The sequence below is a fragment of the Suncus etruscus genome, chromosome 18, assembly GCF_024139225.1.
Source record: "Suncus etruscus isolate mSunEtr1 chromosome 18, mSunEtr1.pri.cur, whole genome shotgun sequence".
Taxonomy (NCBI): domain Eukaryota; kingdom Metazoa; phylum Chordata; class Mammalia; order Eulipotyphla; family Soricidae; genus Suncus; species Suncus etruscus.
This window is the reverse complement of record NC_064865.1, coordinates 46,716,055-46,860,233: the sequence shown is the minus strand read 5'-3', so window position 1 is coordinate 46,860,233 and position 144,179 is coordinate 46,716,055. Positions and strand designations below refer to the sequence as shown.

The window sequence follows — 144,179 nt, the reverse complement described above, 5'->3', positions numbered from 1 at the left end:
TCCCAAGGGAAACACCTGGAGTTGCATTTGACTTCTCACGATGGGTGGGAGCTGGGAGGTGGAAGGAGACAAGGCCAACCCCCCTGGTAACCCCTTTCCCATCGAGAAGCATGAAACAAGAAGACAGGCTTGGTTGTCTGCTGAAGGAAGTGTGTGACCTCAGCAGGTTCCAGGCAGTGGGCCAAGTGGTGTCTTGTGATTACATTTTGCAATTCCTCGAGGTTGCAGGCTAGAAGCATGTTTTCAAGTTGATCCCTTGGGCAGGATTCTGTCTTTCTTCTGCTAAGCAACTCCCATGTGCATTTCCCGCCACAAGGTACCGCAATCAACCCAGCATCTTCCCATGAAGCACAATCTATGAATTGCCTTGCTTCATCTTTTTTTGGGCTGTAGGACTGACTGACTTTACCCCCAATGCAGCCATTAAGAAAGTGTTCATTCATACTAATAGCTTCCATTTCAGCTGCTTGTGAGTAATAGGAGAGAGAATGTCTGACTCAAGGAGTAACTCACGCAGATTTGAAAATAAGTGGAAACATTTTTTTTTTAAAAATGTGGCCGCGGGGGAAGGCAAAGCGGGGCATGACATAATTTTCAAATCGCATTTCACGGTTTTCTCATCATTTAAAATGGGAGCTTTTCTCATTTAACAGAGATGTTGGAGCGTACACCACATGAGTCTTCAAAGTGCTTCTTTCTTGCCAAACCTTAGGGGCTGCCCGGTGATGTTGCCAGAGAGATGCCGGCCACCCATCTCCCTGACTTGATGATTTCCCATAAGCAATTTTCCTTAGGAGGTACATACCCAAAACCTAGGACAGCCTTGTTTGTGGAAGGAGGCCAGATGTGATATTTTAGGAATGGTCTCATAGAAAAGCCCAGCTTGCTGCTGCTTCTTAAGTACCTCCACAGATTTCCTGGAGGGCTGAGAGGTAGTGTTGGAGACTGGAGCAATTCAGGTATTGCAAATGCCGTGTGCCCACTCTTAACAAATGAGAATGCGCAGCTCCCAGGAAGCGGTGGCACCATGTTTTCCTGATGGTGAGAGTTGTGGGATCTAGGTTTAGGCAGCCGATCAAAAACATCGTGCTTTTCCTTCCACAGGCTTCTTTATCCTCCTCTGTTACCAAAATGGCCCTTGCACCCATGCTAATAAAAACCCACAGGGAGTGAAGGAAGAAAAGGAAGCTTCTTTGTTTCTCTAAGATCCCAAATTATGCCCTGTGTCCTTAACTTGCCCCAATTTTACTGCATTTCAGATTCATACTGATAAGAAGAAGAGAAGGGCCAGAGTGATAGAACAGTAATAGGGATTTGGCCTTGCAAGCGCCTGACCCAAGACAGACCTGGTTCGATTCCCGACATCCCATATGGTCTTCCTACCCATGAGTGATTTCTGAGTACATAGCCAGGAGTAACCCCTGAGCGTCACCAGGTGTGGCCCAAAAACCAAAACCAAACCCCCCCAAAAAAAAGAGAGAGAGAAGAAGGAGGACAAGGAAGAGAAGGAGGATGAGGAAGTACCCTCTTAAGCTGAAATAGAAATAAAATAGTGACATAAGAGCAGATTCTATTCTTCCTATTGACTAACACCAGCCTAGCTGAGTTCCTGCAAGATCTTTATGAGTTTGCTGGACTGCCCTAAATAAGGACTTCAAGATATGTGCTTACATAACAGAAACAGAATTCTAAACTACCCGGGGGGTTTGCCTGAATTAGTCAGAAAGTAGAGTTCTTTCTGTCAACTGTGAGGGAAAGTTCGTAACATCACCTGTCTTCAGGGGTTTTGCAGCCATTTCTGATCTTTTGCCTTATAGGAAGCACCACTCCAACATCTGCCTGTATTGTCACATGATCTTTTTTCCTGGTTGCAGGGGTCCCAGGATCCCTTTTCAATAAGCATAACTGCCATATTGGATTAGGGTTTACCTGGTATGACCTTTCTTTACCTTGGTTAAATCTGCGAAGACCCTCTTTCTAAACAAAGCCCACTTCTAGGGTACTGAAAGGTAGAATAGTCATGAATCTTTGGTATTTTGTTTTGTTTTTGTTTTGGGCCACACCCTGTGGCACACAGGGATTACTCCTGGCGCTGTGCTTGAAACTGCTCCTTGCAGGCTTGGGGGACCATATAAGATGCTGGGGATAGAACCTAGGTCAGCAATATGCAATTGTCTTTCTGTGCCTAGATAATCCTCTCACATTTGCTTTGCTCTCTCTAACTTTGCTGCTACTATGGTGACCTCATGGTATTTTCTGAGCCTGTTACCTGCAAGTATTGTTTTCTTTTTCACTGGCTTTGATGTCCCTGTGTTTCTCTATGAAGGACCATTTATGTGACTTCTTACTTGACCAGACTTTTGAAGGCCACGACCTCTTTCCTATAGACAGAAGCCAGGAAGACCTTACTACCCTGCTCTGTCACTATCAACGATGAAGTCAGTTAATCAGTGTCCTACCCTAGATCTCAACTAACTTCCCATATCTTTTTTTTTTCTTTTATCTCTGACTTCCCACAATTTAGGTTCGTTCTTATTAGTGACCATGAGACTCTGGACTTAGTCCATATGCCTTCCAGGTTGGTGAGTTCTCATGTCTACTTGGGTCACCTGTGCCCAATGTCTCTTTAAACTTGTTTTAAAACTTTTTTATTGAATATTATTACTATACTATCTTTTATTTTTCTGATATCCTACAAGTGAGTGAGATTATTCTATGTCTATCCCTCTCCCTCTGACTCATTTCACTCAGCATAATAATTACTCTAGATAAGAAATGGGTGTTAAAAGGGGATAAAATGATATGCATGGTACCTCTTCATTAATAATAGTGTGAATCACAGTGTTAAAAAGGAAAGAGTGAAAGAGAGAAAGAGAGATGTAAAATGCCTGCCCAAAAGGCAGGCGAGGTTGGGTGTGTGTGGGAGGGAAACTCAGGACATTAATGGTGGAAAAAATGGACTGGTGAAGGGTGATGTATATTCTATGACAGAAACTCAATCATGAACAATTTTGTAACCACAGTGCTTAAATAAATTAATTATAATACCTTTTTATTGAATAACTGTGAATTTCAAAATTATTTATGCCTGAGCTTCAAGGGTACAATGTTCTGGCACAAATCCCATTACCAGTGTCCATTTCCCTCCATAATTGTCCCTAGTTTCTCATTCAATCTCCAGCCTGCTTCTTTGGCAGGTACTTTTCCCCTTATTTCCTTCTCCCCACTTTTAGACAAAGTGGCTTACATAACTGCTACTGACAAGGTTTCATGCATTTCACTTTATCCTAAAACCCAATCCTCATCCAGAGTGAACACTTCCCCCTAGCACTGTTATAAAAATCCTGTCCCTAGTCTATCCCATGTCTAATCTTTACCCCATCCTACCACACATACCCCAAGTAGCAAGTTTCCTACTAAGGACAAATTTTCTTCTCATAACTTATTTCCCTCCTATAAGCATGTTCTTTTGACTCCTTGGCATCATTTTAACCAGGTAAATAGATTAATTTTTTTTTTTTTTTTTTTTGCTTTTTGGGCCATACTCAATGACGCTCAGGGATTGCTCCTAGCTATGTGTTCAGTTCCTGGCTTGGGGGGACCATATGGGACACTTGGGCATTGAACTCAGTCGACCTAGGTTAGCATATGCAAGGCAAACACAAGGAAAAAGCCCTACCACTTGTGCCACCACTCTGGCCCCTAAACCAGGTAAATAGATTTTAACTTGCAAGTAACTGAGCTCTGGTTACCGTTCCCTACTTACCCAAGTAGTAAAATTTGGGTAAGTAGTGAGGAACTGGAGTTATTTCTATTACAACTTTCACGGTTTTGCTTAGAGAGTAGTCCTGAGGACTACTTCCAATACTATTAGGAGCGTTGGTGATCAAACCGGGGATATCTACATGCAAGGCATATGGTCCAGTCCTTCTTGAGTCGTCAACCCATACCTATAATGTTATTCTCTAGAGGTGGGAAGTTGTCTTGTCTTTTTCACAGGATCATTGGTTGAAAGAGAGCATGTTGTAATCCATGAGTTGTTTCATTGATACTAGATGCTACTATAATTAGATAGAGCTGATGAAATTGCATGCAACATAGATAGACATTGCAGACACTCATGTGCTGCTGAACATTAGGGACATGTTCGAAGACATTCACCCTTAGGTGGATTTGTCCTTGAATCAGTGCCACAGAAAACTCAGTCAAAGAAAGAATGGCCTCTCTGTTTTATTCAGAGATGACAGTCCTGGATGTGATCAGGACTTGAGAGAAATGTTGTAATGTGACACAACATGAATATATTCTTGCAAATATCTGATCTCATAGTAGCTGGTTTGTGTTGGGAAAGGTCCATCTCGCAAAGGAAGTGACACAGGTGAACTGTAGGGAAGATGTAGAGGAAGTAAATGATTAAGGCCAGACTCAGAATTCATTGCTCTTTCTACCATTCTAGGAGTGACAAACATGGAGATAAGCCCCTGTGTTCTCTTTCTGATTGAGGGTTATCACTCCCTTTGGATTCATGTCCAGCCCTCATTTTCTGGGTAATAACCTGACTCAATAGAGTCCTGAGATAGCCTATGGCTGGGATATGAGATTCCTCCTGTTGGAGACTTGAGCTACAGGACTCCCAAAAGAACTGTGTTAAAGTCTGTGATTCTTTCAGATCTGGTCTCCTCCAACCCCCTTCTCTTTTATAAACTCAACTCTGAGTGGTGGTCTAAAAACTTTTCCTCCCTCCATGACCTGTCTTTGCTTTGCTTTTCATGGTCACTTAGCTCAATACATGTCTTGATCAAGTCCAATTCTGCTTTATTATCTCTTTTTCAGAGGAACTGAATGAATGTGCCAGGTTTCTCCCTTCCCTCTATGAAATGGTGAGTTCTAATGTCAGTTCATTATTTGTGGAGTAACTTTCATGTATTAAATGTTCTCTAGGCTTGCTGAAGGGGAGGAAAAGAGAAAAAATCAAAGACAAAATAGGAAAAAAGGAAATGGGATGGTTTAACAGCAATTAGGTGCATTGCCTCCAAGTAAAGACCACCACTAACGACATAGTAGTGATGTACAGGAGAGTGATATCATTAAAAGCCATTTAGATTGGAAGCTTGACCTATTCTGGGGATCAGAAGAGATGAAAAATAGACCAAAAGCTTTGAAGATGGACACACAAGGAAAATAAGAAATCTAAACATTGGTCTTTGAAAGATATGTTGAATCTATATTAGTATCAGAAATGAGGAGGCATTTTAGATGAAGAAAAGAGGTAGAAAAAGTATGACATTCCCAGGTATTTGAGGAGTTAATATTCCTCTCTGAAACCCAGTTTTCTCATGGGTAACATGGAAGATACATAAGCAAAGAGATAAAAATTGCTTGACATGGCAACACAGGGCACTGTGTGCTGATCTACAGGAGATCTTCCAAATAGATTTTAGTTCATGGCCTGGTGGACACAGATGAGCTCAGTAGTATCAATACACATCATTTATAGGATTGAAAGTAACTGGTAAATATGAGAATAACTAATTTTTTCACGTTGCTTTGGGTACTCTCCAACTTGATTTCCCTGTTTTCTTTTTAGATGATTACATGTGGAAAATCTCTCTAAAGGAAAATGTGATCCTTTATACACACTTATCGGAATACACTGCAGCCTATGTTTAGGAATAGTTTGTTATATTAGTTCAAGATCATTTTGAGAAAGTAGAAAATATTTTAAACAGAATGACTAACCTAGCTTCCTGACCTGCATCTTTCAGTTCCAATAAAATGCTTTCAAACTTCTTTTGATTTGATATGAAGAAATATAACATATGGGGCCTAAGTGATAGCACAGCGGTAGGGTGTTTGTCTTGCAAGTGGCTGATCTAGGACGGACCTTGGTTTGATCTCCTGATGTCCCATGTGGTCCCCCAAGCCAGGAGTGATTGTTAAGTGCATAGCCAGGAGTAATCCGTTAGTGTCACAGGATGTGGCCCCCTCCAAAAAAAAAGAAATATATCTTATATTACAAGACACATATTCTTGAAAACAGAAAGCCTAACTACAGACAATAGAGTACTTGAGTATCTCTCTCTTTCATTCCATTTTTGTCCATTTCATTGACTTTGAATTTGCTTTATCATACACAACAAACCAATTTATGACCATGTGTGGACTATGCAAACATGCAGTTTGCAAGAGTGGCTCAAGGAAAGAACATCCATTGACCTGTCCTAAGCAACAGAAACCTAGAGTCAAAAGTTGAGAATGACTGGAGTTGGACGGACTGGTTTGCCTGGAATCCAGAGTCTGTCTTATGCCAATAAACTGAGGTGAGGCCTTTTTAGTAATCAGGTCAAGGATTTTTTTCCATTTTCCCCATTTTTCTGGACCTATGCAAGCAACGGCAATTGCTACTATTACACCTTTACTTTTTTCCTTTAAGGAAAAAAAATACAACTTACTGAACTTAAAAACAATTTAGTAGAATGCCTGTCTTGAATACAGGCAGAGGATGGGAAGGGAGAAGGGGGTAATGTTACACTGGTGAAGGGGGCTGTTCTGGTTATGACTTTAACCCAAATATGATCATGTTACTTAAAAATATATTTAAAAAAATAAGAATGAATGAGGGGACTGGAAAACCTGTCTAGAGTACAGGTAGGGGGGTGGGATGGAGGGAGATTTGGGACATTGGTGGTGGGAATGTTGCACTGGAGATGGGAGGTGTTATTTACATGACGGAAACCTAATCACAATCATATTTGTAATTAAGATGTTAAATAAATAAAAATATTTAAAAAAAGTGAGCTGATCAAGTAAAGGAAAACTTACTGGCTGGCTGATTCTGCCCTTCACTCCTATGCCAGGAATCAGGAATTTACTTTGTTTCTTGGATGCCAGTTGAAGTACTTGATGCTGGTTTGAAACCTGAGAACAATACCCTCTTCTGTACTTCATGTCTCCTACTTTAATATATTGCTCCTAAACTCCCTGTCATAAGATTGTGCCTCCACTGTGTGTATCAACCTATCAACAGAATCATGGATGGTCATGGTCTGTTGACTTCCTGTTTTCTGGGACGTCCTGCTAAGTCTGTAATAGATATCCAGGCTACTCTCAGGTCCCTCTGCAACTAATCTTGAGGCCAATGCACCCCAGTTCTAAGTGGCAAACAAAATAGGAATCTGAAACCTTAAGTAGCATGGGGGAACAGGACAGTAGAGAGCATCTGAGTTGGAAAGTAAGGAAGAGATGGATGCCAAAGAAACGTTTTGGAAGAGAAATGGAGGGGGTGGTTGATGAACCCCACAGACCTCAGTCTCAAGTCTAGCTCTACACCTTGCTTTCTGCACCTATAAATTTGGAATCATTATTACCACCTAATCAACAGGGCTGTAGCAGGGATAAAGTGAGAACGTAGTTGATGCAGTGAACAATTTGATCTTGCAATTTTGCTTGCAGCTAAGTTTGATATTAATTTGAGTTCAGAGCTCTTATACTTAGCCACAGCCAGCCTTCAACAGATTCTGGCTTTCTCTTTCTTCCTTAGTATTTTCACTTTGTTCACCCCCATTCTCCACCAAAAGGAAACTCTGCTAATTGTTGCAGCTAATGCAGCAGGCGCTAACCACCTTGAGAGCTTTCCTAGTCTACTGATGTTGATATTTTAAGAGCAAAGTAAGTCTAAAGGTCTTAGTACCATAATTAGACAAATTGCTACTAATCGAGGCACAGACATTATGATAAAGGTGGAGAGTAATTTTTAAGCTAGGAGAGGCTTATTCCTATTTCTCCATAGGTTGTAATTGGGGTAGATCTAGGTTTAGAAGTAGGCACCACAACTTAGAGCATTTATATCCTTAGACTTGACCTTAGTGAGACATAAAATATCATTAAATTGCATTTTGGCTTTGCTCAAAGATCAGGAGTGTTTTTTCTACTACTTAGAGAAAATTTAATAAAGTTAACAGCCTTTTCATCACAAAACACTTGTATATATTCCTACTATTTAACTTAATTACTCTATTAATTTATTTACATCCCAAGGACTCCCCTTTATTAAAATTTACCACACAGTATTTTTTTTCTTCAAGTACTATATGTGGAAATTATGAGTAAGGCATGTGTAATTTAAAAATGAATTAGGTACTTGTATATCACACTTTGCTGTTTACACCTCTCCTAAGATGGTGTATATGTGTGTATTGTGTGTGATGTGTATATACATATATTTCTATATATGTATATATAATTTGGATGTGTTTATATTATTCAGACATATGCATATAAATATTCATAAGGCAATTCATACATAAATGAATAATTTAAGTTTCTTGCATCATCCAATCTGTTTATAAAACTCCCTTTTTTGTGCCACTTGAGCATCATCTCATAAAGTTTTTCTTAAACACCTTCTCCCAGCTAGCATTCTGAGGATGCCCCCTGTCATGAATAAAGTTTATGAAGCTACATTAGTTGCCTTATTGATGTATAATAGTTTACCAAATTCATCCCTTAGTGGCTTAGAGCAATGTAAATCTCTTATGATTCTGAAAGTCAGAACTGGACACATTAAGTGTCAGAGGACTGTGTGTGTTTCTTCTGAAAATTTCGGGGGAAGAATCCATATTCTTGATTTTTTGGATCTAATGGTCTGCATTCTTTAATCTGTAGTTAATTCTTCACCTGGATCCCAGCTCTAGAGCATTTTCCAGGTTCTTTCTGATTTGATTCATACCATCATATTTCCTCTGACTAACCCTATAGCAGTCGCTTCTCTTTGTAAGAACCTGTGATGACATTGAACTCACTTGAAGAATCCAGGAAAATCTCTCCAAGAATTTGTTTATAATCATATTTTCAATGTTACTTTTGTAACATGAGTTAAAAAGTTCTGAGTATTTGGATGAGGCCATTATTGGAGGTCCATAGGAATTTTAGTGCATATATTAAAGAAATATAATATATTATTTTTCTGTATGTCAAACTATCCCTCCAGATGGAAAGAATGAAACACTTATGCAGATATCTATGATTGGTCTTATACTTTCTGGGTGCCATTTTTACGATGGTTTAACCATTTAAAATGTCACATATAGGACTTCATGGGAGGAACATAGGAGAGTATTATATTTCATGGTTAAAATGTCTCAAAAATGTAATGGGAATGCATAGAAATAGCTCCAAAGAGGCCAAGTCATGATCTAAAGTGAGAGAGTAGGTAGTTAGTATGTGCAGGACCTTTAACTCTATTCCGGCACAATATTACTCTCAAAGCACTGCTAGACATAGCCCTGGTGGTCCCATCAGCAACTTCAATAGTGACCCTTATTTTAAATTCCACTCAAGTATTAACAGTTCATACTCCATGATCCAGAAAGTTCAGTTTTGGTATCTATCTCAAGAAGACAAAAACACAAATTCAAAAAGATATTCATATGTTTATTGCAGCAGTATCTGCAATAGCTGAATTAGGGAAATAATGCAAATGTCCAGCAACAGGTGAGTGGATAGAGAATTGTGTGGTCTATACACACAATAGAATATTGAAAAGCATTGCAATTAATTTTCTACTGTGTGCATTGAACTGGAGGGGATCAAACTAAATGAAATGTCAAAAAAGAAAAGAAATTTATTTGGGGCATATAAAGAAACTAAGAAAGGGAACATGTTATATCCAATAAATATAGATCTTTAGACTCTGTCTATAGACTGAGGTTTTCAAGCTAGAGTAATAACTTGGAAGGGTCAAAAGTCAATGGTGAGGGAATATTAACATTTTATTAACATTTTCATAATGGATCTGGCCTGGTAACATTGTACCCTAAATATATATATATATAAAAACATTTACATTAAAGCCATACTACTATAATAAAAATATAAATAAAGATCTGTGTTATGGATCAAATAATATGACACAGGTCTAGGACCTGTGAGGACCTCTATGTTCTCTCCTTAGCACCTCTGGGCCTAGTTGTAATGATTCTGAGCACTGCAAGACCTGAAAGCTAGACTTCCAAGTAAATTATCCAGGAATGGTTCTGAGACCTCTCCCACTCCCAGCACCACAAAAAGAAAGTGAAAATATAAATAAATAAAGTGAAAAAATAACAACAATAACATAAGTATTGTAGTCTGATTTTGGGCTTTATCCAAAAAGGTATTGTTCCCATTTAAAAAAATAATTAAAATCTCTGTGTTTAAAACCACCCATTATTTTTTAGAATAATTACTTTAAGCATCATGTTTACAAAATTGTCCATAATAATTTTCAGTCATAGAATGTTCATCACCCTTCATCAACGCACCCACCCATACCCTCCTATCTCTGGGGCAGGTATTTTGCCTCTCTTTCTCTCTCTCTCTCTCTCTCTCTCTCTCTCTCTCTCTCTCTCTCTCTCTCATTTTTGACACTGTGGTTTGCTCTACTGTTAAAGAAGGGTACCATGAACGTCTTTTTATCTCCTTTCAGCACTCAGATCTTGTTCAGAGTGATCAGTTCCAACTTTCATTGTCACAATAATCTCTCCTCTGCCCAAACTGTATTCACTCTTTTTGTTTTGTTTTGTTTTGGGGTCACACCCAGCTGTGCTCAGGGGTTACTCCTGGCTCTATGCTCAGAAATCACTCCTGACAGTCTCAAGGAACCATATGGAATGCTGGGATTCAAACCATCATTCTTCTGCATGCAAGGCAAATACCCTACCTCCATGCTATCTCTCTGGCCCCTATTCACTCTCTTTTTTTTGTGTGTGTGTGGCAAGCTTCCTGCCCTGGTCTTCCTGACCCTCATCTTTATTGTATTTGGATGTTATGACTCTACTGTCTTTTATTTTTCTTAAATCCCATGGGTGAGATTATTCTATGTAAAATCACCCATTTTTATCAAATATCTGATTTAATCATTTTTTATTGAGCGCTGCACATGCACATTGCATTTAAGCATGCAGTTGAAACCCAAGGCTGACCAAGACACCATGTCAGTGCCCTTTTTAGCTTTTTTCAGCAGAAGATATAAAAAGTAAGAAAGTTATTCAAACAATGTTTAACAATGTTTAATAGTGTGGGAAAGGACTTTTATCCAATTATACCGAGGTTTCAGTGTAGGAACTGTTCCTGTCATAAACTCCTGGATATGAGGAACTCATTACCACAGTTAGAAGCTGAAGTCATGAATAGCTGAAGCTATTAACAAGAAAAGGGACGCAATGACATCTTGTGTATTCCAGATTAAAAAGCAGCAAATAATTGAAAGATTCTAAAGATGCCATCAAGATCAAGGAGAATTGCTGCTACAACTTCCTCCAGGTAGTATGTGGTGTGCCCTGTAATGCAACCCATGGTTTGTAGTTACTGGTTTGGCCTCAACAAGAGTTCCTAGTGCTATTGGTCATGCTTCGCAAAATACACTCATTGAATAAATAAATATAGGAGAATATTAAGAGTCACTCTGAGAAGTCTAACAGGAATGATTCTCCTGATCCTACTTCTCTGCATTCTGTAGTAGTGACTCTCACGATTTTTTGTTTCTTCTAGTTCTAGTCCCATTTTCTTCCCCTCCCCACCTCTGTTCTTCAGCCCAAAGGAGCCTCCATTAAACACAGTGTCAGGGAGGCAGTGCTCCATTTTCTCTTATCTTTTTTTTACTGCTATTTTTATGATCTTCACTCTAGTCTCTGATTCCCTCAGGACTTCTCTTCAGATACTGGAAAGCCTGTTTTGAGGTTTGAAAAGAAGTGAATAACTGCTTCCTGCTTTTTAAATGTCTGCTTTAACAATCCTACTTTTCCTGAAGGCCAAGTCGATGCCTCCAATGAATTGAAAAGTCACACTAGCACCAGATTCTGGGAAGAGAAAAGCACAAGACTTTATATTTTGAGAGACTATCCTGCATTTAGTATTAGGACAGGGAGAGCTCAGGCCGAACAGGGACTGATCATCCATCAAAAGCCTCAGGGTTTAAGGAAGGTGAAGACAGATGGACTTTGTTATGAGGGAGTACAGAGCATCCTGTACTATGTAGACCTTGAGGTCCATAGCAGGAGGACATCAGATCAGATCAGATTTCAGTTTTGGAACAGCAACTTGGCCACACCGAGGGGGAATTGATTAGAAGAACTAAAAACTAAGAACAAAGATGGAAGTTAGCCTGGGAATGTAGGATTGAAGTGAGACTTCGTGGCAGCTCCTACTAAGATGAAGTTGGAATGAGATGGTCAAGGATCCCATTTAAGAGGTCTTGCTGAAATAATATGGTAGCTGATTGAATTTGGGAACTGAGGAAGATGAGACAATAAGAACAATGCCTGGTGTGAACAAGTGATCTTTCTATCCCAGTGAAATGAGGAAAATGGAGGACAAAGTTTGGGGAAGGGGAGAGAAAACAACGAATTCAGCCTGAGGTAGGTCATGTGTGGGCACCCAAATGGAGAAATTAAATAGGTGATTGGATCTAAGGTTTGGGGCTCAAGAAACAATGTTTGGGCTAGAAATATCAATTTAACAATCATTAAGGTAGAAATGAGAACTAAAATAAAGGGGATGGCTTAAAATACCTGGGAATTGTTTTTGAAAAGTACTAAAGAGGTTCAAATAAAGATCTTAAAAATATTGACATCTTAATGGTGGAGAAGGAAACAAAAACCAGTGTAGGAGATAAATAACTGTAGGCTGAGCACAGTGCCAGCAGAGTCATATGTCATCTACACTAAGGGAAAAGGTTTTCTGTTTTCTGTTTTTTTTTAAAGTCTTACAAAGAGCATAAAGACTGTGAAAAGGTCAGAAGACCATGTGCTACCTTAGCAGCAAGAACATTTACTGGGACATTCAGGAGTTGAGGTCACAGAACTGATAACTGTGATTTGAAAGTTGAAGGAAACTTTAAGAAAGAGGAGCAATACAAAATTAACACACAAAAATCAATGGCCTTTCTATACACCAGTAGTAATAAGGAAGAAATGGACATCAAGAAAACAACCCCATTCACAATAGTGCCACACAAACTCAAATATCTTGGAATCAACTTGACTAAAAATGTGAAGGACCTATACAAAGAAAACAATAAAACTCTGCTCCAAGAAATAAGAGAGGACACGCGAAAATGGAAGCACATACCCTGCTCATGAATTGGCAGGATTAACATCATCAAAATGGCAATACTCCCCAAGGCATTATACAGATTTAATGCTATCCCTCTAAAGATACTCATGACATTCTTCAAAGAAGTGGATCAGGCATTTTTGAAATTCATTTGGAACAATAAACACCCCAGAATAGCTAAAGCAATCATTGGGAAAAAGAATATGGGAGGAATTACTTTCCCCAACTTTAAACTTTACTACAAAGCAATAGTTATCAAAACAGCATGGTATTGGAATAAGGATAGGCCCTCAGATCAGTGGAATAGGCTTGAATACTCAGAAAATGTTCCCCAGACATACAATCACCTACTGTTTGATAAAGAAGCAAGAAATCCTAAATGGAGCAAAGAAAGCCTCTTCAACAAGTGGTGTTGGCACAACTGGCTAGCCACTTGCAAAAAATTGAACTTAGACCCCCAGCTAACATCATGTATGAAGGTAAAATCCAAATGGATTAAAGACCTCAATATCAGACCCGAAACCCTAAGATATATAGAACAACACATAGGCAAAACACTCCAGGACATTAAGACTACAGGCATCTTCAAGGAGGAAACTGCACTCTCTAAGCAAGTGAAAGCAGAGATTAACAGATGGGAATATATTAAGCTGAGAAGCTTCTGCACCTCAAAGGAAATAGAGCCCAGGATACAAGAGCCACCCACTGAGTGGGAGAAACTATTCACCCAATACCCATCAGATAAGGGGCTAATCTCCAAAATATACAAGGCACTGACAGAAATTTACAAGAAAAAACATCTAATCCCATCAAAAAATGGGGAGAAGAAATGGACAGACACTTTGACAAAAAAGAAATACAAATGGCCAAAAGACACGTGAAAAAGTGCTCCACATCACTAATCATCAGGGAGATGCAAATCAAAATAACAATGAGGTACTACCTCACACCCCAAAGAATGGCACACACCACAAAGAATGAGAATAAACAGTGTTGGCGGGGATGTGGAGAGAAAGGAACTCTTATCCACTGCTGGTGGGAATGCCATCTAGTTCAACCTTTATGGAAAGCGATATGGAGATTCCTCCAAAAACTGGAAATCAAGCTCCCATACGATCCAGCTATGCCACTTCTAGGAATATACCCTAGGAACACAGAAATAAAATACAAAACCCCCTTCCTTACACTTATATTCATTGCAGCACTATTACCATAGCAAGACTCTGGAAACAACCAAGATGCCCTTCAACAGACGAATAGCTAAAGAAACTGTGGTACATACACACAATGGAATATTATGCAGCTGTCAGGAGAGAAGAAGTCATGAAATTTTCCTATACATGGATGTACACGGAATCTATTATGCTGAGTGAAATAAGTCAGAGAGAGAGAAAGACACAGAATGGTCTCACTCATCTATGGGTTTTAAGAAAAATGAAAGACATTTTTGCAATAATAATTTTCAGACACAAAAGAGAAAAGAGCTGGAAGTTCCAGCTCACCTCAGGAAGCTCACCACAAAGAGTGATGAGTTTAGTTAGAGAAATAACTACATTTTGAACTGTCCTAATAATAAGTATGTATGAAGGAATTGGAAAGCCTGTCTAGAGAAAAGAGCTGGAAGTTCCAGCTCACCTCAGGAAGCTCACCACAAAGAGTGATGAATTTAGTTAGAGAAATAACTACATTTTGAACTGTCCTAATAATAAGAATGTATGAAGGAATTGGAAAGCCTGTCTAGAGTACAGGCGGGGGTCAGGTGGGGAGGAGGGAGATTTGGGACATTGGTGATGGGAACGTTGCACTGGTGATGGGTGGTGTTCTTTCCATGACTGAAACCCAAACACAATCATGTTTGTAATCAAGGTGTTTAAATAAAATATATAAAAAAAAGAGGAGCAATGACCTAGGTCAGGGGTCTCAAACTTGAGGCCCGCAGGCCATTTGCAGCCCTCTGTACAACATTTTGTGGCCTGCAGCCCGCCTTTAAATATCGTAGATTATTCGCTTACCAAATAATCGCAATAAAAATCGCATTAGTAAAGAAAAAGCACATTAAAAACTCGCATATCCTGAGCAGTTCCGTTCAGGGTATGCAAATGTTTAATGCAATTTTTTTGCGATTTTTTTAACAATGCAATTCTTTATTGCGAATATTCAGTAAGTGAATAATTGCAAATACTTTGTGCCTAGCGCAGATATCATTTCCGCTGCTCCTGCCCACTGTCCTTGCATTACCAGAGGCCTAAGGAAGAGAAGGGAGAGAAATTTATTACAGAATTAGATTTTGTCATACCTTCATCATGACTTCATCAAAGTCTGCAGTGAAGAGAAAGATTGATGATGAGCACAGAAAATTTCAGGAAAAGTGGGAGACGCAGTATTTCTTTGTTGAACACAGGGGAATCCCCACATGTCTTATTTGCTCAGAGAAAGTTGCAGTGCACAAGGAATACAACTTGAAACGCCATTATTCAACTAAACATGCTGAGGAATGTGCAAAATATCAAGGAAATGAGAGAGCCAAGCGGGTTGCCAGTCTTAAAGCATGTCTAATGAGGCAGCAAGTTTTCTTCAAGAAAGCAACCAAAGAGAATGTTGCATCAGTTGAAGCTAGTTACATGGTTAGTGAGATGATTGCTAAGGCAGGGAAACCATTCACAGAAGGAGAGTTTGTTAAAAAAAATATGCATGATACAGGCTGCAAATATTGTCTGTCTGGAAAAGGAAGTTCAGTTTATCAAAATCAGCCTTTCTGCCAACACTGTGGCAGAATGCATTTCTGACATTTATCATCAACTGTGTGAGAAAGCCCAATGTTTTGATGCATACTCAGTTGCTCTTGACAAGGGCACAGATATAACAGACACTGTGCAGCTCACAATTTATGTCCGTGGTGTTAATTGCAATTTTGAATTGACAGAGGAGTTGCTCACAGTAATTCCAATGCATGGCCAGACCACCACTAATGAGATATTTTGGCATCTGTGTGATGCCATTGAGAATGCAGGTTTGCCATGGAAGAGGTTTGTTGGAATAATAACCGATGGAGTGCCATCGATGACAGGGAGGAAAACTGGACTGGTGGCACTTGTTCAAAAAAACTTGAAGAGGAGGGTGTAGAGAAGGCCACTGCTCTTCATTGCATTATCCATCAGCAGGCCCTTTGTAGTAAATGCCTGCCATGTGACAATGTGAAGTCTGTTGTTGTGAAGTGCATCAACCAAATCAGATCCAGGGGTTTAAAGCACAGGAGCTTCCGTGCTTTTTTTAGAGGAAATGGAGTCAGAATATGGAGATGTGCTCTATTTCACTGAGGTACATTGGCTCAGCAGGGGAAATGTCCTGAAAAAGATTTTTTGAATTGAGAGAAGAAGTGAAAACCTTCATGGAGAAGGATGGGAATGCTGTTTCTGAGTGGAGTGATCACAAATGGCTCATGGACTTAGCTTTTCTTGTTGACATCACACATAAGCTGAATGTAGTAAACAAGATGTTACCAGGCCTGAGGCAGCTTATCAGTGCTTGCCTATGACAATGTGAGAGCATTCTCCACAAAACTTGTGTTATGAAAATCCCAGCTCTCTCAGACAAACCTTTGCCATTTCCCAGCATGCAAGGAACTAGTGGATGCAGGCATACCATTCAGTGGTGATAAATATGTTGGTGCTATTTTTAAGCTAGAGAAGGAATTTGATCACAGATTTGCAGACTTCAAAAAGCACAGAGCCACTTTCCAAATTTTTGTGGACCCCTTTTCCTTTGATGTACAAGATGCCTCTCCTGTGCTTCAAATGGAGCTCATTGACCTGCAATGCAACTCTGTTCTCAAAGCCAAGTTCAGGAAGATTAGTGGAAAGCAGACATGCATGGGTAATTTTTGAGAGAATTGCCCCCAGCTCTCCTGAGCTTTCCTGAGTGTTCAAGCGCACCATGTGCCTTTTTGGAAGCACATATTTGTGTGAAAAGTTATTCTCCACATTGAACTTCATTAAGTCAAAATACAGGTCTAGACTTAATGATGATCATCTTCAAACCATACTGAGGGTCTCAACTGCTTCCTCTCTAAAGCCAAATGTGGTTCAGATTTGTGAAAAGAAGTGCTGTCAAATCTCTGGCAGCAAGGAATAGGCAAAAGATGCCATGTTCAGATGAACTGTTCATGATCTTCACTCAATTTCTATTCATGTTCAGAAGAAATAATCAAAACTGTTAATAATAACGTTTGAGGACTTTTTTTGGTGAAATTCCTTATGCGGCCCTGCCTCACCCCGTTTTTGCCTCTTGCAGCCCCAGGTAAATTGAATTTGAGACCCCTGACCTAGGTAATGTTTCCAGAAGGTGTGGTGAAGAACCAGAGGTGAGTGAGAGGGAAGAAAGCAGAAAAGGAGTTTGAAGAGTTAAAAGAGATGCAACAAATACTTTAAAGTAAGTTGAGAAATACGTTGAAAAACACTTCTGGGTTGAAATGTTCTCAGATTATACTTTTCCTTTATTAAATATACAAAGTAATTTGATTAATGAATAAATTATATGGGTAAGTGGAAATCAAACAGATTTCATGCCTAGGAGAGCCAGAAAATATAATGAAGGCAGATACTTGAGTTGAAATATCTACTCTGACAACTTTTTAAAATTTGTTTTGTTTTGAGAGCCATACTGGTGATGTTCAGTGGTTACTCTTGGATTTGTATTTAGAAATTATTCCAGATGGTGCTTGGGGGGAACATATGGGATGCTAGTGATCAAACTCGGGTTGGCAGCATGCAACCCAATGCTCTCTCCGGCTTCCTCTAGGGCAACTTCTGGATCATAACCACCTCTCCACTTCCTTCACACACAAGACAGACTGCCTTCTGGGGGTTGATGCTAAATAGTCCTACCTCACCCTGTACCCCAACCCTTCTCAGTCACTGCAGTCTGCTGTTCCCACACCCATTATCTTTTCCTTCTTTCATTCAACACCAAGTTACATAATAATCAAGTTGTCCTGCTCCTTGTCACACCTGAGTCATACCTGATGTCACCCCTATGTGACATCATCATTTCTGATTAAACCATCATTAATTTATTTACTAAAGCATCTCTCAGAGAGCTAGATTTTTGAGTAGTTGAAGCTTAGGGTTGGTGGATCTTTATATTCTAACTTTGTTGTCCCTACAGAAATTTTTGTATAGTGCTGGTCAAAGTTGCAATGATTCTTTGAGTAAAAATAGATTGAGCAGGGGGCTGGACAGAGGTAAGGCACTTGCCTTGCATGCAGCCAACATAGGAAAGACCCTGGTTCAAATCCCGGCATTCCATATGGTTCTCTGAGCCTGCCAGGAGTTACTCCTAAGTGCAGAACTAGAAGTAACCCCTGAGTGCCACCGAGTGTGACCCCAAAACAAAACAAAACAAAAAATAGATTGAGCAATCTGTAAATCCTGGGACCAGAGAAAAATTATAGTAGGTAGGACACTTACCTTGCACTCAACCAATCTAGGTTTGATGCTCAATATCTCATATGGTCCCTGGAGCCCCACCAGGAGTTATGCCTGAGCTTAGAACCAAGAGTAAGCCCTAAGCACCTAAGCCACCCTAAGAGGTGGCTCCCCAAACAAAAAAGTCTTTAAATCCTCATTGACTCCTTAAATATTCATAATTTCAAGTAAACATAAGAGACTGTACACTCAGAAATCCCACTTTCTTTTCCAGATACTGTTCCTACCACATGTAATATGTGACTGATATTGGAACTGAGTCAGGACACAGTTTCCATTTGTATCTTAAAAATTAGTCAAATATAAAATCTTTTTCAAAGTTTTTAGCAAAAATACAAATCCAATTATATTAGATTAATGTCACTGATAAACTGCGAACGGAATATAGCGAGGTAACTCTTCGATGTCATTGAAAAACAACCTCAAATAGGCAGCAACCTCAAAAGATGAAAAGCATGAAAGCAGACAACCAATCACCAATACCTCTGCACTTCCATATTTTTTAAGCTGAGAGAAATATTTGTTTTTCCTGGTAGAAGGTAGCTAAACTCAAATTAAAAAGTGTTTGTCCCTTTTGTAGTTCTCTAAACATGTTTTTATAGGACACATATTGCTTCTTCTTTTCACATTGACACAATTTGACACCATCTGAGATTAGATTTTTCTGTGGGAGCAGTATTTTTTCTTTTTTTTTTTTAATAATAATTTTTATTTTGACCAAAGTGGATTACAAATCTTTCACAGTAATACACTAGGTACATGGTAACATTGAATCAGGGGCCAATGTTGTCCTCCTGTCACCCCTGTTCCCAGTATTCATCCCATATCCCCCTTCTACGCCCCCAATTTGCTAGTATAAATGGTCCCCTCTGTGTCTAGCTTGTTTTAAATTGGGCATCAATTCTGTTGTTGTTGGCTTTGGATTTGGTATTTAAGTGTGATCATTTTTTTATTTCCACTCAATGTTCATATGACTGTTTGGTCTTGGTTCTCTTCAGTATTTCCCCCTCAATTTGTAAGGCAGAACAAGATGGTTCTTTTTAAAAAAGAGTTTCTCAGCAGGGGGTGTGGGAGGAAGGAGATGGGGGACATTGGTGGTGGGAATGTTACACTGGTGAAGGGGGGTGTTATTTTGGTGACTGTTTGTAATCACAGTGTTTAAATAAAATTAAAAAAAATAAGTATTTAAAATAAAGTTTCTCAAGGAGGGTACCTATCTTTACTAAATTGTCAGATATTGGTATACATGATATTATTTACCACCTTTATGTATATATAAGATCTACATTATCTATATGTCCTTTCTTTTATTCTTGATATCTGTAATGTGGTGATCTAGTCAAGACAACAAGTAGCTAAAAAGAAATAGTTATCTAAATGAAGAGTAACAGAAAAAGAGTACATAAAAGCATGAGGAAACTTAGATGCAATGTATATATAAATTATCTTACTTTGATGATGTTTTATGGTGCTATATATTTATGTTAAAACACATAAAATTGTACACATTAAGGGTCACATTAAATATATTTATTTTTTTGTTCAAAGATTTTACCTGAAACATTAGAAATGGAGTAAAATGGTCTTTACTTGCAGAATCATAGTAGCTTATATAGAAATGCTAAATATCCTATAAAATAGTGACTTTAATATTTTAAAATGTTTAAATTTGTCAAGGCCACAAATATATAATTAATATTTATATTTTAGTTGCACGTCTAGAAATTAGCACAAAGAATAAGAAAATAAGACTTGTGGGATTTCCCTAATAGTGCTCAAGGGCCTTGAAGGACATTTTCAGTGTTAGTTGACCCAAAGATAAGGATCTTCCAGTTCAGCATTGCTGGGAGTCATCAGGGAAGGGGGTACACTTGGTGGTGGGGATTTGTTAATGCAAGGCATGCGCTTCAGTACTTTCAGATATCTCCTAAGATCCAAGAATAAACATTTTAGTGATTTAAAAGTAAAATTTAGTGGACATGGGTATGGCTCAGTTATAGAGCATTTACATTTGAGGCTCTGATTTTGATTTCCAATACCAAAAATATATTGAAATATAATCTTAAATCCATAAAATATACTATCAATGAATTTAAAAGAATCCAAACAAGAATACCACATTGAGTGCTGTAAAACACTGAGAGAATTTAAAGACACAAAAATAAAAGGACATACCATATTCATGGATAAGATGTTTCATTAGTCTAGATATGTCATTTGTCTTTATATTTCTCTGTAGTTCAGTATAGTCTCAGTTAAAATAACAAGAGGAATTTTGTGAAAACTTAGGAAATTATTCTAAAAATTATCTGAATATCCTCTCACATCAGTGAAAATGGTACATATTAATAATAATGGGAATAATATGTGCTGGTGGGGATGTGGTGAAAAAGGAACTCTCATTCATTGCTGGTGAGAATGTTGTCTGGTTCAATTACTGTGGAAAATGGTATGGAGAGTTCTCAGTAAAATTAGAATTGAGCTTTCATATGACCTAGCAATTCTACTTTTGAGTATCTATCCCCAGATCTTAAAAAATTTATTCAGAAGGACATATGCACACCATTATTCTGCAATGAGTACAATAGCTAAGATGTGAAATCAATCTAGGTGTCCAATCATAGATACATAGATTATGAAGATGTGTGTATATACAATGAAATACTATGCACCTGCAAGGAATGATAAAATCATGCAATTTCCTGAAACCTGGTTGGAACTGGAAGATAGCATGTTGAGTGAAGAAAGCCAGAAGAAGGACAAACACAGGATGATCTCATTTATCTGTGGCATATAAAAAACTGGATGAAGAAATGTATTGTAGTAAAGGGTGGAAAGCCTAGATCTCTTGACTCCAAAGCCTAGGAAAGAGAAGGGCAGAGAAGAATATAAATCAAGGAGGAAAGAATATGAGAAAGGAAAGTGACAGAGGAACAGGGGTTGAAGATTTGTTAATATATATTGATGTTGTGGGAGAGTGGCACAGCTCTTTATCCAAAGCACACACTCAACATCACTTAAAACAGATGCTCTAAGTTGCAACCACTGAATTTTATAATGTACCTGCCAAAGTAGCAGGCAGGGAAGGGCAGAAGGGGATGAGAGATGATGGAATATGGGAATATTGGTGATGGGAGTTGACACTGATGGTGTGATTGGTGTTGAAATATATATGTCTAAAACTCAATTGTCAATAATTTTGTAAACCAGGTTCCTTAAATAAACAAATAATTAATTAAAAAATAAATAAAAGTTATTTAAAGATGGGGCTGGAGAGACCATGCAGTGTATACGGTGCTTGCCTTATATGCAGCCAACTTAGGTTCAATCCTGGTACTCTATACTTGAACACTGCCAGAAGTAATTCCTGAATGCAGAGTCAGGAGTGACCTCTGAGCACTAAACTGTGAGTCCTCAAATAAACAAATTAAAGGGTAAAATAAGTTGCCTGAAGATGTAAAGTTCATAGAATAGCTAACATGATCTTAAAACTGAGAGAGGAGGGAGAAAGAGTTCCAAATTAGATGTGCTACAATAAATGACTTAAAGTCTTACTATAAATATTCAAACTAGTGTGATATTGGTGTAATGATACAAAAATGGAACAGTGAAAACAATAACATTTAGTCACAAACTCATATGTATATTTCCAATGCACTTTTTTTTTTTTTGGTTTTTGGGTCACACCCAGCAGCACTCAGGGTTTGCTCCTGGCTCTACGCTCAGAAATGGCTCTTGGCAGGCTTGGGGGACCATATTGGATGCCGGGATTTGAACCACAGCCCTTCTGCTTGCAAGGCAAATGCCTTACCTCCATGCTATCTCTCAGGCCCCGTCAATATACTTTTAACAGATGTGGTGAGATAATTCCATATAAAATGTAAAGTTTTAATTTTATTAATTAATTATTTAATTTTATTAATTGGTTGGTTTTGCTCTTTGGGCCATACCTGCTCTGCTCAGAGCTCTTTTCTGGCTGTGTGCTTAGAGATCACTCATTCCTGGCAGTGCTTGGGAGGACTGTGGGAGGACCTCACAACCAGAGGACTGGGATCAAATTCATATTACAGCAAAGCAAATATCTTACCTCTGAACTACCTCTGTAGACACCTAGAAAAAACATTTTATTAAGAAAATAGTTCTGAGACAATTGAATAAACGTGTAAAAAATCCATGTTGACCATTTATGCCTTATAAAATGATGGATCATGATCTTCTTTACTTAAAAGCTAAAACTTTAAAGATCATAAAAGAAAATGTAGAAGACTTTCTTTTTGACCTGGAGGTTAGCAAATATTTCTTAGAAAGGACATAAAAAATGCTAACACTAACAGAAAAAATCTACTTCAAAATTTTTGAGGTCATTTTTTTTTAGTATTTAAAAGTATTATATTTAAAAACTACAGACTGAAATAAAATATTTCCAGCACATACAGATGACAAATATAGGTCTCCAGAATTCACACATCAAAAGCAAGTTTGAAATTATCATACCAACAATTTCTGTGACAATCTACTACATTTAAATTGTTATAAAGTTCTGTGGTACCATGAAACCAGTTTTAGAGCCAAGGAGTTTCTAAGTAAGAGTATCATTTCTCTAACATTTCAGAGCATATTTCAGCCACTCTTCTAGCTCCATTTATTCACCAAAATATGGTAACTAAAATCTTACCAGAGAACTTTTTCTAGGCCAACTTGTAACACTATATTTCCTTGCAATATTCAGTTTAACTGAACCATCTGAATTTTGCAACTACAGAAAACCCATGAGGATTTGAGAAACTGTTCCAAAAGATTTCTGAAAATCCTGCATGTGGGTGGATAATCAGAGCTGTGGTTATTTTAATTCAATAAAGGATAAAAATAGAAAGTTATCAGAGAGTCTAAGAATCTTAAAAGGAAACATTTATACAGTTTCTTTTCTCAGGGATTCATGCTTCAGCGAGCTGGATGGTGAGTTCAGTCAGAGGTTTTTATATGAGTGTTTGAATTTCTGTCTTCAAGCCTATATTTTTCTGAGGGTGAAAGTAGAATGTATTACAGTGAACTAAGAGTTATTTAAATGCTATCAATGAACAAGACAGCTAATCAAGCAACGTGTGTTGGGTAGGAGAACTTAAATCCTGAGGTCTCAAAGTATTGGAAAGTTATCACCTTTCAAATTATCATTCCCCCAAATGCAATTTTTCCTGATAAGGCTATGTTTGCTTATTGTAGAGATTTTGTAAGGCCTTTAAAATCAGAAGAAAGAAACGACATATTATGACACATTTAGTTATTCTTATATCTTTTTTTTTGTCCCTCAATTCACAATACAGACCAGGCAAAGGGCTTGGATTGAGGCGTATATGGGGTGCATTTACTGTACCTCCTCTTTCTATACAGTCAGTGTAAAGAACATAGCCTGTGGTAAGAATTGGGAGGCCTTATCTTTTCTTTTCTTTTTTTGATTTTTAATATATATCATATATAATATTATATGTTTTATATAATATATAAAATATATAAAATCCTTCACCAGTGCAGCATTCCCATGACCAATATCCTAGTTATTCTTATATCATCATAGTTTAGATCATTTCCTAACAGTGTGTTGTAAGCATTTCTCTATAGTTAAGAGAATCTACACACTAATTTTCCTTAACTATTTCTCTATGAATTTCCAATTATTGCTAGTTGTTCCTTATGCAAGATGACTAATTTTGTAACCAACACCACTATGCATAAATTTTTACAACTACATTGTTCGACTGCTACCTAGAATTCCATTTAACTGTGATAATGATTATGAAACTTAAAAAGAAAAAAAATTGACCTTTCAGCAGACTGATTTCTAAAACCTCTTGCTCTTTAATGAATGCACTAATAGTATCCTTTTTTGCTATATCTATACTAGCATATTCTCAATTATAAAGCTATGCCAATTTAATAGATGAAAATATAGACTTTTTAGATATTAGCAACTTCAGTTAATCAGTAGTCCATTTTCCAATTTGGAATTAATTCAAAATGCAATGAATTTCTTTCTGTCAATGTCAGTATCATTATTCACTTGGATTCCATTTTCAGTTTTCTTACCAATGCAACAGCTCTATCCTCCCAATTAGAAAGGTGAGTTAAATTTCTGTGTAAAATATCTATTGGATGCTAATGCGACTGCTGAATAGGACAGTAGGGTAGGGATGGATACAGAAGGTTATTCTTAGCTCTTTTCATCAGCCATCTGTAGATGGCTGGTTTGAAGCATTTTTTTCTAACCATAGTTGAATACTAACTTTTCGGATATCATAAGAATTACCTTAATCTAAATCCTAATAGGATATGACTTGGGCTACAGCTCCCTATTACTTATTATAAAGTTAACAAACTCTTGACTATTGCTTAGGCATGATTAATAGAACATGTATGTCATCTTCCTATGGACATGCCTTTCTGTATACCTTTATATACCTTTTGACATACCACTAAACCATTCATAAACATCCAGTTAAATGCCAATGCCATACATGTTTTTACAATCCTCTTTAGTACAAGAAACAATAATTAAAGAATGAAATAGAGTACAGTGGGTTGTGTGATAAATTATTTGCGGCCATTTGCCAATAAGATTTTCTTGTTTGAATGAAAGGAATATAGTAGAAGGCATAACCTGGGGAAAAATAGATTAATCAAGACAGAGAGAAGTGGGTTATCAGAGGAGGAACAGATGTCTCAGAAGACAAACATAGTGAGAATGAGAGTATTTATATGAATCTGTGCATACATTTGTATAAACTGAAAGAGTCCTAACCGAGAAGTAGGAGAAGAGGAAAGTGCGTGTGGGAGGGAGTGTATATGCGAGAGTGGAGAGAGAGAAAAAGAGAGTGAGAGAGATCTAATGGGGATTTAATTTTAAATATGCAGTGTTAGTGTCCTAAAATACACCTTTGCCTCCCAGGCTTCTGCAGGTTCATTTAAGCCCTTGGAAAGGCTGGCACAATGTTGCATCGTCTCTCAGAGGCATCTTGCTGAACCAGGCCATGAGCCTGCCCCCTTCTACTTGATTGCTTTGGGCAGAGAGCTGTCCTGGATGACAAGAAAAGGCTAGCAAGCATCCATCTCCTTGGATTCATCTATTCCTGGTGACTAGAGAAAGTAAGTCAAACAGCAGAACACAGGTAAGGGTGAAAGAAAAATGCAGAGGTAAAATACAAAAGACAGTTTTTGCATTCTTTAGACAGTTTGCAAGCTTTGGGGAATGCTAGGAAATGAGGAATCTTTCAGCTCAAAGACTTGAAAGTTGTTCTTGGGCCCTCCTCGGGAGAAATCCTGCTTGCCAACCTGCTTAGATTTCAAGATGAGACACTGCCATAAAAGGACCCCTAGGAAGGAAATTACTTCAGTCATCGCCACCTGCATGCTTGGGTTTCTGCTTCTGGAAGAGCAGGTGGGCAGAATCTACTGGAATGACTACCAGTGGTCCTTTATCCAAGGACACACCTGGAAACTGTGGTAGTGCATTTAACCCAAAAGAATGAAAACCTTGTCTGGGATTTACCATACATTACTCATACTTGGGAATATATGTTTTGGATTAACATATGTTTAGGAGCTCCAGGACCCCCCTATTCAATAGAAGCAGAAGGAAGATTGACAAGGTAGGGAATGGTCTTAAAATCTTCCAAATTCCTGGGGCCGGAGAGATAGCATGGAGGTAAGGCATTTGCCTTTCATGCAGGAGGTCATCGGTTCGAATCCCGGCGCCCCATATGGTCCCCCGTGCCTGCCAGGAGCAATTTCTGAGCCTGGAGCCAGGAATAACCCCTGAGCACTGCCGGGTGTGACCCAAAAAAAAAATCTTCCAAATTCCTAATTAGGAATAGACTAATAGGAATAGCCTAATAATAGCTCTAGACAAAAAAAAAAAAAAAAAAAAAAACAACCCCAAAAAACAAAAAACAAAAAAACAAACATGGGGCTTACATATGCAATACAACCTTTGCTCATTGATATGGAATGATGCTAACTGAACTTGGCTGAAGTTGGACATGGTTAAGTCTCCTGAAATGAAGCTTCTACAAGACCAAGTGTGTGATGGCTTCCTTGTCATCCTAGATTTCATCCCATCTTTTTCTGCCTCTTGAGAGTTCTTGGCTGTAGGATGTGTTGTCAGTGACTTGTTCAGCAGGTGGAGCTCTATAACTATGCAGGGAATGCCACATCTAGGCATAGAGAGTTTTCCCCCTCTGCTTGTTTGAAAGAGATCAGACTTTCTGGTGAAAGCTGAAGATCATGGTGATAGAGTTGTTCTTGTGGGATTTTCTTAGCAGAAAGTGTTTCTTGATGTGATGTTTCTGATTGTGTGCGACGGCAGAATGCGTTCCTGGTAAGCTTTTTCCCTTTTGGTATCCTTTGTCATTTTCCTGCTCAATTAAGTTTGGTTTAGGGGATTGGATTTATTAATATGATTAGCACACTTGGCACTGGTGATGATTATAATTTGCCACAGAAGCACTGGGGAATCCACTGTTTAACTTTGAATCACATCTTTCTCCTTTGTTCACTAGGTCTATTCAATGCTCAAGGCTCTTTTCACGCATGTTTGCTTCTCAGAACAACTCCAAAAATTATTTTACTTTCTTTTTTTAAATGGGTGTCTCTAACTTCATGTTGATATTTCAAATTTTTTTTTTGGGGCCACACCCGGTAACGCTCAGGGGTTACTCCTGGCTATGTGCTCAGAAGTTGCTCCTGGCTTGGGGGACCATATGGGACACCGGGGGATTGAACCGCGGTCCGTCCAAGGCCAGCGCAGGAAAGGCAGGCACCTTACCTTTAGCGCCACCGCCCGGCCCCGATATTTCAAATTTTTATTTAGTTTTTTTTAATTTGGTCACTGTAAAATTACAAAGAATTTGTGAACAGGTTTCATTATATAATGCTTCAACACTGATCCCTTTACAATTGTCCACTGCATTCTACCAATGCCCCTATTTGCCTCCCTCTTACCAGTCTGCCCCTATAATATATAAATATACAAGAAATTTTATATATAATATTTTATGTACATTCTATATAAACTTCATGTATATTTATATACATATACATTTATACATGTTTATATATAAATACATATTTATATATTTACATATATATTTGTTTTATATAAATATGTATTTATATATAAAAATTTATTATTTATTTAAATATACATATCTTTACATATATTAATAAATGTTTGCAGTGTGGTGTACAGTACTGACAGGGTTGCTGACAGGGTTTCATACATAACACCTTACTACCTTTCAACATTACTTTCTCTCTCCCCTTGAATGCTTCTCTCTACCATAGCCATTATCCCCTCCTGACCTTCCCCCTCTTAAGAAAGTAACTTTATGAAAATCATGACATATTTATTAAGCTTGGGGTACCAGGGATCAAACCCTGGTTAGCCTCATGCAAGGCAAATTCCCTATTCACTGTACAATCACATTGGTCCCCAAACTTTTATTTTCCTGAACACAACGTCAACAGTCAGAAGAAATACTAGAACTGTGATAAGCCTCTTTCTGTGAATTTGAGACTTAATTGTAGAGTACTTGTAGAGTTTTTATAAGACTATAAACATGAAATATAGAACTTGTCCAGTGAAACAAATATTAAAAACCGACGTTGTTCTGGAAAGTCTAGTAGGCACTGAGGACACAAGATTGATCACATATTTATTTCCACCTATGAGGATCAACAATTCCATGAAGAAGATGACATATGGATGGTGCTATTTGTACATATGGTAAAATTATATGATTATATGAGAACAGATTAAGCCTATGATAATTTAAAACCTTGAACAATCTTACTCATCTTTACTTATTAATGTACAGAGAGTTTTTAAAGGATGTCACAATTTTACAAAATATTATTGATGAATAAAAATACTTGGAAATTGAACAGTTATTTCTGTACAGAGAGGATTTTTAGAACATCATTAACAAGAAGAATACTAACAATAATGACTACTGTTCTCTTTCTACTTCCTTTTCTGCTTCTGGGATTAAACCCAGAGCCTCATACATGCAAGGGAAGTACTCACCCATTGAACCACATGCCTATGCCTTTAATGGCTAAGTTCTTTCAAAGTAAATTGTGTGTACTATTTTCAGAGCTCATTCATGTCATCTCTACAAAGAGTCTCTAAAAAAATAGATGCTGTGATTATTTTTGACTGTAATTAGGATATAATTAACACTGAAATAGGTTGAAATTTTCCCCAAGATTAATCACTAATTAGTACTAAAACCCAGATATAATTTCATCACACACATAGACGAACATGCTACAAACATGGAGAGGTATTCCAGGACAAATAAGCTGTAGGAGAAAACAGAGAATAGGTCTAAGTCCATGTTGGCAGAAATCTAGGAAGCACCTTGGATTACTGCTATAAGAAATTACAATTCACAGAATGTTTTTTTTTTTTTTAATCAAAGAAGAGTTAGATCAGTGTCTTGGCTAGATGATTCCAGTTTGGGGTGTAAGATTGGAAGAGGACTGAAGGATAGATACCATTTACTATGTGAAAAATGTGTAGGAAGCCAAAGGTTTTGGCTCCAGGCAGAGTACATATAAAAACTTCATGATGAGTGAATATAGCACTAAAATATTTCAATTGGACTGTGACATATATCCCGTGATAATGAGACAAGAGTAATGAAAGATGATATTAAAGAGAAATGGGGACCAGATTGAAAAGTTTGATTTTTTTTTCTTTGGTTTTTGGTTCAACCTGGCAGCACTCAGGGGTTGCTTCTAGCTCTATGCTCAGAAATCGCTTCTGGCAGGCTTAGAGGATCATATGAGATGCCGGGATTCAAACCACCATCCTTCTGCATGCAAGGCATAATGCCTTACTTTCATGCTTTCTCTCTAGCCCCCAAAAGTTTGAAATTTTCTTTAAAAGAGTGTATAGGGTATGCAGATACATTATAGGAGTTAAAGCCTTTTACAACATCGATCTTGGGTTGATTCCTAGTACCATGTATGGTCTCCTGAGCATAACCAGGATTGTCCCTAAACACAGAGTCAAGAGTTAACTGAAATATGACCCAAACCAAACAACACATAGATAAAATGCAACTCCTGAATATTAAAAGCCTGGGCTAAGTTGGTAGCATGTATGTTTTGTAAATATCCATCTACAAAGTATAAAATAGATCTTAAAGATTGTGAGCAGGGAAGGTAGCAACACAGTGAGCAGGGAAAGGAGTTTGGAAGCCTTTATAATAGTCTGAGCAAAAAATGATGGCAGCTTAAAATAGAGCATTAGGGCCTGATATGAAATTAGCAGGACTTGATTGATACATTGATTGGTCATCTAGAAAGGAAGTAGTGAGGGAAGAGTAAAAAGAAAGTCACCATAGGATTTAGTTTAATCTTATACTTATTATACTGGCATAATCAGTAATTAGCAACCCATTCACTTTTCAAAGCAGTATTTGTGTAATTTATATGGATCGTTTCTTCTCCTTAGCCATGAAAGGTATTAGAGCTTGTGAGATTGCACAGGACATCAGCCTTTGTCTTGCATGCAGCCAGTCACAGTTTGATCCTCAGCTTATGGTCCCTTAAGTACAGCCAGAGGTCACTCCTGAACACAGAGCCAAGAGTATTCCTGAACACAGCCAGGTGTGTCCCCAACCCTCACACAGCCCCCATGCACAAAAATATCTCAGGGGTTTTATTTTTTTAACTTTTTATTTATTTATTTATTTATTTATTTATTTATTTATTTATTTATTTATTTATTTATTTGTTTGTTGGTTGGTTGTTGGGTCACACCCAACACTCAGAAATCGCCCTTGGTAGGCTGGGGACCTTATGGGATGCCTGGAATCGAACCAGATCCCCTACCAGTCCGCTGCATGCAAGGCAAATGCTCTACCACTGTACTATCTCTCAGACCCCTCTCAGGGATTTTAAACTTGAGCAACAGAATTGATCCCACTCATGATTCACAAAGGCGAATACATGGATCAGGAAAAAGAAAAATTCTGGACATACTGAGTTTGAGTGCCTGGGAATTTAAGACATTAGCTGTCTTGAAGATCATATGGTATTTAAGAGCTAGAGAGGTAACCTAGTAGTTATTTGCATTAAATGAGTATATTAATTATGAGGGATACATTAGAGCTCCTGTCACTCTGAGGAGGCAAGATTTTGCAACATTTTGTCTATAGTATCAGGTATTCAGTGAGATTTTGGAGAAAATTTCATTAATTCAATATTTCCTGTGGGTTTACAAGTGAGTGGATGGATGTTTCCTGTATAAGAATGGTTACTGGGAGATTTCTAAGTAGGGCAATCACATAGCTCTATAAGTAGGACTACCACTGGTGCCCCAGGGCATATAGTCATGCTACTTTGAAAGAGTGTGAGAGTTGGTCCCAGCCATGAAGAAATTTACTGTCTACTTAGTGAGAGACAGCTAACAATTTTCTAGTAAGAGCCAGAGAAATACTAGTGATAGTAAGATGCTTACCTTGCCTGCAATCAACCCAGATTTGATCCCCAGCATCACATATTATTCCTACCAAGCCCACCAGGAGTGATCCCTGAGCATAGAGTCAGGAATAAGGCCCAAACATTGTTGGGTGACATCCAAAACTATACATATGTGTGTGTATGTATGTATGTATTTTAGTAAATTATAAAGATGATAAGCTTATTCTTCAAAGCTAAATTTCTTTATTTTAGACACTATGGTTTATAGAGTAGCTCATAATACAGTTATGTCTCACATTTAATATTCCAATGCTAATCTCACTATCAGTGTAACATTCTCTCCACCTTTGTCATTAGTTTTCCAGCCTCCTCGCAGCCTGCTCCTAGGCAGGTTTGAAAACTTACTTAAAATTGTTTATTACAACTAAATGCTAATGAAGTTATTGGGAAAAAAACTCATTAAAAGAAAATTTGTGAAAATTGTCATATCTCACAATGGGGTTGTTATGTCATCGTCTTGAGGTCTACTAAGCTGTCTATTACTAGGTGAACATTCTGTTGTTGGTTTTGTTTGTTGAGCTTCTGTGACGTCTATGGAGCTGAGCTGTTGAACTCATATGGTAGTTCATAGGGGTCCTATGAAGGGCACAGAGTGGTCTTCTGAGAGGCCAGTAGGTCTATGAGTTTTTTCCACTAGTTGGGCCTCACTTTTGAGATTAAGATGAGTCTACAGTGTTGGCAGATGTGGCGGAAGGCTCTAGATTGAGGCTGTGGTTGCTGGGACTTCTGGAAGTATGGGAGTACAGGAGGAGGTATCTTTGCCTGGCTCCAAACCATGTCTTGAAGTGTCAGGCACAAAACTGGCGTACAGGAAGTCCTTTTTGGAAGCTAGGTGACTCTTCAGCGTGTCAGGCACAAAACTGGCATACAGGAAGTCCTTTTTGGAAGCTAGGTGACTCTTCAGCATTTCTAAACTTATTTTTTTAATTATGCTTTTGTAAATGCTCAATTGACAGTGCAAATTAGGCTTGTTTTGGAATTTTAACATAGGGAGAGAACCCTGTGGGAGCTGGAATAGGGCAGCATTTTTCTATGATGGCATCATGTTTTCCTGAAGTGTTTTGGGGAACAGGAGAATAATTCCAAAAGATAAAATTTATAGCAGCCTTTTTTGCTCTTCAGACCTTTCACCTGGTTCAATATTATTGTCACTTCTTCTATTAACACTAATTGAGGAGATCACACAGAAACTTTCACAGAGGGTCTTAGCATTTACAAATGGTCATCCAAGACTTGGCACACAAGATGGAAAGATCATAGAGTGGTAGATGGAAGATGAAAAACTATTAAGAAAATTGAAAGCATTTGAGGGTCATTGAGTAAGAAAGTAATAAATGGAGGCAGAGTTAGAGACATTCTCTTTTCTTTGTTAAAGAGTCTTACTTAGCCAGGTCTTGCTTATCATGAAGATACAATTTAAATCTTCACCTTCTTGAAGGTTTCTGAGTTTCCTCTTAGCAATTAAGAAGTCATCTCTGGGCCAGAGCTATAGAACAGTGGATATGGAGTTTGCCTCACATGTAGCCAACCCAGGTTCAGTCCATGGCATCCCATACAGTTCCACAAGCCTGGCAGGAGTAATTTCTGAGAACATAGCTATGAGTAACTTCTGAGCACTTTCAGGTATGGCCTCAAAATCAAAAAGAAAGAAGTCATTTCTGTTTCCAAGGCATATGCATATATCTCTCATCATAATATAGACTCCATATAGTTCTGAACTTTTTACTACTCTGAGTATTTCACTTGAGTTATTTGAGGGCATAAATGATCTTTTTGTTTTACTTTTTCCTAGTGTCCTGTTTCATCATTGAACCTTGAAGAAACCTGCCATCATGGAAATAACTTAGTTCATGTGAGCAGATAAAAGACCTAAATGAACAGATGGCAAGACTGAGCTTTGCTACTGAATGAGTTTGCTCACTTTCCACAGTATATATATCCTCATCTCTGTCTCTGCCTTCTGACAAGCTACACTCATCTCAATCCAACATTTCCACCTTTCTTCACTTAAGAATCCTGTGCTTTCTTCCAGGTTTAGCCCCAAACTCCTCATCTCTAGACAATATTTTCTAAATGTGTATTAGAACTCTTTGTCATTAATCTTTGGTTCCTCAGAACTCCAATAGTCCTGTTCTCCTAGACCTGAACTCCTCTATTTTATAGATGAGGAAATGAAACGTGACTGGTGGGGTTGGCTTTCCCCTACAGTTGGGCAGCATTCCCCCTTCAGAATGAGAACACAGCCCAATGATTCCCTTTCCATTGGCCAGGCTAAATAGACACAGCTGAACAAACTAACTGGGTCTTCTGTTTCAGTGTGAGTTGGTATCAAAAAAATCTTCCAGCTCATCCCTTTAAGCTCCTTTGCTTCCTGGGTTCTACTTTGTATTCATAGCAGAGCAATATCTAAGGGAGATATTTCTCTTTATGGCTGACCTTCTTGCCTAGACTTCTAAGCACAGCCAATTGCCAATAATGCCATTTTTTTCATAAGCAAGTTCTTAGCAGCACACTATATTATGTAAACCCAAATAGAAGTGCCAGAACAAATAGTTCAAACATTGCCTTGTCTGCGAGTGGCTGTCCTACCTATAGTTAACTGAAAAGGATGGTCATTGCTTTTCGTCCCTGGAGAGAGCTTTCACCAGTTTCAAAGTGGGCCAGTAACTCCCTGAACAGAGGACGAAGCAAACTATATTTAAAGCAGTATCTGTTTGTTTATGTTTTAGCCATTTTGGCAAACCATTTGAAAAAAATAAAATCTTTTGGTCTAAACTCACTTAAATCTCAGTTGCTGTTCCTATGCCAAGATAATTCTAGTGTAGCATCACCTAGAATTATTTAAAGCTGTGTATCTGCAAAGTATCCATGGCTGCTGTTGAACAAATCAGCCTGGAAGTTTCAAACCATATTGTTATTTTGCTTATTTGCTTGAAAAGGGGAGGGAGGGAAACTAAATATCAAAATATCTGACAAATGGGGGAAGAGGGAACCTTATTAACTTAGTCATTCAAGAAATGTATTCTGAGCACGTTGTGCTCAGACCCCGTACTAGGTGTTAGCAACAAAGCAATAATTAAGTCTTTGTTTAATTATTCTGATGTATAATAAAAGAACTCATGAGGGGGAGAGCGGATATTTATATCCCAAATAAGAAACCTGAAAATATAGGGATCTAAGTGTCATATGCGAGGTGACTGAGAAAGGCATATTAACACTTATTTGATCTGGAACTTAAAAAACAAGTGGTCTGCCCTGGGGATAAAATAACATTGTACATAGAGAAATGAGCTTATGGGAAGACAGAGAGGCATGAAAAGGCAGAAAGGTTCTAAAAGCATGAAGTTATTGTAAGAAACAGAATGTTAAGAACACAGGTTGAGGCAAATTCAAGCAAGTCTCATAGTCCATAATAAAGACTTGCGATTTGTAAGCACAGAGAATATCAGTGATATTTAAGAGATAACAAGGCCAGCAATGTTTGGAAAAGAAAATACATCAGTTAACTCCATCTGAGAGCCTTATCCACAGCAATAACATTTTCTGGTTTAGAAAAAAAATGTAAAAGGCAGTGTGGAACATACTTTACACACAGAGATTGTGGACAAGTTTAAGAGACTGTCGGAAATAGCAGATATAAGATAATAAAAGTTGGAACCAATGTAATTGGCAGTGGGATATAAAGATCACATCAAGAGACATTTTGCTGACACAATGAAACAAAACTCAATAAATTGAAGTTAGTGCACACATATTTACAATTGAATACTAGTCAGCTACCAGAAAAGATGAAAGCTTACCATTACTGACAGTATAGAACAACTGGAAGAAGTCATGTCAAGTAATAAGAAGAAAAAAGGAAAAAGAAAGACTGGATGATGGGTCAGAGTGATAGTACAGAGGGTAAGGTGCATTACATATGGCTGACTCTAGCTCTATCCCTAGTACTCCAAAGGACTCCCCAAGCACAACAAATAGTAATCCCTAAGCACAGAGTGCTTGCCAGGTATGATCTAAACTCCAGTCTGAAAAGAAAAATACTGAATGATCTTCTTCATATATGGGATCTAGAGAAGCAAAGCAAGGGAACCCATAAAGCCAAACTGAGATAATAGCTAAACTCTGCTGAGTTGAGGTGATTAGACATGTAGGGGGCAGGAATTAATGAAGGATGGTGTAGAATATTGGTACTTTGGTGGTGGATGTTGACTGGATACATATGTGTAAGACTTGTGAAATTGTGTTCCTCAAACATATACATTCTTATAAACTAGCATAGCTCTAAGTAAAAGAAATAGATGCATAATAAAAATGAATATATCTTGTCATCAGAGAGGCCTTCTCTGTCTAATTCATCTAAATTAAAGAATAGGAGATGACGGGTAGCTCAGAAGTTGAAGTGCTTGATTTGCAAGTGGGAATCTGAGAATTCTCTCTCCAGAACTGTCCACACACAACTGAGGGCACTGCTGGAAGCTGTGCTGTTTTTCCTGGCAGCTCTTGTTCCTGTGATCCCCAGTACCATCAACAACTTCAGACTGCACCATGGTCAACCAGCTGTGTGCTTCGGGTGAGCCTGAGTACCATTGCCAAGACAAAGCACATGACACAAATACCATGCAGATGGTGTGGTGTGCAGCCCTGGTGAGAACTATAGCCAGAGCTAGCACTACCACAATGAAAGGAGTATGACCCCATCATCAGTTGGACTGAAAGTGAAAGCACTTGTGGGGAGCCTAGCTGATGGAACCTAGAACAAAGGACACCTCAGAAATCCCTGACCTTGTCACCCACGTGACCAGAGGCGCCCATGCCCTGAGAACAAAGGAAATAGACAAATACTAAAGTAATTCAAAGCAGCTCAATACATCCAGCCAGAAAGAAAAATATAGAGCAACTTGCCTTTGTGTTAGCAAAAGATTATTATGATTACAGCTGATGTTTTATTTATGCTTGCTGAGTAAAATTTATAAGACTCTGTTTGGATCTTGTGCTTTCAGTATAAACTCGTGCTCAGGTCTACCTTTTTACCCCTCCCTATTACCTGCCCCCAGCTTATGCTAATGAGTGCTTGCAATTGTAATTGGTGGAAAAACTGTAACACCTCTATGACGTATTCTGCCTTTAAAAGCTGATCTCCCCCGGCAATAAACTCCTTTTGAACAGCATGTGTTGTCTTGAGGACTTTTCTTACTAACTTCTCAGTTTTTTCTTCACAGATCGGTTCTGCTTGGGCAAACCCACGAATTACTAGCGACCTTCATTTCCACACCCCCTCGGGTCGGGGGTTCCCCACGGAAGGTTGCAAGCACTGTGACCCATTGTGTGACCACCCAAAAAAAAAAAACTACAATTAATGAGTGAATGTCACATGCAAGTGTGGGTGCAAACCTCAGTCATCACAACTTCATCAGCAGAGAAAAGAAAAGGAAAGGTAAATTATGGCCTAATTAAGAAAAAATAATAACAATCCTCAACTCACAACATACCCGATCTTTTTGTTGTTGTTACAGAACTTTTTGGGGGCCCCCTCATTGGTTCCAACTACCCAGGTATTAAGTGACCAGCACTCCTGGATCCATCTGCTGTAGGAATTTGGCAGCAAATAGGACTGCTTGCACTTAGAGAAAGGATAAGGATGGGTCAAATCCCAGGGGATTCTCTTCCCAACAAGTCTCTGGCTGCTGCATCATCTATTTCACCAAGACAGGATATAATTTATTATTTGCATAAAGGAATCCTCTCCCCCCTTGTGCATTTTTAAACAATGAAATGTCTGGATTTTGTGAAAATAAAAGGTTTTTTTTTGGGGGGGGGGTAGACACACCAGGTGACTCTCAGGAATCAGTTCTTGGCTATGCGCTTAGAAATCACTCCTGGTTTGGGGGACCATGTGGGACACTGGAGAATCGAACCATGGTCCATCCTAGGGTTAGCACATGCAAGGCAAATGCCCTACTGTTATGCCACAGCTCTGGCCCCAAAAGGTTTAAAAAATTAAAAAAAATAAACCCTTTTATTATAAAGAGTAGTGTCTGTTATTTTGCCAGTCTTGTGCTTTTTTATCCCTCACTCTTTGCCCTGTGTCCCCTACCTGAGGTCAAGGGTGATGCTCTGATCATTCTAATGTCTAGTTAGGTCACTGGAACATCATAAATGCTCAGTAAACATTTGCTGAAGAATAAATCTAATAAGGGATGGAGAAGGGTCAGTGTACTCTTGGATACAAGAGTTTTGGATTCAACTCAGAGCCTAGGAGCCAGGGAAGGCTCATAGAAGTGAAGCTGGTGCATCTTAAGAAACAAAATTATTCCAGCAAAACTGAGAGTATGGACTATTGGAGTGGATGCAGTCAGGAGAGACCCTGAAAGTCAGTGAGGAACTGGAGACTGTACCACTTACAAGAGTCTCCAGAGAATCCTGAATGGCAGGTCTTTATTTTGGTAGACTTGTCCCTGGCTTCTATATCAACCATCTTTAAAGGGTTGACATGACTTATCTCCACATCACTTAATTGCCTACTTCTTAGCCTGGTTTCTTTGGTTAAATTTCTATCAACTGCATGTAAATGGAAGAGTTCATTTGGGGAAGAAAAGAATTGAACATTAATATTCCTCCATTTTTTGGATGGAAGCCCTCAGGGTCTCTGCTTTAATAAGAGTTAACTTCTGGGTGTTCTGGTTTTTATCCATTCTTTAGAGCCATTGCTGGTACCATTTATATAGGATGTTGACAAAAGGAATGCCTGGGACTGCTGTTTATTTGGGTCATTCTAGAAGAAGAGATGCCTATTCCTCAGGCTACTCAGAAGAATCAGATTCTGAAGAAAACTTTTGCATCTTCATGAAGATCGTTTTGTTAATCACATTCAAAGGACTTGTCTCTGTTGAATTTCTTTAAGTAGCTTCAGAATTTCAGTATGTAAACCTTTCCCTACTTGCTTTTTTCCCCCTGCTCAAGTCATTTCCTTTGCTTATGCCTTTGCCTTTCATATCACCTCAGAAATAGAAACTTCACAAAAGTCATTTTAAATATGGAGATTAAACAGGCACACATTTGAGACCACCAAAGTGGGCAGTATCTTACTCATAGTTTCCCAAAACTTCAGTTATTAACATACCATATTAGTGGCTTTTCATAGACATATAAAGTCAGTATTATCACCATTTCCCTTTAAATAGATCTGCTTTTTAATTTTAAACTCATTTTAAGCATTATAAAATCATGAGTAAGACACTATATTTATAAGCTCTCCAAGGCCCATTAAAATATGAGAAATTAATACCTCACTCTTTTCAGTAAATCTGGAAAGAAGAATTTGTCCTTTACAAATTGAACGCATATTATGAAGGTTCTAGAACAGGGCCCTGTGGCTATAAGACCTGACTGGTTCCCATCTGCAGTGGCTGGCCTTCTTGCTACTGAGAATTTGAACAACATCACAGGATTTACATTTCCCTCTTTAATTGGGACTTGGTATCACTGAATTCTAAAGATAGATTTTAAGGTTGATAAATTAGCAAATACTCACAATCAAGCTTTGCAAATAAAGAGAGCCCAAGGGATGCTACATAGCATGATTTTGTAACCACCTTATTAGCTGTAGTCTCCCTTTATGTCTAAAGAAGAAAGTTATCTTTTAGGCTTTAAGAACTCTATGCCTCCAACAGCATAGATTTCCCATTCTGTCTCCTTCTGACTGTTTTATAGTCTCCCCAGTTTTGTTGCTTTTATTCATTGTCTTTCTAAGACAAGTCCTTTGGGACTCAATGGTGAAGATCAGTCTGTCTTGTCACACTTGGTCTGAAGATGTTGCCATATGTTTTATGATCTTTTTTTTGGGGGGGAGCACACCCGTTTGATGCTCAGGAGTTACTCCTGGCTAAGCGCTCAGAAATTGCCCCTGGCTTGGGGGACCATATGGGATGCCGGGGGATCGAACCACGGTCCTTCCTTGGCTAGCGCTTGCAAGACAGACACCTTACCTCTAGTGCCACCTCATCGGCCCTGTTTTATGATCTTTCTCACAAAGCTATTCATCTAGCTTTAGAAGGCAATGAAGTATTCCACATTGAGTCTTTAGATAATTAAAGCTTATCCTCAGTAAGCTCCCAAATATTTCTTAAAAATTTTGATAGAATCTTCCTAAATACATTACACACTTGATTTCCTTCTTACATAAATGTAATACAATTTCACCCAGAGAGACAGAAATATGTGTGTAGTAAAAGGAACATCTCAAGTTCTTCTGTATTTATTCATACTGTGATTTTTCTCTTTGTCGCATAAGTAGTATCATAATATGATTATCAAGTTTCTTTTTTTTTTCACACCCAGTGATGCTCAGGAGTTATTCCTGGCTATGTGCTCAAAAAACACCCCTAGCTTGGAGGTACCATATGGAATGCCTGGGGATCAAACTGCGGTCTGTCCTAGGTTAGCGCATACAAGGCAAACATCCTACCACCTGTGCCACCACTCTGGCCATCAAGTTTCTTTTTAAACCTTGATTCTTCAGCCTGATCTTCAAGAAATCCATGTTTTATTGGATTAGTAGACATGATAATATGTCCAAGAAATAGTTAGAAAAGTTTGGAAGTGTAAGAACAACTAAGGTTGAAATTCATGTTCTTGTCTGATCAGAAAGGATGAATGAAATACAAAGATACCTAAACTGAATCTGAAAAGATGAATCAAAGGTCATCTTGAAGCTCAACATGGTTGAAATATTTTAGAAGAGAGAACAATTACAACAATGACACCAACTTTTTTGAAAGTCAGATTTGTTTGTTGATAAAGACCAGTAGAAATCTGAATGAAAAGGTTTTGTTAGAGCCCGGAGAGATAGCACAGTGGTGTTTGCCTTGCAAACAGCCGATCCAGGACCAAAGGTGGTTGGTTCGAATCCCGGTGTCCCATATGGTCCCCCGTGCCTTCCAGGAGCTATTTCTGAGCAGACAGCCAGGAGTAACCCCTGAACACCAAAATCAAAACAAAACAGAAAAACCCAAAAAAAACAAAAAACAAACAAACAAAAACAAAAACAAGTAAAGTTTTGGGCCCAGAGAGATAGCACAGCGGCATTTGCCTTGCAAGCAGCCCATCTAGGACCAAAGGTGGTTGGTTCGAATCCCGGTGTCACATATGGTCTCCCATGCCTGCAGGAGCTATTTCTGAGCAGACAGCCAGGAGTAACCCCTGAGCACTGCCGGGTGTGGCCCAAAAACCAAAAAAAAAAAAAAAAAAAAGGTTTTGTTTACCCAAATCATTTTTCAATTTTTCTTTTAATTGCATCGAGGAACCCTAAAGATAAAGAGTACAACAGCCAGCTCAGCTCTAGATTTCAGGAATTCATTCTGGAGTAACTTCACATTTCACAACTACTTATTTATTTAATTATTTATTTATTGTTTTGGGGCTACACCTGTTGACACTCAGGGGTTACTCCTAGCTATGTGCTCAGAAATCGCTCCTGGCTCAGGGGACCACCTGGGACACCAAGGATCGAACCCAGGCCCAGCCTGGATTAACCGATGGTAAGGCAAACACCCTACCACTGTGCTATCGCTCCAGCCCCTCCACATCTATTTATTAAGCATTCACAGTGCAGAAAAATTATCTTATCACACCAATAGTGGAGTGAACAAGAAGGATAAAGTCCTACTCTTGTGCAGGTATGGAATTGTGGATGATGTGAGGTAAGTCTATCAGGAGATTCGCTGATTATACAAGAGATACATTTCCAGAAATCTTTGCATCAAAGACACATAGAAAATAGTGAGATATTTTCCCAGACTTTCTAAATGTATTTTAAAAATCATAAAACGTTTGTTACAAAGGAGCAGTATATATTCAGCACACTGCTCTGAATAGATGTCAGCGACACATGGATTTCAAGATAATTTTCATAATTCAAGCTCATGGGGTGAGGTGATGATAAGTGTGGATTTCGGTGGCATTAGCTGAGATAGTCCAGCAGCATTTAAAATTGAGATTCTGTAGTTTATAATACCATTATGAAGGGTTTTGAAAGCACACAATTCCAACACCCCCCCACCCATCACTGGTGCACCTGCTCCCTTTCACAAGGGCCCCAACTCTCTTCCTCCTATTCTCCCATTCAACAGTGCAATTAGTTCTCCCATGATGGTGCCTTTGAACCTTTGTGGCTACTTTGTTGTATATCTTTAAGTTCCATACCTGTCCATTTCCTTCTGACTGACCTCACTCAGCATGATGTCCTCTAGTAACATCCATGTTGCCCAGTACATTTTTGAAGGTAGAAACGAGCTCCTCTCTCTTTAAGAGCATTCTCTGATACTGCTGATCTCGTCACTTTCCTGTTCTGATCTGGAGAATCATATTCTCTTCTATAATAGCTCTGATTTTTCACTTATTAATTTGTTGATATATTGTGCATGTATTTTCCTGTTTTTCTCCACTGCTCTCTGCAATTTTATTCATCGCTCTAAGACAAGGACCAAATACTTAAATACATAGCAAGCACTTCAAGAACCCTCAAGTGAGGGCCAGAGAGATAATATAGGCATTAAGATATTTGCCTTCATGCTGATGACCCAATTCAGTCTCTGGCACTGCATATGGTCCTCTGAACACCACTAAGGGTCATTCCTGAGCACAGAGACAGGAGTAAGCCCTGAATCCCACTGGGTGAGGTATTCCCCTCCACAAAAGGAAGTTAAGGAGAAGGGATTCTAGACTAATTTGTAGAGCAAAGGGACTATTACTCCAGCTCAAGATACTGAAGTACATGCTTTTCAAACAGGAGCCTTAAGTTCAATTCCTAACTAGTGAGCTCTGAATAGCTTCAGAATAATACAGTATATGGCTTCCAAACAAAAGCAAAGCAAAACCAAACAGCAATACATATTATCTCATCCCCTAATTCCCACATAGCTGTATCCAAGCACTAACTCTGCATTCTTTTTTTTTGGGGGGGGAGGGGAAACACCCAGTGATGCTCAGGAGTTACTCCTGGCTTTGTGCTCAGAAATCGCTCCTGGCTTGGAGGACCATAGGGGGACTCCTCAAATTGAGCCCAGGTTCGTCCTGGGTCAGCCAAATGCAAGGCAAACACCCTACTGCTGTGCTATCTCTCCAGTGAATCTGCATTCTTACAGCATCATTAGGAGTGGCTATTGGTCTCCTGGTCAACTCTGAGGAGGTCCCCTAAAATAGATAGGCCAACAAATAAATAATGGATGCTAGAGTGACAGTGCAATGGTAATGGATAATGCACTTGCCTTGTCCATGACTAATTCAGGTTCAAGCCCTGGCAGCACAGATGGTCCTGAACATGGAGCCAGGAGAAGACCCTGAGAACATTTGGGTGTATCCCCTAACCCAATAAAAGGAACAATGAATTTCCAGAGAGATCAGAGGAATACTAGAAAACAGTAATGTCATTTAAGTTAAAGAAAAATACAATTTTAAGAAGAGCAATGCCCCAAACCATAAAATATCGATGAGGACTAGATGTCGTCCATCTAATTTGGCAGCCATCTTGATTAAGATAGTTTCAATATAATGGTTGGGCCAAAAGCCAGGTGCAGCAAGATGGTGCAGAAAGCATACAGTGAGTGCAGAGTGTTCTTCCAAGAAGCTTCAAGATGAGAAGAGGCAGAAAGGGGTGATTCTGGGGACTTGGTGGGAAGTTAGGAAGAGATGTTTTTGTAACTTGAGGAGTGAAGAGAACAAGAAGATACTGTAGACATGGGAAAGAAGATGAATGATGGAATGAAGTCCCTTAGCAGAACAGAAAATACAGTGAAGAGGTAGAGGAATAGACCTTTGTAAACAAAATAGGTTAGGAATTGGGGGGGCTTGATGATAGTCTGGACATTCTTTGTAAAGTGAAATGCAAGGGTGTCTGAAGTTAGAAAATAAGAGAAGAGATGGAAGAGTGGTGAAGGGTGAGTGATGTTGTCAAAAAAAAAGACTTGTACTGATGAAGCCACATATTGGGATTGAAAGAAGAAACTGACTGTGGGTATAGAAATGGATCACTGAAAAGCATTTGCCTCCCATGACTTCTCAGCCTGACTGGCAGGGCCAATTCTCAATGCTTGAACTTCCCTCCTACTGTACTAATTCCAGCCAACCCTCTGGTCTCTCCTTGCAACCTACTAGGAGATGTGATTTATCGTTCCTCTGTGCTTTTTAGTGGGAAGGAACAGCTTCCTGCAGAGTGCAGCTGAAAACACGGCCCCTGGGAAACAAAAGATGCTTTCTTTTCTGCCCCTGCCCGCTGTTCCCTTTTTAGTATCTGGCCAATGAGGATTTAAGAGTGTCTTTCATGCATATCAAAATTGTCCTGAGACTCAATTTATAAAATGTCCTCTGACTTTCCCCTCTACCCCCAGCTGTGTGTGTGGGCTACACTGGGTTGTTTACTCTCTGGTTAAAAAAATAAAAAATACTCCTGGGAGGATGTCTTTTTTACTGTCCTTGGGTCAGCTTTTTGTAGCTGTTATGATTGTTCTCTCACTCCTTTTGTCACTTATGTGATCCCCTAGGGCCATCATAACTGAGTACCACACAGTGAATGGTGGAACACAACACTGACTCTCTTATGTTCTGGAGGCTAGCGAATCAAAATCAAGATGTCTGCAGGGATCTGGAAAAGAATTCTTTTCCCTTTTCCTCTTTTCTAGGGTTTTGGCAATCCTTGACATTCCTTGAATCTCAGCTGCCTCCTTTTCTGCTATTTCCCATGCATCTTCTCTCTGTGTGTTGTGTCTGGGACTGTGGGTTTAAGAGAATACCATTTTGGGGATTAGAGGTCCACCCTAATCCAGTATATGAACTCATCTTCACTTTTTACAGCTGTAAAAACCCTATTTCCAAATAAGGTCTTCTGAGGTTTTGGATGAATTTACATTTGAGGAAAGGTACAAGTTCATTGTTCAATCTGTTGGATCCCTTTCCCAATTTCTCCTGATTAAAGGACCCCTGGATGGCCAAGCAGAGTCCCTTCCTTCCCAGAGTCTTCAAGCAGTCTTCAACCTGGTTGCAACTTTCCAGATGTTTTTCTGGATATGCTGATGTCTCAATGTTGAAATATGATGCTATCTCTGCTATAATAGCGAAATGTGTAGGGGCTAAAGAAATAGTATAGCTGGTTAGGAGCTTGTCTTGAGTGTGGCCAACCCAAATTCAATTCTTGACATCCCAATATGGTTTTCTGATCCTTGTCAAGAATGATTTCTGAGCACAGAGCCAGGAGTAAGCCTTGAACACTGCTGGGTGTGGCAAAACCAAATCTTAAATCTCCCCCAAGTGTGCAATCTCTTCCAAGTATAACGCCCACTTAGATTACCAGTGTGATGAGAATTCTTTTCCTGTGGTCAGCACCCATCGAGGTATCTAGATAGGAAATCCCAGGAGATGACCTATAAGCAGCCATTTTTAGAATCTAGAAAATTGTTTTAGTTTTTGTCACAAGTGATAGACACCTACTCAATAGAAATTTCCTCTCCAAACTCGACTCAAGTGAAACATTAAAACTCAAATTAATTGTAGAGTCTGGGTGTTTTTCATACTTGATTTCCACAAAGTGGTGTTTTATTATTATTTATTGTATTAGTCATTGGCTGGTAACTAAGCCACTTTTGTCTCTTACTGGGGTTTTTTTTGTATATTTATTATTATTATTATTTATAATTTGGACCACACCTAGCAATGCTTGCAGGTTCCTCCTGGCTATTCACTAAGAAACTACTCTCCTTAATGTTAGAAAAACCAGATGGATACCAGGGATCAAATGAATGCCAGGGCTTAATGCCTTAACAACTGTACTAGCACTCTAGGCCCTGGTTTCCATTTTCAACTTATAGACTCCCCCTTGACCTACTTAGTAGGAAGTAAGTGTCAAAACCCAGCATGGAGTTTAAGGGCAGCATCTCTTGTTTTTCTTGTCCCTGTGCAAAGCCCCTCAGTCTGATGGTACTTTCCTGCTATTGAAATCAGAGCAGGGTTCCTAGGGTCTGGAAGAACAAAGTCTCAGACAACTTCATGCTTACTGTGCTCTTCAGAAAATCAAGGCTTTTCCTGTCTGTGGCTGACATTTGGCTGAGTTTTGGTCTCTCATAAAGCATATCTCTTACCTACTCAAGCTGATGGTGATGGTAGTTTTCTTAGTAAGCAATTAATTTTCACTTGAATCCTCATTCTCAATATTTTTGTTGAGTCGTTCTCCCACCCCTATTTTCAGACAATCTACCTCCCTTCTTCCATCAAGAACACAAGAAAGTAAACCTGAGATGCATTCGGAGACCTAAAGTGCAAGCCAGACAGAACAAAGGCAAGTATTTATAGGCACAGAACCGGAAGGAGAATGTATAGATGCATAAACAGAGGTGTTTACCCAGACAGAGAGTTTCTGCTTGCATTTAATTTCAGTCAGCAAGAAACTCTTAGCCAATTCTTATATTATTATATATCTACAAATTCTTACTATGAAGCATTTCTGTTTTCCTAAACATAAGATCTTACTTTTAATTCACCTTTTTCTTTTGTTTTGTTTTGCTTTTTGTTTTTTGGGTCTTTTTTTTTTCAATCCTGTTGGAATATTTACGATTGAGTAGTCTGTAGTGATTTGGGTCATGCATTAATTCATCTTTGAACACTTGCTATTTCCTTCGTGGCTTTCTCTTCAACAGCTTTATCCTGTTTCATTTCCCTCAGCACTTTCCCCTTTCTTCCAAAATTAGCTCTACTCAGATGTAATGTCTTTAGTTTCCTCTTCTGTGGTGGCTTCAATTCTCCCTGGTATAACACAACTATTATTAGCCAATCCCTTGCACACAGGCAAGGCTTTGTGGCATCCACCCACTCCCTCGCTATGCCCTTGGTCCTGCAATAGACAAACAAATCCTGCAAATTTGCTGCCTGGTGCACAGGATTGGCAAAAAGAGTCTTGGCCCATGTGAGGAACACACTGATTGTGTAAGTTTCCTCTGCTTTCAGCGTGTCCTCCTTACCATCCAGTACAGAGTCTAGCTCATTGCTCCCCCAAGCCTGATACTACCAGCTGCCTAAATAGCTCTGACAGTAACTCCAACACAAATTCCTCTTGAACTAGTGAAATGGAAAACAATGAAGAAGAAATATAGAAGGTTGTTCTTTGATGTGCTTTGTTTAGCTGGGCTACAGCTATGAGCTGGCCACAGTATACACGTGTCATGTATATACTTCTTTCCACGTGTTTTGTTTTTTTTTTTTGAACTCTGCTGGCTGTGGTGAGGGTATTTCTGCCACATTAAAGTCTTGTCTGATGGACATGATAAGGAGTGATGCAGAAATTGTTGATGTTGATGCTTCCAACATTCTGCAATAGTGGAAAAATACCTCTCCTGAACATTTGCTCCGCTGCAGTTGCCAAAAGATCTAACAGCCAGTCACTATCCAACTTGACAGTGTGGTATTTATTTTTAAAACATTATGCGTTGTGGTATCTGTTTTAATCTATGACAGGTTCTTTAGAATATTAATTACAATGCTTTGTTTATACATAATAAAGACATTAGTAGAGAGCAAGTTCCCAAGTGGAGCTTAAAAGGCCTTAGGATCATCCTTGGAATTTTCTGATAACCAGGCTGATGGTTCAATGTGAGGACCAAAAGATGCAGTGATGCTTGAGTCCTCCACTTCCCAGGATACTGGCTTCCAGAGAACATATGAAACTAAAGATGTAGCTAAAGACATGTATTATCTCTCTTCTCCCATTATGTCTTTGTCATTGGAAATATATTTTATTCTGAATTTTTCAATGGCATAGTTTTATATATTTTTTTGAAAATAAATATTTAAGGTTTTACAAAGTCTTTATAGTTTAATTAATATGGTTATATAATGGTGCTAAAGTTTATAGCGCCTGATTACAAAGTTATAGCATAGCACCACCACCATCAAAGTGCCCAGAACTCTCTTTAAGTCGTTTAAATTTAAAAAAGTCCAGTCCATGCAGCCACAAATACAGCCACAAGGTGCCTCCATAGTTTTAATAGTAATATCCAGTAAGAATACCTCAAATTATATGTGAAGTTAGCATTGAAGCTACATAAACTCGACAATAAAAACAATAAAATGCTCAACTATCAATAAAGAGCTTAGTAAACTTTCAGACAATGACATAATGTCTCCACTGCAAGATATGACAATTTTCACAAATCTAATTTTAATGAGTTATTTTTCAATAATTCCTTTGCCATTTAGTTGTAGCAATTTTAAGTAAAATATTTGTATTTGTCAAAGGGCAGGCTTTGAAGAGGTTGGGAAACAAGGATAATGGTAGACAGTATGTTACTCTGGTGGTGGGAATGGTGTTGGAACATTGAACACCAGAAATAACTATATTATGAGCAACTCTGTAAATCACACTGGTTTAGATCAAAAATTTATTTAAAAACATACAGTGTTTTGGATGCTCATTCCCTGTGGGGAATTTCATAGATGTGAAGGCAAAAACACAGATAAAATTTGATGTGCAGAGCTGGCTGGTATTTTTGTTAATCTCTAAAGAAATAAAGGGGAAGTGCTTTCATTTTCAAGGTGTCCTTATATCAGAAGTTCCAGGTTTCTCTCTTTTGCTGTTTTTTCTTTTGAGGGGATTTACCCTTGTTGATACTCAGGGGTTACTCCTGCTTCTTGATTCAGGAGTAATTACTTCTGGAAGTGCTTGAGGAACCATCTGTGATGCTGGGGATTAAACCTGGGTCAGACACATGAAAAGCAAGAACTCTACCTACTATACCACCACTTCGACCTCTCTTTTGCTAATTTTTCTTTTTATGATGACGCTTTTAAACTTCATCTTTTTCTCTGACTTGATTTCACTGGGGTATTGGTAGAGGTATAGAGTGGAAGTTGGTTAGTATGAGGACTAGATAAAAAAAGAGAAGCAAGATCAAGAGATCTCGGGAGACTTTTTCTTACCTTATGGCTCACTACCATAGTCACATTGACACTGGTAGTTTGCATATAAACAAATGGAAAATATAGAAATGTCTTGCCTACCCACAATTTTTTATTTGATATCAGTGTGGTACAGGAGGAGAGGTTCTGAGGCATAGAGATGTTAGTGGAGGCATGATGCCTACCTTGAGATATTCATAGTTGAACTAGAGGATAGGGAGTGAAGTCAACATGCCCACACTGATAGGAGTAATGTGGACCTAGTTAATAAAAACTAAAAGACTCAGCAACCATTGAAAGAGGTCAGACCATATGTGGAGGATTCAAAAAAAAGTTTCTTTCAAGAGATCAGATGAGATTTGAAGCAGGTTTTAGGGGACATGAAAGCTGTGAAAATAGTGAGGGAAAATATATGAACATAGACAGAGACTAGAAAGCAGTCCACTTTGGCTCAAATATAGACTATAAGTAAAGAGAACTAAAGGGAAGGAAATGCCAAATATTGGTTAGAATTTTCCATGGACAGGACTTGATGGCAGATGAAAATATCTATGACAGTCTAAAGATGAAGGGTAGTTTCTGAACATGACAGACAGACTGAGATCAGAGCTATCATTAGTAAAATCACTCTTCCAGTGTGATGCAGAATAAAAAGAAGACTTCTATGGGAAATTGGAAAACAATTTTATAGATGAAAGAATTGAGTCCCATTTTGGGATGGCTCAATATGTCTAATAACTTATTTCCAAAGCCCTAAAGTCAATGATTTCCTGTTGTCTGATCAGCCAGATCATAATCATTCTTTATTAACTGAGAAAACTTAACAGCAATATATCTGACTTATAGAAAGGTACTTGTTTAGTTGTGAAAACAATGCACAGGGTTCTTGAAGAGAAATCATTGTGAGAGTTATCTGTCACATTACCAAATTAAGATTCACATTTTTCTTCTCTTGTAGGCTTGGTCAATGTATTCTTCCTCTATTTCCAAGAAAAAATTTCTTGCTAAAGCATTGAAATATAATTTTAAGAATTAAGACCATACAAGAAAACAATTATTTAATATGTGCATCTGAGAGTGTGTCCATATATATATCCATACATGCATACATGATGAAACAAGACTTTGGGATTGAAAATGTGTATTACATTGCATGTTGGACTATCAACAGCTCATTGAAATAATGGGTGTAAAAAAGAAGTGTGTATTGGTGGTGGGAATGTTGCACTGGTGAAGAGGGGGGGTATTCTTTTAGTGACTGAAACCCAACTACAGCCATGTTTGTAATCACAGTGTTTAAATAAAGATATTAAAAAAGGGAGTGGGATTTTCTTGCTAACTAGTATTTCACAGGTGATGATTAGTGAGTCAAAAAAACTGCTCAGGATTATCCTTTCACTTAACACTTAACATATTGAGTTAAGGCGATTAGACGAATGAATGTTCATTTTCATTGGTGCATGCTATTATTTTCTTATATATTTTTCCCCTTAGCGCAAGTTAATACAGGATGTTGGCTAGCAAAAAATGTTTTAGTTGATGTCTGAATGCATTTAAGAGCAATTCTCTTGTTGGTCAGAATTGACTGAAAAATCTTTTTTGTTTGTTTGCTTGTTATTATTCTAGGGTCACACCTAGTGGTGATTAGGGCTGATTCCTGCTCCACAATCAGAGATTATTCCTGTTTGACTTGGAGGAACCATATCGGATTCCTGAGATCCAATCTGGGTTGACTGGATGCAAAGCAAGTCCCCTACCCACTGTAATATCACCCTGTACCCTTTACTGAGAAATTTATTTCTTTTTGTAGTCACGTAGCTCCCACAAATAATTCCTACTATTGATAGCAAGTCAAAATCTGTTTGTTAGATTTTTTTTCATAGCTGTTTTAATTTGAAATAAAGTTCTCTGGTGTGAACTAATTTGAAATATTGTTATTTCATTTTATTTATTGGTAAGTATTCATTTTACTTATTTTTAAATTGTAAAAAAAATATCCAAACATATTTTCAACCCTGGGTGACCTGGTCTGAAGCAAGGTTATGCTCGAATTAATAAATCAAGCCAGTCAGGAAAGAATCATGAATTTGGGTGGTTTCTTGCCTCATGGTCTCTCTTGGTCTGCCAAACTGATCTTTCTTTATTTACTCTTTCAACTTCAACCTGGAGGGGGTGGTTTGGTGAGATACAAAATTACCTATCCAGGTGGGCTTTTACAAGTCAAAGGGCTTGATGAAAAGAAAGAAGCGGGGAAATGCCTTTGCCCTGGGCAAAAGCAGAGTGTAGATTTTTTTTTTATTTTAATTTCAGAGACCACATCCTGTAATGCTCAGGAGCTACTTCTGATATGCCTGGGGGACAATGTAGTGTCAGGGATTGAATTCAGGCCTTTGCATGCAAATCATACACTCCCAGTGATCCTCAAACTAAGGCCCTTGGCCATATATTGTATTTGTACAGTTTTGTTTCTTCACTTCAAAATAAGATGTATGCAGTGTGCATAGGAATTTGTTCATAATTTTTGTTTTTACTAAGGTCTGGCCCCCCAACAGTCTGAAGGACAGTGAACTGACCCCCTGTTTAAAAAGTTTGAGTACCACTGGCATCCCATTGAGATATCATTGCAACCTTATTGGTCTTATTGTAATAAACAAACACATATGTATTGCTAGGTCACTTAATTAGGGCAATAAGGCTCATATCTTAATAATATTACTTAAAAAAAACAATTATTTGGAGCATAAACCTGCCATTTATTTTTTGTGTATGCAAGCCATAATTTTTACTTATATATAAATAATAGACATACAAATATAAATATATAATTGTTTAAATGTGCTTATCAAATCTATTTTTTAAAACAAGGGAAATTTGAATTAATTTCGTTCTTTAATTTTTATTTATTCATGTCTTTGGTGCCAAGGATTGAACTCAGTGCAGGCAAGAAATGCTTGTATATGTTTAACAGTTGAATTTACTTTTTAAATAATGAATCTTCTCTGAGAAAATGAGAACAGTAACAAAACAAGTTATATAAGTGTTATTCAGAACTTGCATTCAAGCATTTTCAGGCTTTGATTTCTATACTCTTCCTTTTCTATTGCTGCTGTTATTGTCCGGTCTCATGTACTTGGTTGTGATGCTCAAGAACCTGGTTTGGATGTGTTGAGGGCTGCAAAGACAGTGCTTATCCTCACTGAGGAGTTATCAGTGCTGACTGAAGACCAAACTCAGACTCACACATCAAAGCAAACACTACACTGATTCATATCTATGTATGCTTTTTTCCCCCTTTGGTTTTTGGCAGAGGGGTTGGCACCCAAGTTATACTCAAGAGACCCAAAAGGTTGACCAACAATTTAATGCAAGAGTTTGAAAATGTGGAGCTGCTAAGATTCTATAGTCTGAGGGGTAGTCCAACCAGACTAACCTCCAGGCTCATATCCAGCAGTGTTCAGAGGCCTCCAAGGTAGTACCTAGAGATAGTTGTGAATATTACTGTTCTGCTGGGGAGCAAACTGGCTCTGGAACATGCCTTGATAGCCACTGTACTATTTCCTGCCCTCCTAAATTTTATTATTTGATATGATTTCTGTACTCAAAAGAGTCACAACAAACAACCCATCAAAACTGAGATGTGGAAGTATATGAAGGATGATATTACATTGTTTTAGGTAGGTTGCCTCTTCTCAAACATACCTAAATTACTAAGGAGCACTTTTCTTTCATATTTTTTGTTTGCTCAAGAACATATGGTTAAATTTATTCCCAAAGGTCTAATAGCAATCAAACACTTACCCAAAGCAAAATCTCAGGCCTATATGAGTTTACTAGCAAATTCTTCCAAATCTTCAAAGGTCTATTTCTAATCCTTCTTAGGGTACTTCCAGAAATATTAAATAAGTGGAGTCCCTCCAGTTTCTAAGAAATAAATACTGCCTGATATCAAAATCAGACAGAAATATCACTAAAAATGAAATTAAAAGAAATATAAACATAGAAGGTCTTCCATAAAATATTAACAAACTGAATCCCACAATACATTAAAGTATCATATGCCATGATAAAGTAGGATTTATCCCAAGGGTGCAAGGATAGTTTAATAAATGTAAGTCAGCCAATAAAATACACCACCTCAATCCAAGGAAAAGTAAAAATTTTAAAATTGTATCAACAATGCAAAGAAAACATTTGACAAACTTTGACATCCATCCATGATACTCTTAATAAAATGGGTACAGAAGGAACTTCCCCTTAAATTAGTTATAGCCATTACCATAAACCCACAACTAACATCATACTCCCTGGTGAAAAACTAAAAGCCTTCCCTCTGAGATAAGGAGTGTGCCAAGGTTGCTTATTCTCACCACAGTTATTCAAAATAATATTGCAAGTCTTTGCTACAGCAATTATACAAGAAAGAAGCATAAAGGGGATCAAGATTGAAAAAGAAGAAACCAAACTGACTATTTTATATGACATGTTATTATACTTCAAAAACACTTAAGACTCTACCCAAAAAAACCCTATAAACAATAGCCATGTACAATAATATGGCAGCCTCAAAATCAATACACAGAAGTCCATTGTATTTATATATTCAGACAATGATGTAAAAGAGACAGATTAGCATTTTAATTTCTTCATCAATAATTGTGCCTTATGAAAATCAAGTACCTGAAAATCTGCTTAACGAAAGAGTTTGTTAAAGACATACAAAGAAAACTGTAATAAGTATAAAAATAAATAGGAGCCTGGAGAGATGGTAGAGTGGTTAAAGTGCTTGTCTTGCACACAACTGACCCAAATTTAATGCCCACTCCATATGTCCCCTTCAGCTCTGCCAGGAATGATCCCTGGGAAGAGAGCCAAGAAAGTAAGCACTGAACACTGCCAAGTATGCCCCCTAATCAAACAACAATGACAACAAACGCAGAAAAATAAAAGAAATAGAAGAAGATACAAGGAAATGGAAATGCATGCTCTGTTCATGGGTTGGAAGGATTAATATTGCCAAAATTACTGTCCTATCCAAATAACTATACAGGTTCAGTGCAACCGCTATAAAAAATACCCTCTGCACTTTATGAAGGCATGGACTAAATGGTGCTGAAATTTATATGGAGTAATAAAATCCCCTGAATACGAAAAGAATCCTATAAAAAAAATGGGAGCTTTTCTTTCCCTAGTTTTAAATGGTACAAAATAGCTGTTGTAATCAAGACAGTGTGATTCTGAATAAAAACAGACCCTCACACCAATAGAATAGAATTGAGAGGTCAGAAACTGACCCTCAGGTGTATGGGCAACTAATCTTTGATGAAGTGAAACGAGGTCACTTAAACAAAAGGTCTTCATCAAATGAAGTCAGGAAACCTAGTAATTACTAGCCTATTTGAAAAAAAAAAAACTTTCTTATACCATATACAAGTGAACTCACAATGGATTAAAAACTGGTACAACAGACTTGACTCAGACCAGAACTCTTCATACCATTGAATCTAGAGGCATTTTTAATAACTCAGTTCCATTGGATAAGCAAATAAAAAACTTTTTAACAAAATCTGAATGAAACAGTGACTACAATACAAAGACACCCTAGAGAGTGGAAGAAAATATCTTATCACCACTTATGTGAGAAAATCCTATCTTTATAATATCCTAGATATATAAAACACTTGTAAATCTACAGAGAAACACTCAATCAAAAATTGGGGAGCAAAACTAACAGGCCCTTACTCAAAGACTACATAAGATGCCCAAGAAGTATATGAAAATTTCTCTTCATCACTTATTAAAGAACTGCAATTCGGAACAACAATGAGGTATCACCAGTGAGATTGGCATATATCAAAGTAAATCTAAACTATCAGTGTTGCAACAGATACTTGGGAAAAGGAACCCTTATCCTCCATTGTGGGAACGTGGATTGGTTCAACATCTATGGAAAACTGCATGGCAGTTTCCTCCAAAAGTATTTAATTTCTTTTTCTTTCTTTCTTTCTTTTTCTTTCTTTCTTTCTTTCTTTCTTTCTTTCTTTCTTTCTTTCTTTCTTTCTTTCTTTCTTTCTTTCTTTCTTTCTTTCTTTCTTTCTTTCTTTCTTTCTTTCTTTCTTTCTTTCTTTCTTTCTTTCTTTCTTTCTTTCTTTCTTTCTTTCTTCTTTCTTTCTTTCTTTCTTTCTTTCTTTTCTTTCTTTCTTTCTTTCTTTCTTTCTTTCTTTCTTTCTTTCTTTCTTTCTTTCTTTCTTTCTTTCTTTCTTTCTTTCTTTCTTTCTTTCTTTCTTTCTTTCTTTCTTTCTTTCTTTCTTTCTTTCTTTCTTTCTTTCTTTCTTTCTTTCTTTCTTTCTTTCTTTCTTTCTTTCTTTCTTTCTTTCTTCTTTCGGTTTTTGGGTCACACACAGCAGCATTAAGGGGTTACTCCTGGATCTATGCTCAGAAATCGCTCCTTGCAGGCTCGGGGCACCATATAGGATGCCAGAATTTGAACCACCATCTTTTTTGCATGCAAGGCAAATGTCTTACCTCCATGCTATCTCTTCAGCTCCAAGTATTGAACTTATTGAACTTATAAATACTCAGTAACTTCACATTTTTGTATCTGCTCTAAAGGATTTTTTTTGAGAAAACACATTTATTCTCCTATATTCATATAGCACAATTTACTATAATCAAGGAATGGAAACAATCCACATGTGCAAGAACAGAGGAGTGGATAAAAAGTTTTGATGTATATACACTGTGGAATGTAATTCAGCTATAAAATCAATGAAATCATGTAATTCACTACTGTGCAGAAGGAACTACAAAATACAAAGTAGAAGTACAAAATGTGAACTCCATACTGGGTGAAGTCAGTCAGACCGAGAGGGACAGATGCAGAATAACTTTCTCACATAAAGAAATATAGGAAGGGAATAAAATTCCCAGCGGCATCAGAACCTGAGAGTTGTTGTATAGAACTGAGCTTACCAATGTAGGAATTGAGAATGAGGAAGGAACTTTGAGTCATTGATGGAGGAAAGGAGACCCTCTGACAGTGGTTGTGATGTTTGAACATTGTGCATGAAACTCTATCATTAACAGTATTGCAAATGACAGTGCCTAAAATTTAGGCAAATAATAAAATAGCTATCTTTACTGACACAATCATTAAAACATTAAGCTTTAATTGGCTGTTCATTTTAGTCACTTTACTAAACTAACTCGTCTTTTTATTTTATTTTAGTTATTTTAATTATTTTACTGATTTGCACATTGACACTAGCCTGTGTGAGAGACTTAGTCAGATCCATTTATTTCCCAAATGGACATTTGAACCTAAAGAATAGATCTAAGATCTATTCAGAGCTGGAAAGAGAGGATAGTGGTTAGGACTTTTGCCTTGCATGTGGCCAACCTGGGTTTAATCCCCTGCATCCCATATAATTCCCAGAGTAATTCCCAGGCGTAATTCCTGAGTGCAGAGATAGTAGTAATCCCTGAACATCAACAGTTATGTCCCCTCCTCCCCCCAAAAATGAATATAAGTATACAAAGAATTTCTCCATAAGGGTTACTAAAACTGAGTTGTCTCCTATAATTTCTGCAGAGAGAATTGCCTTAATCTTTCCAGTTTTAAAGTTTTAAACTGTTGTATAGTTTAATGACGTATATCTTAGTTGAATAACACATACATAAGTGTGATTGTTTATAACTGTGTTCAGGAAAATTAGGAGCTATTCTGTAGACACAAGTTTTTTGACCTGGCATCTCAAGTCTTTTGTTTTCTCATGAAAAATTATGAGAAGTTATTTTCTCACATTATTAAGCTAGATCCCATTGGATTCATGAAACATTAACAGCCCTTAGTATTCTTTCTTTGTCCGTTGTATCCTTCCCCAGGGATGCTTCATTGGCTCTTCTCTAATGCTTTCTGTCGGCCTTCTATGGGTGATCCAGCTCATCAACTTGTCTTCTGCGAGTGTCACTTTAGTCATTTATTGAACCTTTTTTCCTTGATGAGATAACAGATATTTAATCATAACAGTTGTGAAACTGAACTTTCAGCTTTACCTATGAGAGCCAGCAAGAAGCCTAAACTTAGCTGTTAGGGTATCTAGAAACTTCTAGAGAAAATCTAACTTGTGATTATATTTAAATCTTTTCCTTTACAAAAAATCTCTCTCTGATCTTCCTCTTTAACTCCATCCTCATTGCTATTCTTAGAGCTTAAGTTTAGGTCATCTCCATAATCACTAATAATTTAAACTCAGGAATAGGTTTTCAACTAACTGGACCACTACAGAAATTCCTCTGTTTGGGACTTTTTTGCCCCTCCATCTTCACCTGAGGTAGAGACTGCTGCTTATTTAGGAAGCATAAATAAAAGCAACTGTTGTAAAGGAGAGATACACAGAGGGAAGGAGAGTCAACATAAGCAAGCTTGACTGCTTGTTTGTTGCTAAGAGCAACCAATTGTTTGATCCTGGCAAAGCATCCTCTGAACATAGATACAAGTTTTATCTCAGGACCATCCTTCTGCGGAAAAAGAATGGAAGTTTGCTCCTGTGGAGAAGCAAATTTCTAAATAAATAATGTAAGGGTTTGTTAGTGCTAAATAGAAATCTGTATAGTCTTCCCTCCCCCTGATATCAACAAGGAGAACCCATGGTGAATGGCAAAAATACATATGGCCCAAGGGAGAAGCAAGAAACTATCCGGGTGTCCTTTGTTCACTCAGAGCCCATAGAGAGCTGTTATCATGCCCGCAGCTGGAACAAGAGTGAGATAAAAGAAAACCAACAACTCTCAAGTGGCACAAGGTGTAGGATACACCTTCCAACAAACGTGTGCAGCTGCAAGATGCTCTTCCTAAAGCAGAAATGTCTCCATGGTCTTGTCTTCTTCTTATTTGTTAAAGACAAGGTTTTCACTCTCTGGTTGTTAGAGTCCTGGAATATCACTATCAAGAAGGGGGCTGTGGAAAATCAAGAGCAGTAGTGCATGTTTTGCATGTAGAAACCCCAGTTCGATCCCTGGCACCTCCAGGTTATCCTGGAACCTTTGGTTGTGCTTTCTCCAGTCAAAACATATACAAATCTGCACTCTTGCTTCACTAGAGAGAATATGTCAGCTAACCACTGCTCTGAAACCCTTGGCATGAATAGGAATTATTCAAATACATCAAAAGTATGTGCATCATGAAACTTAATGGTTGAAATGAGGCTTAAAAGGCAAATAGCTGGTGGAAATGCTGTCTAGTCCAACCTTTATGGAAAGCGATATGGAGATTCCTCCAAAAACTGAAAATTGAGTTCCCATACAATCCAGCTATACCACTCCTAGGGATATACCTGAGGAACACAAGAATACAATACAAAAAAATTCCTTCCTTACACCTATATTCATTGCAGCGCTATTTACAATAGCCAGACTCTGGAAACAACCAAGATGCCCTTCAACAGATGAGTGGCTAAAGAAACTGTGATATATCTAATATATATTATATAATATATATACACACAATGGAATACTTTGCAGCCATCAGGAGAGATGAAGTCATGAAATATTCCTATACATGGATGTACATGGAATCTATTATGTTGAGTGATATAAGTAAGAGGGAGAGAGATAGACGCAAAATAGTCTCACTCATCTTAGGTTTTAAGGAAAATGAAAGACATTTTTGCAATAATTCTCAGAGACAAAAGAGATGAGGGCTGGAAGGTGCAGCTCATGATATGAAACTCATCACAAAGAGTGATGAGTACAGTCAGAGAAATAACTACATTGAGAACTATCCTAACAATGCGAATGAATGAGGGAAGTAGAAAGCCTGTCTCGAGTACAGGTGTGGATGGGGTGGGGAGGAGGGAGATTTGGGACATTGATGGTGGGAATGTTGCACTGGTGAAGGGGCGTATTCTCTACATGACTGAAATCATACAACTACAATCATTTTTGTAATCACGGTGTTTAAATAAAGATAATTTAAAAACTGATAAATTTTTTGAAAAAAAAAAAGGTGAATAGTAATTAACTAGAAAACAGGGGGAATATTGTTTAAGCAGAGGAAACTGCAGGTAAAATCCCCCTGAAGTTTTTTTAGATGTCTTCATAAAGGGTATTGGGCTTAGAGTATTGGTTGGAGAGAATATGGAGTCTGCAACAGGTGTAGTTAAGGCATCTTTCTATGTAAAGTATTATTGGATTGGCTAAGGCACTTCAGCTTAAAAAATGGTAAGACTTAGAGATTACTTTGGGGAAAATAAGTGCTACAGATATGAGGGCTTTTGTTTATTGTTAAATAGGATCACATCCTGGCTAACCTCAAGGACCACCAGGACCAGCACTGGTGATAATTTGAAGGTCACGTGATACTGGATATTATGTGAGATTTGTGCTCTATATGTTGGGTCATCTCCCCAAAGAAAGGAGTTTTTATTTTTATTTTTTATTTTTTGTTGTTATTTTTGTTGGTTTTTTTAATAAAATTTTTATTTTGATCGTAGTGGTTTACATATTGTTGACAATAATTGTAGAATCAAATAATTAAAGAATGGAGCTGGAAACGCCATTTGTAGTGTTAAATAATTAATGATGGATCTGGATGGCGATGGATGGAGGCCTTTGTCCTTAGGCCCCGACCACGTGGCTTCATCCCCCGTCTACCAGCGGGCCTGGGGTTCAGAAAAGGGCGGGTCTCAGGTATGTACACCTAAATCCAGGGTGGAGTTACAAATAATATTACAGGTTCACATTTACATAAAATCAGGGGGGTTCCCATCACTGATTTGTCCTCCCTACACCTCCGTGTTCGTCCTACCTCCCATATCCTCCTCCCTCACCCCCGGGGTTGCGAGAAATTGTGGTCCCCTCTGTACCTAGCTTACTAATTAGTAGTCTTGGTCTAGGTGCCTCCCTTATTTCCCCCTCTAACTGGGAGGAAGGACTACATAGTTCAAGTTACATGGTTTTATTTGAAGAAGAGAAAAGTAATAAACTGGGGTAAAAGTCTAATATGCCAAAAATGGGAGGAATCCTTCTAGAGGCTCTCATTGTTGGTTTGAGAGATGAAGGAGAAAAAGAAGGTGAAACACCCCAACAGTACAAAAAGAAGAGTCAAATATCCAGTGAGCACTCCAGTGATAATGATAGGCACCACAAAAAGAAGCCATGGTCTTGAGTTAAAAAACATGGCAGAGCACCTAAAGAAAGAAAAGAAAAGAAGAAAAAAAACAATATAAATATAAATGGGGACAACAACTTCAATAACCACACCAAAACAAAGAAATCGACAAAAAGTAGATAGGTAAATAAAAATAATAATAAATGAAGAAAAAATAATATATAAAAGATAAAAATGTTTTGTGCTTTTTGCCTTCTTTTTTCTTCCTGCACAGGCACAGTAAATATTGGCGTCATTCGAAAAGGAATTCACTTGGCCTTAGCGCTATGGGGTTTCTCCACCCTTGGGGTATATTGTCACGGGATTAACTATAGACTTCGTTCAGGTTCATTTACCCTACCGGTGGTGCTTTCGTGGTGTTTGGAAAACTTTTGCTCCATCCTGGGTGATGAAATAAGACCTCTGTATTATAGATCTCAGTATCTGCACAGGTCCAGGAGTGGGACTTATGATGAAGTCTTTCTTTGTGGTTCTAGAAGATCTGTTCCCTCAGTGTCATTTTAATCCATCTTTTCTGTGGTTGGTGGTCTTGGTCTTTGCACTGATCCTAGGATGGAGCCTAGGATAGCATCTTTCATTGTTTCCAGAAGTCCCATTCCGTTGCGATTGTCTCTGCCGGACCTTTGGAATTGGGGATCATGGTTATTGTGCGGGTCATAGTTCAAACCCTAGACTAAGGCTTTTTTATTGGTCTCAAGATATATTCAGTCTAGTCATGGTTCTAGCAGCCAGACATCTGTAAATCGCGATCTTGGCTTTTGGCCGGACCAAAGGGTGACAATTCTTCTGATTTTGTCTTATCATTAGCTGGTGAGGTAGGATAACCTGTTCTTAGGTCAAGTTGTTCCCATTTTCTTTGTTGTCAGGATATCATATTAGAGCTGGCACTTGTTGGTGGCCCAGCGGTATTAAGGATGTCCCAGATGAAATTTGTTTCCTGTAGCTGTTGTGAAGAACTGTGTCAATTCTATGTCTGGGATCCAGGGTTCGAGGCTGGATGGATGGTGTCTAATCACCTGAGGTCTAAGTTGGGTCCGCATGACATATTTTCAAGGTAGGAGATGTCCCTGTATTGTAAACAAGTATGAGTTCTTATCTCTAGTAGATAAGAGATCTTTTTTATATGTAAGATTTCCCTTTTTTTTTTTTTTAGTGTGCCTTTTCAGGGAGAAATGGTGCTACTTTATATTGTCGGTGCATTTGGGGCTGGACAGAGAAGAAAACAGAAACAGGTCACAAGCACTGCCATGAGTGATTTTAGGAGTGTAGAACCAGGAGTAACTCCTGAGCATTGTCCAGTGTGGCCCTAACCACCCTCCCCACAATAAGCTAGACCATGAATTGGAATAAAAGCTAAATTATGTGTCAGATGGCCAATGGGGGTAGAAGAGGGCTCGAAAACAATGGTGCAGTGGGAAGAGCTCTTGATATTTTCATGTCCTTTTCCTGTAAAAAGACTGGGGGAAGGAGGAGAAGGAGACCACAAAATATGGGAACTCCAGAGGCAAGGGCCAGAACCACAGCCATGAGGGTAGGTGTTATCATGCTGCCTGAAAGTTCAGGAGAAAAAGCACCAACACAGCTTCTAGAAGACCTGAGGAATGAGTTCCTTATGCAAAGGGCAAATTCCTAAAAGAACACTTGGCTACTCCAAGGACATGTCCTTAATCTAGAAGGAATGGCAAGCTTACCTGTAACACTTCCAGCATAAATGTAGGCTGAAGAGTCAGATAAAACGCCAACGAGAAAAGGGAAATGGGTACTATGTAAATTCAAAACCAATACATAACCAATTGAGCCAACCCGAGAAATGACTCACTTAAAATGCCTCCAAAATTGACTAATCTTATGCAATGTGATTTCCATGTCACTGCCAGCTTCCATTGATTTTTGAGAGCTGCACATTTGAAAACAACTGTGGATACGGATAATGACTGTTCCCTACGGTTCTGGAGGAAGTGAGTTTTGTATGAGGCCATATTTGACTCGGTTGGAACACAGGAGAACTGCCATTAGAATATTAAAATAAACACATAAAATGTAAGTGTATTAATTGGCCATAGGAAATGGAATTCTGGAGAGCTCAGAAGTGCACTCTGGTCTGAATCATGTCTTTGCCTTCTTTAACAGCAAGTTCTCGAGGAAGCTAGATCATCGGGGGAATGATGAGCATGGCCCAGGAATGATTATTGGCACCAACTCTGATCATTAGTACCTGCCTGGCTGAGATGAGAACATTCCTCCCATCAGCCAGAAAGCATCTTCTCTGTAGGTGGTATTTGCATAGCATTGCTAAAGTTTAGATTTATGACTTTGCTTTCTCTTTGAGCCAAAATCTTTCCATTTCTTCCTTTCAATTTTTCAGGTATCTGATAAAGACTCACTAAACAAGTTGTTATTTTTTTTTTCAGGGAGAGGAAGGCTGTAAGACTCCAACATAATACTCATCAAGCCTGAGGTGGGAGTCCCTCCAATTTCTTCTCTTTTAGGGACCCAGAGATTTAGAGATGATCAGGTTCTGCTATGCCAGGGTTCAGTAGGACCACCTCAAGAATACTTAGGAATGACCAGGATATATCTTTCTCATATCAAGAGCTTCCTACCAAGTTCAAAGCAAGTGAAAATCTGAGTAATTTTTATAGTAAATAATAAGACATAAATACTCTTCAGCCTTCATTATAGTAAATCTTGTTATTTAGAAGTTAACCAGTCACAAATTCATTGCACAGGAGAAGTCAACATAGTCATTCCATTCATTCTTTCACAAACACGTCTTCCTTCAAAGATGAGTAGTAAATCCAATTTTAATTTCTTTGCAGTCGAATTTTCTATACTTGCTCTGAATCACACGCCATACAGGCTAGACATAATGGAAAAATCAAAGGAGGTTTGTTGGCAATACTTCCCTTCTTTCTCTCCTCCTTGCCACTCTAAACTCAAGCTTTTGTTCTTCCCCACCCTACTACATAAGTACACAATTTCACTGCCTTGTAAAAAAAAAAAAAAAGTAACACCTGGGGGGAAGGGTGAAACCACAAAATGAGCAAATCAAATAGCTTTGACATGATTTCACCCACTGAGTCATCCATGCCTCATTCGTGACCCATGGTTCTCACAGTCATCTTTTCAAAGCTTCTCCTTGCTACTTCCTCTGCTGTCTCTTAGGCCCTTCTTGGTTTAAATCAAGGGTTCACTCTGTTCAGTATAATGAGTCCCTTTTTTCCCTGAGAGAGGATGAAAGTGTGTGTGTTTGTATGTTGAAAAATTAAACTGGATTGGAACATATTGGAACAAATTGAAATCCAGGTAGAAAGTCATGAGCACAAACATGCACAAACAATCCATTACAAAAGGGATAGGATTGATGGAAACCCCAGGTGGAGTTTCATGGCTAATTATCTTCATCTTCTTTACCCAGCTTGTCTTTTGATTCTGTGATATTTTTTTCCTGACAGAAGAAAGTAGATATTAGATGGCACCAGTGGATCTCTGCTCATTTCATTTTGATTTATTATGAGCTGAAGAGCCAGACTCAGCTCTAGGCCCAAGATGTACCTACTATAACTGCGTGTCACACTTTGTAAACCCAGCATCTCCCTTTTGCTTATCTGTTAAAATAGCAGGTGGACCTGGACCCTCTATGGGAAATGTTGAGATATATAATAGAAATAAGATTTTATGGGCTTCCTTTCTATTACATCAGTCCCCAATAACTTTAATGAGTACCACATTTCTTTTTGACAAGACATGACTATTTAGTAAACCAGGATAGCCAATCCTGAAAAGCTTGATACTTGATGGATGAAAGTGAGAAAGATTTACCACTTGATTAGTACATCCTGACAAAGTGGTTTTGGGGTTTATTTTCAATTCCTCTCATTCTGCTGAAGACCTCAAGCATTCTTCGTGGTTGTGGACCCTGACTTCTGATGCCTCCCTTCCAGAACATTACATGTATACTGTGGCAGCACCTCTGTGCCCTGCTATAAATGTGAACTCCAAACAGAAGGGAAGAAAAGAATTCAGCTGGAGAACAATGACAGGTTGGCAGTTTGAATGGTGGGGTAATAGGAGTAGGAAGAATTCTTTGCTTTACTGATAGGCATTGCACTGTCATGCTCACATTAGCGCTCCAGGCGTGATTGCCACGAGGTCTCCATTAACACGCCCATTCTACACTCTTTTTCTCTTCTCTGTTCTGCAGAATTCATCAGCTCCTTTCAAAGGTGTCCTTAGGCTAAAATTTTCCCTGCTTGACATCAACTCAAAGGCAAGTTACCAGCAAAGTTGGAGCCATGTTGTGATTTTGCTCATGTCTGCTTTACAAAGTGTGCGACTACTCTTCTAGTCCTTTTCCCATTGTAAGGGTCTTCCCCATAGCCCATGTAGAGCCACTGACATGATTTGATAACAGACTTTTGATTATTTAAATTTTGTTTATTTTAAAAAGGGAGTGGATGAGGCTGGATTAGTGGTGCAGGCGGTAGGGTATTTGTCTTGCATATGTTGACCTAGGGCAGACTGCGATTTGATCCCGCAGGATCCCATATGATTTCCCCAAGCCAGGAGCGATTTATGAGTGCATAGCCAGGAGTAACCTCTGAGCACCACCGGGTATGGCCCCAAAATAAAAGACATTTTTGTAATGATTCTCAGAGACAATAGAGAAGAAGACTGGAAGATCCAGCTCATGATATGAAGCTCACCACAAAGAATGGTGAGTGCAGTTAGAGAAAAAACTACACTGACAACTATCATAACAATGTGAATGAATGAGGGAAGTAGAAAGCCTGTCTCAAATACAGGCGGGGTGGAATGGAGAGATATTTAGGTGTTGGTGATGGGAAGGTTGCATGGTGAATGTGGGTGTTCTTTATATAATTGAAACCCAACTATAATCATGTTTGTAATCAAGGTGTTTAAATAAATATATAAAAAAGGGGGAGTGGAGGCTGGAGAGATAGTACAGAGGGTAAGGCACTGTCTTGTATGTGGCTGACCTGGAGTTCCATTCCCAGGTCATATGGGCCCTAGAACAACTTTGAGTGATTCCTAAATGTAGAGTCACGTGTAGCCACTGAGCACTTTTGGGTGTGGCCCCCAAACAAAAATAAAATGTATTCAAAAAAGAATCATATACCATCTATATTTATGTTATAATAGAGGTTATAGATATAGTTAATTAGTTTAATTAAAAACAAACATTTTAAGCATTATTATTCATCTACTTATCATTCATCTTTATAATTTTAAGTTTGAGAAGAGTTGGTTGAAGTTATGGTATGTAGGAATGTTCAGTTTACATGTACAGTGTATATAGGAATAGAAACTGATATAGCTTGTGGAAAACATAATATTCCTTGAAAAACAAGAATTGGAAATACCATATGATTCATCGATACAACTCCTAGGCATTTATCCAAAGGATATGAAAACACCAATTCGAAAGGATATTTTCATCTCTATATTCACAGGAGCATTATTCACAAAAGTCAATACACACACACACACACACACACACAAAGTCAATACACAAATTACCCATAGATATATGGCTGGATAAGGGAGATGTGGAATACTATGATAAAATAATACATTTTTAAAGAGATAAATAAATTGCAATGAGTTGTAACACTACAGGCATATTATTTGCTAAATAGTACATAATATTTATGATTATATAACCTATAATAATACAAATATTATTTATAAGCAAATAAATGTTATTTGTTAAGTAATAAATCAGGAAGTAAAATACAATTACTCTATGGTTTACCAAAGTGAGATATTTTTTTTAAAAAAAGAGCAAATAAAATAACAAAATACAACCAAAATAACCCAGACTCTGATAAACAAGGTGGCCATGTGAAGGAAAACATAAGGTGTAGGAGAAATGGGTAAAGAAACTATTTTGATAGTGAGCTATTAAGACACTAATGGTGATTGAGATGAGGTTCTGACACATATATAGTTTTATGAAGCTACTCCTGAAATATTATAGTTCTATGAACCATGGCAAATTTTCAGAAGGTAAAAAGATAATCAATAAGAAATTAAAATAAAGGGACTTAGACACTTGTTCTTTATATATTCTTTGTTACTTGTATTCTTTGGATAAACAAATCCCTCTTGAGACCACAACAATTGCTTGTTGATTCATATCTAGTATTCCTTTCCATGCCAGGCTCCTTAGAGAGTCATCAAGGAAGTCTGTAACTTGGTAGGTCTATTGCCTGAGAGTTTTCTTTATGATCCCTAAGTCTATCCTATCTTGGCATGACAGTGTTTCAGTAGGCTGCACTGTAGCTCATGAAACCATATGGGGTGGTAGCAGTTTAAACCAGAATATTATAGCTTGTGAACACAACAGCTCTTGGATTTTACTAGTTATATTAACTGAGGTTTCTCATTTGTCAGGCATGCTCCTTTGAAAGATAGCAGTCTATGATATTCTTTCCAGTACTATTATTTTATTCTTTTCCTTCCTAAAAAAAAACAAAAAAAAAACACTATTTTTTAGTGTTTTCTCATGATAGAACCCTTCCCCTTAAAAAAAAAGAAGGTCAACATGAAACTCAGATTTAAAAGAAAGACTGGGCTGGAGAGATAGCACAGCTGTAGGGCGTTTGCCTTGCAAGCAGCCAACCCAGGACCAATAGTGGTTCGAATCCCGGCATCCCATATGGTCCCCAGTGCCTGCCAGGAGCGAATTCTGAGCAGAGAGCCAGAAGTAACCCCTGGGGGCCGCTGGGTGTGGCCCCAAAACTAAAAAAAATAAATTAATAAAAATTAAAACAAGACAGAAGCCAGTAACTTAGCTTTGCTGACTCCATTAGAATGTATTAATTCTGGTCTCATTTTCTTGGTCAGAGAAAGAAAAGGAATGAAGACAGGATGAATTTTGTAAAAAAAAAATGTGTCTGTTTCCATCTAATGTGATAAATCATATCAAGCATTATTATATTAAGCATTGGATGTGTGTTAAAAGGAATTATTTGCTTACACCTTAAGCTGCATAAAAAGAAATATTGCTTCAGTCTTGTTAAATCAATTACTCTCTGGGCTTTAGGACTTGGCAAGCCATTCCATAGGCCCTCTAAAAGAGCTGAAGTTGCAAAATCATTACTTAAAACCTATATGATTCACTACCTTCTGAAAAGACAAATACAATCCCTTCTGAAATCCGGATCGGAATATTTCAATAGCAAGCACATTCATTTATTATTTCTGGCACTTCCTTAGCATCAGGCAGTCCGATGGCCATTCAGTCAGGCCCTGCTTTTACAATGAAATCTATCCCTTAGATAAAGGAAAATAAACAGACTTGCTACCTTCGGCTAATGTGATTTTCTGAGTGTTGGAAGGGCAGCAGCTTGTTTATTTTCTTAACCTGATAAGTTTCCAAGGAAAAATGATTTATCTCTTTCCAGTTTTTTCTTGGGATATTCACTGGGCAGAAAGTGGATTAAGAAAGAAGTAGAGAATTGGCTGACATAGAAAGGGAAGGAACTCTAAGGGCACTGCTGAAAGGCTGATGGTCTAACCCGATTATTGTGTATCCTCTAAAGAGAGCAAAAAAATCAAATTAAATTGGAGGAAAAGCAAGTGAAAAGAGAAGGAAATTGCAATATTTGGGTCTGAGGGAGATTGCATTGTAGGGTTAATAGAATTTGGATGGCAACATCATTTTTAAAACTAGATTGGCTTATGCCTATAATTTCTGAATGTACTGTTCACCGGCAAGGTTTGTATGTGTCTTTTTCTGACATGACACAAGGAAAAAAATGTTCACAAATGATAATTGCCTGGTGCCAGCAGTCACATAATTCCCTTTCAAAAGAGAACAGGGAAGAGAGCTGTCGCCAAGGCGAGTGAGGATGCTGTGAGGCCCCAAAGCTCTCCATTATCTGCGGTTCTACTCACAACTTGTCATTTCTTTGCAGAACATTCTTTGAACACCTGGGAAAATGACCTTCCCATGCCTGGCTTGGAGCTGCCATGCTGAGATTCCGTCCCTCCAATACACATTTTTCCATTCACCATGACCTTCATCTTGAGATGCTCACTGTTTTCAGGAGAAGGTGATTGGAAATGTCGCCAATGGTTCATATCCTCCAGGGACAACAGGCACGGGGACATGAGTAAGCAAATCTCAGTCTAGGATGACATGAATCAAAGAAAATGAGGGCACAGAAACCAGTTGTTCTCAAGCTTGCTATCACCTCACAATAAATTGTCACCATACCTGGGGAGAAAGAGCTGCTAATAGTCTTTCATTGCTTTAAATACACCTGATCTCCTAACTTGCCTTTTAATAACAACAGGAATCGCTTATACAGAGTGTGCCGGGCAGGACTGAAACACTATGCATGCGTCATGGCGATCCTATGAGTGGGCAAGAGAAGAGAAGGAAGGATATCAGCCACTTAGGAGAGAATATATGCCCAATAATTTTAGAACCTGGTGTAAGTTTGAGCTGTGATTTGTATCATCCTCCCCAGTGAATGAACAAAACACCAAAGCTGGAGTGACAGTATTAGTTCTAAGTAGGACCTGAATTCAAACTTTAGTCTACTTCCCAAGGTCCTTTTCTTTCTTTCTTTTTTTTTAAATTTGGGGTTGGTGGGAATTCCTCCCTAAAGTGCTCAGAGCTTACTCCTGGCTCTATGCTTAGACATCATTCTGCTGACAAGACCAAGGGAACAGATGGGATTCTGGGCATTGAATCTAGGTTGGTCACAGGCAAGGCAAGAGCCCTAGCCACTGTACTATCTCTTTGTCCTTGCAGGTCATTCTTTCAGTGTTTATGTCCTGATACTTTTTACTGAATAGACAATCTAATCCCTCTTGTGAGGATGAATCAGATTTATATAAAGTGCTAGAGGGAAGAACAGTAGTTTTGTGGGGATATGGTTAGAACTGAGTAAGCAGAGGAAGGTACTTTACACAGTAGAGGCAGACTGGGTTACAGCAGGTGAAATGGCCTGACTGGGTCTGATGGTTAATTGGAATGTAAAACAGTAGGAAATTGAAACTTTCATTCCAATGTCACTCCACATGCTGTCAGGAGAGTGCCACCAAGTCATCTCTTCAGGCACTTGATTTCCTCTGAGCTCTTCTCAGATGCAGTATGGTTTAGTTGGTCATAAATCCCTGGTTCATCTCAGCACCTTGTCTTGTGCAATGTCCTTCCCAGGAGAAATATTTCCAGGAATAAGAAACTCACTGTTTCTTAAAGGAGCCCACTTCTCTAAAGGAAAGCTTCACACACAAAGTAAAATGCTACTTCTCTGTAGCTGACAACCAGTTCTTGAGTCACTAGGATGAAAAGCATCCTTTCCTGTGTTGACTTTCTCCTCCTCCAAGTCAACCAATGCCAGTTCTCCTATCTTTATCCCTGCTGCCTAGCCTTTGCTTCAATGGCTTCAAACTATCCCTAGATTGAAAATTCTTGGTAATAGTATGACTTTGTATAGCTGGGAGTGATTTCACATAGCCTGATATCCACCTACATAGAATACTAGCAGAATACTAGTTGAAAGAGGAGATAGAAAAGTCTTGAGAAAAATTGGAAAGCATTATCAACCACACATGTGCACAGTTAGTTAAACCAGTGTCAAAGAAAGAATTACCTGTCACACTATTTCCAAAAGCTTTAAAGCACCTTTCTTTTTAAACAGGTTTAGGAGTATATTTGCTAAAATTTTACAAACTAAATCATGGCCAAGTTAAAATATTTAAATTCTAATATACACATGTGTTTTATAAATATTCAACTCATAAAAGAATAGTCTATAGCTTATATCATTATTTCAGGGAATTTTGGTCATCTTCAGACAGATTAATGCTGACGAAAATCAAATTTTCCATAGAGAAATGTGACTCCTCCTTCATGCAAGCATAAAATGGGAATTTTCCACTACTAACTTGTGGCCAAATATATAGGAGGTAACTGAATATAATTGATATCACTAGGCCAAGTTTTAGACGCTCAAATATATTTTTCTTTTTCTTGGTATCTTGTTACCCAGTATGGTTACTTGAGTGCCTGTCATAAAGGCCATATTCTATTCTATTGCAAGAGTGTCAAGAGGCAGGAAGCAAAAAAATGAATACTTTTACTCTTCCTTAAGGAATATTCACAGAATTCCTACACAATTCTTCTACTTGCAACTCATCATCAGAACAAAATCAATGCTACAATCTGGTAATATCTAATTGTGAGAGAGGCTTAAAACCATGTCTTTATTCCAAGCAATTAATAGTCAGCTTTAAAAATAATGTGTTTAATATAAAAATAGTTGTGTTTTTACTACTGGTAAGAATGTCAACTAGCCAAGCCTTTTTGGAAAACAATATGAACTTTTTTCAACAACCTATAAATTGAGTTTCCATATGGCCCAACAATATGGATACTGGAAATATACCCTAGGAACCCAAAAACACAATACAGAAAAAGAGAAAAAGCATCCATACTCCCATATTCATTCATAATATCCAGGATCTGGAAATAATCCAAGTGTCCAAGAATAGATGAATGAATAATGATGTGGTACATCTTCACAATGGAATACTATACATCTGTTAGAAAAAATGAATTCGTAGTGGTTCCTAATCCTGAAGATAGACTTGGAGAGTATCATGCTCAGTGCAATGAAATAGAGGGAGAGAAACAGACATAATGACACTTATTTGTGGAATTTATACTCCACAGTTTAAGCATATGTATCCCTAAATAAAAATATTGTAAGTTAATAAGACCTAAAGACAATAAAAACCAAAGCCAGGAGTACAGGTCCATATAGGAAGCTTGCCACAAACAGGGGTGTGAGAGTGCAATTAAGATAGAGAAGAGAACACTATGACAGTAACTATTGTTACCCCCCACTTAGCGGGGCATGCACCAGACATGGCTTTTTGCCTTCCTGGGGCAGTGCCTTCCTCCCAAAGAATTATTTGCCAAAAGGCCTGCTCAGCGAAGTCAATCATTTGACCCTTTGCGTGTATTATTGGCAGTAATTCCAACATGGCTTTAACATTACATTTTTCTCTTTATTTGGCCACTATAGAAATCCAGCCTCAGCTTTCCTACAGACAAAGAAATGTCAGTACCAAAAACCCGCCAAAAGTTCCCTGCTGGCTAGTTTATTTGTGACTTTATTACCTGGTGCCAGCAACTTGTTTTTCTGAGTCTAGCTCTATGATGGTAAACAATTATTTCTGTCCTCCCCTAAAATCTATTTTCCAGCAACTACATACACATCATAAATATTTCTGTCTCTTTCCTCCTGGTTTCTTGAAAAATCTGCTTTTTGCTAAACCAAAAACATCTCTAGCTTTTGTTTCACAGCCCTCTAGCAGGGGTCTTTCTCACCTATAGGATAGTCATTTTGATATGTAGATTCTAGGCCTGGCTCTCCATTGTACTGCTCTCCTGCTCTTTGTTCTACCTGAGGACACCTTGCATACCAGAGTTTGTGCTTATAAATGTCATCAGCTGAAAAGTAAATTTGTCTCTAGTCCCTTGGACGTGGGTCCCCATACAATTCATTTTGTGTGGTCTTATTTATTTCATTTTCATATTTCATATTTGTCTGCCTTGTGTGCCTGCTTATCCCCAGTGAAAAATTATTTAACCCACTAAGGTTTTGCTTAGGGATGCTAACACGTCTGCAGCAAGTGACAGCTGGAAATAGTGACTCTAAAGAAGACTGAGTGCTCAGAAGATAAAGTAATATGCATAATATTCCTACAGTAAAGTATTGCAAACCATTGTGCTTAAAAGGAGAGAGAGAGAGAGAAAGAGAAAGAAGGAGAGAGAAGAGGCAGGCTAAGGAATAAAGAAGGAAATGGTTTATTGATGGTAGGAAATGTGCACTGGTAAAGGAGTGGGTGTTGGAACACTGTATGACTGAAACTCAATTATGAACAACTTTGTATTTCACAGATTCAATTTAAAAAGATTTAAAATAATAATGTTTCTTCACTTGACCAGTACTATGGTATATGTGTGCCATTGAACATTAATCAAAAATACTAATCAAGATAGAAAAGCTATAATTTAATAGATATTTATAGGCTTCTCTACACCTAAGAATCTGATTACACACCTTTCTCTTAGGCACATGTAACATTTTCTAGGATAGACCACTTATTGGAACACAAAATAAATGACGTGAAAACCATAAGGATATCAATGTCTTTTCATCTTACAATGCTATAAAGATCCAAATTATTCATAAAATATCTGGGATAAATTAAATAAATAATATCTGGAATAAAAACCTCAAAGATTTTTATAATAAGCAAGATGCTATTATGAACAACTGATCCAATGATTAAATTTAAAAAAAAATTAAAATATTCTCTTTTTGGGGGGAGGACACACATCTGATGGTGTTCAGGTCTTTTTAAAAAATTTTAGGTCTATTTTTTAATTTTACTTTATGAAGACAAAGATGCAAAGAAAGAGGATAAGGTGAAGTTACAGTGGGAAGATGATCGCCCATAAACAGAATTCTCAGAAGAAATCCCCTTGCTGACACCTTAATTTTAAACTTTCAGCCAAAAAACATTAGAAAAAATAAAACAAAACACATGCACAACTATTTGTCTCTCAAGTCCCCAGATTATAGTACATTATAACATTTCTTAGCAGTACACAAAGCAATCTAAAGCCACAAAATTTATGTAACTCCTTTAACATTGAAGGCATAGTATTTTTTTTTACAGTTCAATGCATATGCATATTAATTTAAGTTAACCTCAAAAGTTTAAGTGATAGACCTTGAGACTTCCTGATCTGAAGTTTAATACTATTATATTTGTCTGCTCTTGACTGTTCTTTTTTAATTTACTTAAAGAAAGTATATCACATAGTTGACACAATTGATCATAATACGTTTGTTTCAGGAAGCACAAAGGCAAAGTTATTATTATTTTCTTCTCTCTCTCTCTTTTTTTAAGGATAAGAGTCAAAGGAGCACAGCAAAAACAGTGTTAGAGTAGCAATTGTTGTTTATATAGGTCCAGCAAAATATGGGGGACATGGAAAGAAAAAGCCTTGGCCTAAATACAAGGAGACCTTACCCCCTGAAGTTTTCTGGCATAAAACCAACTCTAGGCTCCAGGCTTACTAGGCTGTTCAGGTCTTTCTCCTGCTAATGAGCTCAAGGACCTTTTCTGATTGGCTTAAGAGACCATAAGAGGTGCCAGGATCAAACTTGGGTCAGCTGCATGCAAGGCAAACACCCTACTGACTATCTCTTCAGTTCACAAAGTAAATGTATTATTGAAAACAAGTGAGAATGAAGATATAAGCTACCAGAACATCTGTGACGTAGCAAAAATATTACTAACAGAAAAATTTTTAACAATACAGGCTTGTATCAGTAGACAAATAAAAAGGGACACAACAAAATAACATAACATCATATCTTAAAAAAAAAGAAAAATGACAATTTATGAAATCCAAAGGCACAAAAGGAAATCAGTAATAAAAAATGTAAATAAGTGAAACCAAAGCTAAAAAGGCAATACAAGATACCAGGGAAGCCAAGAGAAGAGATGTTAAAGAATGGTTACAAAGGCAAAAAAAGAGAAAAACTCTAATAAATAGGATCAGAAATAAAACAGGGAAATTACAACAGATACAATAGAAACACAAAGTTCATACAGATTTATATGACCAACTTTATTCCATGAAAATAAAGAGCTTAGTAAAAAAAAGAAACAACTTTTACAATTATACAAATTTCCAAGATTGAAGTAGGAGAAGATGGAAATAGAAGACCTTAACAGACCATTTACAAACAAAGAAAGTGAAATAGTATTGAATACTCTTGAAAAACAAAATTCCAGTTTAGATGGATTTATCATAGAGTTCTATCAAATCTTCAAAGGTAACCTATTACCTATATTTCTTAAGTTCTTCCTAAAAATCCTTCCATTTCCTCCTGTGTGATCAAGATTATCCCAAGACTTAGTGTTGACAGCAATATTACACAAAAAAGCAACTTCAGATCAATATACTTTTTTTTATTTAAACAACTTTATTACATACATGATTGTGTTTGGGTTTCAGTCATGTAAAGAACACCACCCATCACCAGTGCAACATTCCCATCACCAATGTCCCAAATCTCCCTCCTCCCCACCCAACCCCTGCCTGTACTCTAGACAGGCTTTCTATTTCCCTCATACATTCTCTTTATTAGGATAGTTCAAAACGTAGTTATTTCTCTAACTCATCCCTGTTTGTGGTGAGCTTCATGAGGTGAGCTTCATGAGGTGAGCTGTAATTTCCAGCTCTTTTCTCTTTTGTGTCTGAAAGTTATTGCAAGAATGTCTTTCATTTTTCTTAAAACCCATAGATGAGTGAGACCATTCTGTGTCTTTCTCTTTCTCTGTGACTTATTTCACTCAGCATAATAGATTTTATGTACATCCATTTATAGGAAAATTTCATGACTTCATCTCTCATGATGGCTGCATAATATTCCATTGTGTATATGTACCACAGTTTCATCTGTTGAAGGGTATCTTGGCTGTTTCCAGAGTCTTGCTATAGTAAATTGTGCTGCAATGAATAGAGGTGTAAGGAAGGGATTTTTGCATTGTATTTTTGTGTTCCTCGGCTTTATTCCTAGGAGTGGTATAGCTGGGTCGTATGGGAGCTCAATTTCCAGTTTTTGGAGGAATCTTCATATTGCTTTCCATAAAGGTTGAACTAGACGGCATTCCCACCAACAGTGGATAAGAGTTCCTTTCTTTCCACATCCCCGCCAACACTGCTTGTTCTCATTCTTTGTGATGTGTGCCAATCTCTGTGGTGTGAGATGGTACCTCATAGTTGTTTTGATTTGCATCTCCCTGATGATTAGTGATGTGGAGCATTTTTTCATGTGTCTTTTGGCCATTTGTATTTCTTCTTTGTCAAAGTGTCTGTCCATTTCTTCTCCCCATTTTTTGATGGGATTAGATGCTTTTTTTCTTGTAAATTTCTGTCAGTGCCTTGCATATTTTGGAGATTAGCCCCTTGTCTGATGGGTATTGGGTGAATAGTTTCTCCCACTCAGTGGGGGGCTCTTGTATCCTGGGCGCTATTTCTTTTAAGGTGCAGAAGCTTCTCAGTTTAATATATTCCCATCTGTTAATCTCTGCTTTCACTTGCTTGGAGAGTGCAGTTTCCTCTTTGAAGATGCCTTTAGTCTCAATGTCCTGGAATGTTTTACCTACGTGTTGTTCTATGTATCTTATGGTTTCGGGTCTGATATTGAGGTCTTTCATCCATTTGGGTTTAACCTTCGTACATGATGTTAACTGGCGGGGTCTAAGTTCAATTTTTTGCAAGTGGCTAGCCAGTTGTGCCAACACCACTTGTTGAAGAGGCTTTCTTTGATCCATTTAGGATTTCTTGGTACTTTATAAAAAATTAGGTGATTGTATGTCTGGGGAACATTCTCTGAGTATTCAAGTCAGACCAATATCCTTAATGAACATAAAAACAAAAATTCTCAATAAAGTCTTAGCAAACCAGATACAAAAATACATTGAAAGAATTGCACAACATGACTGATTGGGATTTATTCCAGAGATACAAGAATGACAACATATACAAAAGTAACCTAAAGCATCACTTCAATAAAATATGGATCCTTATAATGATAGTGATAAATGCAAAGGAAGCTTTTAAAATGATTTGAAGATACTTTCTTTTTGTATAAACTTCTAAATATCATGCAGATAGAAGGAATATACCTCAAGATAGTGAAGACCATTTAGAAAAACTCACAATGAAGAACATACCCAACAATCATAAAAGAAAAACTTTTCCTGTGAGATTAGATATAAGACAAAGCTATCCACTCCCACTACTATTATTTAACATAATATTTAAAGTCCTAGTTACAGCAATTAAGTAAAAAAAATAATTTTAAAGCATCCAAACTAGAAAAGAAGTGAAACTATTGCTATCTGTAGATGGTGTTACCATACACACTGAAAATCCTAGACTCCACTAAAAACAATTAATAACAATAAGTCAATTCAATGAACTAGCAAATTACAAAATCAATGTATAAAAATCGGTTGCATTTCTATTGCAAATAATGAAAAATAAAATAAAAAGCAATGCCCAATTATATATACAGAAGAATCAGTACTTATATATAATTAACTTTATACAAAGAAGCTGAACATTTGATATATTTAAAAGTATAAATTATTATTAAAATAAATAAGGCACATGTTAAGAGAAAATATTTTACATGTATGAATTAGTAGAAAAGCTATTGTTAAGCAATCAGACATAAAAGATTAGATAATAAATGCAATCCCTATCAAAATTCCAATGGTATTCTTCAAGGATATAGAACAAATATTATTAAAATGTGTTTTTAACAGCAAAATTATTGAATTTGACAGAAAAGTCCTGAGAAAAAAAGGCCTTGTGTGCCCTGACTTTAATTGTTCTATTTTAAATAATTATCAAAAAAGTGTAGTGTCAGAATAAATGTAGTTGCTCGACCACTAGAATAAAATTGAGAGACCAAAAATTAACCCTCAGATATATGAGCAGTTAATTTAAGACAAAGGATCCAAAACCATTAAATAAAGAAAGAAATGTCTTTGATAAGTGGAGTTGGAAAATTTGCTAGTCACATGCAGAAGGAAATTGGATTCCTATTTTATAATTTGTACAAAAGCTAATTAAAACAATTAATTAATATTGGACCCAAATCCATAAAATATGCCTAAAAAACTTAGGAAAAATGAGACTGGAATGTTAGTATACGCTGACCTGGAATTAGTCTCTGGCATCCCATGTGGTCCCCTGAATCATCCAAGAGTGATCCCCATGTGTAGAACCAAGAATAAGTCCTGAGTACCACAGAAGTGTGGCCCTGCCTCACAAAAAACTTAAGTAAAATATTTTAGTTTTGACTTAAGTCATGCCTAACTAATTATACTCTATTGGTAAGGAAAACAAAAGCAAAAATAAAGAAATGTTACTGCATTCAACTCAAAAGTGTTTGCACTGTGAAACTAACACTAAAATAACAAAGAATTCCTGTAGGGTAGGAAAAAACATCCAAACACCATATATATATAAAGAGATATTATATATATATATATATAGACTCACAAAGCCAGCGACAAAACAAAAAATGTAATCACAGAGAGAGAGAGAGAGAGAGAGAGAGAGAGAGAGAGAGAGAGAGAGAGAGAGAAATGCTAAATAGGCATTTCTTCAAAGAAGACATGAATGGCTAACAGGAATAAGGAAGCATACTCATTTTTGCTGATTATTATGGAAATGTAACTTAAAATAGCAATGAGACTGTAGTATATACTAGTTAATATAGTGAGTATATTTTATATCAAACAGGACAGAAACTAGGGCTAGAGTGATAATACAGTGGGTTGGGCACTTGCCTTGCACGTAGCTGACCCAGGTTCTATCTCTTCACTACATATAATCCCTAAGTTCCACCAGGAGTGACCCCTGAGCACAGAGACAGAAGCAAACCCTGAATCACACAGGTTATGGCCCTCAAAACAAAAACAAACAGAAAAAGTCCAGAAATAACAAAGTGGTAGAGATGTAAATTGAGGGAAAGGAAAAAAACCCCTTTAGTCACTGTTGGTGGAAGTGTAAACTGATCCAACATCTATCAAAAATAGCATAGCAATTTCTTAGAAATATTAAAAATAGAATGCCTATATGATTCAGAAATAGCACCCATAGGCATCTATTCAGAGAATACAAAAAACCCCACTAGTTTGAAAAAAATATTTGCACACCTATGTTTATTGCATTGATGTATTAGGATAGTCAAGATCTGGAAATAGCTAATGTATCTAATGAAGGCTGAGTGGAAAGAAATATATCTAGTTTGTATACACAATGGAATATTAATTATAAGTAAAGACAGAATCTTGTCTTTTACTGCAATATGCATGGAAACTTCAGGGTATCCTGCTAAGAGAAAAGAAAGATAAATATCTGATGTTCTAATTCATATTGTATGTAAGAAAATAAAGTATGGAAACTGGCACTGCCCGTTCATCTAAACAAACTCTATGACAATAAACAGAGCTTACCAAAGGATGAGGAGAAGGAAGACGGGGTTGAACGGGTCCAAAGGACTGTGGGTGTACCCTTAAAATATCTGAATATTTTCACTCTTATAAATAATGTTTCAGCAACAACAAAAAGCCAAGTTTATGTGATTAGAAAATAAAATAAGAGTTTTAAAAAGAAAGGGAAAAAAGTAAAAGAAGGTTGCTAAAATACAGAGGTAACATTTTTCTCTCCCCAGAACTATTATCTACACAAAAAAAGGCAAAGAAATAGCAGTAGCAGGCTATTAGAATGAAAGGAAAAAAATGTCATTTTAAAATATTATGGAAGTGGAATTATATAGTAAGTAACTTTGAGGATTGACTCTCTCACAAATGCATATATAAACACAAGGAATGTGTTCCACGACCAAGGTAAAGGGAGTAGGGACACAGGAAAACATCAGATTTCTTCATCGCAAGTGTTCCTGAGAGGCCTGTGTCCATTAGGGTCACTATCTCCATGACCATTTTATTCATCTTTACCTACTGTGACATTCTGCATAAAATTATGTATCTTCCTCCCATACTGCCCTTATCACTGAAAAGGAGAACCATGGTATGCATGTTAATGAATCACAGGCATTTTCTTTGATAAGTCACAAATTACTAGAGCAGGGGTCCTCAAACCTTTTAAACAGGGGGCCCCTTCACTGTCCCTCAGACCATTCAAGGGCCAGACTATAGTTTAGAAAAACTGAACAAATTTCTATGCAGACTCACACTTATTTTGAAGTAAAAAAATCAAAACGAGAACAAATACATATTTAAAATGAAGAACAAGTAGTGTTGAACCAACAAACTTACTAATATTTCAATGGGAACTATAGGCCTGCTTTTGGTGGACATAGTTTGAGGTCCCTTGCCTGAGGCTGAGGGGAGTAGTTGAGAGACAGAGAGGAAAGAAGTCTGAGAGTGCAGTACATATTTCACACATGTGCACTGCAGGCCTGGGATGAGTCGGTGGCTAAGCAGGACAGGCAACAGGCCGGATAAATGTCCTTAGCTGTAGTTTGAGGATCCTCTACTAGGGTTTCAGGCATCCAATGTGCCATCCCTAATCCTATCAGTGTCAATGTACCCTCCCTGTGTCCAGCCTGCCTCCTTAATAAGAACATATAAAGTTGAGTTAATGTATTTTGGGTCCCAGACTTAAACACTGTGGTTGGCTCTGTGGTTCATATACACTCATCTCCACAACACCCATGTGCTTAAGGGACTTGATCTTCACCTCTGTTACCTCGTCTGCCTCTTCTTACTCCCTCCTCCACTTCTTTACTTATCTGTCTTCATTTCTCCAAACTGGGGTCCAGGGTAATCTAGGTATCCCCCTTTTGATATTTCACATTCCCTTTATATGCTATTTTATAGACTATAGGTTTTTTTTGTTTGTTTTTGTTTTTGTGATCTGTTTGTGTGTGTGTGAGAGATTGTTCTTTTGTGATCTGCACATTGAAAAAATGGTTAAGAAGGGACCAGGGAGACAGCCCAGTGGGCTGGAGCATCCACTTTGCATGCTTCAGTTTGTGACAGAGGCCATGTATCCCTTTGTCACAAACTGGGTAAGCTGGAATATTTCTGTTTTGTATGTTTGCCATAATATAAAAATATGTGAGCAGTTGGAGAGCAAGAACTGGGAGTAAAGTACGTGCCTCGCATGTGGTCAACCTAGATTTGATCCCCTGGTCCACATATGGTCCCCTAAGCTACACCAAGAATGATTCCATCCTCCACATACCCAGTCGAATGTGTTCAGCCTGTAGTTTTGGTTCCATATCTTTTTGCTAATGACATATTGTATAATTTATTGTGTATGTTTATGCTTCTTTGGTTTTGCTTTGGGTCTCCAAGTAGGGGTTTAATTTTTTAATTAATTAATTTTTTTTTTGTTTTTGAGGGGGGGCATACCTGGTGATGCTCAGGGGTTACTCCTAGTTATGCACTCAGAAATTGCTCCTGGCTTGGGGGACCATGGGACACGGGGGTGGGGTGGGGTGGTGGTGTGGGGATTGAACCTCGGTCCATCCTAGGCTAGCGCTTGCAAGGCAGATGTCTAAACTCTAGAGCCGGGGCCGGTGAGGTGGCACTAGAGGCAAGGTGTCTGCCTTGCAAGCGCTAGCCAAGGAAGGACCGCGGTTCGATTCCCCGGCTTCCCATATGGTCCCCCCAAGCCAGAGGCAATTTCTGAGCGCTTAGCCAGGAATAACCCCAGAGCATCAAACAGATGTGGCCCAAAAACTAAACTCTAGAGCCACCGTTCTGGCCCCCCAAGTAGGGGCTTAGAGTTCACAGGGGCCACTTTAAGCAATGCTCAGTTATCCAGGATGACAGTTCAGTGCCAAGACCCAAGAACATGCCAAGACCAAGAATGGGGAATAATAAGGACACCGCAACATTGCTTGGGACCTCTAAATTATATCCAGTGATGCTTCTCAGGATAGATGAGGGATTGAATGGGATTGAACATGAGTCCCAAAACTGTCTTCTTGGCCTCAAATTTTCATGCCCTTTAATTGACCAAAGTCAGATTGCGTTATAGATTTCCAGTAATTTCTTACTTCTTTTGTTCAACTATGTCCAAAGTCTGTCCTTTATGTTCTGTGTGTCTAGGTACATTGCTTCTCATTTCTGCTTAGTGAGATTTTGTTTTCACCTACATTTCACCAACTACTCTGGGATCTATGTACACTGTGATTTTCTTCATAATGTTCCTACTACAAATGACTCTGGGTTTGTTTATGGACATGTGTGGAGTAGATGTCATTGCATGGAGAGCAAAATTTTCTCTCAGAGACCAGTGAGGTAGTACAGCTCATAAGGTGTTTGCCATTCATGGAGCTGACTGGGGTTCAATTCTTAGCACCCCATGTGGGTCCCTGAACCCCATCAGGAGTGATCCCTGAGTGCAGAGCCAGAAGTAAGCCTTGAACAACACTGAGTATAATCTCAAAACTATAAATAAATAAATAAATAAATAAATAAATAAATAAATAAATAAATAAATAAATAAATGACTTCACGTTAACAAAACTAGTGTGGGTAAAGCTAATAAATGGTGAAAAAACAAAAGTATTTGCTGAAAATAAACCCATGTGGCCAGGTAGTTACCAAGTTGATAGAATTTAAGGCACAGGAAACTTCCCCCTAAAGAAAAGAAAAATACAGAAACTCTAATAGAGAATATTCCATTTATAAGAGTAGAAAGCAGAAACCTAAGAAGAATTTGAAACAATATTCAAATCCACTAGTAGAGAAAATCTATTTCTTTATATTTATTGTGGGATTGGGCCATACCTGATTGTGTTCAGGGATTGATCCTGGCTCTGTGCTCAAGCATTATTCATAGTGGGGATTGAGGGATTGGGGGCCCATATGTAGTACTGAGGATTGATCCTGCAAGGTTCAATCCAATGACCCACCCGTTGTACTCTCTCTCCAGCCCCAGAAAACCTTTAAAAACAAACTGATTTCTCATTTGAATGGTAAAAAAATAAAACTCATAGCCAAGAATCTTAGGAGCATACACTTTTGTGCATCAGAGTGAGGAAGTAAACAGTCTTCTGACCTTGAAATTCTACTTTCCTACCAGCACTTTCCTAGTGTGAGTTTTTTTTTTTTTTTTGTTATTTTTAGCATATAACTGTTTGATCTATCCGGGATTTATTTTGTTATGAGGTATAAGCATTTAGCAAGATTTATTTTTCCCAAATGTTTGGTCAGTTGACCGAACCACTTTTAAATAATAACACCTTCCCCTGACTGCCACTCTGATATTTACTGTCTTCTTAGAGTTTCCTGAGTCATTTTCAAGCGGTTGGTTTCTAAACACTGAACTACAGGACTGCCAAGCAGTTACCCACTTGGAGAATGTCTAATCTCTCCTTTACTCTGAACTTTGAAGTCAAGAGTCATGGACTAGCTACAGACTCAAAGAACAAGTTAGTCCCAGAAACCAGGGGCTGTTTTTCCCAGAAGAGTATGTATTCCTGTGTAGATAAAACTTTGGGTTTGTTCTCTCTCTCTCTCTCTCTCTCTCTCTCTCTCTCTCTCTCTCTCTCTCTCTCTCTGTCTCTCTGTCTCTCTGTCTCTCTGTCTCTCTCTCACTCTCTCTCTCTCCTTCCCTCTCCCTTTATCAAGAGCCTAATTAATCCCATTTCAAAAACAACTATAAAGCCTTGAGCAGTTTGGACATCAGAAATCTGCTCTGAAGATTAGCAATTCAGTAATCTGGAGATTTCACTCAGTTCAAGTCCCATGTCTTCTGTCATTCCCTAGATCTCCACCTCCGAAATTCTTCACTACTAAAGAGCCTCTTGGTTTCTTAACAGCAAGCTTGGAGACACTCACGTGAATTCTCTTCTTTGTTACTGCTTGGAACAGGCACAATAGAATGTCCAGAAACAAGATGCTTAACCACTGAGGGTTAAAAGCCTGAGCATTGTGGCAGAAACCTAAGAGCCATCTGTACATTAGGGAGAGGGAGGCACATTTGAAGACTGTAGAAAAGAATATTCTACTTGAAGAATGTCAGTCAATTCCATTTTCAAAGGCGCAGACAGCACTTAAAGGCTGTCAATCATTTCTCAGGAAAGGAGACAAGCAACTTTGAACATCGGGCTGCCAATATTTCCTATAGTAAATTAAATAGAAAAAAAAATTTTTATGTAAAAAATTATTCTCCCGATGTAAGGTCAGCTCTTTTCCATGAGAATATTGGGGAATTACCTGTCAGATTTACAATAAAGATGAAATAGATCTATAAATACATGAAGAAAAAGATCAGATCTGATCTGACATCCCTTATCTAGAATGTCCTATAGTCAATGTGGAGACTAGCAGTTCTCTGAGAATATCAACAGCCAGTTTATGATATGCTTTTCAGTGTGGTGAGCATATACATGGGGAGAGTCAAATGAATGAAAATTCAATAACAGAATTCTTTAAAAGAAATTATTTGTAGTTATATGTTGGCTGCACTCGATGGTGCTTAAGGATTACACATGGCGGGTCTCTGAGGACTATATGGGTTGTTGGGGGTAGAATCTGGGTAGGCTGCATACAAGGCAAGAATCTTACTTTATGTACTATTATTCTGATTCCTCAGTAAAATGAGATTTAATAGTCCGAGGTCAGTGACTTCCTGAGAATTATAGCTGAGCATTTCTACTGGGCACAGCTGATGAAACTTTTGCTATTCAACCTGTGAGCCTGGTCTGGCCACACAGGTGTCCTGGGGCCTAATAGTCTCTCTGGGCATTTAGGCTCCAGATGGCATATGTTGTATTAATTATTAATTATAAAGTCCTAGTGGTGGAGGATGGATGGTGAGGCCTTTATCAGCCCAGCCCGGCACCTGCAGCCCCTCTGGCCTGGTGGGTCTGTAGGTATCAGGGTAACTGTGAGATATGACCCATAGCAGTGAAATGAAATTTCAGGAGATATCCAGCTTTATTGCAAGGCCCTATCTGCCATGTGCATATGCCTCACACGGCCTTTAAAATTAACCAGCCTCATTGCACCCAACCCATGTCTCTTCTCCACCTGCTCCTTATTCCTTGCTCAGTCTCTCTGCTCAATCTGTCTCACTCCTTCCCTAGGCCACACTCTAATTACCAACCATAGACCCCTACCAAATGTGGGAGGGTCTCCCTTTCCAGGTGAGATAGGCAGGAAGTTGGGGGAGTGGGTACCAGGCATAGGGTACTTAGTACCTACTTGATGCTGCATAATTTCCCTCTTTACATTCTGAACTATTTTGGGGGGATGGGGGGGGTCTATATTTTTGTTCATGGCAACAAGTGCCAGATTTATCAGACTTCAGAGCCCAGGTGGAAAGCTTACCTCTGTCCATATCAATGGCTGTCAATCCTGGCTGCCTGATAAAATATTCTGGGGATGGGGCCAAAATGTTTATTCAGTGGTTATGGAGCATGCCTTGCATATGGTATTTTGGATCTGTTTGGATCCCAGCTTCTTCTGGTCCCCCAAGCATCACTGGGTGTAGTTTTGGCCAAATGTGTGGTTCCACATCCTCTAACTATTGATGGAGCAGCTCTAGTAAGGGCCAGCAAAGCAGAGCCCCACCAGCACTACATTTTTCAAGCCCTTTCCTGGAACCACTGGCCAATGTGACTGATAATCTTGGGCAATGGCCCCTGGAAGCCTTGAACACAATTTGATTGAGAGGTTTTCTTTCTGCTCTTGCCTTACCTTTTAAGGCAAGAAATGGTCCAGAGAACCATCAAAACATCTGTAAAATTGGGACCTACCTCAAGAGCTCCCTTTGATTTGTCTAGGGTTTCAAGAATGGAACTTGGCATTGGGCTTGCAGCAAAACTCTCCAGTGTATGTGTGACCAAGGTTGAACATGACTTTATCACACTGCACTGTCTCTCTTGAAGGATGCCAGAAACCCAGGACCACCCGTGAAGATCTACCTGGGTTTTCTGGAAAGAGAAGTCAGCTGGAGAACATATCTTCTTCCAGAATAGAATCAAATAAGAGAATTAGAACTCTAGATGGCGTCTGAGGAATCATAGGTCATTTGAGTGAAGCTTTACCTTCTCATTAAATGTCAGTTTTACTGAACAGAAAACAGAGACTGAGAAAAGTGACCCAGATTTGATAGTAAGAGAGAGACAGTTGGTCAAAGGTCTCCTAGAAGTTAGATTAAACTCCTTTTAGTAGATTCAGTAGAGAGAAAAAAGAAAAAATAACAACAAACAAACAAAAACAAAACTAAATTAGTCTCTCACCAAAGAGAAATTAAAGCCACTGCTGACATCAATACTTTCCCCAAATCATAAGAATCATCATAAAAATTGTGTACTTATTTTATCAGAGTCAAGTTGACTAATCTGATCCCCAGTTCATAAGATGACAGACAACCTAGAAGCCAAATGTTTTTGCAGGTTCTGTACAGTGTTTTTAAAAAATGACTCACCCTTTAAACATGGAGCGAGTTCACGTAACATTGGAGATAACGCACTGATCTTGCAGGCTTGGAATATTTGGCGGGTGAACCTGCATTCCCCACAGAAACCAAGGCTGGCCAGAGAGAGCTGAGTCATTTCTGCCCATCGCAAGAAGGTCTGTGCTTACCTCCCTGACTACCAGCCTCCCCGCTTCCAATCGCATTCATGACTCTAGACTGGCTAAATGTCATTGCAAAATTTAAAATGAAAGTCGACACCTCTGAAATGCCACAATCCTCCACCCAGGCTGTTCCAAACATTTACATTAACTCCGCCTGGGATGGCCCTAGAGTTTGCAATCCCCACTTCTTCTCTGCCCACCATCCACTGACCACCAACTACCGGGGCTAAGCTCCTGCCACTGAGAGTGCTGTTGAGCCTGGGAGATGAGGTGACAGATTCTGCTCAGTAGAAGCCCAAGGAAGCACTTGGACCTGCTCTTTATTGCAGGGCTGGCAATGACTTGGCTTCCTTTCAGCCTTTCCAACACTGACAGTCAGCCAGACTCTTTTTATGGGCCTGTGTTGGAGTAACCGGTTTTCACTCTATTCAGGATAATTCTTTGCTTGTGCTTGTCGTTCATGGACTGGGATTACCTCTGGATTGGTCCCTTACTTGTTCTCCACCCAAGGAGATAGTCTTTCTCTTCCCAATTAAGACCTCTCGGGTCTCAGGGAGAAGCTGCTTGGGGTTTTGGTTTCCAAAACTCATCTATCTGCCTGCTGGTATCTTTTGGTAGTGAGTAGAAAGCTTGTGGTGGAATTTTCCTTAGCCTGTTTTATCCTCTTCAATCTTGCATGGATTATGTCATGTATCTGGTTTGCTTCTAGAAACTGGAATTGGGGCATGACGTTTCCTCTTCGGGCCTGCTCCATGCCATCACAATTCTTCTTCCTACCTTTTCTGCTTATACTGTTCTTCCATCCTGGGCTGTCCTCCCTCTTCTCATCTCACTCCCAGAGTTTTTCCAGATTTAGTTTTCCGGATTACTCTTATCCCCCCTACTCCTACAGCGTCAAACCAATAGAGAAAACATATGCTCTTTTGATTTCCCCAGGCCAGAGGATAATCTCCTTAACGTTTGCCTTGCTTGTAATTCTTTAGAATCCTCCCTAAGACCCAAGACGGTGCTGGACAGCAAGATCAACAGCCCCTGTGCTAGACCCACTCTTAGTTTTAGAGCATCTGATGCAAGGGACATATTCGGTCACTAGAGGCCGCTCGTTCACATGCAACTTGTGTTGCCCTGGTACCTGGAGCCTCAGCAAGTAGGACAAACTCAATTATTTCCTCTCCAACACAGCCCTGGGCCATGAGAGCCTCTGATACCAGGGCCCCTGCCGAGCGAGCTGCAGAACGAAAACACAAGGCAAATAAGAAAGGTCACTGCATCTGCTCAGCGCAATTACTGCTCACCTGAAATCTCTGCTTCACTAGCAAATTGCCAGCTCAGGCTCCTCATTTTTGATTTTCCCAAATCACTTCTCACTTCATTCAGCAGGGAAGGGGGAATCTGTGACCAGCGTGCAAAGATGTATGTTTGCAAATGATGACAACAATTCTGTGGCCCAGCTGTTGTGTCCAGAGATGTCGTCCATTTTCCTCTTCCCCAGACCCCTGAGGAACTTTTGTCTCTCTCTGGCATCTATGCTCTGCTCTGTTCTACTTCGATTCTGTTGTTTTCTACCACGAGAGGAATGTTCTACAACTGGAATTTCAACTGTGACAGTGCTAAAGTAAGTGCTAAAGCAGGCAGGTCAAGTCTTACATAGAGATTTAATGAACCCAAAGCATCACGGTAGGTCTGAGACAGGGGTGCAGTTGAGGGGACAAAGTTTTGGTACCCACAGTAAGACCAACCATACATGTCCACTTGCCCAGCCTGGTGGCACAGTGGCTTTGCAGTCCCAAATTCAAACATGGGCTGAGTCAGAGCAATCGTAAGAGTTTGACAAGTGATTATGTCTGTCACAGAGCTTTATTTTTCAAAAATATTTTAATTTATTTAATAACTTTCGGATACAATGTTGAGTAGAGTTTTAGTCTTCAAATGTTCAGGTACCAATCCCTTTACCAGTGTCCACTTCCCTCTACCAATGTCTTCAGTTTCCCTCCTGCCAGCCTGTCTCTATGGTTGGACACTTTTTTTTTTCCTGTAGTCACCGTGGTTTGCAAATCTGTCACTGGAAAGGTATCACATATATCACTTTATCTCCTTTCAGCAGCCAGTTTCTTATCCAGAGTAGTTACTTCCTACCGTTACCCTCATAGTGGTCCCTTCTCTGATCTAACTGCCCTCTCCTCATGGTGACAAAGTTCCTACAAAGGACCAGTACTGGCCTCTGGTATTATTCTCAAAGTATATTTTTAAATCCTACAGATGAATGTGATCATTCTATATCCATTCCTCTCCTCCTGACTCATTTCACTCAACATAATACTCTCCATATCCACGTATCAGCAAATTTCATGACTTCATGTTTTCCTAATAGCTGCAGAGTATTCCATTGTGTAGATGTCCCTATAGTTTCTTTATGCTCTTATCTGTCTTGGGCAACTTGAGTTGTTTCTGGATTTTGACTATTGTGAATACTGCTACAATAAATATAGGAGTGCAGATGCCTTTTTGCATGGTATCACAGAGATGTCAATGGATCCCAAGCAATAGGAATAAACCTAAGTAGAGCTCAGTTGGGTTCAAAGCCTCTGAGGACAAGCTTTCTTGGTTGAGTCATTGCAAGGTCAACTCTCTGACAGCCTCTAGGTAGTATTCAAACTTAATGACAAAATTAAAGAAAGTTTAATTTACCTATGTCATCCATCTCCACTTCTATCATGACCTAAAGTTTTTTATTTATCAATAGAGGAGCATATCTTCTCTGAAGTCAGACTACCCAGGTGAAAATCACAGTTCTGATATTTTTTAACCATAAATTAATCTCTGTACTTCAGTGTACTCATTAGTTAAATAGGGCTAATAATTGTACCTGCTTCATTGAGTGACTATGAGGATTAAATGAGTTAATATATGTAAAGTGCTTACAACAGTGTCTAGCTAATTGTAAAACTATATGTAAAAACAGACTATTCATGTTTTTATTATCTAGTTTTCACAAAATTCACAGCAAAGTCATTTCATTCCTAACTTGGCTCTGAATGTAATAAAAAATGCAAATCCCCTTCCTCCCAAAATAGTGTCAGTTTCATTCCTAAGATATGGCACTTTCTGTTCAGTGAGTCCCTTTTATTCTACACAGCCAAGGTAATAATTATCTGTAAGGTATTGATTTTCATTTTATTCTCTATCCCTTATAAAAACAGATCTAAAAGGCATGGGTAAGAAAAAAAAAAAAGATATCTTTTTTTTCCAGAAAGATCTACAAAATCGACAGACCTTTAACTAGGTTGGCTAAGAGAGAGAGAAAACTCAAATAACTAACATCAGAACTGAAATAAATGTCATGACTACTGATTTTACAGAAATAAAAATGTTTCCACCAATTGCATGCCAAGAAATGGGCTAACCTAGATGAAATGGACAAATTCCTAGAAGCACAAAATGGACTAAGACTCAGTCATGAAGAAATACACAATCTAAGCAGATATTGAACTAGTAAGGAGATAAAATCAGTAATAAATTTCCCAATAATAAAAAAACCCAGAACCAGATGGCTTCATGGGGGGGAGGGGAATTCTACAAAACTGTAAAGAAAAATTGTACCAATTCTCTTCAAACTCTTCCCAAAAAATTGAAGAGGAGGGAATATATCCAAACTCACTCTGTGGGACCAATTTTATCCTTAAGACTAAAGCCAGACAAAGTCACGACAAGCGAAGAAAACAACAGACCAACAGTCCTGATAAACACTGATGATATAATTCTTCAAAGAATCCTAGGAGACAGAATTCAGCACCATATTTAATGTGAAGATGTCAGTAACACCCAAAGTAGCCTACAGCTAAAACTGCGATTCCTCTCAAAACATAACTTTTGGTTACTTTTGTAGAAATAGAATAATCTATTCTAAAATTTATCTGAGTGCTCAGGGAATGCACAGTATAAAAACCAATGTGGACAAAGAGCAAATTTGGAGGTTTCATGCATCCTGATCACTCCCAGCACTTCTAAAGTGGTGGTAGTCAAAATTGTGGTGTGAAGGGAGAGACTCCATCTTCTTAGCTGGTCTCCTTCCTGGAGCCACCTTGTCCTGATGGTTGGTCACTATTCATATCTTGTAACTCCCTCCATTGATATGGTTTTCCCCTTTGACCCTCCTTTGAATATCCTGGGGCCACTGGAAGTTAGATGACTTTAGCTGAGAAACACCGGTGTGAAACAGTGAAAGTAAAAAGAAAGCAGAATACATTTGATGACTGAAATCCAACTATAAATATTCTTGTAACCATGGTGCTTAAATAAAAAAATTATTTAATAAAAAAAAACCTCACACATGAGGTCAAATGTTATTTGATAAGTCAAGGTCATTCAGTGAAGAAGGACAATGTTTTTTAACAAATGATGTCAGAAAAACTAGAATATCTACAGGCTTCTAAGTGAAGTTGAACTCCACATCGAAAGTAATTTGAAATTATTAAAGACCCTAAATGTAAGGGCTAAAGTTACCTAAGTCTTAGAAAAACATTTTTTGGATAAAGCTTTATGATGTTGTATTTAGCGGTTTTTTTCTTGGATATCACCCCAAACACACAGTCAACAAAAGAAAGAAATAGAGCAGTGCCAAAATTTAAAAATAAAAATCTGTATATCAAAGGAAACAATCTATAGAATGGGAGAAAATATTTTCAAGCCATAACTGACAAAGGTTTAGGGTCTGGACCATGTAAAGAATTTTTACAACTTGATCATAATAAAAACTAACTTAAAAATGTTTCAAGGATCTGAATAGACATTTTTACAAAGAAGATATAGAATTAACTAACAAGAATATGAGTACCTGCTCAACTTAGAGAAATTCTCTAATCATTTGGGAAAAGCAGTTCAGAATCATAATGAGATATTACTTCACATCCATGTAGATGGCTCCTATGAAACATAACAAAACAGAAGAGAAAATAGCAAGTGTAGGCAAGAGTGTGAGGAACCTGGAACCTTTAGACACTTTTGGTGGTAATGGAAAATGATGCAACTCTATGGAAAACTGGGGGGTGGCTCCTCAAAAAATTAAGATGAGGCAGAATAATAGTACAGGTAGGAGCTTGCTTTGCATGTGGTTGACCCGAATTTGATCCTTAGTATCTCATACAGTCCCCTCTGCACTGCTAAGAGTAGTTCCTGTGTGCAGAGCAAGGAGTAAACCCTGAGCACTGCTGTGTGTAACCCCCCCCCAAAAAAAAAACCCTAGTAACATGATTCTATGACCCATAACTCTATTTTTCTGAAATCTAAAGATTTTCATATATTTTCATGCCTGCATATAGGATAGCCTTATTCATAATAACAAAAGGCAGAGATACCAACATATAAGTGGAGGGGTAAACAAAATGTGGAATTACATATTAAGGAATACTATCCTATCTTTTTTTTTTTTTAAGAAAAAAAACAAGGAAATTCTAGCACATGCCACAATGTGTACAAATTCTGAGAACATTGTTCTTGGTGAATAAATCAGGATACGTGTTGTATGTTGCCACTTAGAGTAGCCAAATTCCTAAAGCAACCAATTAGAATGGCAGTTGTCAGGGACCCTGAAAATGCTGAATGGATACAGGTAGTATATTTTGCAAATGGAAAGGATCAAGTTGATGGTTATACAACAGTATGACTGTACTTTAAGGCTATTAAACTGAACACTTAAAAACAATTAAGATGATACATTTCATGTTATCTCTATTTTACCATAATAAAATAACATAGTCTGGAATGTATTCAACTCTTCATTCATTCTATAACAATTTCCTGAGAGCATGTTGTGTGTTGAGCACTGTTTCAGATGCCAGAAGGCAGCAGTAAGATAGAGGATGCTTTTAATAAAAGCTCCTTTCTAGTGAAAGACATAGACCATAAACAAGACAACAGAGAAGCAAAGTAGTACAGGCACTGATGAGGGAGGGCTAAGGAAAACGAACAAGGTCAGGCAGTAGCGAAGGATTTAGAAGGTGGGATTGACTTAAAATATGTTGATCAAACAAAATTCATCTGAAAGATCATCTGTGAGCTAAGATCTGAAAGATGAAAGCTCCAGACTTGTAAGGAACCCAGAATGCTGATAAGATAAGCAACCCAATTGCAAAGGCCCAGTGATAGTGAAGAGCTTGGGAAAGTCAGGGCCCAGAAAGAAGATCTGAACTAGTGTACAAAAAAAAAGGTGTGTGTGGGGGGAGGGGGGGGAAGAGATTGGATGAGTTGGGAGAGCTGAGCCATGACTGCATCCTGAGGACCCTGTTTATTAGTTTGGGGCCAGAGGGCTGCAAATTAAACTGCTGAGAAACTGGATCAGGTCTAAATGGAGTGGAAAGGGTGATCGAATTAATGTTTAAAAAGGTAGAAATTGGGGGAAAATGTATACACCACACATCCAATAAGAGGTTAATAGCTGGTGTATATGTATATATGAACTGATAAAACACACAAGGGTTTTGCTCTAGGTATGACTCAAAGGCAAATAGAGAACCTACTTAAGAGTATGAGACCACAAGTTGGGTACCCAGTGTTGCCATCATGTGTCAAGGAGGTTCTGGGATTGTTTGTTTTTCCATGAGAGAATGGTAATGGCCTTTATTAAGCAGATGTCAATGAACAAACCAGGCCCAGATAAGAGAAGTGGTAGATTCTTCCATGTTAACATTGGCTTCAAGTGAAAATATTAACTAGGCATTTGTTTTATTTCTTAATTAATGTCTTTATACAATTTGATTACAAACATGATTGTAGTTGGGTTTCAGTCATATAAAGAACACCCCCCCTTCACCAGTGCGACATTCCCATTACCAATACCCCAAATCTCCCACCTCCCTACCATCCCCTGCCTGTATTTGAGACAGTATTTCTACTTCCCTCATTCATTCACATTGTTACATTAGTTGTCAGTGTAGTTATTTTTCTAACTGCACTCACCACTCTTTGTGGTGAGCTTCATATCGTGAGCTGGACCTTCCAGCCCTCATCTCTATTGTCTCTGAGAATTACTACAAAAAAATTTTTTTTTTTTTTGTGGTTTTTGGGTCACACCCGGCAGTGCTCAGGGGTTACTCCTGGCTCCATGCTCAGAAATTGCTCCTGGCAGGCACGGGGGACCATATGGGACGCTGGGATTCGAACCGATGACCTCTTGCATGAAAGGCAAACGCCTTACCTCCATGCTATCTCTCCAGCCCCAAAATTTTTTTTCTTAAAACACATAGATGAGTGAGACTATTCTGTGTCTATCTCTCTGTGATACATATACACAATGGAATATTATGCAGCCATCATAGAGATGAAGTGATGAAATTTTCCTATACATGGGCGTACATGGAATCTATTATTCTGAGTGAAATAAGTCAGAGGGAGAGAGATAGACACAGAATAGTATCACTCATCTATGAGTTTTAAGAAAAATAACTACAGGGGCCGGGAAGGTGGCGCTAGAGGTAAGGTGTCTGCCTTGCAAGCGCTAGCATAGGACGGACCACGGTTCGATCCCCCGGCGTCCCATATGGTCCCCCCAAGCCAGGGGCAATTTCTGAGTGCATAGCCAGGAGTAACCCCTGAGTGTCAAACGGGTGTGGCCCAAAAACCAAAAAAAAAAAAAAAAAGAAAAATAACTACCAAAAAAAAAAAAAAAAGATAAGGAGCCGGAGAGATAGATTGGAGATAAGGTGTTTGCCTTGCATGCAGAAGGACCATGGTTCGAATCCCAGCATCCCATATATGTCCCCCGAGCCTGCCAGGAGCAATTTCTGAGTGTAGAGCCAGAAATAACCCCTGAGTACTGCCAGGTGTGACCCAAAAACCAAAAAATAAATAAATAAATAAAATAACTAGGCATTTGTATAATCAAGTATGAAGTTCAGGGAGAGGCTGAATCGGGTCATACAGACTTGGGCATCATCATCCAATAGACACTGAGAAAGTGTCTAAGGGGCCGGGAAGGTGGCGCTAGAGGTAAGGTGTCTGCCTTACAAGCGCTAGCCAAGGAACGGACCGCGGTTCGATCCCCCGGCGTCCCATATGGTCCCCCCAAGCCAGGGGCGATTTCTGAGCACATAGCCAGGAGTAACCCCTGAGCGTCAAACGGGTGTGGCCCAAAAAAAAAAACCAAAAAAAAAAAAAGTGTCTATTAAAATGTTGGGGTAGTATTCATGGGGAGAGTCTTCTGGATATTTCTGAATGATATTTATTTGCCTGCATTGGAGACAGACTAGCCCATTAGTTCAAAAGTTGGATGTCAATATCCATGAGACTCTGTCTCACTCTGCGATCTATGCATAAGTCCAGATTTTAGAACACACTGAAGTAAAGAAAAAGTGGGAACACTTCTTTTCCCCCCTTCTTCTCTTCCCTCCTCCCTAGTTGTGTGAAGGTTTTTAGTCAATGTCAAACACAAATCAAAGTGTTATCCTGCTGCTTTCTATTCTAAACATAGTTGATTAGAAATTATAGGCAACAGATGAGAGACGTAACTGGGATTCCTCTCTTATAAGGAGCTTAATGACTCAGGAAAAAAAAAAAGAGCAATTAATGAGAATATAATGCAGGTAAGATTGCAAATGGAGTCAGTGCCAGAGAGGGAAGCCATGTGATTTTATTCATACAAAGATTGATGATGTGATCTAGGAGCATAAAAAACATGTGAAAGGGTTCAAGAGTTCAGTCTCACTGCCTCTCAGGACCAATTCCAGAAGAGTAGAGAACTGATCACTAGGGAATTCATCATTGAAGCAACTACAGGGTCTTTGAGATTCAGGAACTAACCTTGACCACAGCCAGGCTGTGGAATAAGGGAGTTGTTAGTATACTGTACTCTTTAGTATAGAAATTATTTCTTTTAAGACCTTCATAAATCAAGGTACTGAGGTCTGAAACACTGAAACCAGCCATTTCCTATTCTCTCCATTCCCCACTATGCACTATTCCTGCTCTACAATGAGAAGGGTGGATGTGCTGTGTCCTCAGGAATATTTTGCATAGGGCCAGGGAGATAATAGCATCCACTGACTACTTTGAAGAACAACCCCTGAACATGGATCTAGAAGTAGACTATGAGTTCCACCATGCATGTCCCCCAAAGCCCCACCATAGATACATATATTTTGCTTCTCTTTGCCACTTACAGCCTCTTTTTCAATCATTTTTCAAACTCACTTTGAAACTTGCAAGCTTTGTAAACAAAGATGGTCTCTACTGCATGCCAGCTTCTCAAATCTAATGTAAGTTTACTTGTTAGAACTTATTTTTCTGTTCTAGTTCCTAGTTGTCCTGAGTTGTATAGGTGTTCATTTTCTAGACTCTAAGATTTAGGGGGGGTACCCTGGAAGTGGTTCTTTACTGGGTCAATTTTGCTTAATTTCCCTGACCCAGAGGAAACACTGCCAGTTGTCACAATTTAGAGGTGGTGTTACTGGCATCTAGTGAGTGAGGTCCAGGGATAGTACTAAACATCCTACACTACACAAGATATCTCTAAGAAAGAATTATCTGATCTGAAATGTCAATAGTCCGGAGGCTGAAGAGCTCCTTCTGAAACATGGTATGATAATACCAAGCATAAAGTCCAACGAAGAAGAATTCAGATATATTACACACAAAATATTTTTCTCAAAATAGCTTTTCTTTAAGTTCTTTAAGCATCCTAGCATGTATCTCTAAAGCCTTTATCTGAGAGTTTTAGAGCCAGCTGAGTCTTCCATGCTATTTTTGGTCACTAAACTTGGTGGGTTCAGTATTGCTTCCCCATGAGACTGTTGCAGTCTGGGCTGAAACTTTGTAATCCATCACTCCCTCCAGTAGGGAGCGCTTTGAAGGATTCAGATGAGTGTTGCTTTCTTCCTTCCCTGTCAGACCGAGGCCAATCAGGTTTTCATTTCTGTCTAGTTGGTTTTGAATGTTTTATGAGGACTACATGGTGACTTTCATGTCGTTGACTCTTGCTCTCCTTGGTCTGAAATTTAAGATCCTGTCATTTCTTCCTACCACCAGTAACTTAGGTTTATTTTGTATGTTGTTTGTTTGGGATTGGAGGATGGATCTGGGAATCAGTTTTTATTCAAAGTAGCTAGAAGCATTTATATTCTAATTTATATTTTTTAAAACAACTGTGTTTAATTGAGTGGGGGTTGTGGGTGGGAACATGTCTAGGAAAGGAGTGCCTGGGTCATTTGTTAATTCTATGTTTAACCTATTGGGAAACCACCAAATTGTTTTCCTCAGCAGCTGGACTATTTTACATTCCTACTAGCAATGTGTTGAGGGTTCCAAGTTGTCCACATCCTTGCCAAGAGTTTTTTTTCCTTTATAATTTTTGTGGTTGTTTTAATAGCCATCTTAGTGAGTCTGGAGTAGTATCTTTGTGCTTTGATTTGAATTCCCTTAAGATTAATAGCATACTTCTTTTTATGTGCTGATCTTTTATATTTCTTTTTTGGGGAAAATATCTTTTTAGCTTTTTGCCCTTTTTAAACATGTTGTTGGAATTTGAACAGTTCTTTATATAGTTTGGATGCTTGATTCTTCCAGATATGTGATTTTAAATCTTTTCTCCAATTCTGTGACTTACGTCTTCAATCTTTCAAGCATTTTTTTTTATGTTCCAAAGTTTTGATTTTTTTTAAGGTTCAATTTATCTATATTTTCTCGTGTTGCTTTCAGGTCATATCTAAGAAACCTTGATTGCTACATCCAAGGTCATTAAGATTTTTACCAGTGTCTTTTTCTAAGAGTTTATAGTTTTCACTCTTTAACTTAAAGCTTTGATCCATTTTGAATCAGAAGGAACTTTGAAACACCTGGTCTGTGAGACTCTGAGACTCTAATTCACATGTCAACGTATTGAACTGTATATCCCAATATACAGACAAATACTGTGTCCTATCTTCCTAAAATGTTTATTCAGCCTTCCTTCTCTAGATGGTGTTCCATTCTCCCAAGACTCTTTTTTAAAAGTTCTCACACAAAAATTTTCATTGGGGTCCTTTTGTATGTTTAAGTCTTGGTTATTGCCAATGGGAATAAAGTGATAGTTTAGAATACATTCCAAATAACTGATTAATGTAAAGTTTTATCTTTTCCAAAATGCATTTTACTACGGGATATTTTTTGAAAAACAAAACAAAAAGGATTTTGGATTTTTAGATAGTTATAGGTTCACAATAAAATAGAGGAAGGTATAGATATTTCTCATAATACACATTACTATATATGCATAAGATCCCCACTATCAACATCTTCCATCCAATGTGCTGCATTTGCTATAGTTGATGAACCTACTCTGACACATCTGTCATTAAAGTTTACAGCTAAATTAGGATATATCTGAGAGTTGGGCTCATGTCTAATATGTTTCATAGTATTATTGCCCAAAATGTTCTCCATGATGATATGCCTGTTCATCCTTCCTTTTTTCTTGTTTCTAGAAACCACTGATCATTGTGGAAACCATTGTGTCTTTTTTCATATTGTTAGATAATTGTTATAATTCAATTTACAAGTGCACTTTTAAATTATTGATTCATTAAGTTCGGACAATTAAGGCACAGATTCTTTGAGTCTGGGACACTGATAAGTCTTCTTGTTTGCATAGGTGACATTCGATGAATGTTTATAGAATGTGGAAATGAATTGGTATAAGTGGCCTTTCAATTGCTCATCAACTGGACATAGACAATACATTTTATCTCTTTCAAAAAAATAAATATATAAAGAACCATTAACAGTATAAGACAGCAAGCAACACGAAGAGTCCAGAACCACTGAGGACCCGGATGACTCTTTTCCAACAAAGTTCTGTACTATCTGGCAATCTAAGATATAAGACATAATGTCACTTTTAGAGACAAAGTAGCAATAACAACTGGAGCTGGAAAACATATCAATATGAGGACTTACAAAATTTCTATATCATTTCCTGCACTGTTATCTATTTATCCTACATTATCATGGAGGGCTAGGAATCAAAGAATACAAAGCTATTCTTATCTTCAGAGTAAAACAAATAATACTTTCAAAGCATTTAAAATTTTTCTTTTCAAAAGACAGATTCTCAGATCAATGGGATAGATTTGAGGATGCAGAAACTGACCCCCAGACATGCAATCAATTAACCTTTCATAAAGGGGCAAGAAATACAAAGTAGAGCAAGGAAAGTCTTTTCTTCAACAAGTGATGTTGGGATAACTGGTCAACTACATACAAAAAAAAAAGTGAACTCAGACCTCTCTTTAACACCATGCACAAAGGTCAAATTAAAATGGAGTGAAGACCTGGATATCATACCTGAAACCATAAGGAACATAGAGAAAAATGTAGGCAATCTGTGATATTGAGACTAAAAACATCTTCGAGGAGGAAACACCACTGTCCAAACAAGTGGAAGTGAAGATAAATAAATAAATAAATAAATAAATAAATATGTTAAACCGAGAAGCTTTTGCACTTCAAAGAAAACAGTGATTAGGATACAAATGCTACCATGGCATGGGAGGAATTCTTCACCTCTTCACCCAATATCATCTGATACAAAATTAATATTTAAGATATACAGGGTATTGACAGAATTTAACAAGGAAAAAATCTAACCCCATTAAAAATTGGGGAGAAGAAATGAACAGTCATTTTCTCAAAGAAGAAATAAAGATGGCCAGAAGGCACATAAAAAAATTCTCCACATCATTACTCATCAGGGAGATGTGAATAAAAACAATGAGGTATCATCTCACACCACAGAGACTATTACACATCACAAAGAACAAGAACAACCACTGCTGGATTAGATGTGGGGAGAAAGTGATTCTCATTCACTGATGGTATGAATGCTGTATAGACCATCCTTTCTGGAAAACAATATAGATATTTTTCAAAAACTGTAAATTAAATTCCATATGATCCAGCCATACCACTCCTAGGCATATACCCTAGGAACACAAAAACGCAATAGAAAAATGCCCTCTGCACTCTTATGTTAATCACAGCTCTATTTACAGTAGCCAGAATCTGGAAACAACCCTGGTGCCGAATAACAGATGAGTGGCTAAAGAAACTGTGGTACCATATAGTTCCTGAACTTGTCAGTAGTTATCCTGAATTGAGAGTTAAGAGAAAGCCCTGAGCCCTGCTGGGCAAAGCCCAAAAATAAACCAAAAAATTCCCTTTGATCTATTTACTTCTCACTGAATTCTTGGCAACATTGATGGTTTTATAATCACACAGTGTTCCCTGTCTAGAATGTCATATAGCACATAACACTTTTTTATATTTTCTTGAATATGAAATTAAGTGTCCTTATTTCTTTAAGAAACAAAAAGAATCTTCTAGAGACAATGACCTGGATTGGACAAACTAGTTTGCCTGGAGCCTAGAATTGGTCTTATGTCAGGAAACTTCAGGGGTAGGGTTTCCTTGTATTTAGGCCAAGGTTTTTTCCTTTCCATGTCCCCCATACTTTGGTGGGCCTATGCAAACGATAATTGCCACTTTAACACTGTTTTTACTGTGCTCCTTTGTCTCTAAACCTTTAAAAAAAAAACCCACTTAAACTTTTGAGGTTTACTTGAACTAATATGCAAGTGCATGAAAATGTAAAAAACTACTATGTCTTCAAGTTTAAGAAATTATATAGGGCTGGGCCCAGAACACTCCGAATGCCAGGATTTCTTGGTGTGTTTGCCTGGTATGTTGGGGGCTCTGGGCAGGACAGCTAGCCATAGGACCCCTGGGCTGACCACTTAGTCCAGGGGAACAAGATTCCCCCACACCAGGCGGGTCTTCAGGGCCACGCCTGGTTAATCGGGCCCTGGGGGGAGGGGGTGAGAAATCCTTCCTAGGCATCCAAAAACCACAGAGGCTCGGCTGGGACCAGAACACTCCACATGCCAGGATTTCGTGGGCTTTTGACTGGTATGATGGGGGCTCTGGGCAGGACAGCTAGCCATAGGACCCTGGGCTGACCACTTTGTCCAGGAGAGCATGATTCCCCCCACACCAGGCGGGTCTTCAGGGCCACGCCTGGTTAATCGGGCCTTGGGGGGAGGGGGTGAGAAATTCCTCCCTAGGCATCCAAAAACTGCAGAACCGCGCGGGGGCGTACTTCATGTATTTCATGTATTCAGAATATCCCTTATTCTTATGTTATGTTTTCCGTATACAGAATGTTTATTTTGTATTCTCCCCTTTCCCACACCCCTACAAAGCTCTTTTTTACTCCTTAACTCTCTAACCCCTTCTCAAACATCACTAATCTAGTTTTCTCTTTTTAACTTAAGTAGTGTAGAATCGTAATCACAGTCCAAAGCTGTGCATTGTGTATGACAACCCCAAACTGTTTCAAGATACATAAAATGGACACGTATTTCTTTAGAATATTTTGTGTTTTTTCTCTGACAGCTATAATTCTTACTAAATGTTGTCTTATACAGTGATGATTCTAACCACTTTTTATCTTCTCTTTTTGAGCTGTTTAACAAGGAATTTTGGTGGAAGAGTCCCCCAATTTAATGCTTATGATTGAATCATGTCAATGGAATCATTGTAATTGTTCTTATGGCCCCCATATGCGCCAATAACACCATGTGGCATTGCTTCTTATTTGCATAGGCACATTAAAATGGGAAAATAGTATAAATACAAATAAGATCCTATCTAATAGAGATTAGAACACACAAACCTTGTAGTGCAAAGGGACCTTACACCCTGAACATTGACATAACGACCTGGCACAGACCTCAGAAGAAAGGGCATATTCCATTCTCCCCTGAACCAGGAAAGCCATCCACGAAACATCCAGGCTGGTCTATAACATCACCTGGAAGCAATCCTCTAACATGGAAGACCTACACTGCTCAGACTTCGACCTGCTCAAAAGAGACTTCCCTTAACACTGAGAAGACTTAACAACAACAACGACCGGCTTACAGGACAGGGCTCCCTGCATTGCCCTTTGATTGTGAGGTGAAAGGAGAGGATGCTCCACGTCCTGACTTCAATGTAAGATATGCAGATTCCAGGATCTTTAATACAGAAACATGATACCAACAACAGAGACTGTGTGAAAAATAAAAGTGTGTTGGCACTACAGACAATGTATTGGATTGGACGATCTAGCTTGCTTGGAGCCTAGACTTGGTCTTGTGCCAGGAAACTTCAGGGGTCTGGTCTCTTTGTACTTAGGCCAAGGTTATTTCTTTCCATGTTCCTCATATTTTGGTGGGCCTATGCAAACAACAATTGCCACTCTAACACCATTCTTACTGTGCTCCTTTGACTCTAATCCTTAAAAAGAACTCACTTAAAATTTGAGGTTAACTTAAGCTAATATGCATGTATATGGAAATGTAAGAAAATACTATGCCTGTAATGTTTAAGGAGTTACGTAAGTTTTATGGCTTTAGATTGCCTTGTGTACTGTTAAGAAATATTATAATGTGTTACAATCTGGGGACTTGAGGGACAAAGTAATTGTACATGGATTCTGTCTTATTTATCTTAATGTTCTTTGGCTGAAATTTCAAAGTTAATATATCAGCAAGGGGACTTCTGAGAATTATGTTATGGGTGATTGTCCTTCCACTGTAACTTTACCTTGTCCTCTTACTTTGCACCCTTGTTCTCATAATTAAAAATAAAAATTAAAAAAAAAAAAGAAATTATATAAATGTTATGGCTTTAGATTGCTTTGTGTACTCCTAGGAAAATTTATAATGTACTGCAATCTGGGGTCTTGGGGGGACAAAGTAATTGTACATGGGTTCTGTTTTATCGTTCTTTGATTGTAAGTTTAAAATTGGGGTGTCAGCAGGGGGATTTCTTCTAATAAAATTAAAAAAGACTTTAAAAAAATAAATAATCGATAAAAAAAGAAACAAAAAGAATCTGTAGTGTGTTTACCAGTGGAATACTATGCAGCCATTAGGAAAAGTAAAGCCATAAAGTTGCTTATAGATAGTTGGATATGGAGATTATTATGCTGAATGAAATGAGTCAGAGGGAGAGGGATAAACATAAATAATCTCACTCATCTATGGTATATAAGAAAAATGAAAAACTGTATGGTAATAATATCCAGAGACAATAGACACGAAGATCAGGAGTACTCCATGGTACAAAGCTTGCCACAGAGTAGTGAGTGCAATTTGAATAGAGAAGGATCTATTATGAAAGTGAACTGAACACTCTGGACAAGAACTGGTGCTGAAAGAAGATAAAGTGACATGCATGCCACCTCTTAATTTATAATAGTGCAAATCACAGTGTCAAAAAAGAAATGAGAGTGAGAGTGAGAGAGAGAGAGAGAGAGAGAGAGAGAGAGAGAGAGAGAGAGAGAGAGCCAAGTGAAATGTCTGCCTCAGAGGCAGGCTGAGGAGGGCAGGTAGAAGGAAAACTAGAGCTATTGACAGGAAATATGCACTACACTGCAAACCAAAGTGTCTAAAAATGATTAAAATGAATAGGGAGAGAAAGAAAGAGTGAGAAAGAGAGATAGAGAAGAAAAATGTTTATCCCAGAGACAGGAAGGAAAGTAGGCATTGGTGAGGGTAAGAAAAAACTGGGGACACTGGTGGCAGGAAATATGCACTAGTGAAGGTTTTTGTACATTATATGACTGTAACTGAATCATAAGCAACATTATTTGTGGAAAAAAAGATCAATGTATTATGAAAAACTTTGTAACCACAGTGTTTAAATTAAAAATTAATTTAAAAAAAAGAAAGTGGAAGAGAAAACTATTTAAAGAAAGAAAGAACAAAGAAAATGTACAGTAGCAAGCACTTTTGTGAAAATTATTGTATTTCCATTGTACTTATTGATTCATTAAGTTGATATCAATCAATATTATTGTATTTCCATTGAAGTGGCAGAAAGTGGCAGAAAGTTCAGTGAGCTCTTGATGTTAGCTGTTCATTCTGTTAAATTGGTGTGTTCCTATGCGGAGGACAGCATCACACAAAAGAAGTTGTTTGACAATTAAAAGCATTATTACTGATACTACAACTTTTAGGGGCATGTATTCAGCTGTCAGACCTCCGGAAAGAAGGAAGATATGGTGGGGAGGGTTTCCACATTCATTCCAAAAAGCCATGGTGATATCAATCCAAAACCATGCATACCTGAACTTTGGTCAAACTGATGTCCTAGAAGGGAATCTTAGAGAGGTGATGAGGCAGGGCATTGGGAAAATGGTGATGGAAGCAACAGACATGGCTTCAGAAGCTTGACTCACACTCTCCTCCTGAGATTGTCTGCTTTCTATTGCATGGGCTGGTGTATATATGATCTTTCAAGGCTTGTTTTACATCTTGTTCAAGAAAAGAATGAGTCTAGAGAGCCGGCACAATTCAAATATGGCGACTGCCTTAGGGGCTCCATATATTTTACGGTTGGACTCCCATCACTCCTACCCCTTTCACCATTTCCTTATAATCGTGTGCCAATTTCCCTTTTTTTGTTTTTCTTTTGGGTGGAGGTTTGGGCCATAAACCTTCTGGTGATAAGAAGTTACTCCTGCTTCGAAATTACTTGCATGCTCATGAAACCATATGGGATGCCAGAGATTGAATTTAGTTGGTTGTATGGGAGGCTGTGCTATCACTCCGGTCCCTCCTTTTCTTTTATTGTTTTTGTTTGTTTGTTTTTGGTTTACTTCCCATGATGCTCAGGAGTTATCCCTGACTCTGCACTCAGGGATCGCTCCTAATAAATGGGATCTGGGGAACATATTGAGTGTTGGGGATGGAGCCTAGTGCTGGGAGTCAGCCTTTGGTAAAGAAAGTGCCCTTACCTGCTGCACTATGGCTCTAGTCCCAGAAAATACATTTTCGAAGTGGAAGATAAAATTCTCATTTAATGTCACGTATAAGCCTTTTCCCTGCTAGAAGTGTTTGATTTCTGTAAGATCCTTGCAACACACACACAAACACACACACTGTTTTTGCTATTGGTATGCTAAGCAAGAGAATAAATTTATGCTTTCTTAGAGTGTTATCTTCATCTTAAAGGAGCTAAATATGTCTTTGGTTAATCAAATGCATTTTTGTTTAGTGAGATAAACACAACAAATTAGAAAAAGCTTTTAATGTTAAAATTATGGAAGATCAAATATTTATTGTTCAACAGTCAAACAACAGAGCAATTAATTTCCAGGAAGTTTTACACAGGATAGCTGACTTCAAAGCATCATCATTCATGATATAAATGTAAATGTGTATATATGTATATAAAATTTTAAATGTCCGTCAGCTCAACTAACAAGCTAATTATTGGAATACGTGTGTATATGTGTAGGCAGGTATGTACAAAAATCACCATCCAATTCTTCTAACAGAGCTGAAAATAGCTGGAAAGGCAATTATAATATTGAAAAAAGTAATTAAAACTGTAGTTATATTTAAACACATTTTTCTGACTTCCCTTTAATTAGCCCCAAATGTGCGTATTTTCTTATTACAGAGAATGCAAGTGGTAGGAGAACAGGACCTGTAGTCCTACTTCATTCTCTTATGAGAAAGAGGGTTGTTGGGGTCATGGAGGGCAAGTGGGAAGGAGAGGGAGCATGTAGCAAATAATTAAGACATAAAGACTTCCTATTTTCTGTTGATATAACAAGGTTAATAAAACATTCAAATGGTGAAAAGACCATTATTATAATTTGTGTTATTTCATTTCCACCACAAAATCTATTTGAAGAGCTCTCTGGAACTTTTTCCTAACACAAGAGGAATGAAGCTTTTGGGGGGCTAATTTGGGCTGTATTTCCCCTGCTCGTTTCTTTCTTTTTTTTTTTTTTTGGTTTTTGGGTCACACCTGGCAGTGCTCAGGGGTTATTCCTGGCTCCAGGCTCAGAAATTGCTCCTGGCAGGCACAGGGGACCATATGGGGCGCCGGGATTCGAACCGATGACCTCCTGCATGAAAGGCAAACGCCTTACCTCCATGCTATCTCTCCGGCCCCTCCCCTGCTCGTTTCTATCCTCTGAAAATTCTTTATAAAAAGATAAATAGGTACATAGATAGACTGATCTTGCTTGGTGACAAACATGATGTGTGGCTGCCTTCTCTTTAAGTGGTTGTTCTGGAATGTTCAGCCTTCTACAAAGTGGACAAGTCCACCTGCCCATGTGAGATGGAGGGCGTTGAAATGTCTGGAGTAGGTAGTAGCATCTGGAATATTTTGCTTGTTTACTTAAAGAACTTAAATTACCAGGGGAGTGCTGAGTGGTTTTATTTGAGTGTGTGTGTGTGTTTTCCTGAAAAGGCATGAGTAGACCAAAATAAGTTGGAGAAATTTTGGATCTACTTTGTAGATTTATACCAAGGATGAAGAAACAAGATGCTTGAAAACTGTTCAGTGTACACAGGCCCATTGTTCATATTTAATTGAGGTTCATTATTATAGCTGTTTCCTTTTTTTAATGTTTTCTTTGTTAAATTAACTAATTAATTAATTGATGTTATTTAAGGCAATAATTTGAACCTCTATCAGTACTGTTCCGGATAGGGTTTCTTGAATACCATGTTCAAATACCACATTCTTCAACAGAGTGCCTGCTTCCCTCCACTAATTGCCTCAGGGTTCCCTCTCAACCACCTTTCCTCTTCCCCAGCCTTGGAAAGTTCAATTTACAACACTCAATTTTGGGTTCTCTGTCTTTGGTCATTTGCAATTTCCTTATAGATGTTGTTATAAGCATTTGTTTCAAGCTTCATAATTTTCAAAGTTAGATTTAATTGGTTTCTCTTCACAAAAAGTTGGCTATTATTGTTTTGTTTCTATTTTTATAGATTAAGAAACTAAGGTCTAGAGAAGCAAAATAGCTCTGTGATGGTATGGATAATAAGTAGCAAATCAAAGAATAAACTTACTGATTGCTACAACAGAAAATAAAATTAGAAGATCAAATGCCAAGGAAAGGGAACCACCCAATAAGTTGGGATCAACTATAGAAATTTGCCTTTTCTTTTCTAGAAAAAATTACTGATATGATACCACAATATAATGTTAGAAAATGGAAATCCAAAGTTCACTTGCAATATCTGTATATTTTCAAAAACAATTTAGTACTCATCAAAGCCCATGTAGTAACCCAACCTCAGTTCAAGAAGTTCCATTAGTAGAGGTGTTATGTTTTAAATTTTATCTGTTCTTTATTTTTTGGGAGGCACACCCATTGACGTTCAGGGATTACTCCTGGCTATGCGCTCAGAAATCATTCCTAGCTTGGGAGGACCATATGGGACACTAGGGGATCGACCGCAGTCTGTCCTAGGCTAGCGCTTGCAAGACAGATGCCTTACCTCTAGCGCCACCGTTCTGGCCCCAATTCATCTGTTCTTCACATACTCATGTGCCCTACCCACGTAGAAGGGCAATTCAGAGCCAAGAATTTCCCAAGAAGACCTTTGCTCATGACAAACATGTCATAGATGACTTTTAGGATTCCTCATTCAAAGTCTTGTCCCGTGTGCAAAGGCTAGCATCTTCCCATGGGAGAGAGTTACTGGGCTTTGTTCTTAACAACTTTTTGTTTCTATGTAGCATAACTTCAGCATAAAACAATGAACAACATAAGTTAATTATCTGTCAACATTGAATCTGCAAGATAGAGTTAAAAAACAACTAAAATAAACTCTCTCTCTCTCTCTCTCACACACACACACACACACACACACACACACACAGAAATTAAAGCTATTCAGCCTTCAGCTTAGAATTTTGAAGAATTGAAATCACAGCATAAAGTTCCGTGAAGATGGGACAGAAGTTAGTTTGTTCTGAATGTCAGATTTGGATTTGAGAAAACATTGACCTTTATTATCAGAAAATCAACAGAGTCATTTCCCCTGTGCATTTAGCTTCTCTTCCCTGGCCCTCCCACTTCATTACCACCACTTTGCCTGCCACCACCTACACATAGAGACAAGAGAAAACATTTACAGCTTGTGAATATTTCAACAGTGTGGTTTGTAAAGGTACATTTAATTTATTTGAGCTATTGTACTTCTGACATGGATAGTGTTACATGATTGAGTAAGACCTCCAAAGAGCTATTCTTATTAATAAATTGACAGATAAATTGTAAGAGTGGGTCACCATTTATAAGTCTTAAAATGGGAATCAGATTATAATGGTAGAACTTCTCCAAAGGAGAGTAACAGCACCGTACTGCCTAGAAAACAAAACACAATTTTTTTTTTATTTTAAGAATTGCAAGAAAAGAAGAACTAAAACAGAAAATTCAAACTAAATGTATATTTTTGAAGCAAATAAATGATCACTTGAAGACTTTAAATTAGTAAACCTGGGAAATGTTCTTTGCTCATTCAAAATTTACTGGATAGTCCATGTATACTGAATCATAATTATTATTTTGTATTATAGATACACATGGAATATATGCCTAAAATCATTGATCTGTTTTTAGTCTGTGATTAAATTTGTACACTTTCAGACAGAGAGCTTTCAAAACCATGATTGTTCCTGGATTGGCAAAAGGGTAATACAGGTCTGGGGTTGCCTTACCTTTTATCATTATATATAAGTATAAGCATTTGAGACTGTGGAAGAAAGAAATACTTCAAGGTTTCTAGAAGAAATACTCTCACCTGTATTACTGGTCCCATGTTCTTATTACTTGCACTCCCTAGGGAAAAGTAACATCTTAACTATCACCTATGAACATTTTAGATGCATACGCTGCTTTTCAAAAATGCAGAACTATATCTGAACTAGTCCAATAATCACAGAGGATTCTGTCACTTGTCAGTAAAGTAACTTCAGAACACTGGGAAGATGTTTTGCATGAGCAAAATCTTAACCTGATTGAGTTTTCAATTTCTCCCCTGTAAAGTTGGATTGGTACTGGTAGCTAATATTTATTCAGTAGGTGCTTTATCTCAGTACTTCTGCTGTGTATTTTATCACCACTATTTCACCTAATCTTTCAACAACTTTTTAATATAAATATTTTTTAGTACTTCCCATTCCTAGATGTAAAATTAAGGTTTAGCTAAATTAAAAAGCTGAAACCACAAGAGTAATGAGTGTCCAAAGAGGAATTCAAGAATGTATATAATGTTTCTCAAGGCAGGCGCTTTTAACCATAATCTAGAAAGTTAAATAACCTTTAAATTGTTCAGGAGAGTACCTGGTAAAATAATAATAAAGCATAGCTCTGTTTTATTACTAAAATAAAAATCTTCCTTTAGGTATCTGTTTATGACAGAGATTCTCAATTGTGATATATATTTGGGTCAGCAGGGCTCTCTTAAAAGCCACTTTTGTTCACTGCTCATCTTATACAAATTCAGTTGAAAACATTGAGAGCAATTCTGAAGTATTTGTTTAGCTTTTTCAGTTTTAAAGTTGCTAGTGTTCTAGAGTACAAGGGAGAATTCCATTTCACCTCTTCTTTCCCAATGCAAGTAATTATAAACCTTGAGTAAATTGGATGACAGAGAGAGAGAGAGAGAGAAAGAGAGAGAGAGAGAAAGAGAGAGAGAAAGAGAGAGAGAGAGAGAGAGAGAGGATTAAGCTGGCCTTGTACATGGACAATCACAGTCTCAGCACTACCTAGTGCCCTGAACACCACAGGAAAAAAATTATTGAGCATAGAGTCAGAAGTAGCCCCTTTTGGCTTTGCCAAGTGTGCTGCCCTTCACAAATAAAGAAAAATGAAACTTGAATAAATTGCATTAATTTTCACTCTGAGAGTGAAAATTAAGAAGGTAAAAATCAGGTAAATTGGGGAAGAACATCATAATTCTTATCGAATCATCAATGAATCCAGCTCTTGGGGGGGTTGGCAGTTTCTAAAGTTTAGGCATCTCAAAAGCCAGAAGAGGACATTATCACTGAAAGAAAAACTGCCAGGAGAAGTCCTCTGCTTCTAGCAAAGAAAAAGAAAATAAGTCTCTTAACAATCAGGGAAAATAAGGGTAGTCTCTGTTTTATTTGTTTCAGACTGGTTTGAATAGCCTCACAATATTTTAAAAAGGAAAAAGTCCATTAAAAGTACAACAGTCTATTTGGAAGTTTTGGCCTAAACCCAACCAATTTTGCTGAATGGGAAATAATAAAACTTTACAATTTTTCACATATTGAACAATATTGCAAATCCCCTAACAATTGAATATGTCTACAATGATTTTTCCCACTGTATAAAGAGTCGTGAAAATGTTAGCATTCACAGAAGAAAATATTTACAAAATAACAATAGTGAGATGATTCAAATGTTGGAATTATTTCACAGAGACTTAAAACAACTATGGCAAATATATCCCAGGAGGTGAGAGTAATAATTGGAATAATTAAAAAAAGAAAGAAAAACTATAAATAACCGAAATAATTTTTAAAACTACAAAAATATAGTTAAAAGAAACAAAAACCAAGAATAAAATGCATTAGGTGAGCTTGATAATTAAATGGAAATTACATAAAATTGGAATGATTTATAATTAAAGTAGAGCAATAAAAATCATCCAATTTGAACAAAGAAGTAAAAGTATAGAAAAATCAGAATCTTAGGAACCAATGTGTCAGCACATGGACAAAAATACTGAATGCTTATGTTACTAGAGAAGAGAAAATGAAGTTTAGGCAAACAACTGGAAAAGACAATTGTTGAAAGCGTAACATATTTTTTAAAGATGTATACCTATAGATTCAAGAAACTACAGAATGTCTAAATTTTAGCAAAAAGAAACCTACAGAGAAATCCATGCCAAGAGATACATCCTAGGGGCCAGGTGGTTGGCGCTAAAGGTAAGGTGCCTGCCTTGCCTGCGCTAGCCTTGGACGGACTGCGGTTTGATCCCCCGGTGTCCCATATGGTCCCCCAAGCCAGGAGCAACTTCTGAGCACATAGCCAGGAGTAACCCCTGAGCATTACCGGGTGTGGCCCAAAAATCAAAAAAAAAAAAAAAGAGATACATCCTAGTCAATCTATTAAAAAAAATAAATACAATCTATTACACCAAAGCTAAAATGGCACACCACTTATAAGGAGAAACATTCAATTGACTATAGACCTTTCTTAAGAAACTATAAAAGCAGAAGTAGAAGAAGTAGCTTAATATTTTCAAATGACTAAAATTCTTATGAAAAACTATGGAGGTCATAAAGAAGTATTGTGATATTTAAAAAATATAATCAATCAAGATTTCCATATCCAGCAGAAATATTACTAAGAAATGAAGAAAAATAAACATGTACAGAAGAAGGGAAAATAAGAATTCTTTTTTGGGGGGAGGTTGGGTCACATCCGGTGACACTCAAGGGTTACTCCTGGCTATGCCCTCAAAAATCTCTCCTGGCTTCGGGGACCATATGGGACGCCAGGGGATCAAACTGTGGTCTGTCCTAGGTCAACCACGTCAAAGGTCAATGCCTTACTGCTGTGCCACCACTCCAGCCCTGGAAAATAAGAATTCTTAATGAACAAATCCACCCCTCTCTTGCACCAAATAAAAGCTAATTTATTTTTAGTTTGGGGACTACGCCTGACAGTTTTCAGGTACTATTTCTTGCTCTGCATTTAGGGAACACTAATGGTGGGGTTCATAGTACCATATGTGGTTCTTGGGTCTAACCCAAGTCAGCTGTGTGCAAATGCTCTACCAGCTGTATTATCTTTTGGCACCCTAATAAAATCTCCTAAAAGGAAGTTCATACAATGAGCAATCATACCAAATGGAAATTTGTACTACCAAGAATGAAAGAAGAGAGATAGAAATGTTAGTTATATTGTGGGTTGGTGGGATAGTAAAATGAATAAGGCAGCCCTCTCAGTTTGATCCTCAGTATACCATATGATCCACTAATATCACCAAGACTGATCCTGAACATAGAGCCAGGAATAAATCCTGAGCAAAGATAGATATGTTCCACCACTGACCCTGTAAAAAAGGGTTGTTTTTTTTTGTTTTTGTTTTTTTTTGTTTTGTTTGTTTGTTTTTTATAAAAGGTATTGGAAAGAAGGATGGCTCTCTTCTTTAAAAGGTGAATGATGATTAAAGACAAAAATTAAAAAGTTTTGGATGATTTTAAAATATTTAAGTATAAAATAACTGCCCAAATATGGAATGCAAAAGAAGTTATATAGTGACACTTTCTATCATCCACTTAAAGTGGCAAACAATTGATTTTAAGTAGATGAAGCTGTCAAGTATGTTTATTGTCATCTCTGAAGAAATCCTCAAATGAACTTAGACAAAAAAAATATAGCCAGCAACACAATAGAAAAAAATAAAATAAAATATTAAGAAATAAAATAACAAGAAACTTCAAAGAAGCACAGGACAGAAAGAAGAGAGGGAAAAATAGAAGGTTAAAACAGAATAAAAAAAACATAACTCAAACCCTATAGTTTTGAGTAGCTATCTTAAATATATACAGTCTACACAGCAGCTCAATGATAGATTGTCAGATTAAAAAATAATTTAAGGTACAGCTATATGTTGTTTGTAATAACTCACTTGGGCAGATATAGAATGCAAAATCTTTCAAATGAAAGCTGAGTGACTATTTCTAAAAACAAAGTAGATTACAGGGGCATGAGCAGTATCACAATGGTTAGAGTGCTTGCTTTGCATGTGGCTGACCTGGATTTCATCCTTGTCATCCCATATGGTTCCCCAAACACTGCCAGGAATGACCCCTGAGCACAGGAGTAACTCCTGAGTACCACTGGATATAGTCCCCCAAATATACATAAAAAAGTAGATGACAGAAGAAAGGAAATTGTTAGGAATGCCAAGAAACTATATGTAATGATGGGGGTATCAATCTCTTCTAAAATTTTTATGAGTGTACAGCATCTCACAACCAATTCAAAATACATTAAACAAAACTTGAAAGGGAAGAACTGGAACAGAGTTTCATCCACTGAAACTGGAGTTGTAAATAAGAAGATGAAACAGAAAAGACAACAATGTTGGAAACAAGTTGGAAACAAAAGGATGAAAAAGAAAAAGAATGAGAGAGAAAGAAAGAAAGAAAGAAAGAAAGAAAGAAAGAAAGAAAGAAAGAAAGAAAGAAAGAAAGAAAGAAAGAAAGAAAGAAAGAAAGAAAGAAAGAAAGAAAGAAAGAAGAAAAAGAAAGAAGAAAGAAAGAGAAAGAAAGAGAGAGAAAGAAAAGAAAGAAAGAAAGAGAAAGAAAGAAAGAAAGAAAGAAGAAAGAAAGTAAAGAAAGTGAGAGAGAAGGAGGGAAGAAGAAATTTGGAGTATTGTAGGTAATTAATACCCACCTCACAATTTTCTTTCTATTCCTTGGATACGAAAACCAAAAGACAGACAGTGCATTCACTAAAGAACCTTATCAAATCAAAAAATATCTCTCAAGAAACACTTCCTTTTTTTCCTTAAATTTTATTTTAAATTTACCTAGTATTGATATTAGGTAAATCATTTCATCCTCATGAGGGTATGTGTGGGAGTCTCAAGCCATTCCCTGTCTCACTGAATTCCACTTTATCCAAAAATTCTTCCAGCTATGTAATTCCCCACCTCACCCTTTTACTTTCTAGTCAATTCTAAAGCACGATGATGGTTTCAAAAGAGAGTAGGATTGAGCCAACATGTCTTTCAATCTTTCTATTATGAATTCTCAAAGAATGTTTTAAAGATAAGACAAGGTGGGCTCTGACATACTTTCACTTAAGCAGAAGGCTGTGGTCTGGGAATCTCCCCTCAGACACAAATATTTTGAAACAAAGGTAGAAACCAATATGGTAAAAACAAAAGTAGAACAAGTTCCAACCAAACATATTGCTTTAGTTTCTGCTGAAATCTTTTTTCCCCCTGTCAGGTAGCTTAGGTAATATTTAACCCAACAGTACTTATGTATAATGAGAAACATGACTATATGAGAAAGTGATAGGTTATAGCAAACCTTGGCCAACAATTCCAAGTCCCATAACATGATCAGCAAGCAAGTAAATTACAAGAGAAATCACATTCTCATCTTCCTGGTGGGTTTTGTTCAAATACCTTGAACAAATTGCAAAGATTTTCCTGAATGTTTTTCTTCAGGTAATTTCCAGGCCTTCTGCTATCATCATTTGAATTTGAATAACATTTCTTGAACATCTACTATAATGCTCTAGTTCTAGACTTGTCAGAAAATGTAGGGAGGGGAAAGATAGGATCTCTTCTCATTATTGTCAGAGCTTCCTACTGATGGTAACTTCCAGAAAGACAGAGTGTCTATGTTTTGCTTATTACTAGGTAAACAACTCCTGGCATGATACTGCTATTAGGGTGTGCTCAAAACTAGTTCTTTGGTTATTACAGAACTTGTGTTATCAAGTTCCTTACTGAGAGAATCACTTTTAGAAGTGAGGGAGTGGGAATGGTCCACATCTGGCAGTGCTAACTCCTGGCTTTACACTAAGGGATTATTCTTGGCAGGGCTCAAGGGACCATATAGGAGTTCTGAGGACTGGACCTGAATTAATGTGTGCAAGGCAAGTGTCCTACCTGCTATACTATCTCTCTGGCCTGTGGCTACACTTTTACATGTAAATGGATTATTGCCTCTTTGTATGCAAATACATAAATATAAAAACCATATACATATTTATATATATAACACCCACACACACATTGTTAGCTGTACATATGTAACAAACAACAAACAGATATTTTAGTTTGATTTTTACCAACATTGCCCCATCCCCCTATCAAAAAATAAAACAGGTTTGAACAATTATTCTTTCTCACAGCTGCTTTTCTTAGCTTCCAAAACCAATTACCTGAAATTCTCATTAGAATACTGATTTTGATTTAGTAGGTCTTGGGTAGGGCCTGAGATGTCTGGCAAACTTCACAAAGAACAGTCAGGAGACCACACCCAGAGTAAGAGCATTCAGCATAAGGTGCCAGGTGATAAGTGGGTCTTCAGGCCCAGGTGAAAGAAGTTAGGGTGACTGTAGTGTGCAGTGATGGAAGGATAAGAAATAGAATTTTAAACTGGAGGTCACATACATACATACATACATACATACATACATACATACATACATACATACAGATTATCTGGGGCCGGGCGGTGGCGCTAGAGGTAAGGTGCCTGCCTTGCCTGCACTAGCCTAGGATGGACCGCGGTTCGATCCCCGGCGTCCCATATGGTCCCCCAAGCCAGGAGTGACTTCTGAGTGCATAGCCAGGAGTAACCCCTGAGCGTCACCGGGTGTGGCCCAAAAACAAACAAACAAACAAAAAAAAACAACACCAGATTATCGTGGAGGCATATGAGAGGCAGAGAAAGAGGCTAACAGTGATCTTCCTAGGGTTCTATAGTTGGTTGTGGTTCCATTCCCACCGGGACTGGGCCTTGGCCACTGATAATTGGTTCTTGCTGTGGTGGGTAAGGTTGTATCAGAAATGTGCCAAAAATGTGCTCTACTACTAAGTCACATCCCAGGCTCGGGGGACCATATGAGATGACAGGATTAGAACCCAGGTCTGTGCTAGGTCAGCTGATGCATGACAAATGCTCTACCATTGTGCTATCACTCCAGTCACCCCCTCATAATTTTTTTAGTCCTAAATATCTAAAGAAATCAACAGTTTAATTTCTTCCTAGAATTCATAAACCCATCCAAAGTCTTCTAAATTCTAAGCTAAATAGATATCATGGCTTAGCACCTGATTAAGATTAAACTGATCAATTCAGCAATTAGTGGTTATGGTCCATTTTAATGCCACTTTTCACACAGTCTCCCTTTCCCTCCTTTGTGTTCATTTTCTTCTGAGACCTCTCAAATAAGAGCCTCAGTCCTCTAATTCCTACCTGCACCTTGGGTTATGGGTGTGTGTGTGTGTGTGTGTGTGTGTGTGTGTGTGTGTGTGTGTGTGTGTGTGTGTGTGTGTGTGATAAAGAAATCCTAACCGCTATCCTCCCTACACATAAACCTTTAACAATGAAACATTGATTCTCACAGGAAGCCCATCTTGCCTTGGTTTGATAAAAAAAACACTCTTAAAACAACATACACACGCACAAACCACACATGGAAAAAATGTGTCATGTGTACATTTGCCTGGAGGAAAATGTTGATATCATATCATGGTAAATAGAAATTGAATCAAAGCTTAATCTCTAAATGACTTTTCTCTGCGAGGGAAAAGGGCAAACCAAACCGTTTAGTACTCCAAAGAGAAAGGCAGAAGAAACCTGATCTTTTAAAGGGCCTTCCTTGGCATTTTTGGTTCACCAAGAATCAAGAGAGCCCAGAGTATGGGTTTCAGGAAATAGAAAAGAAGTATATGAATTGCATGAAAGCAATTACAAGAAAGATAATGGACAATTATAGCCGAACTAACTTAAATCTGCTGTGGGCTCAGTAGCTTGTCATTAATAATGCTAACACTGGCACAGGAAAACGGGCGGTGGTTTTTTTTTTTTGGGGGGGGGGGCACATTGCATGAGAGGCCTGGACACAGCCTTGCTTTTGCAGAGTCTGCCAAACAAGTTTGCATGTGGCATGTTGTAACTTTACTACTCAGAATCATAAAAGAGCTGGGCAGGATTCCCAGAACATTGCTAAGTTTTCTTCTTTCTTTCTTTGGTCCACATATCATAACTGATGATTTTTTTCCAAAGTCCTTTTCAATTTTAGAAATGAGCAGGATATATAGCCATGTGCAAGATGTCCGCATGGAGACCTAATTCTCTCCTCAAGCCCTTTCCCTGGCACTTAGCCTCCTGAGCAGCCATGTTGGCTTAGGGGCTTGGAAGGATGGCCTGTTCCCAGTAGAGATGGTCTACATTAATATGATCCTTGAAACTTGGAGGTTTGATTCGCTAAGACTCTTTGGGTTCATTCAGCCCTCTCACTCTAGAGAAAGATAGAAGGCAGCTTAGTTTCCTTTCTTCTCATTGCCCTTTTACTCACAGAGATCTGAGAAATCATCATCCAACCTCCTCTCTCTGTCCTCAGCATAGAGACAAAAATCTTTCCTCTCTTCTAGGCCACACTCAAGATGGATTCGTGTGTCTTCCTGAACTCTATAGCCTGAATCATGTGTAAATGGTTTGTAAAGAAAATTGTAGCTCCGCCTTCTACAGGACTCTCTTCTCCAAACATTATCCAAATGGTCTCAGTTCTTCCATTCAAAGAAAACGGGGTTAATTATTCATTCAAACACCTAACATCTCCCCCCGCCCCCCCCCCTTACTAGTCTGACCTTGAGGTGCTTCAGAAGCAAAGCCATGGATCTAGGAAACTTAATGTCTTCTAGATCACTTCTCCAAATTTCAACCCAGAGCACTCAGTCTGCTTGCACTGATAGAATATTCTGGGTCTGGGTCCTTTTTTTTTTTTTTTTTTTAGCATTTTTAATGTTGTTTTTCTTTACTCCTATGCTGGATCTATGTTTAAGGTTCTTAAACAAAGGTCTCTCTTTCTCTTCACTCTTTTCCATACAAAGTCCAGGCTGCCTTCTCTGTTTTCTCTCCAAGCTACTTGAAAATGTACATTGATACATGAATTTGGACTCCTTTTCTCATGTAGACAGATAAATTCAGTACCACCCACCTTTCTCAACTGATTACAAATATAATCTCTCCAAGGACTTTGGAAATGACCTCAAAATAGGCAGATTGGAGAGGAAAATTGAAACTTAGATGATCTGCAAAGAGAGCATTTCTTAGGCCTTCTTTGATTCTTTTGCCCAAGGCCTTCCTCCTTTCTCCAATCTGGAAAAAGGCCTTGAACACAGCTCTGAGAAGGCATTAGCATTATCTGCTGGTATAATTGAGAAATAATCCAAACTTTCTAGATTGTTTGCTGGAGAAATGATGGTTTTCTTTTTCCACCAGAGTGTGTGGAGAGGTGAGAATTATAGAAATGATTCATAATTCTGTATGTGAGCCTACATAAGTATATGCGTAGGTCTGACCGAAACCACCACAGCTAGGCTTTGTGAAACTGAACTCATATTTAAAAAACTACAGATGAACTTTAGGTAGTGCCTAAGTGGCACATATAAGGGACAGACTCAAAGTAGTCTATAAAAAGATTTGAGAGCTGAAGTGTGATTTGAACTACTGCCCACAAAAGTTAAATCAAAAAGTTCAGTCTGACTTAATGAATTTAATTGCCCTATGAGTCAAATAAAAATTTTAATCTACACTTTCCAGGAGTTATAACAAAAATTCTACATCATAATTTTCATGATGCCAAGATACAATCATAAATGGTTCACCCATACAAAGAACCAGGAAAATGTGAAAAATTCCTAAGGGCCAATCTTCAGTTGGCCCTGAAGTTGACTTTCTATTTTAAAGTAATTATTATAGCTATGAACCATGATCTTAAGATGTAAATACTTGCAATGAAAGAAAAGGAAAAAGTTATATCTGTAGATAAATGAAAAGTACTAAAAAGAAAAATTAGAAAGCATAGAATTGAAAAAAGTTGCACCTACCTGAAAATCCAAAAATTCATTGGCTAAGCTACTCACAATGGAGTTGGTAAAAAAAAAATTCAGTTGAGGACAAGCCAATTTTTAAAAAAATCCAATATGAAAAAGAGAAGGAAAAAATAAAGTAAAAATAGTTTACATGCAACCTCATATATTCCATAGCTAGATTTACTGACTGTCTGCTATGGACCAGAAATGTCACTTCTTTGTAAAGACCTCTGAGATATTTCCACCAAAAGCAATTACTTTCTGACCTGAATTTTGGTATCAATTTATTGTACTTAGTTACACATTGTATTACATTTATCCATTATATGTACATGTGCATTAGACCAAGCTGGACGTGTGCTATTTAGTTTTATATTTCCCAAAAGTTAAAGTTATTCATCGCTTCAAAATTTTAATGAAGGATAAATCTTTTTTATCTCCCCTTAAAAGTCACCATAAGTAAGGGTAGTATGTCTTGCATATATATTATATTATATACACAGTCCTTGAAAAATAGTAGCCTTTACCTTGATTAGCCAGTGACACAAAATATTAGAAGACAAATTTTTCTCTTTCCTTGACTTATTTCTCATTATTTTTTGGTATTATTTCATACTTAGAAGAATCGTCAAATGTAAATAGGACTGGAAGAGAATTTAAACATGAAAGACCAAAGCTTTATTTGACAATTTAGCAAGACTTTGCAAATGGAGAAGAGGTTGACTCACATTCTACACCATTAGTGAAAGAGATTGGTTGAGTAAACTGAATATGGATGAGGATGGTAGAAAATGCAGGTCATCTCCATAATGAAGCAGCTCCTGTGCAGATTACCCAATGTTTGATAAATGAAGATTAAATGCAGCAGGGGGGGGGGCTCTATCCAACCATGTTTCCTAACTACCTCCCTCTCTGAACTCACTGGTAATTCATGTGCACAGAGGAAAGTAATGAGATAAGTAACTAGCTGGTATCCTGAGAGTGGCCAGTATATTTAGTCTTCATTGGATAGAGGAGCCCTACATTCAGTTTTAAGTCCTTCAAACACTAAGTTAAAAATCTCAAAGAACTCTATATCACATTTGATGCCTAAGTGTCCCCATGTATGAGATAAGATTTAAGATTCCAGGAGTTCTGGTACAGAAATGGAGGGTATGTTATCAACTGATAACCAAGTAAAAGGGACTTGATATAACCAGAAAGCAAAAGCTTAAGGAAAGCTTTAAATATAAAAGAGGGAAAAATCCTTTTAAGAAGTTGGGTTTTTTTTCCCCTAAGTCATACATACCCAAAGTAAGATGGCTAAGGTAATACGGGCAATGCTGAACTCCAAAATAGATAAAGAAAAGGTTTTATGGTTTATTTTTTTTTCAAAAGGGACTTCTATTGAGGGCAAAGTCCTGAAATAACCAATCACTGGTGTTCAGAGGTCACAAGATCATCATTCATCTTTATAAAAAGAGACACTGAACAAAGACAAACAAGGTGGAAGGTTTGCTTTTACCTAACACCAGGACAGTGAAAAGAAATAGCTGAATTCCACAGGCTAGCATGACAGAAATGTACAGCTTTGAGAACTTGTTCTATGAAATGCTATACTTCTGGCTTCAGCAAATGCCTGGAGACAGCATAAAAACACTTTTGATGAGAGCAGAAAATTTGGTTCACCATTTCTTTTAAATTTTAGACACACACACACACACACACACACACACACACAAATACAAACTTCAAATCCCTATGGTTTACTCTCTATCCTGACCCAAAGCCAGGGCCAAACAATCCACAACTTTGTAAGCTGACATCAAATTCTACAATCCTACTCCATAACATCCATTGGCTTCAACTATGAACAATACTCTGCCTTAACAATACTTAACACTTCCAATCCCACAAGTGCTCTCCATCTAGCACTTGAACATAATTGCTTTGTAGTGTTCTTTTAAATCTGTCTGTGCACACATATCATTTTATGTTCCTATACAAGATGAAGTAGGAAGAAGACTGTGTGTGTTCCTTCAGTGGAGCCTTGATATAGATAACACTAATTGTAGAGTTGAATGTGTATGAGACGAGCATCAAAGGCTCATTTGCAACTAGAACAAAATTTCTTGAAAATCTTCTGTCTTTCTAAAAAGTTAGGAAAATTTGAAACTGTACAACGTGATATATACAGGGTTTTCTTTAATATAGAAATCATTTCCCCGTCCAAATTTTTTAGTATAAATGGCATCTTTGGTGTAGCAAAATATAGAAATTAGTCAACAAACACTTTTGGTTCAGTCTTCTGGATATTTTAAGGGAAAGTGTTTTGATTTCTCTTTCGAATTATTTAAATCTCCAAGCCCAGTAATGCTCTGCACTTTGAAAAAGTATAAGGCTAAGAAATATTATAATTTTGTCTATTGTAGATTATTTTAGGCCATAAATATCACCAAATGTTTAGTGAGGGGAAGCGAAAAGAGGGAATTATCCTGTTTTCCATGGTAGCTTATGCTGAAGAGGAAAATCAGTTCTCAGATTCACATGGTTGTGAGCAGAAAATAGTTTTAATTATTCTATTTGTAGAATCAAGATTTTCTAGGAATGTCCCAATTTTTGTCCTTGTTTTGGGACCATACCCAGCTATCCCAGGCTTACTCCTGGCTCTGTGCTCTTACTACTGTACTCTTGGTGGCTCCTAGGTGATCATATAGAGAACCAGTTTTGATCCCTGGCACTCCATATCATCCTCTGGGTGTTGCATGTAAGTAAATCACCTTATCTAATGTACTATTTTTTGAGCCCTTCAATCTTGTTAATCCCTGTGATATTTTAATACATATGTGGGGAATTGTCCAACATGTTCAAATAATAGATAATTAAAGTCCACTCAAGAGAACTGTTCTCTGCAGCATTGTGGATGAGGGTAAACAACAGGAAACAAGTTTAATGCCCTTTATGGGAGCCTCTAAAGAAATATTTGTACATCTATATAGCATAACACTAAACATAATTAGGTAAATCTCTACCTATTTGATTGGAAAAATATTCAAGATATATTGTACCACAATATGATGGTTGATCCCCACTGAAAAAAACTGAAAAAAAAAAAAAAAGCATTGGCATCCAATATATTTGTCAGTGCATGGACAAACACGGGGTGATGCTTAGGGGTTACTCCTGGTTCTGAGCTCAGAAATTGCTCCTGACTTGGAAGAACATATGGGACACCAGGGGATTGAACCGTGGTCTGTCCTAGATTAGCTGAGTGCAAGGCAAATGCCCTACTGCTGTGCTATTGCTTTGGCCCCTGGACACCTTTAACTTCGAGAAACTGCAGAAATGAATGTTTTGAACTAGACATTTTGAGATCCCAAACAAAATTTGGGCTTTATTCTCAAGAAATTACATAAGAGTCAATGAAATAATAACTCAACTGGCATTGTTCTAAACTTGAGGACCTGGTTGACATGTCATTGCTTTGTTATTTGTTATTGTTTTGTATTTGTTATACTAATCCATTACCCACCCACCAGAATGCCAGTAACCCACTTCCAAGATGCTCTTGCCCTTCTCCCTTTCAATACTACAGGTCACTGTTGTGTTGGCACTGTTTCAAGAACTACTTTCACAAATGAAGATCAAAGGAAAAATAGCTAGCATGAAAAGACAATGTTTACCTTTGCTTTACTTATGTGTAACCCCCTCCTGGCATTTCTTATGTCCATACCTAACCAGCACTTTCCTGGTATTGCAGTGACTGGAACACTCCATCCCTCACCACCCATTTTCTGTTGGATATAGCTCTCAGCATTCATACGAGAATTACACAATGAGAGAGAATGAAAATACAGGTCATTCTGAATAACTTAGAACAGATCAGAGGTCTAAGGTTCAATCACTAGTATGAAAACTGGTACCAGTATGTGTGTGTAGCAGGGCAGAAAAATCACTAATCTGTTTTGGTTGTAATTACCAGTTCACAGCTCTTTGGTTCAGCTAATCTGATCAGATGTATATGGCCAAAGTAATCATTCCCACACAATTCTAGGTATTATAGAAATGGTTAGGAATAGAGGAACTTGGGAAATATCAAGGTTCTGGATGTATCATATGGAATCTGGATCTGTGGGCTGTGATATTGTCATATGGAAGATTCTGTAACATAAACTGGGAAACTGTAGAAGCCAGTCAAAGTCTTGGGAAAATAGAAAAGGTAGCATAGTGATCTGGGCTCAAGGTACCAGGACCCATGAAAAAAAAATGTTGTTTGTTGATAGAACAGATCCTGCAAGAAAATAGAAGTCAGGTAACATGGGAATGATATCCCGTGCTATTTCGGGGACCAATTGATTTCTGCTGCTCAACCTTGTAGGTTTAACCCTGTTTCCCAGATTCTCAGTTGAGTTTCAGTGACAAAACTGGTGCACTATTTCCTTTCCTTCTTTCCCAAGATATTGGTGATTCTTTAACTTAGAAAAACTTATGGTTGAAAGCAGAGAGAACTAAATCAGATTTAGCCAGCAACCCTCCTTTTCTCAGAATGACCTACTAGATCCTGCTCACTCCTATTATGTCTATTAATTTTTATCTAAAAAATAATTCTATAGCCCAGAAAGGTAGGTTCAAAGAATAACTAAATATGTGAGTGCTAACTGAAAGAGTTTCTTTCAATTTTTTGCAAAAACTTACTCAGAAGAATGCATTATCTGTTAGTAACTAGTGTAAGTAATTATCTTTAGTGTGGAACTGGTATATTTTAGGCAACCCCACTGAAATGGTGTAAACAACATTTCCTGTGTCAAAAGCAGAGATCCAAGTCTGTTTTAGAATGGTCCTAATCTCCATCTATTATAATTTCCACCAATAACGTGTCTTTTTATATATGCTGGCATCTGTGTGAAAGACAGCATCCCACATTGACCAAGTCTCCATCTGGTGACAGGCGGGGGAAACAGGAACGTAGACTGTCACTTTATGCAGATGGATTTCTATTAATACAAACAAGTGACCCTAAAAGAGAAATTGGCTAGCTCCAGCATAACTTGAAGAAGATTGTTCTGAATTTCCTGAAAGCAGGTTATTTCTAAACAGGGTGTTGCCTCTTCAGCAGAGCAGAGCTGGTTTGACAAAGTGCACTCGCTATTCTGAGTCCCCTTTTCTTGGGAGGGAATGGAAGGAAGGAAAGACTTGCAGCCTGAAAGAGGGGTTTCCTGTAGGAAGAGCCCTAAGGTGTTCTGATCATTGTTTCAGCTCCCATTGAGCTATGATTTCTGGATAGAATAGGACATGGGGTGCGGCAGATAGAAAAGATGGAAAGGCTTTGTCTACGTTGATGTTGGCCACATTTCTTTTGACCTGCCTTCCTAGAAGAATAGGGAGCTTTCCAAAAGACTCTTATGTATCTAAGAGGTAAATTTACTTTCTGAACACACACAAACAAGCTTCAACCAAAGAATATGCTTTCAAGGATGCCTAGAAAGATGGAAGCTGCTGTTTGCTTTTTTCCCAGTGAGCATCTCTGGTGTTTGGCCTGAGGAGGGGGCAAATGGACCCTGGATAGACTCAATAGAATCACTCCTGGTTGTAAACAACACAAAGATACATGAGAAGATTGAATGATTCTATGTACAGACAATAATCTACTCTGATGTAATTAATAATCATATTTAGGGTCAAAAATAGTACAGAACTTAAAACTTACCTTGCATGCAGCCCACCCCTGTTGAATCCCCAGCACCGTGCTTGTCCTGAGCACTTTCAGGAAGGATCCCTGAGCACAGACCCAGACATTAATCCTGAGTAGAGTCCTCCATCACAATAAAATAATGTTTTGAAGGAAATTTTCCAACTTCAGTTATTTTATTTTTAGTTATTTTGTTGCCACTTCAGGACTCATGACCTGTGTTCACCTCTACTATTGCATAATTAATATCTTTCATGAAATTGACTCAATGTTTACAACTACTCCAGCTTTATATACAATGACTGATTTCAACTGATGGGCTAATTATGTTTTCAGTTACACATAACATGAATAGTGAACTTTTATCTCAAAACTGTACACTAAAATAACTGTTAGAATCATTCGAAGTATCCTTTATGGTTTTTTTTTCCATCTTTTGGAGAAACCCTACATCTAAAGAGTATTTGCATTTCTAGAAGAAAGCTATGCTATTGCAGGAATAAACGTAAACAGATTTTGCAGTGTTTGGGCAAAGTTTTTGTGGAAATAATGGGATTGTGTGTTTGTGTATAAAAAAGGTACTTACTATTTTAATGAATTAATAGCTTTCAACTCTTGTAATCAGGTCATCATAGATCAAGTAATTCATTTTTCTATCCCCTCTCCTCCTGCATCTTCCCTTTGTTATTATTGGTGGTGGTGATGGTGGTTTTGTAGAGATGATGAAGAGTTGCAGACATGCCTAACTCGGACACCTTTTTCACTGTCACGTATCAGGCTATGGTGCTTGCATGCTCGGCCATGAAAGTCATGGTGGTTTGTACCCTTTTAGTGTGGCATTTACTGAGTGTCACACTTTTATAAAAAAAAAAAAGGCATAAAATTATGACTGTGTTGCTCATGAGGGTCATTGTGGTGCTCACAATGTGGTTCTTGATAGAGATTACATTTCCTACCCGTGGGGTTTACATAGCTTTTAAGATGCAGTGCTAAACTTACGGATTGTACCTTTTTGTGGTACATGGCCATAATGGTCTCAGTGAAGGTGAAAATCTCAACTGAGTAAGTAGGATCATGAAGCCTCATCCCCCTCCCTTTCTCCCTAGGTAACTTGACCTTACCTGCAAGACCCCGTTCATTCCTGGGAGGGGTCTTGGAAAAGGTAGATAAGCCTTTGAGCCAGGGGATTAGGGGTCTGCCCTTTTGGCTTTTCGCTGGCGCTCTCACGCTTCTGGTCTTTGGGCAGCATGGAGCTAAAAGGGAAGATGGCTGAAAGGAGTTAAGACGCAGGGCTAGCAAAGAATGGCTGTGCTTGAAAGGTTATGATGTAGGCCACACACATGTGGTGAATAGGGTGTGAATAAAGCTGATGCTTCCTGATGCCTGCCTGTGAGTGAGTTCAATACCCGTCGCTTTCCTGGACCCCAGACCTGCCGGTTGATGGGGGATAAAGCCACGTGGCCGGGGCCTAAGGACAAAGGCTTCCATCCTTCACCATCCACCACCATCATTAATTATTAAATGCAACAACTACCTAGGGAGAAAGGGTGGGGGATGAGGCTTCAGGATCACACTAGGCACACGTGGCAACTCTGGAGGTTTGAACTCATGACCATATGCAAGGAAGACGCTCTTAAGTTAGGTACTTTTTTTTTTACAAGTTGGTACATTGGGTGTGAATGTGCCTCAGAGGCAGATCTTACACACTCACAAGTATGAGGACCTGGGTCTGATCTTTGGCAAAGCAAAATAGAAAAAAAATTAAATTAATGCATTGGATATTATTAAAAATTTCATTAAAATATAATTAGCATACCAGAAATATTATTGCTTAAAGTTTAAAAATCAACGTTTTGTAGTATATTCACATATCATCTATCATCCATGATAACTAATAACTAATAGAGTATTTTCATTGCCCCTTAAAATATTCATAAATAGTCTCTCCACAATATTCCTAATAGAACAAATTCACTGTATCTATGGATTTCTGGAAATTGCAAGCAATACAATTATGAAATAGATAAAATTTTATAATTGGCTTCTTTTACTTGGCATATTATTAGCTCAGGATATTCCACATGATGCCAATGATGAAACCCAGGTAGGTGGCAGTCAAGACACGGGTCCTACCTGCTGTACTAGTTCTGGCTCCATGAACATAAAACATTTTTATCTATCCATTCATCAACTGATACTTTTGCCATTTCTACTTTCAGCTATTATGAATAAATTTCCATGAGAATTGTGTACAGATTTTATGTGAATATAAGTATTTTGCCAGCCTTGGGTCCATAACCAAGAGAATTGATGAATTATATAACTGTATTTAACAATTTAAGGAGCTGCCAGACTGTTTTCCAAAGTGGCTACAACATTTTATAGTTCCAGCAATAGTATAATATATTTCTTATTTTCTACATTCTCACTGATGTCTATTAAATATCTATCATTTTTATTTAACCATGCTCACAGATATGAAATAATATTTTATTGAGGGCCTGATTTATATGTCCCATAAAGCTAAGGATGTTGAATATATTTTTATGTGCGTAAGTACCTTCTTAGGATACATTTCTAAGGACAAGACTACAAGGCTGAAAACTCTGGGACTACTTTTGGAATGGGGTGGGCCAAAGTCCCCCCCAAACCAACCTCACTACCAGAAAATCCAGCATTTTTCTCCCACACCTGCAAAAATTGTCAAACTCCTCTGTCAAGCTCCAAAAGAAAATAATGACCACTGATACTTTCCAAGTAGCCTTGTCCTGGCTGACACCTCTGATGCATTCTCAGAATAAACAGGAGCACAGTCCCCTTTCTCCATGAACCACAGCAGTCCAGATCCACACCTTACATTCTCCAACTTGACCTTATCAACTTCCCAAACCACCAAATTTGCTTCAGATTTATAAATCCTGGACCACATGGCCACCTCAAAATTTTACAGTAATGTCAGCTCGATAATATTATAAAATATTTTATGGGAAAATTACGTGGTAACCTAGCAACCTCGGTAAACCTAAACATTAACACAAAAGGCTTAACTAACACCAACCACAGCCCAGTAAATCCTTAGATACTGACTTTAGTCACAACATGGATAGAACAATTATTCCAATTTGACCCTTGTTGATCTAACTTTGGTAATCCCATTACTTCTGGACCTTTTGGGGCTAAGATCAAATGTAAGTTTTGGTACTTTAATTGTTCTTTGTGTTGTACTAAACAATATGAAGAAACTTTGTTTATACCTGCAAGATGGGAGGCTATGGTGGTGGGTGGGAGATTGGGGAACCTGGTGAAGGGAAGGTCAAACTGATGGTGGAATTGGTATTTGAACACTTGATACCTAGTAAATCATGGTGTTATAATTAAAACTTAAAAAATATTAAAAATATGAATATCTATTCTGATTATTCTTCTATTTATCAATTGAGCTATTTTTTATTTATATTCTTCATATGTGCTAAATATATGAGTCTCTGTATATTTTCATATATTTTTCTTCCATTCTGTGAGTTGTCCTTTCATAGTTCTTTGAAGGACAGAAGTTTCACATTTTGACTAAGTTCAATTTCTTTTTTCTTTTGTTGATAAAAGTGCAGGTCTCAAGTGTAAAAAAAATCATTGTCTAATTTTAGATCCTGAAAATTAATGCCAATATTTCTTTAAGTTTTATCATTTTAACTCCCATGACTAGGTCTCTGGGGAAGAGTTCCAAGAACCAATTGTTGGAAAGACTCTTCATTTCTCAGTGAAAGGACAAAAATAAAATGATCATAAAAATAGAAAGTTAATGCTGTGATCTCAATTCTGTTTCATTGATCTATATTATTTACCCTAAGTCTCTCTATTTTCTGATTATTGTAGCCTTGTAGTTAATTTTGAAATTGGAAGATTTGACTCCTTAAACTTCGTTCCTCTTTCTTAACATTGCTTTGGCTCTCCTGGGTCCCTTAAATTTTCATAGAAATTTAAGTATCAGATTTTTCCTTCCCAACAAGAGGCATCTGGGATTTTCACACAAATTGCAATGAATTTGTTGGGAAATATCTTAATAATACTTAACTCTCTGTTCCATAATCACGCTTGCTTTTTTTTTATTTAGTTATATTAACTTTCATTTCAATAATGTTTTGAAATTTCTCACTAAAAAGACCATACACTTCTTTTCTTAAATTTATTCTAAGCATTTATTCTTTGTGTGTATATGTGTGTGTGTGTGTGTGTGTGTATGTGTACCTTTGTAAGTAAATAAATTGGGCCTTACCTTTTATCTTTTTCAAAATTTCGAGCTTATGTAAAGAATGATATATGATCCTCTTGTAACTAGGAAGAATGTGAAAAAATAATTTTAGCCTTATGAAGATTTGAAAATCCCCGACATGGGTTTTTCTGAGGAACTTTAAAAAAAATGTTTGAATTTGTCTTGTAGTTTCATTCAAATAATTAATATAGTCTCTAATGGAGTCTGCAGAATCGGCCTCATTCTTTACTGCATATTTAGCATATTGTAAAGACTCACAGCACGAATTTATTACTTGCAACATAACAGATTTTAGGCATGTTGTTTAAGGAAAATGAAAGATGTTTTGTTGGAAGTAAGATCAATAAACTCTCACTTTATAACCCTGAGTCTATAAAGCAAGTCAAAAGAAAGGACCTTCTAGGCCCAAAATGCAGACGGGCCTCTCACTGAGCAGGATAGAAATTCATGTCCCAGGTACAAATTTTGAATGCCTCTGGCTTGACAAAGAGATGGGCTGAGTCAGCAGTTCCTGCCCCAACTGCACTCCAGGCTGTAACTTAACTTCCCTTGCAGGTTTATTACCTTCTCGCTTTTAATCACTTCCATTAGCTGAATCACTAGGCTCCTTGGAGGTCTCCACTGGAAATCTCCGCCAAAGACTTGAGTTTATGACTTAACCATGTCCTCCGTAGGAGTATTGGTTCAATGGTTGGTTTTAAATCAAATAGAACTTGCTCATGTGTGAGTTAGGCTTGTTCTTTATGAGCCCTAAGTTGTTTTAACTGAATATAGGATTTGTGTGATTAGTGTAGTAGTTTCAAAGATTAAAATCATTCATAACATATAAAAAAATAAACCTCCCTCGCTGTGGAACTAGTCCCTGGGGAAAGCTAATGTCTGTTCATGTACAATCATAGCTCCTGACAAACAAAGTTATAGGCCAATGGCTTCTCTTCAGGTGAACAATTGCCTGGCTACTGTGACCACTACCATGAAAAGTATGTAATTTAGGACTTTCAGTCCTGATTTGAAGAAATTATAACCAACACTCAGAAACTGGCCAGAGACGAGCCGGAGAAAAAGTATACAGCATATAGGGCTCTTACCTCGCATTAGTCAACATAGGTTCAATCCCTTGCACCCCATGTGGTCTCTTAAGCATTGCCAGGAGTAATTCCTGAGTACAGAGCCAAGAGGAAGCCCTAAGCACTGCTGGATATATTCCCCCCCCCAAAAAAAAAAATTGGCCAGAAGAGATAGTGTGAGAGGTAAAAGGCATTTCATGCTGCCAACCCTAATCCTATCCTAGTCCCATATATGGTCCCCCAAGTCCCTCTAGGAGTGATTATTTTTGAGCATAGAGCCAGGAGTAGTCCCTTTACTCTTGGGGGTATACCTTCAAACCCACCCTTCAAACAAAACAAAAAATGTCATGATTTCCCCCCTGGCATTATCCCTGCATCCCAGTAAACTATGTTGTGGATTGAGAGTGAAGTACATGAAGATGCACACCCAGAAAACATTCTTCAATCAGAGCATTCCATAGATTTTATTTTTGAAACTCTGTGGGCTTCAGCCTTGGAGAAACAATAAAGGGCAGCATATAGAACTGTGAGAATCCTTTTCTTTTATTTCTTTTTTTTTTTTTTTTTTTTTTTGGTTTTTGGGCCATACCCGGCAGTGCTCAGGGATTACTCCTGGCTGTCTGCTCAGAAATAGCTCCTGACAGGCATGGGGGACCATATGGGACACCGGGATTCGAACCAACCACCTTAGGTCCTGGATCGGCTGCTTGCAAGGCAAACGCCGCTGTGCTATTTCTCCGGGCCCTGTGAGAATCCTTTCAGCAGCACCATAGTACCGTAGCTAGGACATTTGTCTTGTTGGTAGCTGACCTAGATTTGATCCCCAACATTTGATATGATCCCCTGATCACAGCCAACAGTGAATCTTGAGGGCAGAGCCAGGAATAACCCCTGAACTTCACCAGAGGTGGCTCAAACAAACCCATAAACCCCAAGAAACCAACAAAACCCAAAACACAAACCTGTGGAAATGACATTACATGTCTCCAAACCAAGATTTCAAATGTTGTGTCTAATCATTTCTTTCATCATAAAAAGCAGCCAGAAATACAGCAGGAAGGCAGTGAGTTGTCAGAATAATTTTAAGATACAGTGGCATGAGGTCTGCTGACCTATCCCTCTTCACTAAAGTTTCATAACTCTTTCACAACCAAAATCTGACTAGATTGTGCAGCCCTTCCTGGTCTGAGAATAACACACATTTAAGTCATGCTCGAGCACCTCCGGAGGAAGGAGATGGAGGCCAAGTACCAGGTAAGCAAGGTCAAGGGCTTCTAAAGTCTTCCTGAGAATGAGCAAAAGGCTCACAAACCATTTCAAAATAGCCCAACGAAAGGGTCATGGCTTGTGCAAAGGTTCTCCTCATGAGGTAGAATCTTGTGTGATACCATTTTCAGTGCAGATATTCTGGGCAAATTGTTCTGTTCCTCTCTCCCCAGGAAGCATAACTCTATCCTTCAGCCAATCTTTCTCTCAGCGGTCATAAAACAACCTTCTGTTCTGTATTGGCTGGGCTGCAGTCCCACTGCAGATGAATTGATAAACCCAACTTTCCCCCCTTTTTGGCTATTCTCAGCCCTGAAAAAGCTATTTCGGACCACACTTGGGCCAGCAATTTCAGACCTATTGCAGGTGAAGTTCCCACAGAGGATTGTTTAGTTTGTTTTGTTTTTCTGAAACTGAGACCAGTGAAGAAAGTGCCTTCCAGGAACAACTCATCTGTTTCTTCAAAGACACAAGAGAGCTGGGGAAGAGGCTCAGCTCTGTGGGAGAGCACTTTCCATGCATGTATGATGAGACCCTGGGTACAATTCCCAGAACTATCAAAAAGAAAAATAAAAACAGTGAGGCAGAGTACAAAGAAAATGTCAAACACTATAACTTTTCTTGTAAACGTTTTTATTACCCATTCATAGCAACCTTCCCTTCTTTTCTTCCTCCCTTCCTCCATTTTCTCCCTCTCTCTTACTTCCTTTCTTTCTCCCTTTCTTCCTTTCTTCCTCCCTCTTTCCTCTCTTCTTTCCTTCCTTTCTTCCTCCCTTTATTTCTGTCTCCCTTCCTTCCTTTCTCCCTCTCTTCCTTCCTTTCTTCCTCTATTCCTCCCTCTTTCCTTTCTTCTTTCCTTCCTTTCTTTCTTCCTCTCTTCCTTTATTCCTTCCTCTTTTCCTTCCTTCCTCTCTTCCACCCTCCCTCCCTCCCTCCCTCCCTCCCTCCCTCCCTCCCTCCCTCCCTTCCTCCCTCCCTCTATTTTTTCTTTTGTCCCTTTCTTTGTCACTTCCTTCTTCCCTTTCTTCCTCTCCTCCTCCCCATCTTCCTTCCTTTTACCCTCCTCGTTCTCCTCCTCCTCCTCCTCCTCCTCCTCCTCCTCCTCCTCCTCCTCCTCCTCCTCCTCCCCCTCCCAGCAAGTCTCAGCCAAGTCTCAGAGAAATCTCAGTAATCCTCAGTCAGGCATTCAGTGCAGTATTGATTGGGTCCTCTAGTGCTAGGAACAACTCCCACCACACCTTCAGGGCTAGGGGCTCTCCAGGGCTGCACTTGGAGGTGGTCAGAGCACACACAGTATGGGGCTAGAGGTCTAACCGGGGTCAGCAGCATGCAATGCATAGGCCTAGACCCCTCTACTATCTCTCTGGACCCCCGAAAATGTTTTTTTCTTATTTGCATCTTATCTGAATATAAATTCTGAGCTTCAAGGCAGAGGAATTGTCCCAGAAGCAAAAACCCCAAAGGATATTAATTTTTGCTCTCATTGGGTAAACTTGTGGGATATCAGGGGAAAGTGATTCATTTTATTCAGTTAGCCTGAATGTGCTCCTTCTAATTCTAGTAGCTTCCTGATTGTATCAGCCCCGGCTATCATCATCTTTTAATCTCACCTACAATGACAGTTCTCAGCATGTGTTCACTTACAAAACACTGGTTGGAAAATTTGGCAATGGTTCTTTAAAGTTTCATGCACAGAAATGACAAATAATGCCATGTATCCCTGGTGGTCACTTCACCAAAATATCTTAGTGGATCAATAAATACCAAAGGGACATCATGATGATTCACTGAAGGCCCATTAGGTAAAGCTTGTTACAATCTTTGCTTATATATGTATGTATAGCCAAGGAGAAATTTCACTATTATCTAACAACCATCACTTTTTAGTATAATTTTCTATTTTCAAAGTGCAAAATTTAAATGGAATTTAAAGGCATTCATTTCTCCCTTCTTTAACTTTACCTGAGACAGTGGATTATGATACTTATTAATAATTAAAAATGTAAACTAAAAGTAAATAAAAAGAATGAAAAATTCGTGGGACTAAAGTGGAAAAGCCTCATCATATAATGCTTAATAAAGATAAGAATTTTTATTCTAGCTATAATAGTACTTCAAAGTTATGAAAATGGTCTATGCATCTTGACAGCTATAAAATAGAACACAAGGAGTGGAGAGATAAGGGCCTTATATGTAGCTGACCCAGACTCAATCCCTAGCACCACATATATGGTCAACAGGGTCTCATTAGGAGTGATTACTGAGTGAAAATCTAGGAGCAAGCCCTGAGTACTGCTGGGTATATCCCCAAAACAAACAACCAAGAACATTAATAAAATACATTGTCTTAAGTTTGTTATATAATCGGTTTAAATGATTTTTCTATTATTTAACATCAAATATTTAATATCAAACATCCCTACTATAATGAGACATTTGGAAACTGAATGAATTTTATTGTACATGACTTATATATGTAAGATTATGACATAAGAAAGTTAATATCATTTACAATCAACCTAATTCAATCAAAATATATATAAGAAATATATATGTTTTATATATATAAGAAATGTTATAATGTACTACAACCTGGGGACTTGAGTAACAAAGTAATTGTGCGTGTATTTTGTTTTATTTTTCTTAATTTATTTTGGTTGAAAGTTCAAAATTAAGGTGTTAGCAAGGGGATTTCTTCTGAGAATTCTGTTTATGGGTGATTGTCTTCCCACTGTAACTTCATCTTGTCCATATATATATATTTTTTTTTTTTCTGTCTTGTTTAAGGGGGGGCACACTTGGCAGAGCTGGGGAGTTACTTCTGAAAGTACTCAAGAGACCACATGATATCAGGGCTTCCTGAATGAAAAGCATGTGCTCAACCCATTGAGCTACCTCTCTGGTCATATATATATATATATATATATGCCAAGTGTGGCCCCCCTTAAACAAGACAGAAAATAAATGAACCACAGAGACTGGCACACATCACAAAGAACAAGAACAATTAGTGCTGGCAATGTAGGGAGAAAGGAACTCTTATTCACTGTTGATGGGAATATTATATAGTCCAACCTTTCTGGAAAACAATATGGAGAGACACTGTAGATTGAACTTCCATAAGATCCTGCAATACTACGCTAGAAATATACTCTAGGAACACAAAAACACAATACAAAAATGCCTTCTGCATGCCTATGTTCCTTACAGTGCTATTTACAATAGCCAGAATCTGGAAACAACCAAGATGCCCTTCAACATATAAATGGCTAAAGAAATTGTGGTACATAGATACAATGGAATATTATGCAGCTGTCAGGAGAGATGAAGTCATGAAATTTGCCTTTATATTGGTGGATATGGAAACTATTATGTTGAGTGAAATAATTCAGAAGAAGAGAAATAGACACAGAATAGTCTCATTTGTCTGTAGTAATTAAGAAAAATGAAAGACAGTATGCTAAGAATACCCAGAGACAATAGAGATGAGGGCTGGAAGGACCAGCCTCTGATATGAAGCTTACCACAAAGAATGGGGTGTGCAGATAGAGGAATAACTACACTAACAACTATCATGACAATGGTTGTGAATGAGAGAAATAGAATGCCTGTTTTTAAGACAGGTAGGGGTGGGGATGAGGAAGAAGGGGAGTATTGGTGGTGGAAAGGTGGCATTGATAAAGGGGGTGTACTTTGTGATGACTGGAACTGAACTACAAACTGGTTTGTAACCATGGTGCTTACATAAAGATATTATGGAAAAAAATTAACTGGAACATATCTTGTCTTCTTTGAATAAGAGGAGCTTATATTTTTTATTTTCTATTTTTTTGGAGCTTATATTTTATTTTAACTGGACTATATAAAAGACAATGAAAAAACTGCTAAGTTAAAAAAAAAAAAACCAAAAACTATCAGCGGTAGCACAGCAATTGGGCATTTGCCTTGCATGCAACTGACCCAGAACCGATTTCGGTTCAATCTCCTGGCGTCCCATATGGTCCCCCAAGTCAGGAGCAATTCCTGAGTGCATAGCCAGGAGTAACCACTGAGTGTCACTGGGTATGGCCAAAAAATAATATTATGGCAACAGTCAAGAGTGATTGAGATAGAATGCCTGTCTTGAAGATAGGCAGAGGGTGAGGGAGGAGGAAAATTAGGGACATTGGTGGCTGGAAGGTTGCACTGGTGAATGGGGTGTATACTTTTATGACTGAAACTCAACTACAAACATGTTTTTAATCATGGTGCTTAAATAAAGATATTAATAAACAAACAAAAAATCTTAAGTACTAAGTTGAAATATTGGGGGCAAGAACATCATCTGGGTGACTTCGGCAAATATGAGGTGTCTAGGGGGACACTGGTAGAGAGAAGCAAGAATTCTGCTGATGGATGTTTTAATGAAACAGTGAGTATGTGAAATTACCATTAACAGTATTGTAAATCAAAGGCCCTTAATAAAGACGAGGGGTGGAGGGGCCGAACAGTGGCACAAGAGGTAAGGTGTCTGCCTTTTGCACACTAGCCTAGGATGGACCTTGGTTCGATCCCCTGGTGTCCAATATGATCCTCCAAGCCAGGAGCTATTTCTGAGCACATAGCCAGGAGTAACCCCTGAGCATCACCAGGTGTGGCCCAAAAACCAAACCAAAACAAAGCAAAACAAAACACACACACACACACACTCACACACACACACACACACACACACAAAGAGGGATGAGGGGTGGAAATTAAATCTGCACATACAAAATAGAAAAACAGCATCAAGGGGCCAGAGCAATAACATAACCAATACAGGTTTGCTATTCCATATGGTTACCTGAAGTCCGCCAGGAATGATTGCTAGTAAATTTTGAGTACAGAACAAGGAGTAACCCCTGAGTACCACCAGATGTGACTGCAAAACCAAAAATATTTTAAAAAGAGTGTTAATTTCTTTGATTTCATAAATTCTCCTAACTTTTGATCTACCACAGTCTCTAGTTTTGTGAATTCTGGGCTGGAGACAGACTAGCAATAAAGTTGTGCCTTACATGTGGACAAAAAAAAAATTTGTGTGTGTGTGAATTCTAGTTTTGACCTTAAACCTAATTAGTGAACTTGCTGATGCTGAGAAAGTTCCCAGAAATACTATCAGTGATTTTACTCCCATCTTAATGGAATATTTTTCAATTTTTGGTGATTTTATGACACTGATTGTCTTTCCTTCCCTCTTGCTATTAATGTTTGTCATAATTATTATTTCTTTCCTTTCAACTGAAATTTCATTGAGATAATTTTTTTTGGTTGTTGGACCACACCTGGTAATGCTCAGGGGTTACTCCTGGCTATGCACTCAGAAATCACCTCTGGCTTGGGGAACCATATGGAACTCTGGGGAATCAAACCGCTGTCAGTCCATTCTAGGCTAGCGTGAGTAAGGCAGATGCCTTACTGCTTGTGCCACCACTTCGGCCCCTCATTGAGATAATTCTATGTTGTCATGCAGTTGTAAGAAGTAACAGATTCTTGGTGCCTGTTTTCCCTCATGGTAAGCATGTTACAAAAATATAGTAATACAACCAGAATACTAACATTGATGGAACCCACCATACTCATTCAAATTGTATGTCTATGTATATGAAGTATGGTGCCATTTTATTTTTTGCTTACTTACCTATTTTTCTCTTCAGATGTCATTCATTCAGTTTTCAGTGCACTGTGCCCACATTTAACTTGGAATGTCCAGCATCTACCTTAAATTAGAAACTCATTGGTAGGCCAGAGAGATAGCACAGTGGTAGGATAGCTGATCCAGGATGGATAGTGGTTCGAATCCCGGCATCCCATAAGGTTTCCCCATGCCTGCCAGGAGCGATTTCTGAGCACAGAGCCAGGAGTAACCCTTGAGTGCCACTGGATGTGACCCAAAAAAACAAAAACCAAAAAAGGAAAGAAAAAAGAAAAAGAAAAAAAAAACTCACTGGTTTACTCTGTGAGTCTTCAATTATCTACATCAGGTTTATTTTCAATATTACAAAAGACAAAAGTTTCTTGGCCTTAAATGAGCATGAATCATCTTTGGGTTAAACTGTTCCATCTGGACCTAGATTCCAGATTTGTTACAGTTTATTCATTCATTCAAAAATATTACTGGTTGCTTACCGAGTTCTTAAAGTGGTATCCTAGAAGCTTGGTGAATAGTGGGAAAACAACAAATATGATTCCTGCTTACAGAATGTCTATGACAGACACTCAAGGTTGTACCTAAATCAACTACTGTAATCAAATAGGAGGATTTACACTAACATAAATATACACAAGTTGTGAGATCACTCCACATGCAGTGTTTCTCACCCCTTAGATGGACGGGTCTGATGAAGCAGGGTAGTGGTGGAGAAATAAACACCAAGCAGTCAGGAAAGGATGGTGAACATGGCAACCATGGCCTTTTGCCTCACGCTCTTTCTTCCTCAGCCCCCAGCCAGAACTACCCTTTCTTTATTCAAACCAATTCCCAATACCTGGAGGGGGAAGATTGAATGTTCCAGATGGGCTTTTACATACCAAAAAAAGAGGTTTAGAAAAAGAGGAAGTTGGGGGGAACACCTTTGTTTGGTGTTCATAGCTGGTCTCACCTTACAAAGCATTTTAAAAGTTCAATGCCAATGATTCACTTTCCTCAAAATCAATGACCTTCACAAATCCCATTCCAGAAACCCACTTACCTGAAGAAATAGGAGACTATATTGCAAATGGAATTAAAATACGAGTAGAATAATAGCATTCAACTTCTGATATAAAGAGATTGTACCATCAAATATAAACCAAGTATAAATCAAGCTATTATCTTAAGAAAAGTTTTTTTTTTCTTTCAGATTTTTGATTTCTCCTTTCCATATTGAATTGGTGAAGCACAAAGGCCTTAGTTCACAGGGTGCTTCAAGTAGGGAGAAGATACTACTTCCGCCCTTGCCAACCAGACCAGAAGCTTGATGGTAGGATGATACACCAGATGGAGTGTTGGGGATAAAGCAGAAAGAAACCAACAAAGAGTTGAATTTATACCACACATCCAGATTGTAGTGTGAGGGAAATTTGCAATCAGGCTACCACACACTGACTAAACAAAAACTATGATCACTGTGGATATTAGACGATCTCCAAAGTGCAAATAGACAAAACCCTGAGCCTCAGTTGTCTTATTACAATTATTAGAAACAGTTTTGCAAACAACTTGTTTGCACCCTTCTAAAATTCATTCTTCTATTCAGACTGTGCTTAAGCTATTTTATTGACAAAACTGCCAAACTGTTTCACCTTTCCCAGTCCCAAACTCTTAATCTTTGGATAAATGTTTTCAGGGCAAGGGTCAGAGCAATAGCACAGAGGGTAGGGCGTTTGCCTTGCACACAGCTCACCTGGGTTCAATCACCAGCATCCTATATAGTTCCTCAAACATGCCAACAGTAATTTCTGAGCACAGAGCCAGGAGTAACCCCTGGATGCTGCCAGGTGTGGCCCCAAACAAAACAAAAGAAAACAAAAATGTTCTGAATGCAATTCTTATTTGAGTTCTTGAATTGGTTAAAAATAATTTTTTTTTAATTTAAATCTGGCTTTGCATAGATACCCTATTAGCAACTGTTGTGCAGAAGTTGGGTTGGCCCCATCTGGGATAGCATACAAGTCAGGATACTAAATTTACACATTGGTATGTCAGCTTTGCCACCTGCACACCTGTTATCTAGAACATATGGCTCTTTTTAACCAACAACACAAAACATGGGCTCTTCAAACACTCCTCTGAGGTTTCAGTGCTGCCTCTGATCCAGCCCTTGGCAAAAGCTTGCTTGAAACATCTGATAGTGAGGAGTTGATTTGAAGACAAGCTAACTACACATTCTTTTCATACCTGGGTTAGAACAGTTTCCTCTTAAGTATAAATATTTCAAAAAACAATGTATTTAGTCCCTCTTTAGGAGCCTCTTATGGAAATTTTTGCACTAAGATGATTTGTTTGTGATGCATTTTGACATTGTCAGCAATTTTATATTTGACGAGTATATTTGAACACAGAGATTGGGGTACAGAAAATTGGAGATGGCCATCACCCTCAGGTAATTTGTGCAGCTGCTGTTCTATAGTTGCCTATCTGAATGCTATTTACCTGGGGGGAAAAAGTATAAATTATCCAAACATTTTTTTACTTGGATATTTTTTATAGCCCAACACTAACTGTCTTATTCATTACTTCAATAAAAATCATTTTATCACCCCCCAAATAATGCTGTTAGGCACATGCTAAATGTAATAAATTAAATAAAATATCATAAATACACTGAAGTAACAGGAACCAATTTAACTCTAATACCAGAGATAGAAGTTTAAGTTCTCTAGTCGCAGTATTAATTCAAAGAGCAAAAATAATAGGAAAATGAGCATTTATTTCACTTGACCTGTTGCATCATAAATATTATCATTAATATTTAATCATAAAGTATTGATGGTAATTCTTTATCAAATACAGTAACGGTGGTAGACTTAGTCTTGAAGTTGCCTATGCATGCTGATAATTTTTTTGATTTGCACAAGTTATAATCCTACCATTTATCTATTTTTGCTTTTATTGTCTTTGCTTTGAGTGTTAATATTCAAGAAATCATTGACAAGGTCAATGTCAAAAGCTTTCCCTTTATGTTTAAACTTCTACCATTTTTAAACAGTTTTAGGCTTACGTTTCTGTTTTACTCACTTTGTGTTTATTTTTGCATATGGTCTGGGTTGAATTTTACTCTTTTGTGAATAAAGATACGGTTTCCCCAAGGCCATTTATTGAGGAGACTATTCTTTTACCATTGTATATTCTTGGCAACCAAAGGTTGTTGTCTAACTAACCTTGTCAAAGGTTAGTTATGTATGAACTTATATATAGACTTTTGTTCTTTTACACAAGTCTGTTTTAATACTAATGCCATGTTTTAAATTACTATCCCTTTTGGAATTTTTTGTTGAATAAAAGAGTGAAATACCTTCAGTTTTTAATTTTTCCTCATGATTTATTTGTTTGTTTAGGATCTTTTCTAACTTTTTGGAATATTCTCTTTCCCATATAAGTCAACACTGGAAGGTCTGGGGATATAGTTCAGTGAGCACTAGCATTATATATATATATTTCCTCAACTTCATCTCTAGCAACACACCATACCTACTCATGCGCACATGCACATGTACACACATGTCATTGGAATTTTGATGGGCAAAAAATTTAATGAGTAGATCATGTGAGTGGTGTGGCCATTTTTAATAATATTATGAATTCCAGTCAATGAGCAGGGAACATCTTTCTGTTTATTTGTATTGCCTTTGCCTTTCATTTTGTTCACCCTGTACATCATTATGGGGATGTAAAAATGGTTCAGCTTCTGTAGAAAACAGTAGGGAGGTTACTAAAATATTTAAATATAGAGCTAACATATGATCCAACATAATTACTTCTGATTCTGGACATATTATCAGAAATAGAAATTGTAAAGATCTCTCTACACTCCCATATTCATTGCAGCATTGTTCACAAAAGTCAATATAGAGAAAAAATATGCTCATGTGTATCATTAGAGGAACAGATGAAGAAAATGTGGAGGGCTGGAGTTAGATACAGAGGGTAGGACACATGCCTTGATGATATGTCCTTGATGATTAACACATGATCCCCTAAGCACTACTGTATGCAGTCCTGAAAGTCTTCATGCTCTGAATAGCTGACACTGGTTGTTCAGTATGGCCCAAGTTGTTCCAGGTCTTCATATCCTAGCATTGGACCATCAGCTAGGTTAACTCAGAATTTCTGGGAATGATCCTTGAGTCCCTTGAGCACTGCTTGGGAATCCCTCTCCCCACCACAAATGTGGTATATATGGAAATTATTCAGTCTCCACAAAGAAAGAAATCTTGCCATATGTGACAAAATGAATAAACCTGAGGAAATTTTCTAAGTGGAATAAGCCAATGACAGGACAAATACTGCCTACTCTACTTGTGTGAGGGCCCTAAAATAGTCCAATTTAGAAAAGCAGAAGGCAAGTAGAATGTTGATTGTGAGGGGCTGCCAGAGTGGGGAATATATAGTCTACACAGGTACAAAGTTTAGTTATACAAGACAAAGAATTTCAGAAGAGTTGCTTTGAAATATAGGGACTAGGGTCAACAATGATCTTTCAAATACACATAAACATGTGTTCAAAAGATAGATACGTTCAGTATCAAAAAATAATAATGAGGTGTTTTATTCCTATACTTTGTTTTTTTTTTCTCTTCTGAAGCAAAATTTTCAAAATCCTGTGTGTTTTCTGATCACAGCCTACTTCAGCTGAAGTGCTGCGGATAATGTGCTATAGTTCTGGGAATATTGTCCTGGTTTTGTTTCTACGGAAAACTGTTGGAAGATTTCTCAAAAAAGTAAGAATAAACCTTTTATTATCTAAAACCTACCCTCCAAAATTAAAACATTTATTTGTAAATTTATATTCACACATACATTTATGATAGTGCTTATAACAATAGCCAGGATATGGAAACCAACTGAGAGGCCAATGATAGATAAGCAGGTAAAGAAGTTGTGAAATATACACACAGTGGAATAGTATGCAGCTGTAAAATAGGAAGAAATCATTTCAGGTTACTGCAACGTAGATGGAACTGGAGGGTGTCTTGTTAAGTGAAAGTCAGAGGAAGAAGAAAAAATACTGTAAGCTCACCTCCCTGATAATATAAAAGGAAAAAAACAGGGAATGAATACTAATCAAACAATGACAAACACTTGGCCTTAGGTTACAAAATTGATCAATGAAAAGTGGAAGGGAATGAAGATTTAATCAAAGGTGATGTAAAAACAGTGATAGAGGGTCATGGGAATTTTCTTGTGGAGATGGAAAGTATGTACTAGCTTTGTATTTAAATACTATTGTAATGTCTATAAACTAAAAATACCATTTAATCATATTACTACCATTATTTAAAAAAATTTAAGGCACATTTTAGAGCTTCTAATATAGGACAACATACATTTACATACGTTTATAATTGTGTGTGCATATCTGTATACATATGTATATTGCTTAATTAATTATACATAATGCACTCGTATAAATGTCTCAGCAGATATTTACCAGGTGATCTGAGTAACCAAAAATAATCATTGAATTTGGTCTGAAATTAAAAAGGGAAGAGCCATAGGAAAAAGAGAATTCTTCAGGACTATGAAGAACATTTGATATTTGATCCCTAAGTTAAGATATAGGCAAGAGAAATATTATCGATTTTGAGAACTCTTATTTTTAACTAATAATCAGAATATGCATATAAAACATGGATAACACATGACAATAGTATAGTGAATGAGTGGAAATAGAATTCTACTCAAACTATCACCCAGGCCAAAAGAATATTGTCAAACTCTGGAGACCCACCATCTGCTTCTTTATGGTCATATTCTTCTCAACCCAGAAGTTATAGCAGTCATAATTTTAGAGTAATCACTTCCTGGATTTTCTTTATAATTTTAACATGCATTCATTATCTTGGAATAACTTAATTTACATTTTATTGTTGAACTTTCATAAATAGAATAACAATATAGAACTTTCTGTGCTTAACTTTTCCAGTCAGCATATTTTTCGATTTTTATTGAGGCAGTGTGACTTGCATAATGACAGAGTTCCACACACACATCATATGCTGACATCACACTCACCACCATTGTGCCCATTAGCTCCACCAATATCTTTAGGTTCCTTCCATCATCCCACTGCACTGTCATTTTCAGTGGCCCTACCCTGCTTAGTTCTATAGATCAACTTTCAGGTTCTGTTGCCTTTGGCCATTTGTTATTCTCTTAATATCTTTCTTTATATCCCACATTTAAGAGAGAGGTCATTTTCTATCTGTCGCTCTCCTTCTGATTAACTTCACTCAGCATGGTATCCTTTATTTCCATTCATGTAGCCACAAATTGCCTGATTGCATCTTTTCTTGTGACCGAGTAGTATTTTATTTTGTGTGTGTGTGTGTATATATATATTATATTTATATATATATATTTAATAATATATATATTAATTTAATAATATTTAAATATATAATAATATTTAATATATTATATATTATATTTATATATATATTTAATCCAGTCATCTGATCTTGGATACTTGGATTGATAGTGTTTTTGGGTCCTTGGGGGAGATGCTAAGAAGTGGAATTGCTGTTTGATGTGGAAGCTCAATTTACAGTTTTTTTTGCGGAGTGTATTCTGCTCTTGGTTTTATGTAAAGTGTAAAGAAAGAAACCAATTCTGTATGATCCACATGCTAGTCTTTTTAAAAAGACTCTTTTCTCCCTGTTCAATTATATAATTTCTGACATTAAATTCTCATATACTTATTTACAGACTTTTAATTTTGTCCTTGTCTTGTAGCAATACCACTTTATTTAATTAACACAGCTTAGTAGAGCAAGAATGGCCATATTTTCTTCTCCAAGAGAGATTTATTATTCTTTTTTTTTGTTTGTTTGTTTTTTGTTTTTTTGTTTTTGGGCCGCACCCGTAACGCTCAGGGGTTACTCCTGGCTATGCGCTCAGAAGTCGCTCCTGGCTTGGGGGACCATATGGGACACCTGGGGATCGAACCGCTGTCCATCCAAGGCTAGCGCAGGCAAGGCAGGCACCTTACCTCTAGCGCCACCGCCCGGCCCCGAGATTTATTATTCTTGACTTTGTTGTATTTGTGTAAATGCTTTATCAACTCTTCAGATTCACACACACACACACACATATACACACACACACAATCTAATAAGGGAAATAGAAGAAAGATTGTCTTAAGATGTTTTTATTAACATTTTAGATCAATAGAAGGAAAATAACATTTTAGTATATAATTTTTCCATCTATGTACTCTGTAAAATGTCAATTTATTTATCTTAGAGTGTATAAATATATTTTATAATTCTCTTCACAAAATTGATGTATTCAGTATATCCTTAGTAACAGATTTTTCCTTAAAGTGGTATTTTCTTTACTTTCATTATTAATTGTATGGAAAATATAGTTCAATTTTGATATGGCATGCTTCAATTTTCGAAAGTTACTCTATAATTTAAACCATTTATTTAGATATTTTAAAATAATTTACACTTGAAATGAGTGATGCCACTTAAGAATAACAATAATTTTCTTCTTCATTTCCTAAGCACTTACCATCTCTTTTTTTCTTATTCTTGGCCTGAATATCCAGAAGCATTGTTGACAATGGTCTTCCTTGTCTTGTTCCCAATTTTAATTGAAATGCTTTAGTTACAACATTCTTAAGTAATTTCTGTTCATTTTTGTAAACTTGTACATATGAATATGTATAAGACATTACTATATCTTCCTAAGAAATCATTCTGACAGTAACGTGTGAATAATATCATTCTTTGATTTAATTCTTTCCATGTCTTTTCTCAGTTTTTTCTCAGTCTTTATGTTCTACATCTAAATTATAAGTATCAACACACTGGCAATCTAATTCAATAACTGAATTTAAATGTTTAATGTTCAAATATTATAAAATTGGACTAGGGTTCATCCTATCTGATAATTTTTGATGTTTTAATTGAAGCATTTGATCATCATACTTAATGTAATTACTTATATACAATGAACTAGGATTTAAATTTACAATACTTTTATGTTCTATTCGGTTCATCAATTCTATTTTATTTTCTCTCTTTGCTTGTATTTGGGTTGATTGGTTCTATACTATAACCTCATAGTCATCTGTTTTTTTTTTTGCTTTATATTAACAGTTACCCTAAACTTATATTAAGGATGTAAATATACAAAAATTAATTATAAATTAGTACATTTTGTTACTTTAAAAAAGCAGTAATAGGGGCCAGAGAAATAGCACAGCGGCATTTGCCTTGCAAGCAGCCGACCCAGGACGTAAGGTGATTGGTTCAAATCCCAGAGTACCATATGGTCCCCCGTGCTTGCCAGGAGCTATTTCTGAGCAGATAGCCAGGAGTAACCCCTGAAAATCGCTGGGTGTGACCCAAAAAACAAAACAAAAAAAAACAGTAGTAATAGACTAATTCTATGCAAATTTATATTATTTTTCTTATTTATTAATTATATAATTATTTATTTTTGTGAAAATTTCACAAAACAAAATTTATCCCTATTTTTCTAGATAATTAATTTTTAGATTACCCCTTTTATAGTCTTGGGTTCTCGCTTTCTTCTGGGTTTGGTCTGAAACTTTCAAATTACATTATTTTATCTTCAATATCTAGAATATGTTCTAAATAAAATCCAATTGAAAGGCCATCAAAATAATCTAAATTAAATATTAGCTAGGATAAGATGACAAAGAGGTATTTGACTGGCTTAGTTTTCTCAGTCAACTGAAAGACAGAGTGTAAATATTCTTTCTATGGTGATTAACAAATTTTATGGAAAACCAATGCCAACGGATTTTCTTCCTACTATGATGTCTATGTTGAATTTCCTTAAAATAATAAATTTTCTAATTTTCAAATTGACAAATTTTCTGGGTCAGTGAGATTTCACAGGGGTTGGCGTACTTGCCTACATGTGCCCAATCCTGGTTCAATCCCAGGTGTCACAAGGCCTCCCAAGCACCTTCTTGAGCACCTTCAAGTGTGGCCCATGTGGCCCTTTAGTACCTCTGGAATGACCTTGGTGGTGCTCAGCACCACGGAAGAAGCTCCACACTTTGGGATCTTTCCATTGAGTCACAGCCCCGGTTGATGGAACATTATTGGTAGTGACCCTTGACCCTCTGAGCACAATTCGACGACACTCCAAAATGATAAATAAGTGAATAAATAATTTCACTTAGAGTGATGCTCATTTATAATGCAAACTTCTCTTTTGTGTCTTTCTTTATATTTCAGTTTTGTTGTTTGTTTTTGCGGGGGTGGGGGGCATAGCTAGAAGTGCTCAGGACTTACTCTTGGCTCTGCACTTATCACACCTAATGGGACTCCAGGTACCATATGGTATATTGGAGGTGGAAGTTAGGTTGGCTGCTTATTCCCATTGTCCTATAGCTCCAATCCCTGTATTTAAATTTTTCATAGTTAATTTTTAATTTTTATATATTTACTTTGTTTGTTTGGGGGCCACACCCGACTATGGTTACTCCTGGTTTTCTGCTCAGAAATTGTTCCTGGCAGGTTCAGGGAAGCATATGGAATGCCCAGAATCAACCCCCAGTTGGCCTTGTGCAAGGCAACACCTTACCCTCTGGTCTATCTCTTTGGCCCCTCAAATTTTTAATGTTTTAATCATGCTTCCGAAATAGCAAGCTTTGGGGGGCTGGAGCTATAGTGTACAGGTAGGGTGCTTGCCTCATGCACCACCAACCTACCATACCTAGTATCCCATTTGGTAACCAATGTGGCTCCAGGTGTAATCCCTAAGTGCAGCTCCAGAATAAGCCCTGAGCACTGCCAGATGTGACCCAAAAGGGAAAAAAATAAAAAAAAAATAAATAAAAAAGCAAGCATTTAAAATACATGAAAATCACTTTGAAAAATCATGTTAAAAACAAAACTTTAAATAACAAATAATAAAATTGTAAATAGAAAGCTAAATTTTCAGTTTCAAATATTTCTATTATTAAGAATTGAATTTCTGGGACCAGAGAGATAGCATGGAGGTAGGGCATTTGCCTTGCATGCAGACGGACAGTGGTTCAAATCCCGGCATCCCATATGGTCCCCTAAGCCAGCCAGGGAGGAGTAACCCTGAGTGCTGCTGGATGTGACCCAAAAACCCAACCCCCCCCAAAAAAAAGAATTGAATTTCAGAGCCTATTCAAAAATGTATGAGATGCTTATAGTTGCAGAAATTTGGGAAAAATCACTGTAAAATATTTTATTTTAATTTGATTTTAACTTCAGTTTCATGATTTTTATTTGTGACTTCTGTTTACAAAATCACCCCTCAAGTGATTATTTGGGGGGGGGAATAATCACTTTTA

At 37.8% G+C, this 144,179-nt stretch overlaps 1 non-coding gene across 1 annotated transcript; it reads right to left on the bottom strand.

The window, feature by feature from the left end:
- Positions 1-23,871: 23,871 nt before the first annotated feature.
- On the bottom strand, positions 23,872-24,004 carry LOC125996915 (small nucleolar RNA SNORA51). The gene has a single exon (XR_007491575.1). It is a non-coding gene; the product is annotated as a small nucleolar RNA SNORA51 (small nucleolar RNA).
- Positions 24,005-144,179: the final 120,175 nt, after the last annotated feature.